At 41.1% G+C, this 144,179-nt stretch overlaps 2 protein-coding genes and 1 long non-coding RNA gene across 5 annotated transcripts; 1 reads left to right on the top strand and 2 right to left on the bottom strand.

Annotated features, from left to right (window-relative positions):
* Positions 1-6,552: 6,552 nt before the first annotated feature.
* LOC134319567 (uncharacterized) lies at positions 6,553-9,681 on the bottom strand. Its single transcript, XR_010013542.1, has 2 exons — positions 9,537-9,681; positions 6,553-6,816 (listed from the first exon to the last, which is right to left on the bottom strand). It is a non-coding gene; the product is annotated as an uncharacterized LOC134319567 (long non-coding RNA).
* Positions 7,208-93,556, top strand: nav2b (neuron navigator 2b). Of its 3 annotated transcripts, none has more exons than XM_063000817.1 (27): positions 7,208-8,208; positions 47,094-47,223; positions 51,094-51,370; positions 52,357-52,954; positions 55,313-55,588; positions 57,701-57,858; positions 59,460-59,627; positions 61,995-62,047; positions 63,173-63,196; positions 65,037-65,111; positions 69,084-69,167; positions 70,313-70,424; positions 70,567-70,703; positions 71,461-71,621; positions 71,809-71,889; positions 73,493-73,646; positions 79,542-79,686; positions 80,179-80,273; positions 82,825-82,920; positions 83,054-83,222; positions 83,368-83,603; positions 84,775-84,929; positions 85,336-85,413; positions 86,389-86,585; positions 86,813-86,931; positions 87,152-87,349; positions 89,143-93,556. In XM_063000817.1, exons 1-27 carry the CDS (start codon positions 8,108-8,110, stop codon positions 89,221-89,223), a joined length of 4,158 nt encoding a protein of 1,385 aa, XP_062856887.1. In that variant the 5' UTR covers positions 7,208-8,107; the 3' UTR covers positions 89,224-93,556. The 3 variants fall into 3 exon arrangements, with proteins under 3 accessions (XP_062856887.1, XP_062856889.1, XP_062856888.1); XM_063000818.1 differs by lacking the exon at positions 7,208-8,208 and adding an exon at positions 32,792-32,894; XM_063000819.1 differs by lacking the exon at positions 71,809-71,889.
* A 4,720-nt stretch (positions 93,557-98,276) lies between these two features.
* dbx1b (developing brain homeobox 1b) lies at positions 98,277-102,483 on the bottom strand. The gene is made up of 4 exons (XM_063000141.1): positions 102,132-102,483; positions 101,037-101,138; positions 98,651-98,853; positions 98,277-98,537 (listed from the first exon to the last, which is right to left on the bottom strand). Exons 1-4 carry the CDS (start codon positions 102,481-102,483, stop codon positions 98,277-98,279), a joined length of 918 nt encoding a protein of 305 aa, XP_062856211.1.
* Between the last annotated feature and the right edge of the window lie 41,696 nt (positions 102,484-144,179).

The following is a 144,179-nucleotide window of genomic DNA, read 5'->3' on the forward strand; positions in this document are numbered from 1 at the left end:
ACGTCCTTACACAGTGTTGATAACCACATCCCATAGTCCAGTCTTTCCGACCCAGCAGACTGGAAGCCAATTGAATGCCAATTTTTGTCTGCTGCAGGCATTAGCCAATTGTGCCTAGTAGGGGGCGCCCAGCCGACTGGCAGCAGAGCCGAGATTCAAACCCAGGAGCTCAGCGCCACCTGGGTGCCCAGTTGTACATTACCTTGACCACTGAGCTACCACTGCCCACGTTATAATAATAAAGTCACAATACTTTGTGTTTTTTGCTCAATCATTACGTACACCAGGCTTATTATTGGAGACACACTGTACACACACACACACACACACACACACACACCTGCAGTAGGTTTGCAAACTGGAATGAAACCCATTCCAGGTTGGTTGAAAAGGGCTTATGCCTAGTTCACACTACACGATTTTTGCCCTGATTTTTTACTCGTTTACAGGTCACCGCTAGATGTGGCAGCTCAGAAGCAACTCGGCGTTCAATTGGGGATCAAAAGCGGCTCTCAATCGCTATGTGTGAACTGTTCAACGACTCGATCCGAGCGGCTCGTCGATCGCTCACCGACTCAAGAAAAATATCTAGCATGCTAAATATCTGGACCTGTCAGCGAGTCAACATTCTGTAGTGTGAAAGTTGTTGCGATCAGGTTGTAATTGTTATGAACGCAAAATACAGAAGGGAAACCCTGGGGGAGGAGCGTAAATAGAGGGGCATAATATAGTTTATATTAGAATACATCGGCACACACTAGCTTTACAATATTTGTGACGTCCACTCCAAACCATAATACCAACTCTGCATTGCAAAAATATTTATTTGACCTCCAACTCTTTCTGCAGGACAGACGATCTGAACAACTTGAAAGTCGTGTAGTGTAGAACTTAAACATAACGGAAAGCCTTATGCAGACAGCAGAGATACTCTGCGATGGCAAATGAACAGAAACCCTGCTGACCTCCCTCCCTTCCCGTAGGCTTGGTCAGGTCGGAAGCTTCGATGGTTCTCGATGGTGATAAGCAAGCGGATTAGATTAGACTCTGTGTTTGACTCTGGAACTGAATGAATTTGTCACTTCTGCATTGTGGTCAACAAAATCGACTATCACGTTAAATTTAAAACTCTTTCGGCATTCAGGGGCCCTATAAACATCATTCATAGTGTGTATTCATGCATCCTCTTCAATTATTTTCTTTTCTTTATTTCATTTTTAGTTATTTCACTTTATTTTGGTCAGGGTCACGGCAGGTCCGGTTCCACCTGGAAACACTGGGCGCAAGCCAGACTTTAGCCATTCCATCCATCCTCAGACATGTCCTCCAATCATGTCTGTGTAGACACCTGGCCAGCTGATAGAACCTCAGAGATTCAAACCCGGCTCTCTGCTGTAGTGGGCTAGTGTGATAGACCGCTGCGCCACCTGAGCACTCTTCTTTGACAACCCGGGCGGCACGGTGGCTAAGTGGGTAGCACTGTCACCTCACAGCAGAAAGGTCCTGGGTTCGATCCCCAGGTGGAGTGGTCCGGGTCCTTTCTGTGTGGAGTTTGCATGTTCTCCCCGTGTCCGCGTGGGTTTACTCCGGGTACTGGAAGTGATGAACCTTGTGTAATGAGTAACTACTGTTCCTGTCATGAATGTAACCAAAGTCTAAAACATGACATTAAAATCCTAATAAACAAACAAACTTTGACAACCCCTCATCCAAAATTTCTTAATTAGACAGAAACACAATTCCTATCTTGCCATTAAATGACACATACGTGTTAAACATGGCATAAAACCCAAATAAATAAATATAATAAAGAAATAAATCATTTATTAATCATTAATTACCAGAGGGGGGAACTCCAAAATCTTGTGGAACGTCTTCTATGGGGAGTGGAGGTTGTTATGGCTGAAAATTGTTGGGGGACTTTATAATAATATCCATGGATTTGAATCGGATGCCCTGCAAGCTCACGGTCAGGTGTCCACATACTTTAGGCCAGCAGTTTCAGTGTCTTCTCCATGGTCCAATTATTTCCTGATTATTTTGGAACATTCCAGCCTGATTGCACGTTGTTTGTTTGCTGAGGACGACGAGTCCGGGGTGGGTGTGGATTATCTCTAATCACATTATTGCACAATTTGGTCATTAATCCATGATCCACTGCTCGATGATTCATGAAGGAATCTGGACGGAGGCTAGTAAATCATAACCAAACCATAAACGTGGCAAGTTTGAACTTTCTCGCTCGACTTTGTTGTGCAATAAAGCTCAGCTCGGTCACGTCTGCACCGCGTTTAAATCACTGGCGTATCGGTACTTGTAGCAGCCCGCAGGTAGTCCCGCATTAAGTACAGGAAACGAGCAGCTGTACCCCCGAGTCATGGACATCATCACTGAGGAGCGGTGTTATCAGCTTCCTGTTTGACTTTGATATCACTCGCTTCTCATTATCTCAGCTTCGCTTTGAACCGGCTCAGAGTTCGACTTAATATCATCCAGCCGCGTTTCAGGTGAGCTACAAACCCGAATCACATAAAAGCAGGAATGCGATATGATTTGTGTTGGGTCTGTTTCATTTACCCCCCACACACCCCCACTTCCCATCATGCCTTCCCTGTTTAACGATTTAAGTGCTCTTGCCCTGTGGGTGCATTTTGAGAACCTGTAACCTGTTTGGAACCGAATAGCACCAAGTCTTTCCACTCATCCATCAACTCCATTCATGCTTCGGCCTTAAGGCTTGTCCTGCTTTACCTGAGTCCATCCTCTAAATTTAAACTTGTGGTTTTTACAGAGACGTACACTACACGGTCAAAAGTGTTTGGACACCTGACTGGGAGCTTGTTGGACTCCTATTTTAAACATATGTTATTAAAATATTCAGTCATAGGAGCATTTGCATGGCTGGACAATGATGTTGGTCAAGAAAGCCTCAGTTGATGTTCCAGTTCATTCCAAAGCTGTTAAGGTCAGGGCTCTGTGCAGAACACTGGAGTTTCTTTAAACCAAGCTTGTCTTCATGTCTTTATAGAGCTTGCTTTGTGCACAGTGGCACAGTCATGCTGGAACAGGAAAGAGCCTTCCCTAAACTGTTACTGCAAAATTGGAAGCATATTATTTCCTTTATACAACTAATTCAATACACCTGTTAACAACTGCTTTGGCTAATACACATAATTCAAAAATAGAAGGGGTGTCCCAGTACTTTTTTTGTTTTCTGGCTTGAATTGACTTCATCTACAACCCCAAATCAGAAAAAGTTGGGACAGTATAGAAAATGTAGATAACTTCTCTGGGCTCTGAGGCATCTAGGATGGACCATCACACAGTGGAAACATGTATTGTGGTCAGAGGAATCAGCATTCCAGGTCTTTTTTTGGAAAAAATGGACGCTGTGTGCTCCGGACCAAAGACAGAAAGGACCATCCAGACTGTTATCAGCAACAAGTACAAAAGCCAGGGTCTGTCATGGTATGGTGCTGTGTCAGTGCCCTTGCCAAAGGTAATTTACACTTCTGTGATGCAGCAATAATGCAGAAAAGTACATTGAGATCTTAGAGCAACATGTGCTGCCTTCAAGAAGTCATCTTTTCCAGGGACGTCAATGCAATATCTCAGGTTCATCCTGTCTGCAATCAAATAAAAGTCAAAGTAAATGTAAGAAACTGTATGTTTTTATTTTATTTGCATTTTCCATACTGTCCCAACTTTTTCTTATTTGGGGTTGTACATGTACTTGGTGGAATTTAAATTAGGACCCTGGGAAGGCCATTTTAAAGCTGTATTTCAGTCACTTTAGACACTTTAAATGTGACTTTTTAAAGTGAGGCACCTCAAAAAGTAATAATTATTTGCTGTCCACTTTCTGCAATGCAGCAAAACAGTCTGGCGTGTAGTTCTCCCACCACCATGCTTATCAGCAGGTACAGTGTTGTTTGGTTGTCCACACATCTCAGACACACAAGCCTCAGCTCGCATCTCAGCATGTCTGGCACTATGGATGCCAGCTCATCACCTAAAACTCTGTCCCAACAAAACAAAGCCATTACTTATTCGTGGAGAGCAATCTCCAATCCAAGACCTAGTCATCTCTCTTGATGACTCCCAAATCAGACCATCTGATAATGTACGAAACCTTGGTGTTGTCCTTGGTAACCAGCTGACCTTCTCTTCACATGTAGCCAACATGACAAGATCTTGCCGGTTCCTCCTCTACAACATTCAGCTTTTTCTCTCTATGGAAGCCACTCAAATTCTTGTCCAGTCATTTGTTATCTCTCAGTTGGACTACTACAGCTCCCTCTTGGCAGGTGCTCCTACGTCCACTATTGAACCCTTACAACTCATCCAAAATGCAGCAGCTCGCCTGGTTTTTAACCAACCTAAACACTGCCACATCACCGCACTGCTGCGTTCTCTTCACTGGCTTCACTGGTTTAAAACACTGATGCTCACCTACAAAGCCAAAAATGGACCAGCCCCAAGCTGCCTTAGAGGTCTAATTAAACCTCACTTTGTACCACGCAACCTTTGAGCATCTAGTCTCACTCGACTTGATCCTCCACCCAGAATTCAAGGAAGATGAGCATCAGGGCTCTTCTCTGTACTAGCGCCCAACTGGTGAAACTTTCTCTGTCTGTCCGAACATCTGATTCTCTTGCTATCTTTAAAAGACGGTTAAAGACCTAACCTTGTATAGCGTCTTATTTGAAAATAAAAAAACCCTCTTTGTTCCGAGCACCCGGTCACACCGTTATGTTATACAGATCATTTCTAGCTGACCTGAATTTCTTGTACACACGTTCATTCACCCCACCTTCAGTAAGCAGCTGCCCCGGGTTCATTTCTGCTCTAATGGTTCGGGATTGAGTCAGATTAACCCATGATGGCTGACGGGTTCTATAAATAGAAACCAGACGAGGCTGGATTCAGCAGAGCCAATAGGAGAAGCGCGAGAAGATTGCACAGAAGACCGTTCGAATTCGGTCAATGTTTGAACGGAGCTCGTGCACACCGAGGTTAAACAGGAGTGTTTGTACAGCGGCCGTGGATCAATACGTTGCGACACCCTGTACACACACGGCTGGGTGGCATTCAGAAACAAAATGCTGAGTCAACAGCGCAATGTTAGCATGTTAACAGTCAGTGAAAGTTAAACTCTTGGGATTTCTGAGGAATTAAGCTTTGTGACATCAGCAGACGTTTAACTGGCTCTCCAGGATTTATCTTCAGCCCTGATGAGGGTTGAGCAGGGGAAGTTTCATTTTGACTTTACACCACTGTTATTGTTTTGATACGTTCAGTTTTTTATTGCTTTTTTATGATCATTTAGAATTTGCAGCTGTCAGTGATTTGTTTTTGGATTCCGGACACTAGTGGCTAAAATAATTTTACAATATGATCATGATAATAATCAGTTACATGTGCTACAACTGCATGCTTTGTTAGCCCCCTTTCATGCTGTTCTTCAATGGTCAGGACCCCTACAGGACCACCACAGAGCAGGTATTATTTGGGTGGTGGATCATTCTCAGCACTGCAGTGACACTGACATGGTGGTGGTATGTTAGTGTGTGTTGTGCTGGTATTAGTGAATCAGACACAGCAGCGCTGCTGGAGTTTTTAAACACCTCACTGTCACAGCTGGACTGAGAATCATCCACCAACCAAATATATCCAGCCAACAGGGCCCCATGGGCAGTGTCCTGTGACCCCTGATGAAGGTCTAGAAGATGACCAACTCAAACAGCAGCAATAGATGAGCGATTGTCTCTGACTTTACATCTACAAGGTGGACCTACTAGGTGTTGGTGTGTCTAAATGAGTGGACAGTGAGTGGACACGGTATTTAAAAACTCCTGCAGCACTGCTGTGTCTGAACCACTCATACCAGCACAACACACACTAACCAACCACAACCATGTCAGTGTCACTGCAGTGCTGAGAATGATCCACCACCTAGATAATACCTGCTCTGTGGTGGTCCTGACCATTGAAGAACAGCATGAAAGGGGGGTAACAAAGCATGCAGAGAAACAGATGGACTACAGTCAGTAATTGTAGAACTACAAAGTGCTTCTATATGGTAAGTGGAGCTGATAAAATGGACAGTGAGTGTAGAAACAAGGAGGTGGTTTTAATGTTATGGCTGATCGGTGTAGAGCTGTGTCTGGGAAGAGGAAGGGGTGGTTGAGACTATGAGATGGCTTGACATACCACCACGACCCTGACCAGGATAAATTGAACCATGAGTATGAAATAAAATGAATATACAGTATATATATATATATTATGAACAGTGTCAGTTTGTGATTCTTTCTAAAATGTTTATCAGCTTTTTAAAATCAGTTTTCGGACTGTGAGCCTTTCGACCTCACAAGCAGGAGCCCTAAACGGTTTGCACTTTAAAGGACTTCTGTTGAAGTGTTGCATAATTATAAAAGAAAGTGTGTGTGTGTGTGTGTGGTGTGTGTGTGTGTGTGTGTGTGTGTGTGCAATTACTATCACAGAAAAGTCAAAATTGTTATTTTTGCTCAGATAAAAAAGAACAGAAAATGAGAAGTACAAAAAAGCACCTTTATTTAGTGCAGATTAAAGCCGTTGAAGTAAATGAGAGCCGTTTAAAGTTCTGCTGCAGAGAAAAAGTGGATTTTCATTGCAGGGTGTCTGTCAGGTCGGTTCCAGCTCAGCATTATGACTGCGTTTTAATAGCAGCTGGACTGCTCCTCATACAGCTGTGTGTACTTCAGCACGGCTCTGTTTCTGTAGACAGGTTCATCATGTGTCGTGTTTTGTTTAAAAGTCTGTAAAACGTTTCATCTAAAATGAGGACAATATGAAATATTTAAAAGTATAAAAAAAAAAAACTCCCTTGATGCAATTTTTCTTTCATGTAAATTACACTTTGTTATGATAAGTATTGGGACATCCCTTCTAATTGTTGAATTCATGTGTTTTAGCCACAACAATTACTAACAGGTGTAACTGTTAATGGGTCAATGATGTAAAGAAAATAATATGCTTCCAACTTTGCAGCCCCACCACTACCAGGTTGTAACTGTTCGTACAGTAGTAGCCTAGTAGGTAGAGCTTTGGGCTATCAATCGAAAGATTGAGAGTTTCAATCCCAGCTGGGCGGCATGGTGGCTAAGTGGGTGGCACTGTCGCCTCACAGCAAGAAGGTCCCTGGTTCGATCCCCAGGTGGGGAGGTCCAGGTCCTTTCTGTGTGGAGTTTGAATGTTCTCCCTGTGTCTGTGTGGGTTTACTCCGGGTGCTCTGGTTACCTCCCACAGTCCAAAGACGTGCAAGTGAGGTGAACTGGAGACACTAAATTGTCCATGACTGTGTTTGATATATAACCTTGTGAACTGATGAATCTTGTGTGGCGAGTAACTACCGTTCCTGTCATGAATGTAACCAAAAGTGTGTAAAACATGATGTTAAAATCCTAATAAACACACAGACAAACCAATCCCAGCTCTGCAATGCTGCCACTGTTGGACTCTTGAGCAAGGCCCTTAACTCTCTTGGCTCAATGGGCGTCGTACAATGGCTGACCCTGCGCTCTAAACTCAGCTTCCAAACAAGCTGGGATATGCAAAGAAAGAATTAAGTTGTACTGGACACCTGTATATGTATATATCACAAAAAAGGCATCCTATTCTATTCTAGCCCTTAACCCTTAATATACTGTCACAGTACTGTAAGTCACTTTGGATAAACGCGTCTGCTAAATGCAGAAAATGTAAATGTGCAATACAGTAACACATCCCAGGACAGTAGACGCCCAACTGGCTGATATCACTGCTGGGTATTCAAACCCTGGATCCCAGAGGTAGCGTCCTTTAGCGTGACGTCTGTTTAAGCAGTTATTGGTGTAATGACATGTTTGGGGTGCGTTCGCTAATATTGTCTCTGAGGTGCATTTGACTCTGTGTGTGTGTGTGTGTGTGTGTGTGTGTGTATGTTTGTACTACTCTGTCATGTCTATGCATTCATATACCATCACTTTTTTTATGTGTGTGTGTAAGAATCTGTCGTGTCTCTGCATGCATTCACCATTACTCTTTTAACGTGTGTGTGTTTGTGGGTGTGTTCACATGTAGCTATATGACAGACGGAGGTGTGTGTACTCGACGACTGGCCCGACCGCCGAAGGGTGCCGATACCCAGCCCCCCCTACAAGGCAAAAACAATGCTGACTTCGACAGGTAGGAACTCTAACACACACACATTTTTACTCATCAAGCTTCACTTAGTCGCCCATAATAACGAAGAAAAAAGGTTTTTTGAAAATGAAAAGCTGACATATCATTACAAAAGTATTCAGATCCTTTATTCAGTATTTAGTGGACGCTTTTTGACAGCAACTTTAGCTGCAAGTCTTCTTGGGTACAAGCGTTGCACATCCTGATTTATGGGGTTTATCCCATTTTTCATGGCAGATTCTGTCAGCTCTGTCATTTTCAGGTCTTTCCACAGATGTTCCACGGGGTTTAAGTCTTGGTTTAAAGGTTTCATTTCAAAAATCGTTAAAGCCACTGTGGTACTGTGGTACTCTGAAACACTCGGAGCCCTATATATTGTTTAACATGTTTGACTCAACAGTTCAACAGTGTGTACTGGAGTCATATATCAAATTCATTCACATTGCTTGTCTGTTAAGCTGCCTTTTGTGGCTCTGGTATAATCTGGCAACCCATATCGTAGCAGCTTTAGGATTAAACAAAGGAATTTCAGGTGCATCATTCCATTAGCGCTGTTTATTTATCCTGATTTATTCTGAAGTAGCTTTTCTCAACTTCACGCCAGCTTTAGAAGTCAAAAGCCAAAGCGGAGTGCAATACGTAGCAGGTTCAGCTTCATTTTGTGTGATAAGCTACAGCTTTATGTAATTAAACGCTAATATGAGACACAATGCGAGCACAGATGCTGGTCAGAGATTGCTCAGGTTTTTATTACCTTCGTACGTCTGGTCTCCAGGTGTAACAGAGCCCAGGCAGATGTTCCTAATTCTACAGAGAGAATACACAGGCTGGAAATACAAGTGATGAGTGTATGTGCGTAGGTGTGTGTGAGTGTGGCTGTGTGTTTGAGTGTCTGAAACAGGTAACAGTGCCTCTATTGTTTTCTTAAAATTTTTAAATTACTCATGAATTAAAAAGCAGCATTACAACCAGACTGCTGAACGTCCTACAATCGCTACAGTAATCATTCCCTTAATTATTATAGCAATAAGTTCCTGAATTATCTGCTGAGCTAACTAGCTATCATTAAGTGGAGGAGGCTTATTATTTAGAATGAATGCTCTCATCAACGAGAGCAAAAAATATGGAAGATGAGACAGGGTAACGTTAGGCTATAATGTTAAGTTATATAACGTTATTCATATAAATGACTGATTAACTATTGCACTTAATGCGTTAGCTAGCAAACAAACCTGAAAAATAGCGATCTCTTAGATAGTTTTCCGACAAGTACTCTAGCATTAACAAACATTAACTACGTTGGTTAAAGCACAAAGCGTGTAAAAACTTACCGTAATAACGCTGCTCATCACGGCTGCAAGGCGTTTCACCGTAGTGCTGGCGTGAAACCATAACTCTGCTTTGTAGTGTCTGCGTCCAGCTCGTTTCTTTGGGTTATTTTGGCTGAAATACTTTAGAAAGTTTCGGTCTCTTTATCTTTGCCTCTCTGTCTTCATAAACTCCCTGCTGCGCCATGGAAGCGATGCTTCGCCCCCTGCAGTCCCTTTAGTGCATTGCAATAATAACAACGCGTCGACAATGATATTCCACGTCGACAATTTTTTATAGTCGACGTTATCGATTACGTCGACTAATCGTTGCAGCCCTAGCGTGTATGTGCGTGTTTTTGTGGTTATGAGCGTGTTTGTATGTGCATTTACATTTGCTCCACTGTATAGTAGTGTGTGTGTGTGTGTGTTTGCGCATGGATGGATTCGCCTGTCTTTATGTGCGTGTGTATTTATTCGCGTGTTTACTTGCATACTTGTGTGGGTGTTTGAGTATGCACGTGCATTAGTGTGCATTAGTGTGTGTGTGTGTGTGTGTGTGTGTGTACACGTATCTGCAATAGCATGTGAATTCCTATTGAAATACTGTCATAAAATTCACTATATGGTAAGCGTCCACATACACAAACGTATGTGGACGCTCCTCCTAATGATTGATTTTAGTAATTTCTGCCACATCCATTGCTAACAGGTGTATAATATGGAGTAATACGATATACTTTTAACACTGTGGAAACAGTTTGGGGAATTCCCCTTTTTCATTGAGCATGATTACGCCCTTAAGCATATAGCAAGCTCTATAAAGACATAGTTTGACTAGTTGGTCTCGACCCAACTCAACCTTTTTGGGATGAATTAAACTTGGATTGCAAGCCAGGCCTTCTCTTCTATTTACATGTTCGGCATTTAGCAGACGCTTTTATCCAAAGCGACTTACAGTACTGCGACAATATACTGTCTAAGCAATTGAGGGTTAAGGGTCTTGCTCAAGGGTCCAGCAGTGACAACCTGGCAGTGCTGGGGCTTGAACCCGCAACTTTTTAATTACTAGTCCAGTACCTTAACTTCTAGGCTTGAACTACCTCCAACATCACTGCCTCATCTCACTGACTCTATTGACTGAATAGGCACAAATTCTCATAGATACTCTCCAAGGTTTTGTAGAAATGCTTCCAGAAGGGTGGGCTATATTAAAGCTACAAAGGTAAGATGAGAGCAATTCAATATAAACATGCATGGTGCATGTTTAGGTGTCCCAATACTATTGTTCATATACTGTAGTGTATATATGGGATACATGCACCATCAGTTCTTACACACGTTACGGAGAGCGAACACACACCTAGATGGCCAGACAGCTGTTTTCTTCAGTTTCCCTAATAAGGACATTTTCTATCCACCATCCAGGTGAATTGTGGGAAGTCTGTGCCCGGTATGTGTCAGTATGAGCTCTTGGCCTGTCTGAATCAGGGATGATCTAAGTCCTGATGAAATGTAGCTTCAGGGCAGAGATCCAGTGAGAATTCCTGCACTGGTTGATATCATATATCACTTAAAGACACGTTTTTCAGAGAGCAGACAGATAGCGGGTGATGTAATAAATCGCCAGCTGTGTATCTCGCTTCTCTTCTGATCAAACACACTTTTGGACGTGTGCGCTATGGTCGTACATTTAGCCAAATGAGAATGCTTAGATGATGCTTTTGCAAGCCTTCTTGACCAAGGAGAAATGGATTCTGTTTCAGTTTACGAACCTAATTTTGAACCGCTTAACACATTTTCGCCAAAAAATTAACTGGTTCTGAACCAAAGAATACTAGGTTTATCAGCAGGAACTGTGACGACATTTGTTCGTAGAAGAAAGAGAATGTTTTCCTACCACTAGTAGTTGATCCTTGCTGCTTTTTGAATAAAAACAAATGTGTTGGTGTCATTAATTAATTTTTTTATTAGGATTTTTTTTATATATATTTATTTTTTTTGTTTATGCATTTTCTCCCCTTTTTCTCCCTTTTTAGTGTGTCCAATTGCTCGATTGCGTCATGCTTCCTCTCCACCAATGCCGATCCCTCGGCTCTGGTTGAGGAGAACGAAGCTAACCACGCCCCCTCCGACATGTGGGCAGCATGCCGTATGCATTTTATCACGTGCACTTTGACGAGTGCGGTGCAGCTCAGCGTTGTGTAGAGACACACCCTGAGAGCACTGTTTTCTCATCTCTGTGCAGGCGCCATCAATCAGCCAGCAGAGGTCGTAATTGCACCAGTCATGGGAGAGAGACCCCATCCGGCTTAGTCCCACCCAAATCTGAACAACAGGCCAATTGTTGTTCATGTGGCATTTTTATTAGGATTTTAATGTCATGTTTTACACACTATGGCTGCATTCATGGTTACACAAGATTCATCAGTTCACAAGTTTAATATCAAACAGCCATGGACAATTTAGTGTCTCCACTTCACCTCACTTGCATGTCTTTGTACTGTGGGAGGGAACTGGAGCTCCCGGAGGAAACCCACACAGACACGGGGAGAACATGCAAACTCCACACAGTAAGGACTCAGACCGCCCCACCTGGGGATCAAACCCAGGACCTTCTTGCTGTGAGGTGACAGTGCTACCCACCGTTGGTGTTAAAAAAAAAAAAAGTAGGACAGTTGTAGCCAAGCGGTTAAGGTACTGGACTAGTAACCAAAAGGTTGCTGGTTCAAACCTCACCACTGCCAGATTGCCACTGTTGGGCCCCTGAGCAAGCCCCTTAACTCTTAATTGCCTAGACTGTAAATCGCATTGGATAAAAGCGTCTGGTAAATGCCGAAAATGTAAATGTAATTACTAGGGATGTAACGATGCACCACAAGACAGTTCAACAAAATCGATTCACATGTGTAACGATTCAAATCGGTTTACATGTATAAAGAATCGATATTCACCTTAAACAGCAGAGAGCACTGACACTATTCACCTCGCCTGGTTGACATCATTACAGGGTTGCCAGGTTCTGAATTTTCAAGCCAATATTTATTGATGTGAGGATACTTTCTTTATTTGTATTAGTCATTTATTTATTTAATGTGGGATTTGTTTTAAAACACAAAAAGGGAAATGTGCAGCATTGTTTTGCATAGTTTGTACCTACCTCAGAAATAAAAGGGCATTCATTATTTAGATAAATAAAAGATAAGCACAAATACAGTATATTTAATTTTTAAAGAACAATTTCATTTTGTTTAAAAAAAAAACGTATATCGTATATCAGTATCGTGAATCGCATCGCATCGTGGGTAGAGTGTATCGTTGCATCCCAAGTAATTTATTCACCCTGACAGCTGCATTGTGCAGCACCAGAGTTAGTTTGGTGGAAGTTGTTGGATGGACGACCCCAATTTCCTCTTTTTCTTTCTCTTTTTTCCTCCAATTTGGATTGAATCTTATCTGCTGTAATGTTGCTTTTGCGACATAAGGGAACTTAAATGCAGTCGCTTGTTTTAATGATATGTAAATAAAGACGTGGTCATTTTGAACTCTGGGTGGGGTGGGGTGACCAGGACAATTGAGAGTGAGCTATTAATGCTATTAAGTGTTTGCTTTGTAGTGTGCTTCCTTTTGTAAGGCAGACTGAAGACGAGCCTGACGGCATAGTTTAGTGGAACACACTGGTGTAACTGGTAGTGTGAGGGGTGTAATTATTGGGTGGTTCAACACAGCTAGTGTCTCAATTTACCTTTTTTTAAATGTGGAAACTTAGACATTACCTGAGGGTAACACACACACACACTCTGCTCTGTCTGCTCTGTGTGTGTGTACGTATGTGTGTGTTTAGGTGTGAGGTGGGGGGAGTGGGTTTAGGTTTAGTCCCAGTTTTTCTCGTTCCCCAGACCCACCCAGTTTTAAGCTCACATTTCAAAAAACCATCATTGCTACACACACACACACACACACACACACAGACACACACACACAGTGGAGGGCTGAGACTGTCATGCGTCCCCTCTGGGGACTAACAGAGCACAGAATCGCGCACGGAGAGTCACGCCCTGCCATCTGTGATCAGCTGCCCCCCGTACAGACTCCTCGACCAGTCCGCAGAGGCCGTAATTCCCCCAGTGATAAAGAACCCTCTTTTTCAGCAACTGTCTCTCCCTTTACAGACACACAGCAAATTGTGTGTCTGTGTAGGCGCCCGGTCGGCTGATAGCAAAGCTGAGATTCGAACTTGAGAGCCCGAGATCTGAGCACTGCTGGGTTAGTGTCTGTACTTTTTTTTTAAATTGTCGTCCAATTGCCGATTGCATCATGCTTCCTCTCAGCCTGTGCCGATCCCTGCTCTGACCGAGGGGATCGAAGCTAGTAGGCAGCAAGCCGTATTGTGTTGTGCCAAGTGTGACGAGTGTTGTGCCACCTAGCGTTGTGTACGGAGAGACACACCCTAAGAGCACCCTTTCCTCATCTCTGTGTAGGCACCTCTAATCAGCCAGCAGAGGTCATAATTGCACCAGTCTGACAGAGAGAGAGACCCCTATTCGGCTTAGTCCCGCTCATATCTGAACAACAGGCCAATCGTTGTTCATGTGACCGCTCAGCCGGCAAGGCAGAGCTAAGACTCGATAGGATGTATTCGAGATCCAGCTCTGGTTCCAGCGTGTGTTTTTACCGCTGCGCCACCTGAGCGGCCGTGTCTGTTTTTTTAAATGTATTCTCCATTGCTGCTAAAGGGACGCAGAAGGGCCACAGTCGGGCGCAGCCACCACTGCACATACAGTAGTGGATTCCTACACAGACCTTTAATGCACTGAACATGCTGCTCTCCCTGCATTGCTTCACCATTTCTAGAAGTCTTTGTTGCCCGAGCAGGGAGATTATTCTCTTTTTGGCCCTCAGACAAGGGCTGGATGGTGGGTTTGTACTCCCAATTTAAGCTACAAAAGAAAGATGGAGCAATAGCTAGCATCTTATGATACTATGGTTCCAGTGAGAAAATCTGCAGCTGTTGCCACAGGAGCCGATATGTAACCCCATGCACCTATAACACCCCCCGTTAAACTGGCAGTTGAGACCCTCCTACTGTTCTCAAGAACAATGTAAGCTCTGGCTTTCTGAGGTTTGATGCCTAGTGTGTTGGATGCACTCTGTAAAGGACATTACGTCTTGGTCCCTCATCCTCACAGGCTGGTAGCTGTCGAGTGGTAGGGGAGGTTCTGGCAGGTGGGAATGTGTGTGTGTGTGTGTGTGTGTGTGTGTGTGTGGAGGAGGAGGGTTAAAAAGAGATAAAGTGCTCTTTTTGTAGCTCAAGAGTGGATCTTTTTTTCCCGATTTACACTTCAGTAGCACCAAAGGCTGCACACACACACACACACACACATTTAAATGGGGGATGTGTTGCATCTGAGGGTGCCGTGGATTAGTGATAAGAATTTGGTGTGTGTGTGTGTGTGTGTGTGAGTGAGAGAGAGAGAGAGAGAGAGAGAGAGAGAGAGAGAGAGAGATCAGATACACTCTCATTCTACCTGTTACCATGAACCCACTCGCTCACATTTAAGAGACACTCTGGAGTGTACAAAAAACAGCCGAGCTGCATGAACTGTCTGCGCTAAGGTAGGTCACCCTTAAAGTGTGTGTGTGTGTGTGTGTGTGTGTGTGACCTGGAATCAGTTTTCACTGATGCCACCGGCCTGATCGGGTGCACAGCAGGCAGTTTGCCGATGTTTTAGGAGGGAGGGGGACAGATGGGGAACCACCTGTGCATGGTTGAACAGTTTAGGTTGAGGGTACGGGAGTGCTTTTTAATCTCCACTGCGCCTTTACTTACACTATATGACCAAAAGTATGTGGACACCCCTAATGATTGAATTTAATTGCTTCTGATACATCTATTTCTAACAGATGTATATAGTAAATGATATGATTTTAACATTGTTGGCAACAGTTTGGGGATGTCCCTTTTCTTTTTCAGCATGATTATAGCATTACATTTACATTTGTGCCATTTAGCAGACACTTTCATCCAAACTGACTTACAATTATTACTGGATACAGTTTGAGCAATTGAGGGTTAAGGACCTTGCCTAGGGGCTCAACAGTGGCAATTTGGCAGCAGTTGGACCTCCAATTACTAGTCCAGTACCTTAACCACTGAGCTACCACTGCACACATATATACCACTAAATTGTGTGCAAAGGAGCTCCAGTTGCCTACACAGAGCCCTGGTCTCAACTTAACTCAACACTTTTGGGGTGAATTAAACTTGAATTGAGAGGCAGGCCTTCTTTTCCAACATCAGTACCTAACCTCATTGACTCTATCGATTAAATAGGTAGAAGTTCCCACTGTCACACACTAAATGAATGAATGATATTAAAGCTACTAAAAAAAGATGCAGTTCAATATAAATTACCATGATTTTGGAATGCGATGTCCAACAGATTCATGGTCAGGTCAGGTGTCCCAATACTTTTGCCCACATAGTGTATTTCCAGTCACATGGAGAAGGGCAGGCAGTCAGGTTAATGCTGTGCAGGACATCCACTATAATCTAATTCACTCAAATCAGATTCATCTAGATCCTAGATACAGACGATCATCGTCAGAAATGTCGGACAAACTGTGGTGTGTGTGTGTGTGTGTGTGTGTGTGCGTGTGCGTGTGCGTGTGCGTGTGTGTGTGTGTGTGTTTAGAGAGAGATATATAATTGATCTGCACTGTATTTGTTACTGTTTGTTCACTCACACACTGGAGTGTATGAACTTCTGCCAAACTGTAAATTGTCTGCACTGAGGTAGGTGACTGTGTGTGTGTGTGTGTGTGTGTGTGTGTGTGTGTGTGTGTGTGTGTGTGTGTGTGGTGACAGGAGATGGTAACACCTTTTTAGAATAATAAATGATGAGCTAGGTGGTGTAACAGTGGCAGAGTTGTGGGTGGTGGTGATTAAAGGCCTGGAGTTTCGTTCAGCATGTAACTCTAGAGCCACTGTGACCCTGACCAGGATAAATCATTTACTGGAGATAATATAATGGAAAATGCTGGCATTTTGCTGAGGTGTTTCTTTTTGACTATTAGCTCTTTCTGGCAACCACATCTACATTTAAAGGTGGGAGACTCACTGTAACGGGGAGGTTCAACATGGGTAAAATCGTACCATTTGTAAAACTCACTGGCCAATTTATTAGGAACACCTGTCCAACTGTTTATATACCTACAACATCTTAAATCTTAGGGTGGACGGGGTACAACGTCAGAAGACCATATCAGGTTCTGATCCTGTCAGCCAAGAAGAGAAGTCTAAGGATGCAGTGGACACATGCTTACTGAAATGAAACTCAAACTGATTCATAGATAGATGGATGGATGGATGGATGGATGGATGGATGGATGGATGGATAGATAGATAGATCACTAGACTATTAATAACAATAATAATAATAACAATGACAATAACAAAACGACAGCCAGTTTGGGGTCTAGAGAATAAAGTGACGTCAGTGTATAAGTGTATGTATTAGGGGACAGTGGCAGCCTAGTGGGTAGAGCTTTGGGCTATCAACCGGAAGATTGGCGGTTCAAATCCAGGCTCTTCTATGCAGCCACTGTTGGGTCCTTGAGCAAGGCTCTTAACCCTGTCTGCTCCAGGGGTGCCGTACGATGGCTGACCCTGCGCTCTGACCCCAGCTTCCAAACAAGCTGGGATATGCGAAGAAAGAATTGTATTGTACTGTACACGTGTATATGTATATATGACAAATAAAGGATCTTAAGTGATCATGAATGGGTCCATTGACTTAACGTTCTGGTGGTGGTACCATTGGTGTGATGCATGTTTTCTTGGCACACATTGCCACATTACCAGTCGATTATGGTTTAAATGCCACTGCCTTAGTTCCTTAATATCGTAATACCCACAGTTTACCACATTATATCAGCTACGTCCGGCTTGATAGCGCACATCATTTTAAACCGGTTGAATTAAGTGTACTTCAGTTGCCTCACTGGTCACCAGATGCGGTAGAACAGAAGATTAGCAACATGAAAATGCTGCAGTTGTGTAACTGTAATTTTCCTCGGATGTAATTAAATGGAAGTGAAGGAATGCCCTGAAATTAACTGGTGCCCTGTTAGGGAACTCCTGCCCTGCAGGCAGTGTTTTAGAGACAGACTTCAATCCCACTGTGACCTTGATCGAGATGGCTTGTTTCTAAAAATACAAGATGGAATGTGCTTTTAAACTTCCCCACATTATCTAATGGTCGTTTTGATGGTTAAATAAATATAGGTCAGGTCTTTAAATGATGGATGGTTCCTGAATAAGTACTGGCACTAGCACAGCTACTTTGATAGTAGAAAATGTACAAATATTTGCAGATATTTTTCTATTTTATTTATGCATTTTCTCTTATTTCTCTCCGATTTTCGTAGTCAGCAGTCGTAGTCCACTGCTGGGGGATCCCTGATTGCAGTCGAGATGGGTATATTGCTGCGGAACCCTCTTTCACCCATGCATTCTGCACCGACTCTGTGTCTGCTAATCAGGGTTCGGAATCTCAACACTGGTGTGCTAGGGGAATATCCCACTGCGCCACCTGGGCACCCTGAGAATGTATTTTTTGTAATCAGAAGAATAGAATGGTGGCAGATTTAATGTCGGCTCGTTAATAGGTCCTAGAAGAGATTCAATTTAATTCGGCAGTTGCAGTTTTAGTTCGAACAGTGGTTAAGGTACTGGACTAGTAATCGAAAGGTCGCTGGTTCAAGCCCCTCTGCTGCCAGGATGCCACTGTTGGGCCCTTGAGCAAGGCCCTTAAACCTCAGTTGCTTAGATAGTGTACTGTCACAGTATTCACAATACCTTTGTACTTAGCCGACCCCCATGTTTGACTGTAATGGTGTTCTACATCACCACTATGTACTAATACCTAATTCAAATTTAAACAAGTGATTATCCTGTATGCTCTACAGTGCCACCCAATGGTCAAGGGAACAGGGGCTATCCTTAAGGACCACCTTGGGTTTTTTTGTCTTTAGTTGCTGGAGTTTCATGAGGTGTGTGTGGGCTTTAAGGTTTTAGGTTGCGGATAATGTTGGCTGGAGCCTAAAAACCCTCCAGCTACTGTTCTTTCAGCAGATATACCATGTTTCAATTGTCTGCTGTTAATCCAGCCCCGTTCTTAGTATAGACGAACAACCGTAAACAGCTTTCCAAAGATGCTCAGATCTGCTGACAGAGCTGCTTTTCTTGCAGCACTCACAAAGCATCTTGAGCTGATTAAAGTTCAAACTGGAATAATGAGAATCGAGTGAGATGGCACACAATTCAGCCAGTTGTTTTTTGGTCTGGACGATCCGTTGGCCCGTGTGGACAGAACTAAGCCGAAGCTCCATTCACCCCGAGCACGTTTGCACGTCACGTTGGCCTCGTTGGTCATGGCATCAAAGATAAGAGCAACTAAAATAACAGAGAGATGGAAGCAGACTTCCTCCCCGTGGCCCGGCTCCGGACGAAAGGCACAGAGCAGCTCTGGAGGGGGGCTTAGCAAACACAGCATGGCGGATCCCCCTTTTTCAAACACCGGGGAGAAAGAAAGAGGCAGCCCGACCCCTCTTATCAGTCATCAGATGAAGGAAACGGCCTCTTCCTCTCCCCCTGCTGATGCATATTCCCAACAAGTGACAGCCAGGCGGATCCGCTTCAGAAATCAACTGTCATGAATACAAAGAAAAGAGAAGATGTCTTGGTGGTTCAGTGGTTAGGGTACAGGGCTAGTAATCAAAAGGTTGCTGGTTTAAGCCCCACATCTCCTAGGTTGCCTCTGTTGTGCCCTCAAGCAAGGCCCTTAATTGCTTGCAATGTATACAGTCACAATTGTAAGTTGCTTTGGATAAAAGTGTTTGCTAAATGTAAAAAATGTATGATGTCCAATGAATATTTAGAATTAGATTTTTTATCCAAGGCATCTACTGTAACAGTACACAGTGCCTTGTTAAGGGACTTGCTCAGGGGCTAAGCAGTGGCATTCTGGCTCCTGGGTAAAAAGTATTCAAATTCAACAGGATAAACAAAGACCTGGCAACCAGTAACATCGCTTTGGTTGATTTACATCTGGTTTTGGGAGGATTCTTTTCATGGCATTTAAAGACAAATAGACGTGTTGATCATGGTGTTTCATCAGCTTTCCTTTCTAATGGTTTTGACACTAAAGACACTAATTGTTGTAGTTTTTCCATTCCTACTTGATGCACAACTTCGATGGCAGCTTGTATTATTATTATGTATATATTACTATGTATATAGACCTAATACCATATATGTAAATGTCTATAGTTTACATTTACATTTTCAGCATTTAGCAGACGCTTTTATCCAAAGCGACTTACACAATGAGCTGAACATGATGAGCAATTGAGGGTTAAGGGCCTTGCTCAGGGACCCAACAGTGGCAACTTGGTGGTGGCGGGGCTAGAACCGGCAACCTTCTGTTTGCTAGTCCAGTACCTTAACCACTGAGCTATCACTAGTTATTATACTAACCATAGATATGTATGTTTACTGATGTTCTTTGATTCTATCTGTCTGTCTGTCTCTCTGTCTGTCTATCTGTCTATCCACCCATCCATCCATCCATCTCTGTATATCTATGTCTAAATTTCCAGTACACACCTTGACATACGTCTGTCTGTCTATCTGTCTGTCTGTTTGTCTGTCTATCTATCCACCCATCCATCCATCCATCTATCTGTGTATCTATCTGTCTAAACTTCCAGTACACACCTTGACATACGTCTACCTGTCTGTCTGTCTGTTTATTTATCTATCTCTGTCTATCTGGCTGTCTATCTGTTTGTCTGTCTATTTGTCTGTCTGTCTATCGAATCAATTCATCTGTCTGTCTGTCTATCTATGTAATCAATTCATTTGTCTGTCTGTCTGTCTGTTTATCTATCTGCCTGTCTGACTGTCTATCTGTCTGTCTCTGTCTATCTTTCTGTATATCTATCTGTCAGTCTGGCTATCTGGCTATCTGTCTATCTCTGTCTATCTGTCTGTATGTTTGTCTGTCTGTCTATCTGTCTATCTATCTATCTATCTATCTATCTATCTGTCTGTCTGTCTGTCTGTCTGTCTGTCTGTCTGTCTGTCTGTCTGTCTATCTAATAAATTCATTTGTCTGTCTGTCTCTGTCTGTCTGTCTGTCTGTCTGTCTGTCATCTATCTATCTATCTATCTATCTATCTATCTATCTATCTATCTATCTATCTATCTATCTATCTATCTATCTAAATTCATTTGTCTGTCTGTCTGTCTATCTATCTCTGTCTATTTGTCTGTCTGCCTGTCCGTCTGTCTATCTATCTATCTATCTATCTGTCTGTCTATCTATCTGTCTGTCCATCTATTTATCTCCCACTGTCTGTCTGTCTGTCTATCTGTCTATCTATTTAAATTTCCAGTATACACCTTGAGATATGTTGACTTTTACATTTTTTGCTGTGTGTGAAGGCTATGGTCTCTGTTACAGACCACCAGAAGATTCACTGCAGCTTCAGTTGCAGATCAGTTTAAGTCTGGTGATGAGCTGAATGTGTCAAAACACAGTGCATTAAACCCTCTGTGTGTGGGGCTGCGTAGTCACAGACCAATCAAAATACCCGTGTTAATTCCCATCCAGCATTGAAAACACGTACAACAGGCAGACAGGCATCAGAGTATTACATCAGAGCAAATGAAGGAGGTTGACTGCATCATTTATCTAGGGAAGAGATAGCACCAGGGTGCACTGTAGGATGATCAACCTTGTAACGTACAGAGGTTGAAGGACCTGCTTGTAATCTCCTGATACAAGATACCAGAGACTCGTGGGTCAGGGCTGTTTTGACAAAATATTAAGTCAACGGTCCTAATGTTTTGGCTCATCAGCATTCAGTTTACACGGGACTCAAGGTTGTTTTACATTCTCTCGTTGGTTGACTTGTCAAAGTCATTTAAGGGTTGAAAAACAAAAGAACAAGTGTGGTTTTCATCTGAAGGCTGGTTATTGAACGAACCAAGTGGCTACAAATCACTTCGATTCTTCTAAAGTCAGGGTTAATGGTTGAGCTTTGAGTTAATGTTCGGGTGTCGTGGGTTCAAATTCCAGGACAGCTAAAGACCCTCGGTGTGCCGCTTGAGCGATGCACTGAAGCCGAGTGCTCTATCACTTTCAAAATCAGTGCAGCGTGAACGATATGGGTCTGTTCGAAAACCTAGTGAGCTGCCTTGGTGTCTACTGCCTACCTGATCAGCTGCCTCAGTAAAGAGGATTCTAATAAAACATCGAACTCATAAGGAAGATTATTTAGATGCAGTACTTAGACAGAGATTACTAAGCTAACACAGTTAGCCTCAGGCCATTCAAACCAATGGGCTGAGCAGACACAACCCACTAGCACACCAGCTAACGTCTCACTCCGTGTACCGAAAACGGTTAAACTGTCACTGACAAGCCTAAATTTGCAAATAAACGACACAAATAAAATGAGAATTTATTTACATTTGAAAAGAATGTGTAGTCAATTTGTCTTCCGCTGCTGGGGGATCCCTGATTGCAGTCGAAGTGGGTATATTGCTGCTCACGCCTCCTCCGACCCATGCGCAGCCATTTGCGAAACCCTGTTTTACCCATGCACTCTGCACAGGCGCCTCTCTGTCTGCCAATCAGGGTCCTTACACAGTGTTGGAAGACCCCACCCACTTAGTCCGGTCATCCCGTCCTAGCAGAAATGTGTCTGCTGCAGGCACTGCCAATTATAAAATTATATATATATATACTGTATATAGGTAGCGCCCAGACGACCGGTGGCAACGCCAAGTTTCGAACCGAGGAGTCTCGGCGCTGGTGCGCTAGTGGAATATCCTGCTGCACCACCTGGCCGCCATATTTGTAATTTTTGGTGAGAAAAGCCGCACTGAATGCTGGGATTGCCTTCACCGCTAAGGAAGCGTCGGACACTCCCTCGTTATTCAGTCAGATTTTCACTTAAAATTAAGAAACCTCAGTAGGCAGCATTTTAGGGTATCTAAGAATTTAGACGTGCCTTCTTCTCGGGAGTATAGGATGACATAAAATGCGTCAACTCAGTTGCTCGAGTTTGGTTCCGAAGGGCTGTTCTTAAGTCAAAATGTTCGTTAGTTAAAGCTGTTTTTCCCATAAGAAATAATGTAAATAGAATTAATCTGTGCCAGACCTCCCAAAACCCCCCTTACCTAACCTTTCTAATGTCTTAAATGGTCTTAAACGCCGTTTAGCCCAGTCTTTCATCCAAGGCATCTACTGGGACAGAACACAGTGCCTTATTGAGGGCATCATGGCTCTTGGTTAAAATGTATTCCAATTTTACAGGATAAGACCTGGCAACCAGTAACATGCCTTTGGTTGATTTACACATGGTTGAGGAAGGATTCTTTTCATGTTGGCTCGCTCACTGATAAGTACAAATATGCTGACAGAAGGAAACCATCAAGGCCCCCTAGGCCCTCAGAGAGGGTCTAAGATATTCTAAAAATAATTTTAATAATAACTAAAGTTCGCAGTTCTAATTTAATTTCATCTACTCATTATTTGACTATGAACATTTAAACTTACAAACCTAAGTAAATAAATCCTTCATAACTGCCTATTCAAGTTGTGTTTAAATGTAAAGGGTTAAATTAGGGAAGCCGCCTCTGTTGTTGCTGGAAAGAATGTTGGTGATTGGTGGTCCTGTTATAAATTTACAGAGGGCCGAGCAACAGTAATTTAATGAGAGACCAATTTTAATTAATAGTTAAACTGACCAATCATATCTTCCCTTTAGAATGCTATTATTTGTCATATATACATACAACGACCAGGCATAACATTATGACCACCTTCGAAATATTGTGTTGGTCCCCCTTTTGCTGCCAAAACAGCTCTGACCCGTCGAGACATGGAGTCTGACACCTTTCTATCAGAACCAGCATTAACTTCTTCAGCAACTGGAGCTACAGTTTTGATGGATACTGACCACTGCAGACCACTGCAGACCTGAAACACCCCACAAGAGCTGCAGTTTTGGAGAAGCTCTGACCCAGTCGTCTAGTCATCACAATTTGGCCCTCGTCAAACTCACTCAGATCTTCACGCTCGCCCATTTTTCCTGATTCTAACATCAACTTTTAGGATGAAATGTTCACTTGCTGCCTAATATATCCCCCCCACTAACAGGTGCTGTGATGAAGAGATAATCAGTGTTATTCACTTCACCTGTCAGTGGTCATAATGTTATGCCTGGTCTGTGTATACAGATGTACAGTACAACAAAATTCTTTCTTCACATATCCCAGCTTGTTTGGAAGTTGAGTCAGAGCGCAGGGTCAGCCATGGTACGGCGCCCCTGGAGCTGAGAGGGTTAAGGGCCTTGCTCAAGGGCCCAGCAGTGGCTGCAAGGCAGAGCTGGATTCGCAGATTCAAACTCTCAACCTTCCAGTTGATAGCCCAAAGCTCTACCCACTAGGCTACCACTGTCCCACTATTTAAATGGGAGGGCTTTATTAAAGCAATAAGCCACGAGAGGCCGTGCATTACTGTGATTTTAGCACGGGGATGACGTTTTTGGCACGACGCGAAACGGAGTGCCTAAAACTTCTTTCCCCGTGCTAAAATCATAACAGTAATGCACGGCCTCGAGTGGCTTATTGCTTTTATAAAACGGCGGTCAACATAAAATATAATAAATACAACAATGTTTAATTCAGAAATGTATTTATTGTGTATAAACTTACAATAAAGCATTCTTCCGCGACGCAAAATAGTTCGATTAACAGTGTTGCTAGGCAACATGAGGGCGAAAATAACATTAACTTTTTCTATTCAGTGGCGTATTAATATGGAATGATGTGAGGTGGTCCTAGGTGTGCGTTTATCGGGGATTTTACAACGGCTTCGAACGCGGCTCAGCCAATCAGATTTTAGGACCGGAACTATCCGTTTTATAATTCTCATTTTATGACACGTTCCACCCGCTGTGCCAGCTGGTTTTATTACAGCTGCCTCTGACACTGTTTGTGTAATGTGAGGTTTATTGGCTAATCGCTGATGGCTGCTTGTCGTGATGTGAAGACTTATTATGAAATTTTGCTGGTTTTATGTTGTAGGATGGTGTGACTGTTATGTGTTTTGAACTTTGGCCTGTCGTCTTTGTATTCCTCTAAAGTGCTCACAGAGCTTGTGTGTTGATGTGATTATTTGTAAGAACGATTAGCATTTTGCTTAAGAAATGTGCTGTTTTGTTCAGGTGAGAACCCTTGTGTGTGTGTGGGTGGGGGGGGTCAGAGGTTTGAGGTTTAAGAGTCACGGTTCACTGCTGCATGCTGGAAAATATTGGACCCTTGATGACTGACTGGTGACTGGAGAAGTCGGATTGCTGAGCCGCTGACACTAGACGAGCGCCTGTGAGGAGCACACGTTGAGTTGAAGACGTCTTCAAAATTGTAATTGAGCGGAAAATCTGGCTTAAAATCACATATTATGCACTAGGCATTAATACCCCTAACTGCCCTGAATGAGGGTGGTATAGGGTGCTGCTTTGCTCTGTCTCTTCCCGATTAGCATCTGAATGGGCAGCGGGGTGTGTTGGCACTCCAGTGTTATTAAGTCCATTGTGTAAATCCTCTCATTAGCAGCGCTCGGAGTGTAAAACACCTCCACTGTTTCTCTCAGTCAAGTGAAGAGCTTTACACGAAAACACAAATTCAGGACGGACCGGACTTCCCCGTGATCGTCCAATCAGATCAGACGGTGTGCCGTTGTGGGAAAGCGCACGCAGGTCACTGCCGTCCACTTAATGCAAACAAAGAGTCTGAAAATGAATTCATTATTAAACTGCTTGCTTTGATATGGCTCTGTGAAGTGTGTTTTCCCAGAATACCACATTTTATGTCAGGACATAATACTAATATCAAATTGTCACAATTATTCTCATTAAATTATTTACATTTACATTTTCGGCATTTAGCAGACGCTTTTATACAAACCAAGCTTTATTCACTCCAAAAGTGTTACGTTGGGTTGAGACCAGGGCTCTGTGTAGGCAACCAGAGATCCTTTGCACACTGGTCAAACGATTTCTTTATACTAGGGGGCAAAATCATGCTGAAAGAGAAAAGGGACTTCCCCGAACTGCTGCCACAATGTTAAAAACATATTGTTTACTTTATATCATTATTTATACACCTAGCAATGGATGCATAACTTAATTCAATTATTAGAGGAGTGTCTACATACTTTATACAGTATAGTGTTTGATAAAAAAAAAAAAATAGGAACTAAAACCACTGTCTAATTCTTGGTACTTGACCCAAAACCTACAATACTAAAGGATCTCTGGTTGCCTACACAGAGTTGGGACCAGAACTGAAACTTTGGGTATACTGGAACAGTGGTCAATAAATAAAGAACAATTCCAGGGCCTTGGAACAAAGCCCCCACATGTTAGGGTTCCAATAGTACCACAAAACACAAAACAGTTCTAAAACTGGTAGCTCACCAGAGGCTAATGGAAAAGGTTTGTTTCCTGCTCCTAAAAATTCCAGTATCTAGCACAAGCCTCCACAGTGCTAAGTACCATGCAAGGTGCTAGGTTCCAGTGTGCTAGGTACTGGAATTTCTAGGAACATGAAACTTATTCCATCAGCCACTGGTCAGCTACCAGTTTCAGAACTCAAGATTTGGTACTAGTGGAACCTTAAAGCGTTTATGACTGGTGGCTATTCTGTTGTGGCTTTGTTTCAGGGTCCTGGAATTGTCCCTTTTTATTGACCACTGATCCAGTACTCCAGTTTCAGTTCTGATACCAAATGTTACAGGTTTAGTACTGTAGGTTTTGGTTTAACTACCAACAATTCAGCTAAAATACTGAAGGTACAAGTTCCTGTGCCATAACCTAATGCAAATGCGCGGCGCTCGGTGCTAATGCAGCATGGATCATTCCTCACGTTCACATCCTGCAGCGGAGTGGATGGGTTTAATAGACGACCTAATGTAGCATGGCCAGACACAAAACTGAAACCAAACGCTCGCTCGCACTGGCCGTTTTGATACATCGCCTCTTGAAACCATGCCACCATAAACAATTCACGTTCCAAACAGTTTCCATATTCAAAACACAACTGACAGGGCATGCAAAATATCTCCCGCTGTTCCCAGAAGCAAGAGAACAAAAGTCTTTAAATACGAACCGTGCTGTGGGACCTGCTGGAAAGAAACAGGAACTATTTTAGATTCCACAAAGTCATTTGGCTCTGTGGAGTCCATATCATTACATAAACTGAGTGCAGGAGGTTTGGACCTGAGTGCTAGGTTGAGTTAAAATGCCCGTATGTGTCCGTGCCCGGTGATTATCCATGAAGTTGTTGTGTTTTACGATGGCGTAAGTCTCACCACGTCGCTAAAAATACAGCCGGAGCGTTTCTCATCTTCTCATGTCTTTTATACAAAAAAAAACAGTCCACCGTCTTTACCCTGGATTATGATTCAAACACACCCGAAACTACCCGCTGCTGCTGTAAACACTGCTGCAAATAAAGCGCCCAGCGGTAATCCTACTCTTCCACCAACGCTCAGGGGAGTTTGACCTCTGACCTCATGCTGTGACCCAGAAAAGTCCTTTTATGGAAAAAAGCAAAGCTTCTCGGATCAAGCTAATTAGGTCGAGTTATTTATCAAGCCGCTGAGCATGAACTGAGTCTTACGTAGAGGTTTTGAAACTCCTGACCAGCTTCCCTGTTTCTTTAAGTGAAAACACACCATGTCCAAAAGTATGTGGACACCTGATAATGAGCTTTTTGGACTTCCTGTGCCAAAACCACAGACATTAAAATGTCTCCTATACTATAATAATGTAATGTTGTCTCACAGCAGGTCACAGCAGAAGGTCCTGGGTCTGTGTGGGTTTCCTCAGGGAGCTCCGGTTTCCTCCCACAGTCCAAAGACGTGCAAGTGAGGTGAATTGGAGACACTAAATTGTCCATGACTTTGTTTGACATTAAACTTGTGACCTGATTAATCTTGTGTAACCAGTAACTACCTGTCCTGTCATAAATGTAACTAACGTGTGAAATATGACGTTAAAATCCTAATAATTAAATACCTACACTCACAAGGCTCGTGACGTCGGGCAGCAATGTTGGACGAGAGGGCCTGTCTCACAATCCACGTTTTTAATCATCCCAAAGGTGTTCTGTTAAAACGAGGTGTGAAAGCCAATGTGACTAAGCGTTTACAACAACACGCGCTCACAGTAAACATGGACTCTGAAATCAGACTTGGAAATAGTTGATACATTCGCTGTTGCGCAACTCATCACAAGGGAGTTTGTCATCTTATAATGTTTTTTTTTTATCAGCTTTATCAGCTCCTTTATCAGAAAAAAGTATTCATCAGAATTAGTCACTATACATGTTATGATTTGCCATCAAGGAAGATGGGCATCAAGTATAAACACCGATCAGCCATAACATTAAAACCACCTCCTTGTTTCTACACTCACTGTCCATTTTATCAGCTCCACTTACCAAATAGAAGCAATATGTAGTTCTACAATTACTGACTGTAGTCCATCTGTTTCTCTGCATGCTTTATTAGCCCTCTTTCATGCTGTTCTTCAATGGTCAGGACCCCCACAGGACCACCACAGAGTAGGTATTATTTAGGTGGTGGATGATTCTCAGCACTGCAGTGACACTGACATGGTGGTGGTGTGTTAGTGTGTGCTGTGCTGGTATGAGTGGATCAGACACAGCAGCGCTGCTGGAGTTTTTAAACACCTCACTGCCCCTGCTGGACTGAGAATAGTCCACCAACCAAAAATATATCCAGCAAACAGCGCCCCATAGGCAGCGTCCTCTGACCACTGATGAAGGTCTCAAAGATGACCAACTCCAGCAGCAGCAATAGAGGAGCGATCGTCTCTGACTTTACATCTACAAGGTGGACCAACTAGGTAGGAGTGTCTAATAGAGTGGACAGTGAGTGGACACGGTTTTAAAAACTCCAGCAGCACTGCTGTGTCTGATCCACTCATACCAGCACAACACACACTAACACACCACCACCATGTCAGTGTCACTGCAGTGCTGAGAATAATCCACCACCTTAATAATACCTGCTCTGTGGTGGGTCCTGACCATTGAAGAACGGAGTAAAAAGCAGGTTAAAAAAGTATGTAGAGAAACAGATGGACTACAGTCAGTAATTGTAGAACTACAAAGTGCTTCTAAATGGTAAGTGGAGCTGATAAAATGAACAGTGAGTGTAGAAACAAGGAGGTGGTTTTAATGTTATGGCTGATCAGTGTATGTTTTATATATATATATGTGTGTGTGTGTGTGTATATATATACTGTATATATATATACAAAATTAAGTAAACACATCTGATGTATACATCTATATGATCTATATTGTGCCAAAAATGATTTGTGATAATGCATGAAAATAAGAACAATATCTTTCATTTTATTCACTTAAAGCTTCTTCCAAAAAGGTGGAAATCAGATGGAGCTAAATCCGGACTATAAGCTCTCTCAGTCTCTCACACAGGAACTATTTCTGCTATCCTCACGTGTCGTGTAGGAACCTGTCACTCTCTAACCTGTACGGCTACTTTAGATTAACGACAGCAGGTGTAAAACCAGACCGTCACTGCGGTGCTCTGGAGGATCTTCTCGGCTCCTCTGGCTTTCCAGATGTTGTGTTTTTATTGAGCTACAAGCTTAAACATGTAATTAATGTGTCATCTTTTTGTCAACATGCAAACTTCACCTCTTGTTCTTGTACAAATGCAAATTACAGACTATTACGCAAAAACAATGTCGAAACGTTGAACGTGCACCTCCATACACATTCCATTCAATTTACTGTGGAAGTGGTTGCCAGATCTGCGTTGTTCTTGTGAAATATTGGTACGTTTTTGACTGTGTTGGTAGATTCTTTTCCAGAATGAATTAATTTGATTTTTAAAAGATATATAGGGAAATTACATATTTTTTATGCAAATGTTTAATCATTTACAGTGAATTTGTTTTGTTTTTAAGTTAAAATAGGTTTACATCTACCAAAACCAAACCTAAATAAGGCATTTTTTCATTTTTAAGCACAATTTAATGCAAAATTTAATATATTAATAAGCATTTAATACTAAATGTTTATTTTTTAGTATTTAAAATTCAGCAAATAAATTAGTTTGGCAGTAAAATTTGCAGAATGTATTTTTTTGCCATATCAATTTTACTTATTGTACTTACAGTATATACTGTATATATATAAGGCCGTCAATGCATTTTTTCCTAATGTATTTTGTATTTTTTTTCATTATAAATAATATAATTACTTAAGACATTTGAGTGAAAAAGTTGAATTATTGAAAAATGTAAATGCATTTAAAATGTCTAATTTCTAAAATTAAAACAGTGACTGCAAGTGTTATCAGATTTAAATTTTAGTATTGAACACCCTAGTTCCAGTAATAAATGTTCCAGTTCCATTATCATCGAGTCCAGTTTCATTAGCAGTTTTCAGTACCAAAAGTTCACAGTTCAGGTCTGAAGGTCCAGAATTTGTCAGTGCTGTTGCTGTAACTGTTACCCTACATTCAGACCGGCAGCGATTTTGCTTCTTGTTGCCAGAATTGCTGATCGCTTATCACCATGTGTGCGTTCGAAAACCTAGTGAGCCTTGCTGTCTTACTGTCTATATAGGCAGCTGCCTAAGTTGAGAGGATTCTAATAAGTCATTGACTTAAAAGTCAGGTTATTCGAACGCACTACTAAGCACTAACAAATAGCCTCATGCCATTCAAACCAATGGGATGGGGTGGCACAATGCGCTAGCATGTCAACTAACATCTCCCTCCGTGTACCAAAAACGGTTAAATTCGCTGACAAGCCAGAATTTGCAAATAAAAACACATCATCATCACTTGTGGTTTCCATGGTTTAACTGATGCCAAGCAAAAAACTATATGATCACAATTCCTTCCTATACAGTTCAAATCAGACGTGTTCAATAAAAATCCTGGGAGGAAATTGCTCATCTGTAAATTTCATCACTGCGTAGTCAATCACTGTCTGTGCCCGAAAACAGTGTTTGTTCTTTGCGCTCGCTGCCGTCTGTTCCATTTCTCTTTCATATCTAGTCGGAACTGTTATCTAGGAATAAAAAATGCAGCGTAGCGTTCCACTCTGCTCAATGCTTGATTCATATTGGTAATCGTCACATTGTTTTGCTACTAATGTGCATGGAAGTAAACTTAGCTCAACTTTTTTGTGCTACTGACCCTGCCCACTTAGCAGTTCTAACTTTCGGTCCACCTCCTGTCGCCGGAAATAGTTGAAAATGAATGACAGTTGATGGCTTTGTTGTGTCACTTCTCTGTCAGTCTGAGTGTAGGGTTAATGGTTCAGGAACTAAAATGTTTGATAATAAAACCAGTACATCTGTACAGTTCCAGTGGTACCATGATACCAAATAGACCAAATTTTAAGCCTCTAAACCCAGAGATGGGGACTCGATTCTGCGACTCAAGTCCGAGTCGCACGCAAGTTGCACAAACAGCGACTTCAGACTCGACTTGGACTCGTTTTAAATGACTCGGACTCGACTCGTGACTCGCAACAATGACTTGTGTACAACAAAAGTCAGCAACATTAGTTACGTGTGTACAATTATATATATATATATACTGTATATATATGATCTGATCATCATTCTGATCGTGTCATTTTTTGCTCTCTAATAACACTCCGGCCGTTTTAAACCGCAACACACACCATGGGTAAATGTTCCAGCCAGCTTCCGGCGTAGTGATTAAGCATCACTCCCGACTTAAAATGGTGGAATACCCTACGTAGTGCACTTCACAGTAACAGATAATGTGAATGAAACATTCCTACAGAATTGGCGCTAATGATTTTAAGAACGCTTTCTGAACCAATCACCTTCTGATTGTAATTATTAGTAAGAAATGCTGTTATTTGCATGTATTTAGTTTGCAGCATCACACAGATGACTGTCGATAAAGCGCTTGATTGGCTTTCTAACGAGTTTGTGTTTTACTTCACAACCGGGAAAAGTTTGGAGGTTTTTAATTATAAGCACATTTACAAAATAACGGATTATATTCCTAATGGGACACACGGTTATAAATTTTATAGCATCTGGAAGAACATAAGCTAAGGTAAGCAGTATTGTGGATTTTTGTGCTGTGTTTGGGATTTTGGCCGCTGTGTCGTAATTTGCAATGAAAACAAAACGTCAGTTAAAGCTTTTAACTGGTACCTAGGAAAGTAAAGGCACGAAGTAAAACGACAAAATACAGTCGCTAATTTGTTGTTTTTATCTGAACTTACAGATTATTTGTTTATTTCTACACTACATTTCCAATATATGTTTTGTGTTTATTATATTGACTCGTGACTCGACTCGGACTCGTATTTTGTGATTTGTGAACATCTCTGCTCAAACCTCTCTCTCAATTAAAATCAAAGGTAGCTTTATTGGCATGACAACTAAGGACATTTGTGTTGCCAACGCTAAACCGTTACAGTTTTAGGAAAAAGAACATTAAAAATAGTACAATGGACAGTTGTAGCCTAGCAGTTAGAGTACTGGACTAGTAATCGAAAGGTTCAAGCCCCATCCCTGTCAGGTTGCCACTGTTGGGCCCTTGAGCAAGGCCCTTAACCCTTAACTGCTTAGACACTATACTGTCACAATACTGTAAGTCGCTTAGTCTGCTAAATGCCGAAAATGTAAATGTGCAGTATATAAAAAATAGTTAAAAATAGTAAAAATAAAATAAATAAATAATAATAAAAAGCAGTGCAAATAGTAACAGCAATAAAAATGGTAACAGTGACAGTAAACTGTAAGTTGATAGTAAAGAGAATAAAACTTTGTGTGTATCTCTCTCTCTCTCTCTCTCTCTCTCTCACACACACACACACACACCACACTAAAGCCACACCTCTCAACCTGGGGTTGGCTCACGCTGCCACTGTGTGTGTGAGTGTGTGTGTGTGTGGTGAGAGCTCTCTCACCCTTTTTCCCTCATTCTTCCTACCTAAGTGAGAGGCAGGCAGTAGAGAGAGTTGTAGCAGTAGAAGCAGTGTGAGAATCACAGAAAGAGTTGGAGAGAGGGAATGGCAGAGGGACACTAAGAGAGAGAGAGAGGGAGGGTAAGAGAGGTGTTGTGAGGAGAGAGAGAGAGAGAGAGAGAGAGAGAGAGTCTGGAGGGGAGAGAGTGAAGATGAAGCCATGAAGCTCTCCGGTATGCAGCTCAGCTTCAGCGGCCGCTCCACCACCGTCTCTCCACACTAGTGAGCAGCAACTTTTCTTTTGTTCTGTGATTTACGAGGATGCTTCTTTCTTCTGCCTGCCACGTGGGACTGTTGTACTGTGTGTGTGTGTGTGTGTGTGTGTGTGTGTGTTCTGAGTGCAGCTTCTCTGGTGTGTTACTCTTTTGTTGTGGATTTAAATGTTTAACAGTGAAGTATTTGGATTTGCATGGAGACTTGTGATTTGTGTTGTGATTCTGTTTATTCTGCATGACCAGTTGTTGTGTGTGGCTGACAGACAGGTAGACGGTGGTTAATGGACCAGTATATGGTCTTATGTCCAGTATATTTTGTTTCTGATAAGGTTTGAGATCATTGTATTGTTGTTATTACCTGTTTGATGAAAAATAATGTAAAGTAATCCAGATAATGACTCAAGTCTGTCTGTAGTTATCAGTATATTTGGTGTAATCACTTGACACCCACTTAAGTAGTTTTTTTTGGAGTGCTGTAAAATCTCTAAAAGTATTAATTGGCCTTCTTTTATCATCATGCTGTGAATGAAACTACTATCACCAATGATTTGGCATGACAGACATCATTAAGGAGAAAGACATCAAATTAAAATGTTTAATAATGGCACTTGGTTGCCATTATACTTTTTTATTCGTGGCTTTTAGTAACAGTGTTGTTCTACCTTGCTTAAGTGTCCTTTAAATTGGGTTAAAATTCAGTTCTTGCAGGTGTGGGGCTCAAACCTGGTGCCTCAATGGTGAGGTGTGGCCCACCACAGTAGAGCAGATAAATATTTTTTGGACACTCTGGATCAGGTAGATGGTCCAAGTGTATGGTCAATCACCTGCCAGATATGCCACTAATCTACATAATCTACATAAAACTGAGGAACTCTTAAGTGTTGCTGCTGTCGCTTGAATTGCAGTTCCATGTGGCGATTCTTAACAGGAGATAAATGGTTGTCTGAAATTCAACATTTGGCCTTCTTTTATTATCATGCCGTGAATGAACTACTACATCCATTGATTTGGCATGACAGACATCATTAAGGAGAAAGACGGCAAATTAAAATGTTTAATATTAGCAAAACTTGGCAACCCTGGTGGCATAATTGGTGTCGCGGGACAGACACTCTAAACACGGATACATTTATAGTTTAGTATATTTGAAAGGTGCTGGAGTCAGTATTTAATTATTCTCAATATTATCCTATAACCCCATATCAGGAAAAGTTGGGACAGTATGGAAAATGCAGTTTTGTCTCGTTAACTTTATTGAATTTGTTAATATACATCCATTTCTGCATTTCAGGCCTGCAACACGTTCCAGACAAAACATCACATATCTTGGATTTATACTTTCTGTAGTGTTTTTTATTTGCATTTTCCATACTGTCCCAACTTTTTTCTGATTTGGGGATGAACATTCACACTAGCAGGCAACAAGTTGCTGATCTTGCACATGATTCATCTCTGCTGGGCGTGTTGGGTGATGACAGTTTACTTAATAGCATTGACCTGCTTCTGTTTTCATACTTACTTTTCATAAAGATTTAAGACAACAGCGATAACAGGCTCAACCCCTGTAGAGATCGGTGGAGTGGAGCGGTTACAGAATCGTGCCCCTCTGCCTTGTCATGTATGGCTGGCGATGTGGGCATGGAGGCACAGATGATTGACGTGTCAGTTCCTCTTCACTGACGGTCACCGTGTGTTGAAGTGTTTCTGTTTGTCACGGTTTCGTCCTCGCAGTGCTCACGGCTCCTCTTTTGAAACCAGGATGCCAGGCTCAATCCAATCTTTTACTCCGTCAAGAAAGAATTGCCAAGTAAGCAGACCCACAGGTGGCATGACGCACCTTTTCCTGGGCACTAGCTGCAGTGCAGTTGGTGGGGTGGGGTGCCAGCTCACGTATTGCCATCCTGGCTTGTTCTAGGTTTCATTTTATTTTTCTTTCTTTTTCAGAGAAGTTGGTTATTGCAGGAGCTCTGAGCAGCTTGTTCTCTTTTCTGTTCACTTTCTCTGTTGCGGCTGCGGATGCTTTCGTGTGTTTTTCATTTCTTACTTGGTTGCCATTATATTTTTTTATTTGTGGCTTTTAGCCACAGTATTGTTCCACCTTGGTGATGTGTCCTGCAAATTGGGTTAAAATTCAGTTCTTGCAGGTGAGAGGCTCAAACCTGGTGCCTCAGTGGTGAGGTGTGACCCACCACAGTTCAGCAGATAAATGTTTTTTTGTTGTATTGTGAGTCTGTAAATATACTGGAATGATTTTGGACACTTCGACCATCTACCGGAGCCAATCACCTACCAGACATGCCACTGATTTAATATACATAAAGCTGAGAAACTCTTAAATGTTGCACCTCATTCTGTCTGTGTCGCTGCTGTCGCTTTAATTGCAGCCCCGTGTGGCGATTCTTCACAGAAGATGTCCATGAACATCTGGAACACACAAAAACAAGCTGGCTGGTTTACATTCCTTTCTTCAGGCTTTCCTGCTCACAAATGAAAACATGGCCCCTTTAATTCTTTGTACCTTATGATAGATATGAAAATAGTTGCTCATCTGTCACTGTGGTTCACACTGTAACTGAGTGATAAACACCACTGGGTCAAAAGTAAGGTTTTATACACTTTGAGAAAGAGACCTGAAATAATGTTGCCTTGGTTTATAAGAAACTGAGCACAATTTTAAACACCTGTGTTAAGAGAATGCTGTGATCGTGTGATATTAAAACGATGATAATGTTTGGTGATTTACATAACCATTCTGATATTTTCTCAGTGTAGCTGCTCCTTTCTTAAGCTCCAGGATTCAGATACTGGTGGTACATTAAAGTATATTGTAAAACACAAACGTTATCATTGTATAGTTTTCCATGTTAAGAAATCACATTAAAAATGTTGAATGGAAAAGTGATTAATACATGTTATAAAATGTAAAGCTACTACATTACATAATAACATGGCTATTGTTGTTATTGACCTGTTGACATATTATTATTACAATAGTTATTATCATTGTTATTAATATGGTTAAACATATGATCACTGTTATTATCATGATTATTAATGTGTTATTAATTGTTTATTAGCATGATTATTATGTTGGTTATTAGTGTGGTTATTGTTATGGTTATTAGCATGGTTATTATGGTGGTTATTATAGTGGTTATAAGTGTAGTTATCATAGTGGCTTTTATTGTAGTTAATGTAGTTATTTTTGTGCTTATTATCGTGGTTTTTAGTGTAGTTATTATTGTGGTTAATGTCAGGTTATTAGTGTAGTTATTATTGTGGTTAATGTCAGGTTATTAGTGTAGTTATTATTGTGGTTGTTATCATGGTTATTAGTGTAGTTATTATTGTGGTTATTAGTGTATTTATCATGATTTTTAATGTGTTATTAATTGGTTATTAGCATGATTATTATGTTGGTTATTAGTGTGGTTATTGTTATGGTTATTACCCTGGTATTGTGATTATTAGCATGGTTATTATGGTGGTTATTACAGTGGTTATTAGTGTAGTTAATAGTGTAGTTTTTATAGTGGTTATTAGTGCAGTTATCATAGTGGTTTTTAGTGTAGTTAATGTAGTTATTTTTGTGCTTATTATCGTGGTTATTAGTGTAGTTATTATTGTGGTTAATGTCAGGTTATTAGTGTAGTTATTATTGTGGTTGTTATCATGGTTATTAGTATACCTGTTATAGTGGTTATTAGTGTATTTGTCATGATTATTAATGTGTTATTAATTGGTTATTATTATGATTTTACCATGTTATTAGCATAGTTATTATCTTGGTTATTAGCATGGTTATTATCTTGGTTAATATTGTGGTTAATATTGTGGTTATTATTAAAGTTAATCAGTGTAGTTTCGTGGATATTAGTGTAGTTATTTAATATATGTTTTAAAGTGTACTGGTTGACAGCTCTTTTGTGCTCAGTCTGGGTTCATTGTTCCTCTTTATTCTACATTAAAGTGAAATTTTGCACCAGTTTCTCAGAATATAGACTTTCATAATATTGATTTACTGTGTTTTTTAAGTTAGTGTAATGTAGCGTAATTTAATTCCTATAATTAACATGCTATTGTTTTCTGTAACGTTTCAGTAGGGGATCTCATGGGACACTGAGGTTGCTCAGCAGTCTGATATATCGACCCATCAGGCCAGAATCCTGTGTTCAACTGGTCGTGTCTGAGAGAGGGAATGTTGTATAGGAATTTGCCACATTGACACAGGCCCAGGCTCTAATTGAATAAGTCTCTAGTGCAGTGGAAACTGGATATGTCTAAACTGTGAGACAAAAAGGAAAAATAGAACAAAAGGAAATCTGATAGATAAACAAAGGAATTGAATGTCTGATAAATGTTACTTTATGTTACTGAATAGAGACGGTCATTAGTCATGAATATAATCAAGTAGTGGCAATAACAGCAATACCTGATCACTGTAAATGTGTAACTACATGTTTACTTATTTATTATTTATTCATTATAATTATTACATTTCAAATGAAATAAAAAAAGTTACAGATTCCACAGATAAAAGACAATTCACTGATGATATAAAGTGCTGGATTACTGTATTCATATTCCAGTATTTGGATTGGCTATTTTAAATTGCCCTTATGGATGGTCATCCTGTACAGGGTGTATTTTTTACTTTGCACCCAGTGTTTTTTGGGTAGGGTCCAGATGCACCAGGATCCTGATAAGGATAAAGCAGTTAAATAAATGAATGCATGAATGAACGATTGTGAGACAGTCAGGATTTCTGATTTTCTGCTTAAGTCTCTCATTATTGATTCCCTCAGCAACTCGGACCAGTTTATTAAACTTAGCTGTGCATCTCTGATAAATTTCAGAAGTTTGTTTTAATATTTAAATTTTGCTGACTTTGGCTAATCAGTGATTTATTCTGAGCAAACAGGACGGGTCAGTGAGTTGTATTGCAGTGTTGCATCAACTCGCCGGACCTTTAGCCATTCTAGTGTTAATAACGGCCTTTAACAAAGCAACCCACCCCCCACCCTCCTGTTTCCTGCCCGGTGGACTCCCCGTCCATCATCCTTTCACTAAACAGGCTTTGGGGCGAGTTGTTAATCCTGTCTCTCCAGCATGGTGGTGCAGAAAGGCGTGTTTTATATGTGTGTGTGTGTGTGTGTTTGTGTGTGTGTTACATCTGCCCACCTGTCTACTCCGTCGTTACAATTTAATTAACCTTTAATTCAATATGATGTGTCTTATACAGCAAGTTCTGTCAGGTTTCATTACCAGGCAAGAAAAAAAACAATGAATTTAAAGAAAAATACTCATCTCAAAGAATTTGTGTTTGCAACACAAAGCAAATGTTAAATATCTCACTTAATTTCCTTAGCTTTCCTGTTTTGTATCATCAAGAGATTCTGAGCGCAGAGATTCTGAGCTCCTCGGTTCGAAACTTGCCGTTGCCACCGGTCGGCTGGGCGCCATCTAGCGGGCATAATTGGCAGTGCCTGCAGCAGACACGGTTCTGCTAGGGCGGGGTCTTCAAAAGCTGTGTAAGGACCCTGATTTGCAGATATAGAGGCGCCGGTGCAGAATGCATAGGTGAAAAAGGGTTCCGCTAAGGGCTGTGTGCGGGTCGGAGGAGGCGTGAGCAGCAATATACCCACCTCGACTGCAATCAGGGATCCCCGAGCAGCGGAAGACAAATTGACTATGCTAAATTGGGAAAAAATGGGAGAAAATGCATAAATAAAATAGAAAAAAAGGAAATGATTGTGCTTGGAGGAGCCTCTGACTTCCACTTAACATTAGTGAACAGATGCCGAAGATTAGCCAGTTTATCACTAACCAATCAGCTTCCAGCTCCTGAACATGGATGGCTTCCAGCATAGTCGGGACACAAGCTCATGACATCCAGATGACAGGGTGAATGCTTAGGAGCCACTTTCATGAACGTCTACAATTTTATTGCAGTGTTTTCTTAACCCAAAAAACTGATTTCAAAGAAAGTTGCTGCAAGATAAAAACTTAAAATGAATCTGATAAGATCCTGGTGTGACTGGTCAAGACTCTGATTGAGCTTTATTCTCAGTACGTTTAAAAGAAGTCACTAGTTCAGTGGAAACTGGATATGTCTAAACTGTGAGGGAGAAAATGGAAAAAAAAATTTTGTTGGATAAACATAAAGACAATCAAATGCCTAATAATGTGACTAAATAGAGACGTCATTAGTCGTGAACGTAATCAAGTAGTGTAAAAAATGAATTGTAAAGAAAGTTGCTGCAAGATGCTGGTGTGACTGCTTAGCTCCGTCATCTTCAGCGTATGCAGTTAACACAAACATTCATTTTGATGGTACATCTATGGTGTTTATCACAACACACAAGTACAGAAAAAGCAAACAACCTCCACCTTGATAAAAAATAAGTCATTTAAAAATAAAAGCAATTTCTGGGACTGTCGGGTGGCACAGAAGTCCAATCGACCATGCAGCTCACTTTCTGATTGGGTTCTCACTGGACACATTTTGTGGTGAGAACTTTGGATGAGAAATAATCTTGATGTTACATCAGCAATTTCTTGGTAAAGTGATTAAAAAAGCCATTTCTCTTAACAAAAATGTAGTTTCACCTCATTTGGCTTATTGCTACTTAACAGAATGTTTATATTATGTTGTAGTAATTCATTTAAACCTTTGATCTAATTGGTGGATAATCTAATGTACAGTATATAGTAACGGTTATAGTTGTGGCTTAGCTGTGAGTTGGTCAGCTGGGAAGTTTTAATACATTAATTCGTTCATTCATTCATTCATTGTTTGTTTTATCACCGCTTTATCCTATTTAGGATCGAGGTGGGTACAGTTCATTGGGCGAAAGGTATAAAACACCCTAGACAGGTTACCAGTCCAGCACAGAGCAGTTTTAATACATTCTTATTAAATATCACATTTACATTTTATCTATATTTCTATATCGTCATTATTTCATTAAATTTTTATGTTTTATCGCCACTTTATCCGGGTCAGAGTTGTGGCAGGTCTGAATCGTTGGACAAGACGCAAGTCCATCATAAAGACTCGGGCATCATCCTTCCCCACCCCAGACATACAGCTAGCCTATGGGATAAATACAAAGCTGCACTGTGTGGACAGTAGTAACCTAGTGGGTAGAGCTTTGGACTATTAATCGAAAGGTTTGGGACGGCACAGTGGCTCAGCGGGTGGCACTGTTGCCTCACAGCAAGAAGGTGCATGTTCTCCCCGGGGAGCTCCGGTTTCCTCCGGTGAATTCAGGTGAATTGGAGATACAAAATTGTCCCCGACTGTGTTTGACGCTAAAAACTTGAACTGATGAATCTTGTGTAACCAGTAACTATCTGTTCTGTCATGAATGTAAAACATGATGTTAAAATCCTAACAAAAAATAAATCGAAAGGGGTTTTAATCTTGCCTTTGGCATGTATGTTGGACCCTTGAGCAAAGTCCTTACCCTTCTCAGCTCCGGGGTGCTGTACAATGACTGACCCTGTGCTTTTACCCCAGCATATGAGCTGGGATGTGTTTGATATAAATGACAAATAAAAGTGTTCCATCTGCCCTAGATTATAGATTAAATTATAGTAAGTTGCTAATAATATACAGCTGAGAGTGATCCAAACGACTTTATAAATGTATATAGTTCATATATTCTGAGAAACTTTAAGCATGAGTTTACAGTTGTAATACAGAATTAGGTCATGTTTTGGGTTTACACTGTCCGCTAACCTCCATACGTGCTCAGTCAGAGGTCTGAGGAAATTCCCTCGTCTGAGGGTTGAAAGAACATCAAACAGGACTTAATATATACTCTCCGTCACTGTGTTTTCCGACACATACTTGAGGCTCGGCTCTTCTCGAACAGAGCAGAGCAGAGACAGGGTTTATTGGCTAAAAGAGAAAGGAAAGAGAAGGCAAGAGAAAAGTACATTCTTTTCATGGGTGGAATTGTACCACTATCTGACCCACCTTTGACATGTCCAGTGCCCACATGTTTCTTTCTCTTTGTAGTGGAAAGACGGGTTGTTTTGTCAGCATAGAGAACTCTCTCGTACTTCTGTTGTGGTTGGGAAACAGGAGACGAGGTGCTAACCAAAAGAAAACAGGCCAGTTACAGGCTTCTGTGTGAAAGCACTTTGTTCTGGATATCTTACATACACTGGAATGAACAGCCTTAGTCCACAACAGGGGTCATCAAAAAGGTGTCTGACTGTCCCAATAACTGCTCTTCTCAGAACAGAAAACATGTCAAGACTAGGGCTGGGCGGTATATCGCGAATATCGATATATTTGATATTACTTTTTATACGATGTTAAAAATGGCCATATTCGATATATCGAGTATGTCTAGGATACACAGGTTCCCATTTGAGAACATTTAAAACAGCACAAGCGCTGCGCATAACACTTTCTCTAGCGCATGAGCGAGTGGGCGCGTGCCCGCACACACATTCAAACTGAATCACTGAGTAAAGAGTCAGAAACGACTCTTTTCAAACGAATTACTCATTGAAATCAATTCAGGGAGCTGTGGTAAAGATTCATTCATTTTGCTCACACAAATGAATCAGTTCATTTGTGAAAGAGATTCATTTGTGGTTCATGGCTTGAAAAACAGCTGTATAAACCAATCAGAGCTTCCAAATTCAGATTTTGGGTGAAATTTCAATCTCTCTCTTGATTGGCTGTAAAGGCATAAGTGACAGTTTAGTGAACAAATTACCAGTTTCAGCTTTTTACCTTATAGGAGGATAAACACAGTTGGAAATGGATTAATATATTTTGGAAATATTCTGAAAACAAATAAGGTGGCCTTCAAGAAGAAAGACAAGGTGATTATATCCCTAATGGAACAACACACGGATATAAATTAGATTTGCAATTTGAAGAACAGAAGCTCAGGTAAACAGCGGTTATAATTTTATGCTGCTGTGTGGTTGATCTGAGTCGCGGTGCTGTTGTTTACCGTGCGCTTTGATTTTGCAATGATAGCAAAGCGTTATCAAATATTGTGGGGGGGGTTTCCACTTTTCCCCCCAATTTTTCTCCCCTAATCTAGTCATGTCCAATCACCCTGATTGCGTCCTCTATACTAGGGCTGGGCGATATATCGAGATTTTATAATATATCGATATATTTTCATACGCGATATAAGATAAGACAATATCGCTTATATCGATATACTGTAGATGTTGCGTTCCAATTAGATCCGACAGTTCGTCTTTCTCTTCTCCCAGTTAGTCTCTGCACATGTTCACCGGCCCCGCCTCTCTCCCTCACTGAACACAACTCGCCCCTCCCCACCGCTTCAGTCATTCCTGCAGGCAGCGATAGCATGGAGACGGATAAAGACATGACAGAAGCTATCGAGGAGGAGCTGCTTAGTAAAAAGAAAAATAATGGCTCAATTATTTTGAGATGGTTCGGATTCAAAGTGTCAGATGAGCAGCAGAATAATGTATTCTGTAGAGAAAGCCGAAAACAAGTCCAGACAAAATCTTCGAGCTCCGTGTACCATTCGTTTTTCACTTCAAATCCCAAAGTTGAAAAACAAGAAAACGAGTCGTTATTCGTTTCAAAAACCAATATAAACATACAAGCGCATGCACGGGCACGAGTTTATACTGGATGATATCCCGACGTCCGAGACTCATTTATTTATTTATCTTCTATTATAGTATTTCTTGTTCTCGGCCAATAAACATCCAAAAATTAATAAAATTGCATGAACTAACTCTGCAGTAAACAAGGAGCAAACAGCAATTAAACAACAAATAAAGCTGTTAAATAATAATAAAGTGCATGAAGCAGAACGCTGATTAAAATGCATTATATGTTGTAATAGTTACACAGTAACATGAATGATTAGTTCTGCCTGTATTACAGAACTGAGTTCTATATGGTAAAAGAAAATATTAATGTAAATGTTAATGTTGTGGCGACTGATGTAAAAATAATGTATAAAGTCCAAACATGTGAGGGGGGGTTTAACGAGAACGCTACTTTTAATGTCACACAAGCTCAGTGCAAAACACGCAAGCTCACAAAAGCGCAGCCGGAAACGGTCAATTTCTGTTATCTTCCCTACACACTTGCTCCCTGCGCCCTATAGTGCACTTAACATTCTTAAAGGGCCAGAAAATATATTTGTAATTCACATTACACAACAGGTGAGATGTTAGAAAACAAACTTTTTCTTACAATAGTTATTTTTTTTCTTAAGGAAAAATAGTTATTGTGTGAAGCTTCCCAGCATGAATATTAATAAAAGTGCCTGTAAAAAATTTGGAACATGTAGCTTTGTCTCAGAAGTGTCTTGTTGTTATTACCTTATGGGATGAAAAAATATCGAGATATATATCGTATATCGCCATTCAGCTAAAAAATATCGAGATATAATTTTTCCATATCGCCCAGCCCTACTCTATACTGATTCGACCCTTCACCGCTGACTGAGGACACCTCTCAACTGACATACGCCCCCTCCGGTACGCACAGTCAGTACAGACTGCATTTTTCACCTGCACGAGTCGAGTTCATATACTTGATGGGCACTGTGTATGGAGGGCCACACCCCATCAGCATTATTCCTCAGCCCTGTGCAGGCGCCATCAGTCAGCCAGCAGGGGCCACAGTCGCACCAGTTATGAGGACCTATGATCCGACTTTCTTACTCTCTAACCCAGAACAACAGCCAGTCGTTGTTCATGCAGCCGCCCAGCCTAGTCGGAAAGGCAGAGCTGAGATTTAATACGATGTATTCAAAACCCCAACTCTGGTGCGCTAGCGTACTTTACCGCTGCGCCACCTGAGTGGCCACATATTGTGGTTTTTTTATGCTTATTTATTTGAAGTAAAACAGCATAAATGTGATTGTGAGATTCTGCTGGTTTGTTTGATATAAATATTGTCAATATTAATACAAATACAGGCTTGTAATAATACAAAAGTAAAGTACGCTAGCGCACCAGAGTTGGGGTTTGGAATACATCGTATCGAATCTCAGCTCTGCCTTTCCGACTGGGCTGGGCGGCTGCATGAACAACGATTGGCTGTTGTTCAGGGTTAGGGCTAAAAAGTCGGATCATAGGTCCTCATAACTGGTGCGACTGCGGCCCCTGCTGGCTGACTGATGGCGCCTGCACAGGGCTGAGGAATAATGCTGATGGGGGTGTGGCCCTCCATACACAGTGCTCGTCAAGTGTATGAACTCGACTCTGTACGTGCCGGAGTACGTGCCGTGTCAGTTGAGAGGCGTCCTCATTCAGCGGTGAAGGGTCGAATCAGTACAGAGGACGCAATCAGGGTAATTGGAGACGACTAGATTAGGGGAGAAAATTATATAATTTATATATATATATAAAAAGTTTACATTATATCGTATCGTTTATCGCCACTTCTCAAATGCATATCAATGTATTCGTTTTTTTCTATCATCTTGTTATCAGATCTCAGACTTTTCTCCCAGCCGTTCCTGTCTTTGTTTATGCCAACAGTCTCTAACACCTGAAGGAACACAGCATGCGATGGCTGATGGACCCAAAACAAACCGTCACACACACAGGAAAATAAGTCACCCCTATGGGGACAGTGGTTAACCGAAAAATATAGAACAGATGCCCCGTGTTTACTTTGACTGACAGCAGCCAGGGGCGTTTTCTTCAAAACTTCAAGACCTCTTTGAAAAAGCACAATAAATACGTGATAAATTTTGGTGGAGGCAGGAGGGACATGTTGGCTTGTTCATTTGTGGATTTGCACTCCGGTGGCACGTCATTGAACTCACAAAACTGTTATGACTGAAAGCTAGGTTTGTTTGCTAATCCTTAGCACCAATCTCAAGGTTTCAACACATTGGGCCTGAATGGATCTGAGTTCATGGGGAGGATTAGCAGCTAGCACAGCTGTTGAATTAATCTATGTAGTGTTTGCGTATTTCTGATTAGCTGCTTCATTTGCTGGAAAACCTGTGTACACCGATCAGCCATAACATTAAAACCACCTTGTTTTTACACACATTGTCCATTTTATCAGCTTTACTTACCATATATAAGCACTTTGTAGTTCTACAATTACTGACTGTATTCCATTTGTTTCTCTGCATGCTTTGTTAGCCCCCTTTCATGCTGTTCTTTAATGGTCAGGACCCCCACAGGACCACCACAGAGCAGGTATTATTTAGGTGGTGGATCATTCTCAGCACTGCAGTGACAATGACATGGTGGTGGTGTGTTAGTGTGTGTTGTGCTGGTATGAGTGGATCAGACACAGCAGCGCTGCTGGAGTTTTTAAACACCTCACTGTCCCTGCTGGACTGAAAATAGTCCACCAACCAAAAATATCCAGCCAACAGCGACTCATGGGCAGCGTCCTGTGACCACTGATGAAGGTCTAGTAGATGACCAACTCAAACAGCAGCAATAGATGAGCGATCGTCTCTGACTATACATCTACAAGGTGGACCAACTAGGTAGGAGTGTCTAACAGAGTGGACAGTGAGTGGACACAGTATTTAAAAACTCCAGCAGCACTGCTGTGTCTGATCCACATATACCAGCACAACACACACTAACACACCACCACCATGTCAGTGTCACTGCAGTGCTGAGAATCATCCACCACCTAAATAATACCTGCTCTGTAGTTGTCCTGTGGCGGTCCTGACCATTAAAGAACATGGTGAAAGCAGACTATAAAGGTATGCAGAGAAACAGATGGACGACAATCAGTAATTGTAGAACTAGAAAGGGCTTCTACATGGTAAGTGGAGCTGATAAAATGGACAGTAAGTGTAGAAACAATTAGGTGGTTTTAATGTTATGGCTGATCAGTGTACGTGTAGCTACTAAGCTCTATAGCCTGAGCCTGAGGTTAGTGCTAGTGTTAACATACAACACATACTGATTTACGATCCTGGGCTTCATGTCTTCATGTATTTAATCTGGCCCCCAGCAAAAATGTTTGGACACCCCTGACTATAGCCTGATACACCTGCTTTGAAGATATACTTTATTTGTCATATATACATATACACGTGTACAGTACAATTAAATTCTTTCTTCGCATATCCCAGCTTGTTTGGAAGCTGGGGTCAGAGCGCAGGGTCAGTCATCGTACGGCGCCCCTGGAGCAGACAGGGTTAAGGGCCTTGCTCAAGGACCCAACAGTGGCTGCATAGCAGAGCCTGGATTTGATTTCGGTTGATAACCCAAAGCTCTACCCATTAGGCTACCACTGTCCCAGTGTACCACTGCTTTTGCTGCCCCCTGTTGTTGACACATAGTTTTGTACCCCTGTATATCTGCATCATTTTGGTCATGGTTTTTGTAAATTAGGATAAATTAGGGTTGTGTCAGAAGTGTTAAATAATTGAGGTGCGGGAGATGGAGCCTTGTGTGTAGAGCTTTTCACTAGCCCTGCAAATTACATATCAGAGGCAGCAGGAAGAGACCTCCGTACAGCCTTCCCTCCCTCTCAAACACTAACACGGCCAGTCGTGTGGATGCCTGGCCAGGTCGGTGTTTTTGCAGATGTCTAATTATTGAAACACTCAATGATTCCTAATGCATCTCCACACTCCCCTCCAGTGATCGTGATCAGAAATGTACCCACCCACATAAACACAATTGGCCGTGATTAAGGGAGGGAAGGGTGTCTCATTCCGCTGCTAGTGCAATATGCAATCTCCTGGAGTGGTGCCGGTCCCTGTGCAAGTGGAGAAAGAGGGGATGGGGGTGGGTTCACATGGAGCTTAGCGTGGCTTTCTGTATGCTATGTGGCAAGTGATAACAAGCGGCTGCAGATTCGGCATGTGTCAGAGGGGTTGGTGTGGTGATCGGACTCTCCTTTAATCAGATCAGGGTTGTGCAAGTGGCAGCAGATTCACAATTGAATATTGGGAATTGGAAATGACTAGATTAGCAGGTGGGGGGGGGGGTGTAAATAAGGCTTGTTGGACAACTCATTTTGGCAATACAAATAGTATTAAAAATACATGTGTGTTTTTTAGCTTTGTTAACAGTCACTTTTCTGAGACAGCTTCTCACAAGACTCTGAAGTATGTCTGTGGGAATTTGTGCCCATTCAGTCAAAAAAGCTTTTGGCTAGGCGCTGATGTTGTGCAAGGAAGACTCAGTAAAGGAAGGGAAAGAGTGTCAGACCTTTATTGTTTTCTCTTTTTTTGTCTGTAAGCTGGGAGGACAGCAGTTCAGTCAGCAGTGGGATCAGTGACACTGTGGATACAGATGAACTCAACACCAGTTCTTCTCTCAGCTCGTACGTCACCACCCCCTCGGCCCCGCACAGGAACATAGAGGAACAGGTGAGTGATGCACAGCTGCAGCCACTCCACATCTGCTCAGTCCCTAAAACTGAGTAATGCTTATTACACACTTCGCCAAGAAGATGTGCCAACCTGCTTTTATATCACTCACAATATGCTAACCATACACTAAATGTGCTGTTACCAGATGTGATGCATAAGCAACACATCTCCTGCCATCCAGTGCCATGAAAATGTATTTTTCTCCTCCTGATTTTAGCTTGTCAGACTAAATGGTTTGAGTGTCATCCTTATGCGAAGTAAGTCAAGGAGAACATGACAACACCCTTTTCTTTTTCTTTTTTGGGTTGCAGCAGGATGCCAGTCCCCAGACATACTCAATCATGTGTGTAGACGCCCAGCCGGCGAGCGCAGCTGAGATTTAAACCTGGATGCAAATTTACTACGTTTACATGACTGTGCCACTGAATGCCAAGCATAAAAGCAGTACACAACATTTTTTCTAATGCAGTTTATTCACAGTTTCTACAGTATTTCAGTTTTCTATAAAATTCATTTTCGTTTAAGACAAAAACGTCTACAGTGTCGTCATCTGGAGACGTGAAAAGATAAACCAATGGGAAACGAGTTCGTTGGATACAGTAGTTCAGGTTTTTGTGTCTGTGCGTCATATAAACAGTTTGTCTAATTGGCGGCTCTTTGTCAAGGTCAGTTTGTTTGTTTGTTTATTAGGATTTTAACGTCATGTTTTACACTTTGGTTACATTCATGACAGGAACGGTAGTTACTCATTACACAAGATTCATCAGTTCACATGTTTATATCGAACACAGTCATGGACAATTTAGTGTCTCCAGTTCACCTCACTTGCATGTCTTTGGACTGTGGGAGAACATGCAAACTCCACACAGAAAGGACCCAGACTGCCCCACCTGGGGATTGAACTCAGGACCTTCTTGCTGTGAGGTGACAGTGCTACCCACTGAGCCACCGTGCCGCCCCTGACAGGGTCAGCGGCAAACTGGGTAAAAGTTCGGTCGGATTCATGAGAAAATCCTGAGCATTTAATCCGTAAATGTGGCACTCGGTTGGTGCAGCGGTGAACACACTAGCCCACCAGTGCTGAGATCTTGAGCTCTCGAGTTTAAATGTCAGCTCTGCTATTAGCCAGCCGGGGAGCCTACACAGACACACGATTGCTGTGCCTGTAGGAGGAGGGACAGTGGCTGAAACAGGGTTCCTAGTCACTGGGGCAGGTGTGGCCTCTGCTGACTGTCGAGGTGTCTGGGGCAGGTGTAGCCTCTGCTGACTGGTGATCAGGTGACTTTGGTCGGCTGATCACGAATGGTAGCGTGTGGCTCTCTGTGGGTGATCCTGTACTTTGTGAGACCACACCCCTGGCAGATGAAAAGAAGCGATCGACGACTGTGTGTGCTAGAGGAGTCATGTGACAGCCTCGGCCCTGCCTGATTGGGGGTGGGGTTGATGGTGGCAGTAGCGAGAAAGATAAGCTACAATTGGCCATGACTGGATTGGGTGAAAATGGGGGGGTTGGGTGGACCAGTAAACGTCTGTGGCGCATGGAAAGCAGCACAGCCATAAAAACAATGATCCAAAAAATTCATGTCCCAAAATGCTTGTGACTGCAAATCTTTCGGAAACAGAATTCCTCAGTTCGCTTCTGAGTTTTATCGATGGGCCGCTTGTTCATGTTTTAGATGGAACACAGCCACCACATATTGTCTAGAATTCTGACCAGCTCCTGCGTATGTACAGTTTAACAATACGAGGTCAGTCAGCATAAAGTCAGTCAAAATGCTTCTTGTAGTCCGGCTTATGCCAAGTTCACACTACCCGACTTTCCAAGTCGTCAGTTTGCTGTACAGTTCACACTACACAACTGGATCTCTTGTAATCGGGAGTCTTTCAAGTCGGTGTGGCTTTTACTCTACACGACTGATCGGCGATAGAGGGTTTTACACTACACCATCTATCACCAACTGGAATCACAGGCGAGCTGCTCTGGTCTCTCAAACTATGTTTTTTCACGTGAGAAGTGACGAGGGGTTTAATGATACCATGTACAAAAATTCATGTCAACAATGTGTGCTGATGTGCAGCATAAAATCAAGGAGAAAAAAATAAATGAATCTGAGTGGATTTGGCTACATGAACAGCATGGATTGTTCTGTAGTGAGTTGGAGGTTAATAAATATTTATTGCAATGCAACGTTGGTGTTTTGTAGACAACGATACGGTCAGACATACTGTAAAACTAGTGTGCGCGCCGAATTCTGATATAAACTATATTATGCCCCTGTCCCACGTTTTACACTCCTCCCCTGCGTTTCCCCTTACACCGTATATTGCGTTCTCATTGGTTGTTCGACATAGCGCTCATTGCCAGTTGGGCAACTCAGAACCAGATATTTGACATGCTAGGTCCCAGTCGGTGAGCGAAAATCAGGGCAAAAATTGTGTAGTGTGAACTAGGCATTACACAGTGGTCCAGGAAACACAGGCCAAAAATGTGTCACCTCCCAGCTCAGTGTTTTGCTCATCGTCCCGTTTTGAGCATCCTCCCTTCCTCCTCCACTCTCCCTCAGCTCGCCTGCATTCCCTCGTTCCTTTCCACCGTGAGCCTGAGTCTGAGTTCATTATCCGAGTGTTGAGATTACAGTGTTTCGAATTTGGCCCGACAACAACTGGAGGCCATTAAAATTCTTTCTGGGGCGGTGATGCTTTATGAGTATTTTCAGTAGCTGTTGAACAATAATCTGCTCTGAGGGAGGATGAAGTCATCTTGGCCAGTTCTGCACAAGTGCTGAGTTCTGTTTATTTGAGGAACCTTGTTAGAGAAACATGAGATCTGGATTTACTTCACATCAGCTGAGTCTACAGCACACTGACGGCTGATTAGGTTCACTGTAAGGACAAAAGTATTGGGACACCCCTTCTAAATAGTGAAATTATGTGTTTAAGCCAGAACAGTTGCTAACAGGTGTAATGAATCAGTTATATAAAGATATGCCTCCAACTTTACAGCAACAGTTTAGGGTAGGCCCTGTCCTGTTCCAGCATGACTGTGCCCCATTCACATAGCAAGCTCTATAAAGACATGAAGAAAAGCCCTGACCTCAACCCTACTGAACAGCTTTGAAATGAACTGGAACGTTAACTAAGGCTTTATTGACCAACATCAGCGCCCAGCCATGCGAATGCTCTTTGGATTGAATGGGCACAAATTCCCACAGACATACTTCAAGGCTTCAGGTCTTGTGAGAAGCCTTCTCAGAAAAGTGGCTGTTGTTATAGCTGGAAACGTCTCACTTTGAAATGAGATGTCCAACAAGCTTATGGCCAGGTGTCCAAATACGTTTTGGCCTTATAGTGTGTCAGAATGATGAGTTATGAGAACTAAGAAACCCATTTTACCGATCCGCCTGACCCCCTGCTGATGTCAGTTATTTTTGTGTTTTACCACTGCTTTATCCTGCTCATGGTCGCGGTGGGTCCTGCTTCCCCGGAATCACTGGGCACAGTGCACCAGCACAACATGGACTGTGGCTCACATTGCAGATCATTTTAATCCTGGTGATAAGGTACGGACCGAAGGGATCCCCCATAACTGCTGCAATTACGACCTCTGCTGGCTGATTAATGACACCTCCACAGTGAGACGGGGGATCATGCGGATCGGTGCGTGACTCTCTGTGTGCAATACGGATCTTCATATAAACCGTTGGCAAGGGGGTGTGTTTTATTTACAGACACCAGTCTAGTGATTTCTGGTGGAACAGAACCCTCTGTGACCCAGACCAGGATAAAATGACTTATGATAATGACATGAAATGTAAAATCGCAGCAGCAGCACAGCTTATCACACGCATTTGTTTTTTTACCACTCAGCTCCAGACAGATGCAGAGAAGCGCTCAGCCATCGAACGCAGCTGGACCAGCGAGGATCTGCATCGCCCAGACGTCGGAATGGAAACCGGTTTAAAGTGGTGCAGTCCAGCGGAATTCTCAGATGAAACTGAGCGCAGCATGACAGGACGGAAAATGCATGCAGTATCCCAGACGGGCTCTCTGAGGCGGGGCATGAGTGCCCAGGTGGCCATCGCCTCTCCCAGGACAAAAACCACGACGTCAACCAACTGCAAATCACTAAAGGTCCACAGTAATGGTACGTGATGAAACAACAACCTTCACATCAACACCCCTGTCATGGGTTTTTGAGAAGTAGTGCAGAAGTGCTTTTTGATTGTTGCTGTGTTTAGAGCTGGGAGGTATGTCAAATATTTAAGATACATATGTGGCCAAAAGTATGTGGACACCCCTCCTAATTATTTAGTTTAGCTTTTTTGGCTATAAACATTGCAGACATGTGTATAAGATAATTGGGTGTGTACAACTTTGTGGGAAGACCCTTACCTGTTCCAGATGACTAAGTGAGGTCTATGAGGCAAGCCGTAGCCTAGAGGTTAAGGTACTGGACTAGTAATCAGAAGGTCACTGGTTCAAGCCCCACCACTGCCAGGTTGCTGCTGTTGGGCCCTTGAGCAAGGCCCATAACCCTCAGTTGCTCAGACTGTATACTGTACTGTAACTGTAATGTAAGTCACTTTGGATAAAGGCGTCTGCTAAATGACGAAAAGGCCTGAACCCCATTAAACACCATTGGGATGAAGTAGAATGTTGATTGTGAGCAGGTTAATGCCTATGGGTTTGGAATGGGATACATCCAACAAGATAACAGTCAGCTGTCCACATACTTTTGGACATATAGTGTACATTGCTTATCACTGCATAGACTTGTATGTATAGCCCTAACTGGATGCTGTAATTCTTAGGGCAGTTGTAGCGTAGCAGTTAAGGTACTGGACTAGTAAGTGGAAGGTCGCTGGTTCAAACCCTACCAGTGCCAGGTTGCCACTGTTGGGCCCTTGAGCAAGGCCCTTAACCCTCAGTTGCTTAGACTGTAAGTCGCTTTGGATCAAAGCATCTGCTAAATGCCATAAATGTAATCCTTACCACTTCTAATTAGTGTTTGTGTGAGCATGAATGAGGTTGGCATCATTGTTGGCATCTGTAAGGTCAGAACTGACCAGACTGATGGTGTTGCTGTGATGCTTGATCATCGCTCATGCTTTGACGTTTATCTGCTTGCAGGCAAAACCGATGACATCAAAGTGTCAGAGAAAAGTCGCTTCTCCCCACACTCACAGATACCCGCCAGCGAGGGCAAGAAGTTACCCACCAGCTCGAACACCCATACTCCAACCAACACCTTCGGCTTTAAGAAAACCTCCAGCACTGCAATAATAACTGCCAGTGGTGCCATCCTGACCAGCGGCTCCGCCACTCTGGGGAGGATCCCAAAATCCAAAGGCTTTACCTCATCTCGTATGGTGACCCAGCAAACATGTGTTGACGATGGGTACCTTTCACCCAGCGCACGTACCAGCCTGCAGTACCGAAGTCTCCCTCGTCCTAGTCGCGGTAACGGTGGCGTGGGCACGGCCCGTGGTGCCGCTCGCACCTTTGATGCTAGCTCGATTAGCAAGGGTACAGCGACATTGCCCAACCCAAAGAGCCGCAGCTTGGTCAGATCCAGCGCCAACCAGACAGACCGGGAGAAGGGAGTGCTCTCAGATACGGAGAACCTGGCTTTGGGATCGCTGCAGAAGTCCGGTAGTGGAGGGCAGTCCCAGCCAGTTAGACAGACTGGTGGAAAGGGTTTGGAAACATTGTCGCCCACCACACACAGGTGAGTTTTAAACTGTTTTTACCTAATGAGGTAAGCAGGTAGTGCACCATGGTTTAAATACTGCCTTCTCACTCACTTTCTTAACCGCTTATCCAATTGAAGGGGGGAAGGGTGGAGCCTATCCCAGCTTTTCAATGGGTGCAAGGCACACAGTATAACCCTGGATGGGGCGCCAGTCCATTGCAGGGAAGACACACATACACACACCCATTCACCTACAGGGCAATTCAGTGTCTCCAATTAACCTGACTGCATGTTTTTGGACTGTGGGAGGAAACCAGAGCTCCCGGAGGAAACCCACACAGACACGGGGAGAACATGGAAACTCTGCACAGAAAGCGAATCGAACCGAGGACCTTCTTGCTTCTTGCCCATACTGCCCTCTTGACTAATCTAAAAAACGGCAGGATCAAAAATATACATACAGCAGCTTAGATGGTTTATATAAATTAGAAAAATAGAAGGGCTGTCCCAATACTTTTGGCCATACAGTGTAGCACTTTGGATCATCACTGGCTGTATCAGTTACATTTCTTTACTGTCAGATTGGCCTGTTTCCAGTTTCTTGGCAGATTGTTACTACTGATTTTGATGCATTTGTTGACATCATTATGAACTTTTTATATATTTAGAATATATATTTAGGTCCAAAACCTTACCACTTTATTAGGAACAGCATACTAATACCTTGTTGGTCACTTGTTTGCTCTCAGAACAGTACTTTATTTCTTTGTGGCTTTCTTTTAACTACGTGATAGTTAAACTTTTATCAGGTGCACAGTCTAATGCTAATCTGCAAATCTCCTGTTTTACCACATTTCAAGAGTGTCCTGCTGAATACTGATCTGGTGACTGATAAGAAAAAAAGCAATCTGAGGTGACTTTTTGTCACATGGCATATTATCATGTTGGGAGGAAGATGATGACCACTGAGTACGTTTACGAGATTGCCAGAACAGAAAAGGAGCCACTGAACTACACGAAATACTGCAAGTTACGTTACTTTGGGTGTGTAATGAGGCCCCCAGATGACAACACTGAAGGTGGTGTTATGACAGGACATGGATGACAAGGAAGACCAAGAATAAGCTAGATTGACCACAACATGACGTGGATTGCGTTATCAGTGGCTAATCTGCTACAAGTGACAGGAGACAGAGGGCATTGGATAACGCTGACCCATCTGTCCAGCCAACCATCACAAAGCCATGACTGTAGTGACATGACATTAGTATCTATTATATGGTAGTGAATAGAGGGATGCCCTTTTTTCTTTCAGCTACTCCCATATTAGGGGTTGGCACACCAGATGCTCTTCCTGATGCAACCTTTTTTTTTTATCCGGGCCTGTGACCAGCACTGACAAGTGCACTTACCAATGACTAGGCCGTTTGGCCAAACCCCCTCCAGACACAGCCAATCATGTCTGTGTAGACACGGACCGGCCGATAGCACCGTTCAGATTCCAACCTCGGCTCTGAGCGGAAGTGGACTAGCAAAATTTAATAATCAAGCACCTTTGAAAGTACCTTTTTTTCCTTTATTTTGATGTTTGATGTGAACCTTAACTGAAGGTGCACACGTGTTCCTAATAAAGTGGCCAGTGAGTGTGTATATTTAGGTCATATTTTAATGATTGAAATGGGCAGTTCACTCTGTGAATGTATAATACCAGACGGAGCTTTGGCCTATCAGTCGTAAGGTTGGGTTCGAATCCCAGCTCTGCTGCATTTATCAGATGCTTTTATCCAAATTGTAGGAATTCTAGTAATTGAAGGTTAAGGGCCTTGCTCAGGGGCCCAGCAGTGGCAGTGGTGGGAATTGAATGAGCAATCTTCTGACTACTAATACAGAACTAACTGCTAAGCTACAACTGCCATGCAGCTACTCCTGGGCCCTTAAGCAAGGCTCTTAACCCTCTTGGCTCCCTCTTGAACCAGCAACTAGTCCAGTACCTTAACCACTAGGCTACAACTGTCCCAGCTGGGCAGTGGGGCAACTGGGCAGTGGTAGCTCAGCAGTTAAGATACTGGATTAGTGATTAAAAGATTACCGATTTAAACCCCATCACTGCCAAGCTGCCGTTGTTGGCCCCCTGTTGTATTTAGTCACAATTGTAAATTGCTTGGGATAAAAACAGCTGCTAAGTGTAACATCTCAGTGTATAGAACTTCGATGTACTGAACACGTGTACACGTATATATGACAAATAAAGGCATCCATGTGTGTGATTCTGATGTGATGTCTGCATAAAAGACATCAGCGGTAAAAGTAGCCTGGTATTTACACAGGTGTGAAGTGTAAAAGAGGCTTCCGTGACCCCCTTTTTATTTTAATGTACTCCTCTATTACATTAAGGCTATATGGAAGTAAGCCAGGGACCAAGCAGGCCCCCATCACTACCTGTGATAACATGAAGAGCTCCACCATCATTTCCAACCGGCATGCTGCAGTTCAACAGGGCGGCTCTGTCGAAGCTTCAGCAGTCAGTAACGGAGGCTGCAATGGTCTCGCATTCGGAGAAAATCTGACTTCAGCAAGCAGGGAATTAATAAAGAGCGCTGCGGGCAAAGAGGAGGCGCTTTCCACCTGCCCCAACCGACCCAGCACCATTCGTACCGGCTTTTCAGACAGGTGAGTCACATACAGTTAGCACGTTACCTACAGTTTATCAATTAGCTTTTTAAATGCAGTTTGGCTTTCCTAAAGCCTTAATGTGATATTAGCCATTGATGTTGCTGTGAAGGAATTGTAGATGTCTCTTTAGTTTACTAGGCCCTGAGTTCTGTATCATTCCAGCCATTAAGATCTGAACCTGCTTTTGTATTCTGAACAATCCTGTTGGATCGTTGTTATCTAAAAAACTAAACCAAAAACTAAAATGATTTGTCTGTTTATTGAACACTGATCCAAATAATTTGGAGATAAAATCCAGAGCACTCGGCGACCCCGCTCTGTAACTTTACATGATCTGCCACTTCATGGCTCATTTGCTGTGTTGTCTAAACGCTTCCACTTTTCAACAATACCGCACACAGTTTATCGTGGAATATCTAAGAGGTAAGAACTGACTTGCTGCAATGGGGGCATCCTGTTACAGAACCACACTGGAGTTTGGTGGCTTAGTGGGTAGCACTGTCTCCTCACAGCAAGCAGGTCCTGGGTTTGATCCCCAGGCAGGGCGGTCCGGGTCCTGTATGTGCTGAGTTTGCATGTTCTCCCCGTGTCTGCGTGGGTTTCCTCCGGGAGCTCCGGTGTCCTCCCACAGTACAAAAACATGCAGTCAGGTTAATTGGAGACACTGAATTGCCCTATAGGTGAATGAGTGTGTGTGTGTGTGTGTCTGCCCTGCGATGGACTGGCGCCCCGCCCAGGGTGTTACTGTGTGCCTTGCGCCCATTGAAAAGATGGGATAGGCTCCAATACCAACGAACCCCCCACCACCACCACCACGACCCTAATTGGATAAGCAGTTAAGAAAATGAATGAATGAATGTTAGACACTATATTTATGTGCGTGGTTTTGAAATAGGATGTCCAACAAGCTCATGGTTGTGTGTTTGTGTCCCAATACTTTTGTCCATATTGTAAAGGTTAGGATAACACTAGAGGAGCAAGAGGGCTCTATTCAGTATTAGTTTGGCCCTATACAGGGCCCCTATAATCCATTCTGTGTTTCGTTCTGTCTGAACTTCTTTAATCTTTTGCTTGTTCTGCTTCTACATGTGATGTTTGAGGACGTGACTCTGCATGTGATTCTTTCAGGTGTAAAAATAAAAGTACTCTTTATATCAGCACTTGTGATCTCTTCCTCTTTCGGCCCTTTTTCATCTCGGACTCTTTTTTTCTGCTTCATCTCAGATTACCTTATCTCCCGTTTCTTCCTTGTTTTGTCTACCCCTATCGGAACCCCTAATTTTGCCTAAACATTTGCCCCTGTTGGCTTTTTTTCCCCTTCCCAGTTAATAGCTCTACATTCAGCCGTAACATTGTGCGAAGGAAGCGGGACACACACGCTATATGGACAAAAGTATTGGGACACCGCTTCTAATTTTTGAATTCATGCTTTTTAGCCACAACAGTTGTTAACAGGTGTAATGAATCAATTACTTAAAGGAAATTACATGCTTCCAACCTTGACCAAACAGTTTAGGGAAGGCCTTTTAAGGTCTATAAAGACATGTTTGGAGAAGCCATCTCAGAAGAGTGGCTGTTGTTCTATCACATAGAGGTCACAAGCTCCTGGTCAGGTGTCCAAATATGTGTGTGGTCACGTTGATTTGGTGCTAAAAAGCTTTGCTTGTGTTTAGCTGCATTGATTTAGTGTAAGCTAAAATATGGACCAAAAGTATGTGGACACCTGACCAGCTTGTTAGCTGTCTTATACCCAAATCTATTACATAGAGGTCACTTTTTTTTTTTTTTTATGTTGTCCAAATACTTTTGGCCATACCGTGTACATTTAAATATGCATGTGGTCACACTGATTTGGTGCTAAAAGCTTTGCTTGTGTTTAGCTGCATTGATTTGATTTGATTTGATTTTATTGAACCATTTCATATTTTATAAATAGATACAATACCTGAAACAGAAAATTGATTTAGTGTAAGTTAAAATAGGGGCCAAAAGTATGTGGACACCTATAATATTGGGACGTACTTGTCAACCTCCCTACGCGGCTATAACATCCTGCACTCAGGATTTTGGAGTGTGTACTCATTTAATCAAGGTGTTGTCCTTCCACAGGTACATGCCGCAGGGGCGGAGCCACGAGGACACACATGACTGGCTAAGTTCTCATCCCACCTGTGGAGTTCCAGACTTTCCTCTTACCTCCCCCTTTTCATCTGCCTCCACCCTCAGCTCCCCCTCGTCTGCTAGCCGCTTCAGCTTTAACACCCTTGGTAAACACACACACAAACAACACACACGCAGTACTTAATACACTTACACATAGACACACCATATTAACACCATATATACACAAAGTGTGTACACACTAACACACCCACAATATAAACACAGTGCTTTGGGCCACACACACCATACCTGTGTACACTTACGCACAATACACACACGCCTAATGCTAGTGTGCACACACAATACGCGTGTACACGTACACATTGACACACTGTACACACACACACACAATACTTGTGCACACTACACACAAACACCATATTCATACAGTGCTTTTGACCAAATACACACACCATACAGTACACACACACAATGCTAGTGTGCACACACAATGCATGTGTACACTTACACACTGACACACTCTATTGCTAGTGTGCACACACACATACACATAGACACACTGTATATACACATATAGTTTGTGCTCTCACACACATAGACAATGCTTGTACACACCACACACACACACATCATATTCATTTTATATTCTTTTTACCAAATACACTAACACCATACCAGTGTGCACTTACGCACACATACACGCAATACACACACACAATGGTAGTGTGCACACACAATACGTGTGTACACTTACACATTTGCACACTCCACTGCTAGTGTGCACACACACACAATACGTGTGTACACTTACACACTGACATACTCCATTGCTAGTGTGCAGATACACATACACAATACGTGTGTACACTGACACACTGTATATACTTATATAAAGCTTGTGCGCTCACACATATACACACACACCATATCCATACAGTGCTTTTGACCAAACACACACACAATACCTGTGTACACTTGCGCACACATACACACACACAATGCTAGTGTGCACGCACAATATGTGTACACTTACACACTGACACACTCCATTGCTAGTGCACACACATACAATACATGTGTACACTTACACCCTGACACACTGTATATACACATATAAATCTTGTGCGCTCACACACATACACAATGCTTGTATACACTACACACACACACCATATCCAAACAGTTATTTTGACCAAATACACACACCATATCTATGAACACTTGCACAGACATACACACAGTACACATACACACACAATGCTACTGTGAACACACAATGTGTGTACACTTGGACAATGACACACTCCATTGCTAGTGTGCACACACACATACACAACGTGTGTACACTTAGACATTGACACACTGTATATACACATGTAAAGCTTGTGCGCTCACACACATACACACACACACACACAACAGACACACATTTATTTAATGCAGAGCAACAGTGGGGGAGAGAAAAACAACAAAACCACAATATTAAAGAAGATTATTATTTTTATAATTATTGATTTGATATAGATTCTAACAGAATTTATTTAGAAAATATACTTTGACTAAATGGTTCATTGTGACGTCTGCTGAAATCAGAACAGTTTTTGCTTGGACTTTTGAACTTTTCTCTCTCCAGAGGTTCCCAGTCCAGCTGTTTTGTTTTGAAAGCAAAGCAAAAAAAAATTAATGTGATGTACGTGACTTGAAGTGAACCCTGACCTGGATGATACCTTTTCCTCTCTCCCAGGCAGTCCCACCACAGCTGCAGCCCAGCGCCCCTCCTGTAACCCGACCAATCAGGACGGGGTGTTCGATCCACACGCTGACCATCGTCTGCGCAACTCGTCGCTCAGTCTGGTGGAGAAAACTCGCACCATGAGCACCTCTGGTTCCTTCCGAGAGACCCTGGAGGAAGGTCAGACTCTGTTCTTTAATTCACCATACTGTATATACACTGATCAGACATAACATTAAAACCATCTCCTTGTTTCTACACTCACTGTCCATTTTATCAGCTCCACTTACCATATAGAAGCTATTTCACCCTCTTCTTCAATGGTCAGGACCCCCACAGGACCACCACAGAGCAGGTATTATTTAGGTGGTGGATCATTCTCAGCACTGCAGTGACACTGACATGGTGGTGGTGTGTTAGTGTGTGTTGTGCTGGTATGAGTGGATAAGACACAGCAATGCTGATGGAGTTTTTAAAAACCTCTTTGTCACTGCTGGACTGAGAATAGTCCACCAACCAAAAACATCCAGCCAACAGCGCCCCATGGGCAGCGACCTGTGACCACTGATGAAGGTCTAGAAGAAGACCAACTCAAACAGCAGCAATAGATGAGCGATCGTCTCTGACTTTACATCTACAACGTGGACCAACTAGGTAGGAGTGTCTAACAGAGTGGACAGTGAGTGGACATGGCATTTTAAAACCCCATCAGCGCTGCTGTGTCTGATCCACTCAAACCAGCACAACACACACTAACACACCACCACCATGTCATTGTCACTGCAGTGCTGAGAATCATCCACCACCTAAATAATACCTGCTCTGTGGTGGTCCTGACCATTGAAGAACAGGATGAAAGGGGTCTAACAAAGCATGCAGAGAAATAGATGGACTACAGTCAGTAAGATTGACAAGTTTATGAGAAAGCACACAGCTGAACGTACAGCAGCGGATGAGAGACGAAAGATGATGAGGCATGTATCGGCTTCGGCTTCACTAGTACAACGGTGTGTTGTGTGTCTGAAAATATTAGCTTCTAGTTTAATGGTTGATCAGGTATCTGGTTAAGTTTTATAGCCATTTTATTCAGAGAGGCATTTTTGAGCCAAAACATTAGGACCACCCGCTTATTATGAAGTCAAAACAGTCCTGTAGTATCTGGTACCAGGACATTACCAGCAGGTCCTTCATCTTCTGTACTTACTGAGCTGGATTGCTCCACTGTCCAGTTCTGATGCCTGCATGCCCATTGTATGTGCTTTTGAGAGTGTACAGAAGTTTCATTTATGTAGCAGCTTTCACACACCCGAGGACGCTCAGGTGGCGCAGCAGTAAAACACGCTAGCACACCAGAGCTGACGTTTCAGCAGTTTGGCTGTTGTTCATACAGGGTGGAAGCCGGACAGGACCTCATAACTGATGTAGTTACGACCTCTGCTGGCTGATAGATGGCGCCTGCACAGAGACAAAGCACAAAGCTGATCCACATATGAACTCACCTCGTGCAGGTGAAAAGATGCAGTCGACTACTGCACACGTGTCAGAGGGGGTGTGTGTCAGTCACACTCTTCTCAATCAGGAGTGGAGATCAGCATCAGCAGAGAGGAAGCGTAATGCAATCGGGTAATTGGATACGGCTAGATTGGGAGGAAAACTGGGAAAAAAAGAAGCAGAGCAACAGAGGGGGAGAGAAAAACAACAAAATCAAGACTATAAGGTAGAAGATTATTATTGCAACAAGTGCTGTTACGTTTACCGTAAAGGTAATTTGTTTTGTTCAATAAGAACAGTTTTGTATGGATTACAGGGTTTGAATCCAGTGGAATTTGGAAGCAAAAGACGTGTACGTGTGTGTCGGAGTGGAGGGGGTGGAAATATTCTTATCTTCAAAACATGGGCACTGCAGAACAAATTTGGGAACCACTGGATTAGTTTAGGTTGTTTAGCTGTGTACCATTAGTGTATTGTTAGTTTTTGGCAAACTAAGATGTTAGTTTGCCATTTTTTAAAGGTCACATTAAGCTCTTGTTTATTCTTAAAGCAGGGAGCTGAACCTGGGGGGTTAAAGCTGTATTTTGGTGCTGGAGCAGCTCCATGCTCGTCTGAATGAACTCTTTTGTTCTCCGGCTTTTATTAAACCCAAAGTGTACTTACTTATCGGTTTGTTAATCTGTGTGCCAGTCTCTGAGGGGGTGGCCAGGGTTTTTTTAAGCACGGCTGATCCAGTCAGACGGTGCTGATGTCATTAGCACTGATTGAAGGGTCTGTGTTTATTGTGAAGCTTTCCTTCAGGGCTGCATGACACAGAGTTTTATGTTGATGTTAAACCCACATACATACACAAAATCCTCCGAACATTAGTAATGTGGAATTTATAAATCTATTGCTTGCCTGAGGGCTGCTGAGTAAGCAGTTTTCAGCATGTGGTAGCTTCTCCCTAATCGTACTGAATCAGGACAGAGTCACTGTGCTGATAGATGCTATCAGATGTTTGGTCAGGACCGGGTCACTTAACCTGCTCTCTCTGTTCATTTCTCAACCTTTCAGTTCACGGCTCCTCGCTGTCCCTGGTGTCCAACGCGTCCTCTGTTTATTCCACGGTGAGTAAAGATCCAGACTGTAAAATCTGTCACAACAGGTACACTATATGGTCAAAAGTATTGGGACAACTTACCATGAGTTTGTTGAACATCCTAATTTAAATACAAGACCTTTATGTGACCTTTTCAGCTAGAATAGCAGCCACTCTTCTGAGAAGACTTCTCACAAGACTTTGGATGGCTGTGGGAATTTGTGCCCTAGACACTGATGTTTGTCATAAAAGCTCATGCTTTTTAATGGGGCTGAGGTCAGGGCTCTGTGCAGGACAATGAAGTTTTTTTTAAATAGAGCTATCTTTTTAGAGCTTGTTACTTGTATCTATCTAATTTATCCATCTATTCTATCTATCTGTATAAGGCGCCCAGGTGGCGCAGCGGGATATTCCGTTAGCACACCAGCATCGAGATTCTGAACTCCTCGGTTTGAAACTCCGCGTTGCCACCGGTCGACTGGGCGCCATCTGGCGGGCATAATTAGTAATGCCTGCAGCAGATACTAGTTGGCCACAGTATCTGCTGGGGGGTTTGGGGCGGACTATGTGTGGGTAAGTGGGTCTCCATACGCTGTGTAAGGACCCTGATTGGTGGGAGGGACTGTGCAGAATGCAGGGACGAGAAGAGGAGGGCTGTGCACGTGTCGGAAGAGGCATGTACAGCGACATGCTCTCCTCTGATGCAATCGGGTATCCCTCAGCAGCGGAAGGCAAATCGACAGCTCTAAATTGGGAGGAAAATGGGGAGAAAATGCATTCAAAAATGCTACATAAAAGCATTTTTACTGGTGATCCCCCAGTATTTATTATATGAGATTTCATGGACAGTTTTAGGTTTAGTTTGTATAAACTGTTGTGAGTTTAAAATAATTGCTCACATTTTCATTTCACATCCCGGTCAGGGTCGGTCCGGCTGAAACCGGATCTCAGTGGTACTATGGTGGTTACTGTTGTACCATCATGTAATATTTAAAATCATGGTTTGTGTCCATGTTTTTGGGTCTAGACTTTGTACGTGTAGTTCTTTACAGTGACTGTTTAATATAATGCCATGATATAATGTTCTTCTATTTCATCTAGTAAAACCATTGACAAATGAATAATCTAATGAATAATTTTCTCTCTCCTGTAGCCGGAAGAGAAGTCTCAGTCTGAGGTGAGTTTCTCTTCATGTATTTCTCATGCTAACGTATTAAACGTGTTTATGTTAGAACAGGTAACCTAGTCCAACACTGCCTTTGCTTGTTTGGGAGTTAATGTTGTATTTGCTTTGATATAAAATGCCCCTTCACTAGTAACAGTATCAACACGGGCTGACAGAAATGATGTGAGTTCTAGATGTTAAAGTTGCTTACTTCACATTAAACTGGCGCCAGGCTTCAACACTGAGTCTGTGCTTTAATCTTAAATCCCTACGTTAATCCTAGATCTTAAAGCTAATCCACACTCTCTTTCTTACCTTAAGCCATACCTGAAAACAGATGAGAACTGGCCTCAGATAACTCCAGTGTATATATTCCACAGCTGGTTCTGTGCATGTCAGGAAATGAAATGTCACGTCTTTTGAAGTTTTTGGGTAAAAGCAGGTAAAGATGAAGGTGTGATTTGAATTCTCGGAGGTTTATTACTCCTAATCTGAGCTGTTTCATCAGTTTTAGCTAATAAAGCTCAATGAAATTCTCACTCACTCTCACTCATTGTCTTAACCGCTTATCCAATTAGGGTTGTGAGGGGGTGCTGGAGCCCATCCCAGCTTCAACAGGCGCAAGGCACACAGTAACAGCCTGGACAAGGCGCCAGTCCAATACAGGGCAGACATACACACACACACACCCATTCACCTATAGGGCAATTCACCTCCAATTAATGTCTCCAATTAACCTGACTGCATGTTTTTGGACTGTGGGAGGAAACCGGAGCTCCCAGAGGAAACCCACGCAGACACGGGGAGAACATGCAAACTCTGCACAGAAAGGACCCGGACCGCCCCGCCTGGGGATCGAACCCAGGACCTTCTTGCGGTGAGGTGACAGTGCTACCCACTGAGCCACTGTGCCGCCCCCAATGAAATTTTGTCAAGTATAAAGAAACGTTCTTATATCTAATAGCTGCAGTTTTTTCACTACATCTGTGTCACTTCTCTGACCACCGGTTGCCAAGTCACAGTAAGAATCCTCAAAGCTTAATTTTGCCTAAATGTTTTCAGTCACTCAAAAGTTATGTGGACACTTGGACGCTTGAGCTTGCTGGCAAAATATGTCAATTAATAAATGTAACCAATACTTAGGAACAGCGTCCACATACTTTTGACCATATAGTGTACGATGACTTTATAGGGTAAATGCTCATGATTTATTATCAATATAAGTGATTCTACACTATGGACAAAAGTTTTGGGACACCCCTTCTAATTGTTAAATGAATGTGTTTCAGCCACAACAATTGCTAACAGGTATAATAAATAGATTATATAAAGTAAAATAATACACTTCCAGCAGTTTGCAGCAACAGTTTAGGGAAGGCCCTTTCCCATTCCAGCATGACTGTGCCCCTGTACACAATACAAGATCTATAAAGACATGTAGAAAAGCTCAGTTTAAAGAAACTCCAAGTGTCCTGCATAGAGCCCTGACCTCAGCCCCACTGAACAGCTCTGGAATGAACTAGAACATCAACATCAGTACCCAGCCATACAAATGCTCTTTAGACTGAATTGGCACAAATTCCCACAGGCATCTTCTTGTGAGAAGCCTAAAATATTTACTCTATTTTACAACCATTAGTTTTTTTATATAGAATGTCCAACAAGCTAATAGTCAGGTGTCCAAATACTTTTGTCTGTATAGTGTAATTTCTCAATACAGTTTACAATAACAGGTATGATGTTGGAATTTAAAAGCAGTATTTAGGATCTGTTTTTTGTCCAGGAATGTTGTTTTTACACAGACCTGCTGTAGTGTGCAGTTATCATGATTTGTTCCATGTTATGTGTTTAGATTCGAAAGCTCAGGAGAGAGCTGGAGGCGTCTCAGGACAAAGTGTCGACCCTCACCACCCAGCTGAGTGCCAACGTGAGTATGCAAGCATGCAGTTAACAAGCAAGAGCCTAACGATTACTCCCAGCTATCAAAAATAGCACAGACATGTGCCCAGGTGACACAGCGGGATATTCTGCTAACACACCAGCGCTGAGATTCTGAACACCCCGACTCAAATCTCATCTCTGCTGGCTATCAAGTCTGCTGTGTGGGAAAGAACAGACTAAAAAAGGGACTGGGTCTTCAAACGGCGTGCAAGGACCCTGGTAAACAGCCCGAAGCACCTTTACAGATGTGGAGAAGCCTCATGTGCAAATCCACCGAGACACGGGTGAAAAAGAGGGGGTGAGGGACTGTGTACGCATCAGGCAGTTGGCAAAACAAGTATTTTATGTAATGAAGGCTGCATCAATTCTGATTGTGTAGTTTCACTGAGCAGATATAACATTTGTTTATATTAAAACAAGGACTTGTGTACCAGTTGGCTGGGTGCCATCTAGCGGGCACAATTGGCAGTGCCTGCAGCAGACACTAATTGACCCCCGTGTCTGCTAGGTTGGGATGTTGACTTTTATTGCATTGTTTTGTCTGGTTAGTTTTCATTTATACAGTATGTTAATATACACCCATACACAGCATTTCAGGCCTGCGCCATATTCCAACAGTATGGGGGCAATTTAAAGCTAATGAGTTAAAAAAACTAAATAATGATCTGATTTCAAACATGGTGGCTGTTTAATAAACAGTAGCCAAATGTACAGTAATATTATTGCATGTCAGTTCAAACTCTTGGTCCTGTTATTATGGGATGGCAAGACTCTCACCTCCCAAAAACATGCGAATGGTGGATTGGCTGATTTAAATTGCCTTTAGATGTGAGTGAGTGAGTAAGTAAGTAGATGGGTGAGTGTGTGTGGCTGTGCGATGGACTGGCATCCTGTCCAGGTATTCTGGCCTTGAGCCCAGTGTTTCTAGGTGGTATCCGATGGTAACCACCACCATGATCAGAAGCGATTAGTAAAAATGAATGTGTTCATAAATAGAATGTGATTTAGAGCTGTATCTCTATATCTTTCATCAGGATTAATTGTTTTTTGCGTGTATGTGCTTGTGGTGGGTATTAAAATGGGCACAACATCCAGATTTTTTTTTCACTCAGCAGATTCTGCAGTAAAACAAATGTCAGCCTGGCTGCGTAAATGGCCCGGCATCATGCCCTTATCCTCCCTCTAGGCTTAGTTTCACAACACAGACTGAAGTTTCTATCGTTCAGATGCAGAGAAAGGAAACATGGTGTACCTAGTATAGCGGTTGGCATTTAGTGCTGGCAGCAGAGTTTGCTTTAGGTTACCTGAAGCGTGGCCTACGCAAGCATGTCAGAACAGAACACATCTCTCATAATGTCTGAAGTTCTTCATGGTGGTAGTTTGTTGCAGAGTTACAGCTGCAGTTCTGTAAAAAGTAATTGAACACGTTCTGATTGCCCCTATTAGTTACGCTGAATTACACTATATGGACAAAAGTATTGGGACGCCCCATCTAATTATATAATTCATGTGTTTCAGCCACAATTGCTAACAGGTGTCATAAATCAAGCATATAGAGATAATTATATTCTTTTAAGGTCCTTTCCTGTTCCAGCATGACTGTACCCCTGTGCACAAAGCAAGCTCTATAAAGACATGAAGTAACTCCAGTGTCCTGCACAGAGCCCCAATAAACAGCTCTGGAATGAACTGGAACTTCAACTGAGGCTTTTTTGACCAACATCAGCCATATGAATGCTCTTTTTTTTATGCATTTTCTCCCCATTTTCCTCCCGATTTAGCACACTCAATTCGTCTTCCGTTGCTGAGGGATCCCCGATTGCATCCGAGGAGAGCACATCGCTGTACATGCCTCTTCCCACACGTGCACAGCCTTTCTCTTCTCGCCTCTGCATTCTGCACAGGCGTCTCTTCCACCAATCAGTGTCCCTACACAGCGTATGAAGACCCACCCACCCACACATAGACAGTGGCCAATTAGTATCTGCTGCAGGCACTGCCAATTATGCCCGCCAGATGGCGCCCAGCCGACCGGTGGCAACACCGAGTTTCGAACCGAGGAGTTCAGAATCTTGCCAATATAAATGCTGTTTTGACTGAATGGCCACAAATTCCCACAGATACACTTTAAAGTCTTGTAAGAAGCCTTCTCAGAGAAGTGGCTGCTTTTCTACCTGGATAGATCACACAGAGGTCACTCTATTTTAATACCACTTACTTATAAAATGTGATCAATAAGCTCTCGGTTTGGTGTCCAAATACTTTTGAGCATATAGTGTATGTGTATGTGTTTCAATTTAGTCAAAAGGAAAAAGAAGAGTCAAAGAAAAGGAGAAAAAACTCTAGAGGTTTGTGTGAGTGGAGACAGGGAGTCGCGACAGTAAACCACACTGAAGTGGACGTGAATACTGTAATTTCAGCAACAGCTGAAGGTTCATCTTCACAGAGGAAATGTTTGTACCTGTTTGGTTTAAAGGGGTGTAAGTAGCACTGCTAAGACTGTCAGGACTGCTGGTACTTGTTACGGCAGGTCGGTACACCGATACAGTTCATTTTCCTGTCTTTCAGCTAATTGTTGTTGTTGATCGGTGGTATTGTTGTCATGTGACTGATGACTTGGAATTAGGAGGTATGTCTCGGCAGAGGCTTTAACTACTATATGTGTGTGTGTGTGTGTGTGTGTGTGTGTGTGTGCGCGCACAGCAGCACAGTATCCAAAATACAAAAGCAACCCAACCAAGTCCTCACATAAAACCAGTAGAGATGCTCTGACACCTGAGATGAGCAAGTCATACCCAATAATCTATGTACAACACTTTAGGGAAGGCCCATTCCTGTTTCAGAATAAAGGGTCCATAAAGACATTGAAAATGTTAAGCCTTGCTTTGTTGTCCCACAGACACACTCCAAAATCTTATACCAAACCTTGTCAATGGAGAAACAAACTTAATAATACTGTCTATGGTTTTGCGATGGAGTATTAAACAAGCTCATAATTAGGTGTCCACATACTTTTGGCCATGCTATGACAAAGGTGAGGGCTGTGTTAATACGTTTTTGTGTGTATTGCTTATTTATTAGAAGCTGGTGGTTTACTGGTTGGTGTGAGGCTTTTTGCTTGCTGGTTGGATTTTTGTGGTTAATTCAGAAAGAGTTTGTGGGGTGTCTGAAGGTCAGCAGACTGACCGCGCTGTGACGTTTTCTCTCGTCTTTTGTTTTTACAGTTTTGCACAGTTGAGAAAGTCGAAACAGGATTGAATTTGCAAATTGTTGACTTGCATTACATTTGTAGATGTCGCAGATCTGTTTTGAGAATCAGAAGGTGTGTTCATTGCAAATGTTAAATAAGATTGTGTTAAATTGATTACAGATGTTAAATTGATTACAGATGTTAAATTGATTACAGATGTTGAATTGATTACATATGATAATTACTTATGTTACATTCATTATGTATGTTAAATTTATTATGTATGTTAAATTAATTACACGTGGTAAAATAATCACATATGTTAATGAGGCAGTTGTAGCCTAGCGGTTAAGGTACTGGACCTGTAATGAAAAAGGTTGCTGGTTCAAGCCCCACCACTGCCAGGTTGTCACTGTTGGGCCCTTGGGCAAGGCTCTTACCCTTCAATTGCTTGGACTGCATACTGTCACAGTACCATAAGTCGCTTTGGATTAAAGTGTCTGCTAAATGCCAAAAATGTAAATTATGTATGTTGAATTAATTGCATATGTTGAATTAATTACACATGGTAAATTATTCTTGTATGTTTATTATGTATGTTGAATTTATTGCATATGTTTAATTACATATGTTAAATTTATTATGTATGTTGAATTAATTACACGTTAAATTAGTTACGTATATTAAATTGATCACAGATTTAATTACGTATGATGAATAGATTACATATGTTTACGTGTGTGTGTTTGTTTACGCATCTCTATGTAGGCTCACCTGGTGGCAGCGTTCGAGCAGAGCTTGAGCAACATGACGATCCGCCTGCAGAGTCTCAGCACCACTGCAGAACAGAAGGTGATCATGTTTTCTTCTGTAATGATCTGCTTTATATCAGACACGCTGATGCTTTTAAAACACAAACGTTTTATTATTGTTGCCACATTTTTAGTGGAATTTACTTTACTTAATTGACTTTGTGCTTAGTAATTTTCTTTTTCTTTTTTTAGCTATTTAGATAACCCTATTACACCTTGTATTCAGCTCATAGCATTATGACCACCTTCCTAATATTATGTTGGTCCCCCTTTTGCAACCATCATATGCAACAACCTGTGCTGCACTGTGTATTCTGACACCTTTCTATCAGAACCAGCATTAACTTCTTCAGCAATTTGAGCTACAGTAGCTCGTCTTTTGGACTGGACCACACGGCCAGCCTTCGCTCCCCATGTGCATTAATGAACCTCGGCCGCCTATGACCCTGTCGCCGGTTTACCACTGTTCTTTTCTTGGACCACTTTTGATAGATACTGAACACTGCAGACCGGGAACACCCCACAAGAGCTGCAGTTTTGGAGATGCTCTGACCCAGTCGTCTAGCCATCACAATTTGGCCCTCGTCAAACTCACTCAAATCCTCACGCTTGATAATTTTTCCTGCTTCTAACATCAACTTTGAGGATAAAATGTTCACTTGCTGCCTAATATATCCCACCTACTAACCGGTGCCGTGATGAAGAGATAATCAGTGTTATTCACCTCTCCTGTCAGTGGTCATAATGTTATGCCTAGTCGGTGTATATTTACAAAATACAATGAATCTGAATGGTGAAAACATTGGAAATCAGTAAAATAAAGATTCAGAGAATTAACAAATCACAGATTTTTCTTTTTATTGTGTTTCTGGTATGGTGAAGTCCAAAACCCTAAGCAATGTTCGTTGAGATTCTTTTCTGCTGCTTTACATTTTCTTTAATTATGACATTATGGCATAATGTAATGAAACGTTTAGGTAGATAGGCCATAAATCTATATTTTGCGTTCAGTTCTGTGCTTGTTTAGTCTAGCAGTGCAGAATTAAGAGTGCTCTGCAGAATCTGAAAAATTGCTCCTAAAGTCTGTAATTACATTTCTCTGCAGAATTCCTTGTGCTCTGTCTAATGTGCCCATGTGATATATATGAAATAACTATAATTAACTGTGTATGTGTGTGTGTGTAGGACACAGAGCTGAACGAGTTGAGAAAGACCATTGATCTGTTAAGGACACAAAACACGGCATCTCAAGCTGCCGTCAGCGTAGTGACGAACGCCCCAGAGTCGCCCGGCAAAGGTCTGATCATGTACTGTTCTGATGATTTCAGTATTTTAATAAACACTGTGCCGGATTAGCTTTTACAAAATGCTAACATAAATATTCTTTTTCTCTCTCTTTATTTTTCTCTCTCTTTCTTTTTTTGTGTCTGTCTGTCTAGACTCCTTGACTGGCTCTCCTCTGCCAGCAGCGGATCTGCAGATGCAGCGCCAGCCGTCCACCGACAGCGTGTCCAGTATCACCAGTCACTCCAGCCTGGATCTTGACTCCAACAGCAAGAAAAAGAGGAAAAACTGGGTGAGTCTTCCTCAGTATAATCAGTGTCCTGTCACTAATCTGCACTAATCTTAAACACTGAGCCATTTGTAACTCAGTTTTAACTCCATTGTGACGTTACTACACAAAAAGTCAGAACACTTTGAATCAGGACCTTTGATCCAGTTGTGGTCCCTGATTTTTTAATCACTGGTGATGAATTAAAGTGATGATTCTGTTTGCTTGGCCACACTGTCGTCACACGTGCGTCTGTAATTTAGGACTGAACGTCTGTAGCCAGACCGTAAAAGCCATAATGTGATTTGACTTCATCTCTGGATCTGTTCTGTCAGCACTGATGTAATTGTTGGCTTTCTCTCTTCGTTCAGAATTCAGTCTGGATTATTTAGAAAGCATCCTGGGTCCATTTTTCCTTTAGAACATCAGCTTTGATGAGTGATAGAATAATTATGGCTTTAAGTAAACCTTTTGTATATATAGATCAGGCTTTTCTGATTTTCTCTGTGCAGGAGCTTAAAGCCTGTACAGGAGAAGATGTAAACTACACTCATCTTCCTCATGTATATGCAAATGGGTGAGAATTTAAGAAAAGAGTGAAGATAGTAAGTGTAGCTCATGACATGACAGGTTTGGTCATGTAGCAGCGTCTGGGTGTGCACATTTTTTATTTTATTCTTCATTTTCACATGTATTGATATTAATATGAACAGGGTTGTAGTCACTCATGGTCACCAGTAGCAGTTTGGTCTTTAAATTGAATCATATTTTCTACCTGCAGCTGAGGAGCTCCTTCAAACAGGCTTTTGGCAAGAAGAAATCACCCAAGTTATCCTCGTGTCATTCAGACGTTGATGAGAAAGACGAATTGTCTGTGCCGTCTTCACCGAGACTTCCCTACTCGGGCACAACACTGCTGCGACATTCTCACTCCAGCTCGCTGTAAGACATGATACTCACTCCTTTATTTTTTGTATCTGTTGGTCCTGGATTTTGTAAAGTTGCTTTGAGACAATGTCTATTGTAAAAAGCGCTATATAAATAAAGTTGACTTGACTCCTAACACACGTGTAAATATTGTCATGGCTTCACTGAGCTGATGTGTACGTGATTGTATGTTTGTGTATAGCCCGATCCTGTCCTCACTCAACATTTTTGGAAAAGGATGGGCCTATAACAGTGCCCCCATCAGGACCGCCTCTCTGGCACGGTAACAGAGACCAAAACCAGAATAAAATCCCACTAAATCTATAAAAACAATTCTAATATCTCTCGTTCCTAATTTATTGCTGAAGAATAATTATGAATAATTAAATAATAAAAAGCATGAGCTCACATTTCTAAACCAGATGTGATTTTAAGCTAATGTTACAAATAATTATTACCAGTCTAATACAGTAGATGTGTTCTCATCCCATGATGTCTTTTTGAGACATGCTCACTACTTAGCACTAAACACATTCTACAGTAGGGTCCAAAAATGCCAGTTTATTACCCAAAAGACCCAAGTGATTATGATGTGCTCCTTTGTGCCCATATAAAAGCCACAAGCATCAAAATTGAGCATCACAAATTGACTTTCAAGCCAAAAATGTGACTTCAATCCATTTCTAAGCAGTTTGGGTCTTATCATCATCTGTACAAACAACTATCTGTCAGTACAAAGTACATGGATGTAACAACTGCAAGCCCCATGAACCCACCGCACACCACATCACCTGACTATATATGCATAGCATTACACTTCTAACATGTGTTCTTGCTCCTTATGTGCTCCTAGTGTTTTTTTTAGTCTTTTTTGTGTTCTTGTTTTAGTGATTTCAGTTCCAGTTCCAGTCTCCTGTAATAGTAACCTTAGATATTATTTGTATTATTTTATTGTATTCGGTGTGTTTGGTATACACCTATACACTGAAAATATATTTTTATCAACTGCTTTGTGGCAGGTCAGAAATACCCTGGACAGTTCACTAATCCATCGTAGGGATTCGGCCAGACAAAGCCAATCATGTCTGTATGAAAGCTCGGTGGGCTGATAGCACTGCTGGAATTCTAACCTGGATTTTGGTACTGGTGGGCTAGCATGATAGACCGCTGCACCACCCAAGCACCCTAATTTTAATTCTAATTTTTTTTATAGTACCTTATTATACTAACTAATAAAGCTCAGCTAAATTAATTATTACAATTAAATTATTGGTTGTTACTTTTAAGCTCCACTTAAGCTTTAAAAACTTCTGACCCACTACGAATGTAAATAATTCCCATAATAGTATGCTGTAATTAACTGCCTCTAATTGATTACTAACATATTGTGTCTGCATCTGTTTATGTACATTATATGGCCAAAACTGTGTGGACACCTGACCATGAGCTCAGCGTGCATCCAATTCAAAAGCCACAGGCATTAATATTGGATTGTAACACCCCACCACCATCTCCACCACCAGCAGCAGCTATAATAGCCTGCACATTTCTGGAAAGGATGTTGAAGTGTGTCTGTGGGAATCTGTGAGCATGTGTGAGGTTGGATGAGTAGGATGCTCCAATTCATCCCAAATGTGTTTGAAAGATTTGAGCTCAGGGTTTTGTGCATGGCCCCTGAAGTTTCTTTGCACCTAACTGGAATGCTGTTAGGGGCTGAAACAGGAAACAACCTTCCCTAGACTGTTGCTGCAAAGATTAAACCGTATCATTTATGTAATATAACTGTGTCCTCATAATTGTGCCATATGGTGTATGTTGCGTGTCTTTTTTTATGTAGAGATGTATATTCTTGTGTCTGCGTGTATAACCGTGTGTGTACGTTACAGGATCTCAGAGTGTACGGACTGTGAGACAGAAACGGTGATGCAGTTACGCAGTGACCTTCGTGATAAAGAGATGAAACTGACCGATATCAGACTGGAGGCGCTAAGCTCCGCCCACCAGCTCGATCAGCTCCGAGAATCGATGAACCGCATGCAGGTCAGTGGAGGGTCGACAGCTCTGCTTCATCCTCACACTTTACTGACTTAAAAATGCTGTTTTGCACTTTCTTGTAACAAGATGTCAGTGTGTTGAAGCAACCGCCAGACACAACCACTGGATGCATATCAAGCTTATTTTTGTTAAAAATCCCAATTTTAATGCTCACGCTAAATCACTTATCCACAACTGGGGTTATTCATGCGGCACTGGGTAATTCCTCCTCTACATAAACAATTTTTAAAAAGTCAGAAAACCCAAGACACACTCAACCAACCAAATATTAACCTTTATCCATCCAGTAAAAATTTCACGCCACACACACATACATCTGCTAAATCAGTATTTTCAAACTTTTTTTCGAACGACCCACATTTTGTTCATGATTTTTACAATGGCCCAGGTCACACAAACGATACAGCAATACAAAACACAAAGTAAAATATGCATAATTAATAAATAAATGGTGACAATCTGGTCTTACTGTTGTTTATAAGATGTAACGTAAAGCCTCCTATTTTTGTTTCTATGTACAGTACACTACCCTTTAAAATTAGTTTATTTCTTCTTATTTTTATATATATATATACAGTGTATCACAAAAGTGAGTACACCCCTCACATTTCTGCAGATATTTAAGTATATCTTTTCATGGGACAACACTGACAAAATGACACTTTGACACAATGAAAAGTAGTCTTTGTGCAGCTTATATAACAGTGTAAATTTATTCTTCCCTCAAAATAACTCAATATACAGCCATTAATGTCTAAACCACTGGCAACAAAAGTGAGTACACCCCTTAGTGAAAGTTCCTGAAGTGTCAATATTTTGTGTGGCTACCATTATTTCCCAGAACTGCCTTAACTCTCCTGGGCATGGAGTTTACCAGAGCTTCACAGGTTGCCACTGGAATGCTTTTTCACTCCTCCATGACGACATCACGGAGCTGGCGGATATTCGAGACTTTGCTCTCCTCCACCTTCCGCTTGAGGATGCCCCAAAGATGTTCTATTGGGTTTAGGTCTGGAGACATGCTTGGCCAGTCCATCACCTTTACCCTCAGCCTCTTCAATAAAGCAGTGGTCGTCTTAGAGGTGTGTTTGGGGTCATTATCATGCTGGAACACTGCCCTGCGACCCAGTTTCCGGAGGGAGGGGATCATGCTCTGCTTCAGTATTTCACAGTACATATTGGAGTTGGTGTCCCTCAATGAAATGTAACTCCCCAACACCTGCTGCACTCATGCAGTCCCAGACCATGGCATTCCCACCACCATGCTTGACTGTAGGCATGACACACTTATCTTTGTACTCCTCACCTGATTGCCGCCACACATGCTTGAGACCATCTGAACCAAACAAATTAATCTTGGTCTCATCAGACCATAGGACATGGTTCCAGTAATCCATGTCCTTTGTTGACATGTCTTCAGCAAACTGTTTGCGGGCTTTCTTGTGTAGAGACTTCAGAAGAGGCTTCCTTCTGGGGTGACAGCCATGCAGACCGATTTGATGTAGTGTGCGGCGTATGGTCTGAGCACTGACAGGCTGACCCCCCACCTTTTCAATCTCTGCAGCAATGCTGACAGCACTCCTGCGCCTAGCTTTCAAAGACAGCAGTTGGATGTGACGCTGAGCACGTGCACTCAGCTTCTTTGGACGACCAACGCAAGGTCTGTTCTGAGTGGAACCTGCTCTTTTAAAACGCTGGATGATCTTGGCCACTGTGCTGCAGCTCAGTTTCAGGGTGTTGGCAATCTTCTTGTAGCCTTGGCCATCTTCATGTAGCGCAACAATTCGTCTTTTAAGATCCTCAGAGAGTTCTTTGCCATGAGGTGCCATGTTGGAACTTTCAGTGACCAGTATGAGAGAGTGTGAGAGCTGTACTACTAAATTGAACACAACTGCTCCCTATGCACACCTGAGACCTAGTAACACTAACAAATCACATGACATTTTGGAGGGAAAATGACAAGCAGTGCTCAATTTGGACATTTAGGGGTGCAGTCTCTTAGGGGTGTACTCACTTTTGTTGCCGGTGGTTTAGACATTAATGGCTGTATATTGAGTTATTTTGAGGGAAGAATAAATTTACACTGTTATATAAGCTGCACACAGACTACTTTTCATTGTGTCAAAGTGTCATTTTGTCAGTGTTGTCCCATGAAAAGATATACTTAAATATCTGCAGAAATGTGAGGGGTGTACTCACTTTTGTGATACACTGTATATATAATGTTTAGGGGCACTGTGGCCCATAAGCTCCTAGTTACGCCACTGGTAATCAGGTTTTGTCAGTGACTGCAATAAATGTATTAATATTTGCAATAAATGTATTAATAAGTGTCAGCTTAAAATGCAATAATTACATCTCTATAACAAATTGCAGAAAATAACAACTACCAAGATGAAGCAGTTGGTAAAAATCAAATTAAAAAGTACTTCAATATATAAATAAAATGTTGTTTAGAAATATATAGTATAAATATTGCTACCCACATAAATCCCAAACAAATTTTAATAGACAGTCTATGAATAGCTATAGGGACACACCATTTGTGTTATTCAACTGTATGGGACAGCAGCAATGACCTGTGAATACATTTTTTGGTCCAGGCTAGCGGGACTGACCGTTAGATAGGAAAAAGTTAATGCACATGGGTTTGAAGTTGGAACTTCTGTTCAGGTGTCCACATCAACTTGAGAACTTTCGAAGATGCCAGCTCAGTGGGTAGCACTGTTGCCTCACAGCAAGAAGGTCCTGGGTTCGATCCCCAGGTGGGGTGGTCCAGGTCCTTTCTGTGTGGAGTTTGCATGTTCTCCCTGTGTCTGCTTGGGTTTCCTCCGGGAGCTCCGGTTTCCTCCCACAGTCCAAAGACGTGCAAGGCGAATTGGAGATACAAGATTGTCCATGACTGTGTTTGATGTTAAAACTTGTAAACTGATGAATCTTGTGTAACGAGTAACTACCATTCCTGTCATGAATGTAGCCAAAGTGTAGAACATGAAATTAAAATCTTAATAATTAATCCTAATAAATAAATAATATTGACAATAAATGTATTAATAAATGTCAGCTTAAAAAGGCAATAATTACATTTATGTAACAAAGGACAAAAATGGCAATGGTCGAGATAAAGCAGTTTGGAAAAAAATGAAAAAAGTTATTAAATATAAAACTAAAATATATATGAATATTGCTACCCACATACAGTGTATCACAAAAGTGAGTACACCCCTCACATTTCTGCAAATATTTCATTATATCTTTTCATGGGACAACACTATAGACATGAAACTTGGATGTAACTTAGAGTAGTCAGTGTACAACTTGTATAGCAGTGTAGATTTACTGTCTTCTGAAAATAACTCAACACACAGCCATTAATGTCCAAATAGCTGGCAACATAAGTGAGTACACCCCACAGTGAACATGTCCAAATTGTGCCCAAATGTGTCGTTGTCCCTTTCTGGTGTCATGTGTCAAGGTCCCAGATGTAAATGGGGAGCAGGGCTGTTAAATTTGGTGTTTTGGGTACAATTCTCTCATACTGGCCACTGGATATTCAACATGGCACCTCATGGCAAAGAACTCTCTGAGGATGTGAGAAATAGAATTGTTGCTCTCCACAAAGATGGCCTGGGCTATAAGAAGATTGCTAACACCCTGAAACTGAGCTACAGCATGGTGGCCAAGGTCATACAGCGGTTTTCCAGGACAGGTTCCACTCGGAACAGGCTTCGCCAGGGTCGACCAAAGAAGTCGAGTCCACGTGTTCGGCGTCATATCCAGAGGTTGGCTTTAAAAAATAGACACATGAGTGCTGCCAGCATTGCTGCAGAGGTTGAAGACGTGGGAGGTCAGCCTGTCAGTGCTCAGACCATACGCCGCACACTGCATCAACTCGGTCTGCATGGTCGTCATCCCAGAAGGAAGCTGACGCACAAGAAAGCCCGCAAACAGTTTGCTGAAGACAAGCAGTCCAAGAACATGGATTACTGGAATGCCCTGTGGTCTGACGAGACCAAGATAAACTTGTTTGGCTCAGATGGTGTCCAGCATGTGTGGTGGCGCCCTGGTGAGAAGTACCAAGACAACTGTATCTTGCCTACAGTCAAGCATGGTGGTGGTAGCATCATGGTCTTGGGCTGCATGAGTGTTGCTGGCACTGGGGAGCTGCAGTTCATTGAGGGAAACATGAATTCCAACATGTACTGTGACATTCTGAAACAGAGCATGATCCCCTCCCTTCGAAAACTGGGCCTCATGGCAGTTTTCCAACAGGATAACGACCCCAAACACAACCTCCAAGATGACAACTGCCTTGCTGAGGAAGCTGAAGGTAAAGGTGATGGACTAAACCCAATTGAGCACCTGTGGCGCATCCTCAAGTGGAAGGTGAAGGAGTTCAAGGTGTCTAACATCCACCAGCTCCGTGATGTCATCATGGAGGAGTGGAAGAGGATTCCAGTAGCAACCTGTGCAGCTCTGGTGAATTCCATGCCCAGGAGGGTTCAGGCAGTGCTGGATAATAATGGTGGTCACACAAAATATTGACACTTTGGGCACAATTTGGACATGTTCACTGTGGGGTGTACTCACTTATGTTGCCAGCCATTTAGACATTAATGGCTGTGTGTTGAGTTATTTTCAGAAGACAGTAAATCTACACTGCTATACAAGCTGTACACTGACTACTCTAAGTTATATCCAAGTTTTATTTCTATAGTGTTGTCCCATGAAAAGATATAATGAAATATTTGCAGAAATGTGAGGGGTGTACTCACTTTTGTGATACACTGTAAATGCCAACAAATCACTGAAATGCAGTCTATAAATTGTTACAGGGAGATGTAATTTGTGTTACTGATCGGTATGGTCTATGGATAAATTTTCCGGTCCAGGCTAATGAAGCTGACCTCAGATAGGAAAAGGTTAATGCCCATGGGTTTGAAGTGGGAACTTATGTTCAGGTGTCCACATCAACTTGAGAACTTTGATGCCAGCACCCGTGTCCATTTGTTTATAATTTGTTTAAACAGGTGCAAAATTCTAAATTGTGCCAGAAGTTTGAATTTGATGGCAGCACGTAAGGTTCATTTGGGTTTCCACCTGTCAGTAACTCGTTTCACTTTGCCACGCAAAGCCAGTCCACGTACGCCAACTTTTTTAAGGTAGTAAACTGTCCACTATATAAAAAATGTGTCAATATAAATATGAGTGAGAGGGGTGTAAATATTCTCAATAGTGTAATAGCAGTAAACAGAGAGATCAACTGATGGAAAACAATGAAAATGCACCTAAAATCAATAACAAAAATACAACAAATCTTTAAAAAGCATTTAAAAAAGTACATGTTTTTAATAGGAGTTGAGGGTCAGGGGGTGAAGGGTCATCAGCTGACGAAAGAGAACGACTGCCTGTTTTGTAAGCATAGCATAATTAGCGAAAATACAACTTGCACAATATGCATTTTATGTATTTGCCATTTTTTTTAGGAAAGATTACAGATTTTTTGTTAATTATAAATAATATTTAATGTACAAAGACCAGCTTGTCTTGATAAAAAAAATAGAAACAAAACTTTATTAGCGTACAGTGCTAATATGCTGTAGGCTGACTGCAGTCTTGGATGCCTAGGCTAACTTTAATAGGGTTCAAACCCCACCACTGGCAGGTTGCCACTGTTGGGCCCTTGAGCAAGGCCCTTAACCCTCAATTGCTCAGACTGTATACTGTAAGTCGCTTTGGATAAAAGCGTCTGCTAAATGCCGAAAATGTAAATGTAATTGTAATGGACGTGCGAACAAAGTGAACTTGCAACCGAGCGCTCCGAACTGAGCTCGGTTTTATGTCCAGGACTAACTGTAGACTTTACGTGTGTGTATGCAGGTAGAGATGCAAAAACTAAAAGCAGAGAATGAGCAACTGAGAACGACCAGCAGGGGGAGCTGCAGCCCCACACCACAGACGCATGTCTGTCCATCATCCCCTAACCTGACTACAAAGACCTGTCTGACTGAGTCCACCAGCCTGGGTACACACACACACACACACACACACACACACACACCTGTTAAACGATCTCATTTCTCATTTAAAATAATATGTGACTGGCATTAATTACAAATATAATGAGGTTCTGTCAGTGACTTAAATTAATTTATAAATAGTGACTTTCAATGTATTAATAAATGTCGGCTTAAAATACAGTAATTAAATTTCTGCATCAAATAATACTGAATTATTTCCAGTTAAATTTAAGTGCAAGTACTTTACAGGCAGTGTACAGACAATACAGATAAATGACACACTGCAGCACCAGAGGCTCTAATAGTAGATAAATGTATTTATATTTTAAACAAAAATACTAACTGGGAGACTATAAATAAACACTAAATATTGTATGTTGGTTTATTGCACTTGTTATGTTAACAGTTGTCTTAACAACACATCAGTTGGCCAGTGTGGAGATTTTTTTTGTTATTTTTATCATTTTAATCATGTATGTGTGTCTGCATGCTATTAGATATGCTGCTGGAGGACAGCGGAGATGGCTTCCGTAAAGAGGGACGTCGTGTTAAAGTGGTGTTGAATCTGGACAGAAACCCAGACTCAAAAGAGGTAAGATATTATTACCAAAAAGTGGCAGAATTTGGTCATGGTTACCACTAAGTACTCCAGGGCTGTACCAGTATACACAGTATGGCTTAAGAAGAGTATACACAATATGGCCTGAGACCAATATACACGATATGGCCTGAGACCAGTATACACTATATGGCCTGAGACCGGTATACACTATATGGCAAGAGACCTGTATACACTACATGGACAGAGACCAGTATATAGCTTGTTTAGCGTTAGAGATCAGAATATAGCTAGTATATGGCTAGAAACCAGAATATAACTAGTATATGGTTAGAGACCCGTATATAGCTAGTATATGGCTATAAACCAGTATATAACTAGTATATGGCTATAAACCAGTATATAGCTAGTATATGGTTAGAGACCAGTATATAGCTAGTATATGGCTAGAAACCAGTATATATAACTAGTATATGGCTAGAAAACAGTATACCTCATATGGTTGGAGACCAGTATACAGCTAGTATATTGCTAGAGACCAGTATACATTATATGGTTAGAGACCAGTATACAGCTGGTATATGACTAGAGACCAGTATATATCTAGTATATGGCTAGAGACCAGTATATAACTAGTATATGGTTAGAGACCAGAATATAGCTAGTATATGGCTAGACACCAGTATATACAGTGTATCACAAAAGTAAGTACACCCCTCACATTTCTGCAGATATTTAAGTATATCTTTTCATGGGACAACACTGACAAAATGACACTTTGACACAATGAAAAGTAGTCTGTGTGCAGCTTATATAACAGTGTAAATTTATTCTTCCCTCAAAATAACTCAATATACAGCCATTAATGTCTAAACCACCGGCAACAAAAGTGAGTACACCCCTTAGTGAAAGTTCCTGAAGTGTCAATATTTTGTGTGGCCACCATTATTTCCCAGAACTGCCTTAACTCTCCTGGGCATGGAGTTTACCAGAGCTTCACAGGTTGCCACTGGAATGCTTTTCCACTCCTCCATGACGACATCACGGAGCTGGCGGATATTCGAGACTTTGCGCTCCTCCACCTTCCGCTTGAGGATGCCCCAAAGATGTTCTATTGGGTTTAGGTCTGGAGACATGCTTGGCCAGTACATCACCTTTACCCTCAGCCTCTTCAATAAAGCAGTGGTCGTCTTAGAGGTGTGTTTGGGGTCATTATCATGCTGGAACACTGCCCTGCAACCCAGTTTCCGGAGGGAGGGGATCATGCTCTGCTTCAGTATTTCACAGTACATATAGGAGTTCATGTGTCCCTCAATGAAATGTAACTCCCCAACACCTGCTGCACTCATGCAGCCCCAGACCATGGCATTCCCACCACCATGCTTGACTGTAGGCATGACACACTTATCTTTGTACTCCTCACCTGATTGCCGCCACACATGCTTGAGACCATCTGAACCAAACAAATTAATCTTGGTCTCATCAGACCATAGGACATGGTTCCAGTAATCCATGTCCTTTGTTGACATGTCTTCAGCAAACTGTTTGCGGGCTTTCTTGTGTAGAGGCTTCAGAAGAGGCTTCCTTCTGGGGTGACAGCCATGCAGACCAATTTGATGTAGTGTGCGGCGTATGGTCTGAGCACTGACAGGCTGACCCCCCACCTTTTCAATCTCTGCAGCAATGCTGACAGCACTCCTGCGCCTATCTTTCAAAGACAGCAGTTGGATGTGACGCTGAGCACGTGCACTCAGCTTCTTTGGACGACCAACGCGAGGTCTGTTCTGAGTGGACCCTGCTCTTTTAAAACGCTGGATGATCTTGGCCACTGTGCTGCAGCTCAGTTTCAGGGTGTTGGCAATCTTCTTGTAGCCTTGGCCATCTTCATGTAGTGCAACAATTCGTCTTTTAAGATCCTCAGAGAGTTCTTTGCCATGAGGTGCCATGTTGGAACTTTCAGTGACCAGTATGAGAGAGTGTGAGAGCTGTACTACTAAATTGAACACACCTGCTCCCTATGCACACCTGAGACCTAGTAACACTAACAAATCACATGACATTTTGGAGGGAAAATGACAAGCAGTGCTCAATTTGGACATTTAGGGGTGTAGTCTCTTAGGGGTGTACTCATTTTTGTTGCCAGTGGTTTAGACATTAATGGCTGTATATTGAGTTATTTTGAGGGAAGAATAAATTTACACTGTTATTTAAGCTGCACACAGACTACTTTTCATTGTGTCAAAGTGTCATTTTGTCAGTGTTGTCCCATGAAAAGATATACTTAAATATCTGCAGAAATGTGAGGGGTGTACTCACTTTTGTGATACACTGTATAGCTAGAGAACAGTATACCCTATATGGTTAGAGACCAGTATACAGCTAGTATATTGCTAGAGACCAGTATACATTATATGGTTAGAGACCAGTATACAGCTGGTATATGACTAGAGACCAGTATATATCTAGTATATGGCTAGTTGGATATTCATATAGATTAATACATCAGCCCCTACTGTTTTTGGAAGGCTTTTGTGGGGTGTGTCTGTGGGATGATGTTAGACTCTGTGTTTTTGTCTCTTAACAGGAGTGCCGGCCACAAGACTTCCTGATTGGCTGCATTGGTGTAAGTGGAAACACCAAATGGGAAGTTCTGGATGGTGTGGTCAGGCGTCTCTTCAAGGTACAGTAAAGTGTGATTTATTTATTATCAAAGGATGGACATTGTGATGAATTTAGGATGGACACATCATTTGAGGCGGATTCTAGCTCTGATTGGTCTGTAATGTTTGGTTTGTGTGATGTCTCTCCTGCAGGAGTACATAATCCACGTGGATCCGGGTTCACAGCTCGGACTCAACACGGACAGCGTGGTCAGTTACAGTATTGGAGATATTCAGCGCAGGAATGAAGCGGACACCCCTGAGCTCCTGCCCTGTGGCTATCTGGTGGGAGACAGTGACACCATATCTGTCAAACTGAGAGGTACATACAATCAGTTATAGAAAAAATAATCAAGGCCGCCATGAAATCTGAACATCTGTGTATGAGAGGTGGAGCAAACCTTCACAAGCAGGTGGTAAAAATCATGCGTTCAGGGTGATGACTGTAATCACTGTGTCTCCTGCAGGTGTGAAGGAGAAGAGTGAAGATGCGCTAGTGTTCGAGACGCTCATCCCGAAGCCCATCCTTCAGCGATACGTCTCTCAGCTACAGGAGCACCGGCGCCTCGTCCTCTCCGGACCCTCCGGCACCGGCAAGAGCTTCCTGGCGTCCAGATTGGCTGAACATGTGATTCTTCTGGAGGGACTCGCACTGGATCAACGGCTCATCACCGCCATCAACGTGAATCGTAAATCCAGCAAGGTAATGAGGTGTTTAATTCTGTGTAAGCCTGTAATTACACCACATAGCCATAAGTATGTGGACATGTGCACAGGAACTTGTTGGATATTCTGTTGCAAAACCATGGCCATTTGTTGGCTTCATCTTTGAGGCTGAGTCTGCTTTCTTTTGGGTGGGATTTTCACAAAATTTGGAGGGTGTCCTGTGAGAATTTGGGCCCATGAAGTCAGAGGACCATTTGTTTCATGTTTCATGAGACAGTCACAGGGATATATGCGAGTTTTACGCCAAACTTAAATCATTATGGACCTTGATTTGTGCACAGTGGGACACTCATGCAGGGACAGGACAGGGCTTTGATCAAATTGTTGCCACAAAGTTAAAAGCACATGATTTATTTTTATGTCACTGATTTTATGTACTCCACAAGACCTCTGAAGGTGTCCTAAGGTATTTGGTACAAGATCGTTAACAGCAGGTAAATCAGCTATATAATGTGAGGTTGATTGTTCTACAGTGTATCCTGGAGCCACTTGTTTTCCAGGTAAATGACACACATGCCTGGCCTCCCACATAAAAAAAAACTGCAAAAACTACATTCATCAGACCAGCTGGCTGTTTACTTTTGACAGTAAACAAAGATTAGCATGGAGTACTAACCTGCAACCATGCTGTTCCATACACAGACAGAAGGGTTAGATACAGTGTGTCCATCACTGTATTAAAATGATGTCCAACAACCTGTCAGGGGTTTTTGACCTGTGACTCCTCAGATTAGTTGGTGGGTGCTCACAGTGGCTGCCCACAGGCACTGCTTGTGATTTCGGAGATGCTTCGACCCAGTCATGTGACAATGACGATTTGGGCACACTGAGGTCTTTATGCTGATCAGATCTGCTGCATTTATTAACACGCGACCTTCCAGGATCTCCAATCAGCCCGACATTTAACAGATCCCTGACCAGCACATGCATGTGTGTTGCCATTCCCATATTTTGGGGGTCTTTTTAAAGTTTTTGTTAATCACTGTCAAAATGAGTAAAGTAGTTATTATTTTAATGGTCATCATTTCGCATATTGGTTAGCAGTTAACCATAATCTAGTAAAGATCAGTTATCTTTTAAAAGAATTTGGCAGCTACAGAGACCTGTGATATTGCTACAGTACTAACAGTGAGATCATGTGCTTGCAGGATCTGAAGCAGTACCTGTGTAATCTGACTGAACAGTGCAGCAGCAGCAGTCGGCCGGTGGAAGCTCCTCGAGTGGTGATCCTGGAAAACCTGCACCATATCGGCTCTCTAAATGAGATCTTCAGTGACCTGATGAACTGCAAACACCAGTGCTGGTCCGTATAACTACCACGACACAATGTACACTACTAAGCTTCAAAATAATAAATGTGTTGCCTCTGAAGGTGTGTAGAATGTAAGAAAGAAGACTGGTAGGTAATAACAGTAGAATGGCCAAACACTATACTATGACTATACTATGACACTATATGGCCAAAACTATGTGGACACCAGACCATTAGCTCGTTGGGCGTCCCATTCCAAAACTATGGGTGTTAATATGGAGTTTTCTCCTTATTAGCTTCTCTGGGAATGCTTTTCACAAGAATTTTGAGTGTGCCTTTGGGAGGTCAGGCATGTGTTGACTTTGTCTGTGTTAAAGTATAATGGGTGCATTTCATTTTTCTCAAACTGTTAAAGCCATCATCATTCCGTATGTCTGACCTGTGTGTCATTTTACAGTCCGTATATTATCTGTACCATGAGCCAAACCTCCTCTTCCACATCTGCCTCAAATCTGCAACTTCATCATAATTTCAGGTGAGATTTCTGTGAGGTTCTGTGTTCCTGCACAACACGCCACACTTCACATTTTCATTTCAGTGTCTCACAGTGCTTTTTTAGGGGTCTGGGACTATGTACTACCACATAGTGCACTACCTCAGGGACAGTGGTTGCACAGTGGGTAGAGTTGTTATTCACCAACTAGAAGATTGTGGGTTTGAATCCTGGCTATTGGACCCTTGAGCAAGGCCATTAACCCTCTACTGAAGGTGTTCCATCTGCTCTAAATTTAGTGTCATGCCTAAAGTGAAATTTTGGGTGGCGTCATTTCTTGATTAAAAGGTTTGAATAATTTAATCTTAATTGTATTTTAATATCAATGAAACGTCAGTACGTATAACGTATCAGAAACAAAGAAATAGGAACCATTTTTATTAATTATAGTGAATATGCCCCCAAAGTTCTCAGATTTCTTACCGAAACAGGACTGAAAACACACATTTAACAATCTATACCATATATGCATTGACTAACTTTAAAATCCGCTGGGGGCGGCACAGGGGCTCGGTGGGTAGCACTGTCACCTCACAGCAAGAAGGTCCTGAGTTCGATTTCTAGGTGGAGCCTGTTTTCTAGTCTGGGTCCTTTCTGTGTGGAGGTTGCATGTTCTCCCCGTGTCTGTGTGGGTTTCCCCAGGGTTCTCTGGTTTCCTCCCACAGTACAAAGACATGCAAGTGAGGTAAACTGAAGATACTAAATTGTCCATGACTGTGTTTGACATTAAACTTGCATTGATGAATCTTGTGTAACCAGTAATCACCTGTCCTGTCATGAATGTAACCAAAGTATGTAAAACATGACGCTAAAATCCTAGTAAATAAATAAGAAATCCGATGAGCTACCTTCCTGCCGTGAACATTAGCAATGTGTAGCAATGAGTTCAGAGCCAGAATAAAGTCACACAGAAAAAAACACACACATGCATTTTTATTATGTTTCTTATTTGTTTAGGTGGCTGCTCTGTTCCAATCACACTGAACCAGTGAAGGGCTTTCTGGGTCGATTCCTACGGCGGAAGCTTCTAGCAACTGAGATCAGCAGTCGTGTTCGTAATCCAGACTTGGTAAAGATCATCGAGTGGATTCCGTGTGTCTGGCAGCATCTAAACAGCTTTCTGGAGATCCACAACTCCTCCGACGTCACTATCGGTAAGTTGCTATTGTATCTGACGTTAGAGCTGAAGTTTAGCAATAAGACCTGCATGGAAACACAAAGTAAAATCATTTTGATTTATAACAAAATGGTAGAAATGCAGCAGTTGTGTGTTTACTACCCATTCATGTCTATTCAATATGACTCAGGTTTGATTATATAACCATAATATGGGCGAATCACAAAAGGGTGAAATGTGAGAAATTTTTTTATTCCTATGCAGGGCCACGTCTCTTCCTGTCCTGTCCCATGGATGTGGAGGGATCTCAGGTGTGGTTTACAGATCTTTGGAACTACTCCATCGTTCCCTACATGTTGGAAGCCATTCGAGAGGGTCTGCAGGTACGATCTACAACCATGGAGATATTATAAAGCTCCTACATTTCTGCCTAAAACAAACAAAAAATTATTCATTCTAATCAGACTTGAGTTAAAATGGAATTTATTTATCAGTGGAATGTAGAATTCGCCAGTTTATTGCTCAGTACCTGACTATGCATATAGGCACAAACAAAAATAACCTTTTTTCTGTGTGTGTTGTGTGTGTGTGTGTGTGTTGTAGCTGTATGGTAGGAAGGCAGCATGGGAGGACCCGTCTCTCTGGGTAAAACAAAGTTACCCGTGGCCCACGGGTCTCCAGCAGCTCCAGTGTCCTGCTCTTCTGCAGCTGAGACGCGAGGACGTGGGATTTGACGGTTTTCCCAGAGACACTTGCAAACACGGTGCAGAGGAAGCACCGGGCAGAGAACATGACCCACTGGTGAGAGCACAACCTTGTACTGAAAATGGTGGCAAATAATTAGGGATGTAACGATTCACCACAATACAGTTAATAACCGATTCAAAAATTCCATGATTCAAATTGATTTGACATGTAAAATGAATCAATATTCACTTTAAACAGCAAAGGGCACTGGCGCTATACACCTCGCCTTGTAGACGTCACTGGCGCTATACGCCTGGTTGCCAAATTCGGGGTTTTTCAGCCAAATTGGGCTTAAATCAAAATTGTTTTGCATAGTTTGTACCTACATCAGAAATAAAAGGGCATTCATTATTTAGATAAATAAAAGATAAGCACAAATACTTTAAATAATAAATAATAAAGGGAAACTTTGTCATAATTTGTCTTCAATTTCAGTTTTAAAAAATCGGGAAAAAATCATATAGTGAACCCAGTATCGTGAATCACATCGCATTGTGGGTAGAGTGTATCGTTACATCCCTACAAATAATATATTTTATATTTGGGAACAAGAACTTATGGATGATTATTATCACTAGTTAAGCTGTTATGATACCAATATATTAGTAGTTTTTACCCATACCAGTGGCATCTGATGATTCTTTGGATAGATTTGATACAAAACTGAAAATTCCTGCTATACAAAGCAAAATAAGTGGTTAAGTAGTCACCTAACAATGAGCTTGTCTAACATCTTAATACAAAAACATGGTTAACAATATGGAATTAGACCCACTCCTCTAAGAAGGCTTTCCACACGATTTTGTAGTATGTATGTGGGAGTTTTTGCCCATTCAGTCTAAACAGCATTTGTGAGATCGGGCATTGATTTTGGAAAACTCATCCCAAAGGTGTCTAGTGGAGTAAGTTCAGGGCTCTGGACTTACAAACTGAACTATACTGGAGTTCCTCCATACGAAACCCATCGCAAACACACGCTGAAACTGTTACCTAATCTGTAACGAGTTAGGTATTGGGTCAGGTTGTGCCTCCTCACTCTACTGAAGCACTGTGACAAAAAACACTAACAAAAAGGATTCATCATTAGCAAATATTGTGGCCAAAATAACAGAAACAAAGTAAAAAATGAAAAACACAAACATTCACAGCCGGCAGTGGAGAAAATGGACAAAACAGGGACAGTGCAGAACTGAGAACTGCTTGTCACAATCTGACGGGCTGCTCCGGCTATCTGCAACAAGATAGCGAACCATCAGAACCAGCCAGGACCTGCAGCATCCCAACCCTGCCAAATGGCGCAGACCATACGTAACATAGATTTACAGATGTGGTCCGCTTGGGTAGTTTGCTTTCCCAGGGTGGTTTCTTCGACCAGGCTCCCATGAAAACATAAAAAATGCAGGCATGTTACAGCAGCAGAAAACCGGAGACTGGGCCTGGCATTACATTTCCAGAGAAAAGCAGATTTGCCAACAAAAGAGCTGGCAAGTTTTGAAATAGAGAAACTGTGATATATACAAATGCTCCCATCTGGAGTGAATTAATGCTCATCAAAGCACGGGTGACTGTCACTTAAGAGGAACTGACATGTAAATCATCCGCGCCTTCATGCCTCATTTGCTGGCCAAAATTGGGATGGCAGACAGAGATGGAGTCTCTTCATCTCGATTGCGGGTGGACTTTGTTACTATACCACAATTCTGGAAGCATATAATTTATACCTGGTAGAACTGGGTGTGTCTGAAACACCTGAACTCAATTATTTAAATTTAAAGGTGGTGTGTGTCTTATCTGTTTCCATCTATTATTGATAACCTTTTATTGTTTTGACTTCTTCATCTTTATAGATGGATATGCTGATGAGGCTAAAGGAGGCGGCCCATTGTACCGACCCACCCAGCGACAGCAGTGACTCCCAACAGCAATAACAATAAATCTAAGGACATATCTCACTGAATCCCTATGCTAAGTCTTCCATGGGAACAGAGACACAACATGCAAATCACAATCAAGTGCTTGAGCTTGATATAAACATTATTTACGAAGAATAAAGCTCTTCAAAACTCTAATAGGAGACCAACAACACTGTGGACGAAACATTTTAATACACAGAGAACAGAAATGTCAAGCCACTGTTAGTTAGTAAACCTGCTCTGCATTCCAGTACTGCTCCTGACACACTAAATTTTCCTCATGACATCTGGAGTGTAAATGCAACCTTAATGGCTATGTGTATCAGGAGAAGAGGAGAAACTAATCATCCAAGAACATTTCTGCAGTGAAGACACAGGGCTTCCACCAGAAGATAAATTACACTTTCTAAACAGTTCACATGATGATCCAGAGATCAAAAAAACAAGATTGTTTTGCTCTGCTTTTCACAACCGTTGGCTGTAGGAGGAGCTTGACATTATCAGGATCTTCACCACCATCCCCATCTCAACCAACAAATCATATACAGTCATCCCCATTGGTGCGGTTATGATGTCAAAACCCTGGCTATACCTGCATCCTACAGAACGGTTGTTCTATAGTCGTTCTATACCTGCATCCTATAGAAAAGTCTTTCTAAAAAAACATCCTAAAAACACTGTCAAAGTACATCTGTTTATAGCTCTGTTTATGTCTGGTTGGTCCAGAAGTCCTACATTCACTCCCAAAAAAATCAAACAACACAGCTAATAACGAGGGCTTACCAGTTTACCCCATTGGTGCGGTTATGACTTCAAAACCCTGACTATACCTGCGTCCTACAGAACGGTCGTTCTATAGTCGTTCTATACCTGCATCCTATAGAAAAGTCGTTCTAAAGTCGTGTTAAATTTACTCCCAAAAATACAAACAACACAGCTAATAATGAGGGCTATAGGAGGAGCTTGATATTATCAGGACTTTATATCTGTTGATCTTCACCACCATCACCATCTCAACATGCATCCTATAGAAAACATCTGTTTATGGTTATGTTTCAAATTCGGTTAATGTCTTACAGAAGTCCTATATTTACTCCCACAAAATTCAAACAACACAGCTAATAACGAGGGTCGTGGTGGCTTACCAGTTAAGGTGCTGAAAAAGTTAGGTCCCTGACTCAAGCCCCCAACAGACTAGTTTCCACTGGTGGACCCGTGAGCAAGACTGTATCCCAACATTGCTTGGATTGGATTTTAATTGAAATTCGCTTTGGATAAAAGCTTTTGCCAAATACCTCAGTGTAAATGTTATTTATTGTTTAATATTATGCTGATTAAGAATCTTAAGTTAATTAAGTATTGGAATCCCTATTTTGATAGTAATGAGTACTGAATTTGGGGGCGCTGCAATATGCAGAATGGCCCCTAGATGTCGCCAAAACTGTGTTTGTCTCTGCGGTGTCACGACAGTACAGTACATAGTAAACTCGAGGGTTTTTAATCCCAGCAGTGTGCTCAACATTCAGTGCCGCTAAATTTTCCCTATCTGACGTGAATAATGCATGTTTAAAGACAATCATTTCCTCTACACGACTTTTACATGCAAGTCGGATTCATGTTGACTCTTGCTGGTGCTATTGTTGTCTAACAGTACCTACCTTACTCCTTTTGCACCTACAGTAGTGATCTCAATGCTGGAACTGTTTACATAAACACACATACACACACTATGCTACTGCCTGTGTAGAATTTCGTTTTCCAAGATTTTAAACACTTGAACCAGGCGGCCAGTACCTGGTCGATTTGCTCTTAGTGTGGTGCTTTTACAGCTTCTTTCAAAACTGAGTGTTGTGGGTGCAGCTCCAGGATACTATCGGTTGTGTTGTGTTGTGTTTGGATGAAGCGATGTTTCATTACTCTTAAAAAACTGCATTGATTTGGATTCTCAGAGCCAGTATATCTGTTATAGCATTTGTAGCTCCAGAGCTGTTTGAGATCATTATTCAAACATTCACAAACAGAGGAGCTATCAAAAATAGCCAAATTATCAGGCTTATGTTTACACAGGAGGCAAATTAAAAGTTGTGTCTAATAATAGATTAAAACCCATTGAAGAAATTGGTTGGAGAGAAAACAAAATGACAAGTTTTTCATATATATTTGCTTTAAATTTAATTGTTATCCAAATTTTCTCCACAGATCATTAGTTACACCAAATGAACAAAGTATTGGGATACCTAATTTTGAATTCATGTGTTTCAGCCACAGCAACTGCTAACAAGTTTAATAAATTAATTATTTAAAGTAAATTATATTACTGACCCCTTTCTTTCTGTTTTTTTAATGGTCAGAACCCCCACAGGACCACCACAGAGCAGGTATTATTTAGATGGTGGGTCATTCTCAGCACTGCAGTGACACTGACATGGTGGTGGTGTGTTAGTGTGTGTTGTGCTGGTATGAGTGGATCAGACACAGCAGTGCTGCTGGAGCTTTTAAATACCGTGTCCACTCTATTAGACACTCCTACCTAGTCGGTCCACCTTGTAGATGTAAAGTCAGAGACGATCACTCATCTATTGCTGATGTTTGAGTCGGTCATCTTCTAGATCTTCATCAGTGGTCACAGGACGCTGCCCACGGGGCGCTGTTGGCTGGATGTTTTTGTTTGGTGGACTATTTTCAGTCCAGCAGTGACAGTGAGGTGTTTAAAATCTCCATCAGCGCTGCTGTGTCTCATCCATTCATACCAGCACAACACATCCTAACACACCACCACCATGTCAGTGTCACTGCAGTGCTGAGAATGATCCACCACCTAAATAATATCTGCTCTGTGGTGGTCCTGACGATTGAAGAACAGCATGAAAGGGAGGTAACAAAGCATGCAGAAAAACAGATGGACTACAGTCAGTGATTGTAGAACTACAAAGTTCTTCTACATGGAAAGTGGAGCTGATAAAATGGACAGTGAGTGTAGAAACAAGGAGGAGGTTTTAATGTTATGGTGGATTGGTGTATGCTTCCAACTTTGCAGCAACAGTTTAGGGAAGGTACCTTCCCTGTTCTATCATAAATGCTCCCCTCTGCACAAAGCAAGCTCTTTAAAGACATGAAGGAAATCTCAGTTTAAAGAAACTCCAGAGTCCTGACTTCAGCCTCACTAACCTGCTCTGGAATGAACTGGAACACCATTTCAGGCTTTCTTGACCAACATCAGTGCCCAGTCATACACATGCATATGTGACTAATTGGGCACACATTCCCACAGACATACTTCTCAAAAGAGCTGTTGTTCTAGCTAAAAGGATTACATAGAGGTCACTCTATTAACATTTTAGCATTTGTTTTCAAAATGGGACATCCAACATCCAGCTCATGGTCCAAATATCTTTGGCCATGTAATGTACTTTTGGCCTGCCTGGCTTGCTCTATGATGGTGAAGCTATAACAATACAAAATAAAAATCCTGCCATGTTTCAAAAGCATTTTAGCACACTGTTGGCAGTTATATGGACACTAAAATGCTAAATGTTTGTGGTAGTGTTTTTCACAGCTAAGAATCTTGCAGTGGTGGAATGCACTTTTCAAAATCAAATGGTTTAGCAAATTTACTGTTTTGAGGAACACTGTGCTACATGCATCTGTTCCTACCAATAAATCTTCATGTTGTACAGTATATGCAGTGCTCTAGATAATAATTCTAGATCCACATCAAGCCGTTTTGGTGGTTTGTGTTGGCCCAACACCTTACTTAACACTTAATGTTTGTTACTTGAATTTGCCGGTGGTCTGTATGAGCAGGAAACGTTGTTTTGTTTAATTTTTTTTCCTCCAGCGAATCGTGATGCTTTATGTGGAATCTCAGACCAGATATCTGCTGGTTTGGTGAGAGTCCTTGTTTGATAGGAGTGAGGCAGTGTGGAGCAGATCTTGCTTCAGGTTTCTGTAGACGGAAGCATCTCGAGATCCTCCACGCTCGGTTCATTCAAACAGTCCTTTAATATCGAGTGAGAGCCAGAGTCAGGAGCCAGGATTGTTCGTCCATTGGACGACTCGTGATGCTGAAATGAGACTATGCAATGTTTCTTCTCTATATTAGAAATGTGTTTTTGTACTGAGCAATTGTTGAGAAACGTTTTGGGGGCAATAATACGCATCTGTGTTTTGTACTAAAACTTGGATTTTGAAAAGGTTTACCAAGTTGAGATGACAGGAATTCCAAAACAGGTTGTGTCTTATTTCAAAAGTGTAATATTCCAAAAGTTGTACTGCTCATTCCACATTTTGTGTGTGTATAGTTGTATAATATTTTGTAAATAATAAATCTCAAACTAAAATGTGAAAATTTGATCCGTGCTTTGTTTTCTACCTTCTTCAGATTGTTCTGCTTTATTTTTCCAACGATGATTTGTAAATCCCAGAAGAATAAAGGTGATGATGTTATTGAACTGATTTGTTACTTGTTCAGTGATGTTTTAGCTCACTGGAAAAAGGGTGGAAATCTAAAATCAATTATTTAAACAATATTATACAGTTTCGTTGTTGTTGTATAACGACTTGCAGTGTATCACGATTACACACACTGGCAGAAGTTTCACAATCATACATTTTACAACAATAAATGAGCACAAGTCCAGGCAGGACTGTTCTAAATGTATAGGTTATGTATCGGGGTTCAAATCTCAGCTGTGCTATCAGCTGGTCAGGTGTCTGCATGGACATAAGCGGCTAAAATCTGAGTGGGATTGTGTGTGGGAAGAATGCACTTGTCGGTGCGCTCTTAGTGCCGGTCCCAAGCCCAGATTACAATAGGAGGGTTGTGTCAGAAAGGGCATCAAGAAATATCGTGTGAGCCGCTCAGGTGGCTCTGCCATTCGGCTGGCCTGGGCGGCTACATGAACAACGGTTGGCTGTTGTTCATACAGGGTGGGAAAAGCCAGATAGGGGTTCCTAACTGGTGCAATTATGACCTCTGCTGGCTGATTGATGGCATCTGATGGAGTTGAGGGATAATGCGATCAGGGTGTGGCTCTCCTTGCACAAATCTGATCCGCATATGAACTCGCCTCGTGCAGGTCGGCTATCGCACGCGTGTCGGAGGGGGCGTGTGTCAGTTAGCTCTCCACGTTTGGGGGCGGGGGTCAGCACCAGTGGAGAGGAAGCGTAATGCAATTGGGTAAAAATTGGTCTAGCTAAAAATCAGGAGAAAATGCATAAAAAAATATTGTGTGTAATTATAATAAATTGTATATAAATACTAGTATCTGAGATGTGACTAAGATGTACAGTCGGTAAATAGAGGTTCACATGAATGGAAACCTGCTTAGGTAGCTAGTTGTTTTGGTGTTTTAAACAACAATAATGCTAACATTTGTTACCATTATTACAGGCACAAAGCTCATTCTGAGGGACCCTTAAACTGGTGAGTTTTAACTTTCATTTTGCTGTTCCAGACACTCGATAAGATAAACAGTATACAAGGTTTACTCATAGTCATGTGAAAAAGTATTTGCCCCCTTCTCAATTTCTTCCAATTTTGCATATTAATTGCTATCACAAACTGGATTGGATTACAAAGCCATTGATAAATCTCTGGGACTCCGGAGAAAACAGTGACGAACAGAGCTAAACTTCCCCAGGAGTGGTGAACCTTCCTGATGTCAGTGGAGAGTCGTATTTGCCCTCTGTCGGTCTGTAGCACTGATGTGAAAAAGTATTTGCCCCTTTTCAGTTTCTTCCATTTTTGCATATTTGTCACACATACATGTTTCAGATCATCAACCTACTTTAATATCAGACAAAGACTCAAGTAAAATGTGTTTTTAATGATTATTTCATTTACTGAAGGGAAAATGCTGTTCAGCTTTACCTGGCCTTATGTGAAAAAGTAATTCCCCCCTCAGCTACTAAATCAACCACTTAACCAAATTTAATTACATTTGGGTTTAATTTCACTAGCCACACCCAGGCGTGATCACTGCCAGACCTGTTAAACCTGAACATCACTTAAATAGAACCTGTCCAGCAATGCGAATGGGGCTAGAAGTTGATAAAAACAGCACATGATGCCATGTTCTAGAGATTCAAATACAGATGCAAAACAAAGTCATTAAAAACTACCAGTCTGGATGGGATTACAAAGCTGTTGATAAATCTCTGGGATTCCAGCAAAGTGAGAGCTACTATCCATTAATGGAGAAAACAGTGATGAACAGTGCTAAACTTCCCCAGGGTCACTGGAGAGTCGCTTTCACCCCCCCTTTGTCGGTCTGTAGCTTTGTTGTCCACATTGTCTGCTGCCGGACCTCGAGTTTATGTTGTTTTATAAAATTACATCAACCAAGTCAAGGCTAAAAACATTCCTGTTGTTACAAGCTAGATTATTTAGCTTTTATTTAATCTATTCATGATTTCTTTTTCCTGATGCTGTTCAGTTCTCAGTGTAACTGCTGTCTTCTATTTGTGGCATTTGTTTTTTTCTTTTTTTAGTTCAGTGATTTGATAAAAAGATGTTAATTTGGATCTAATAGTGCTGCTATGTATGCATGTCAAGTGTTTACGGCACTGGACTAGTAGTCAGAAGGTCGCCAGTTCAAGCCCCACCACTGTCAAGTTGCAACTGTTGGGGTCTGAGCAAGGCCCTTAACCCTCGATTGCTCGAAATTTGAGTCAGGTTGTTGATTAAAGTTGTTGTTAAACTTTAAACCTGATCTGCTTAATAAATTAATATTGACTCACTGGCCAATCAGATATCAGGATTATCTGTGGTCACTGTTTATTGCATAATATCGTAATACCTCACTAACAACTGCAGAAAAACTGTATTAAAAAATTATGGAATGTAATAAGCTTTATCATTAAGTAATAGGGTACACTGATCAGCCATAACATTAAAACCACCTCCTTGTTTCTACACTCACTGTCCATTTTATCAGCTCCACGTACCATATAGAAGCACTTTGTAGTTCTACAATTACTGACTGTAGTCCATCTGTTTCTCTGCATGCTTTGTCCCTGTTCTTCAATGGTCAGGACTCTCCCAGGACCACTACAGTGCAGGTATTATTTAGGTGGTGGATCATTCTCAGCACTGCAGTGACACTGACATGGTGGTGGTGTGTTAGTGTGTGTTGTGCTGGTATGAGTGGATCAGACACAGCAGCACTGATGGAGTTTTAAAACACCTCACACCCCCTGCTGGACTGAGAATAGTCCACCAACCAAAAATATATCCCGCCAACAGTGCCCCGTGGGCACTGTGACCACTGATGAAGGTCTAGAAGATGACCAACTCAAACAGCAGCAACAGATGAGCGATCATCTCTGACTTTACATCTACTAGGTGAACCAACTAGATAGGAGTGTCTAATAGAGTGGACAGTGAGTGGACACGGTGTTTAAAAACTCCAGCAGCGATGCTGTGTCTGATCCACTCATACCAGCACAACACACACTAACACACCACCACCATGTCAGTGTCACTGCAGTGCTGAGAATGATCCACCACCTAAATAATACCTGCTCTGTGGTGGTCCTGTGGGATTCCTGACCATGGAAGAACAGCATGAAAGGGGGCTAACGAAGTATGTAGAGAAACAGATGGACTACAGTCAGTAATTGTAGAACTACAAAGTGCTTCTATATGGTACGTGGAGCTGATAAAATGGACAGTGAGTGTAGAAACAAGGAGGTGGTTTTAATGTTATGGTTGATCAGTGTGTATTAAAATGTATTATTATGATTGCATGTTATAACTTATTATTACATACAAGTGTGTAATAAAACATAAACCTTGATAAGATTCTGAGTTAAAAAAAAACCCACAAAATAGTTGTTGCTTTTTAACACTTTAGCTTTTAATATGCAAAAATATTTTTTCCAAGTATGTACAAACATCAACGTAGAAAATAATATAAAACTCTTAATTTATACATTTCTCATCTACACAGTTTAGATTAAACATTGAAAATCTAAACAATACATCAAAAAATCAGCAGGAAAAGGCGTCATTATTAATCTTGTTTGGCTAGAAACATTCCATACAAAATATCTTCAAATATTTATACAAAGTGTACAAAAAAGCTGCAAAAAACGCAGCGAACAACAACACAGTGTCGGCCTTTCGTTTAAACCTTTCGACTGAACAATTACTGTAGAACGGCTACTGTGGTGTGTGTGTTTTTCTTTCTTTTTATTAGCACAACAGTAGCAAGTAGAAGGTGTGTCTAAAATCTCAGGTTCTTCATGCAGTGGACTAAGTAGAGACAGACTGCTCTGACTAGACTAGCATGCTTCATACCAACCAGTGAACTAAATCATTGTTTAGAGGTGCATTGTTAGCACTGACATTTTAAATACATTTATTGAAATATTAATAAATATTGCAGCTAAAGGATTATATGTGTAATGTATTATTAGGTTTTAATTCTGGGTGTCTGGTTAGTTTATGTTTGGTGATAAACGTTTTCTGAAAATGTGACTATTAAGGTCGAGATGGTGGCGGCACGGTGGCTAAGTGGGTAGCACTGTCGCCTCACAGCAAGAAGGTCCTGGGTTCGATCCCCAGGTGGGGCAGTCCGGGTCCTTTCTGTGTGGAATTTGCATGTTCTCCCCATGTCCACGTGGTTTCCTCCCACAGTCCAAAGACGTGCAAGTGAGGTGAATTGGAGACACTAAATTGTCCGTGACTGTGTTTGATATAACCTTGAGAAGTGATGAATCTTGTGTAATGAGTAACTACTGTTTCTGTCATGAATTTAACCAAAGTGTAAAACATGACGTTAAAATCCTAATAAACAAACAATTAAGGTCGAGATGAGACACTTTATGCTGGGCTTCCGTTTAAACGTTTAACAATGTACCTTGATCAAGAAAAACCTTCATTACTCAAAGTGCATGGCTGTTGTTTTGTTTGTAAAGATTTACTTTTATGGATTATATGTAATATTTTAACTGCTTTTACTGACCGATCAACTTTTCCGACATGTTTTTTAATACGTTTCTGAGTTTTCCATTTTGAATTATGAAACGCTGAATGAAAAACCACTTTCAGTCTATTTTTATGGTCACGACACGGTGATCTCTTCCTCATCTGACGAGTCTGAGTGTGATGAGATCGATCCATTTTCTATGTGAGGATGGTAGAAGGAATCGCAGGGGCTCTGTTTCCCGAAATCAGTCTCACACTTTTTCGCAACGTCACTGAGGTCCGGGTTGGGGTTTGTCTTCGTTGGAAGTGTTTGTTCTCGACATCCTCCGGACGACAAAAGCTCTCGTTCTTTACAATTCCTCCATTTCATTCTTCGGTTTTGGAACCATATTTTGACCTGAAAAGGTGAACGGAGTTTAATAGAGCACAAGTTTTGCATCGGCTAAATTAAATATGCAAACTAGCTTGAGAAACACCTGCTAGGCTGTTTTGCATTTAAGAGGTATTTACCTGAGAGTCTTTCAGGCCGAGTTTTGCAGCCAGCTTCTTCCTGTCAGGCTTGCTGATGTATTTCTGCTTCTGAAACATTTTCTCCAGGGCTTTGCGCTGGACATCAGAGAACACGGCCCTCCTCAGCATACCTCTCCTCGGCTTTCCTCTCGCCGGAAGCGGCCATGAGAAGGTTCCCGGGATAGGCACCACTGAATTTGACGCTGTTAAAGAGAAGAGCAATGATTGAGTCCATCAGATGGAGACAGGCAGATGTATACAAAGTCAATTTTTTCTGCGCAAACCTCATTCAAGGGGCTCCATTTGAGTGGAACGAGGCAACTAATTAGCACATTTGCTTGGCTCCCCCAAAAGCATTGGTATGGTAAAAAAGGGAGAGTAGCTATTCAGCCTCCTCCGGTGGAGGATACAAAGCACTAATGAAGCGTGCACGGTAATTGTGTAGTAATGAACTAACTGAAAAAAGGCTTAAGACAGGCCACTAAAGCCATATATTATGGCGACAAAAAGGGGATTTACACTTCGAAACGAAACACAATTGCATGCCAAGATCATTTGGAGAATACTGATGGCAGGGATTTATTTTAGCCTTCTACCAGCCTATTGCTAGCTACTTTCAAAGGCCTGTTTGAATGGAGCTGATATAGACTGACTGACATTCTAGACCCTATAGAAAGCCAATTCTGTGTTATTTCTTTACCTTTATCAGTTCCACACTGTTTACACAGCCTTTATTAAATTAATCTGATAATTATGGGCATATTTAACAGACTAAAAGCATTATTACAAACCCCTTCTTTCTAAGCGTATTTTATATAGTCTGCAAATATTATTTTAATATTTCTTTTAATTATTCTTTGTTTATTTGAATTGTTTATCTGTTATGTATTAGAATGGACAAATCTTATTTTATTAATTATTTAAATATAAAATATAATAATAATGACCTAGCAAATCTATCATAAATCTAAAGTGAACTTATACTTTAACCCTGCATCATTAAAATGCATCTCTGTACTCTATATGATCTATTTTTGAGCTAGATCTGGGCTGGCTTTAGATATGCTTTGTTTAGGTAATGAACGTTTACCAATCCTATCCTCGAATGACTAGTTGGCTATCTTTGATTCAGGAGTCACATTTGTAGCTGATGGCTTGTACATATTAGCAGGTTTCTAGACTTTTATTGATGCTAATGTTCATGTTAATATGTTTCAAAAGATGTATTTAATTCAGTTCACTTCCAGCTGATGATTCTAGCACTTTCTCACACGTCAGTATCAATAAACATTGAAATAATAAAACAATCAGTCGTGTTAATATTTAAACTACTTTTCATGTTACTTACAGGCTAAATTCTCACTCTTGCTAGCTAGAGCGGTTGCTTAGGCATCCCAGAAAGGCAGTACCGGTATGCTCTTGTGAGAAGATTGTAACCCTGAATGGCGGCTAATAGGGAATTAGTCCATGACTGGTAAATGCCCATCAGCAGCATTGCCTAAGGAAATGGGGTGTGTGTAAAGGGGGGCTGCTTGACCCAATTGGTCATGGTGGTGAAGGCATTGTGGGTGTTTGGGAGCTTGACTTCCATGGTGATGCTAAAACATTATATTGTGTGGTAATGCAGAATATTTTAGTCATTCTGTTACTTAACATTTTGAGTAAATGTTGCGAATGGTGTTTGGTGGCACTTAGCATGAAGTTTAGTACTGGAGCTTCACGATTACCAGGCCACACTCACAGGTTAATCCTGCCTATAATCTAATCAACATGTCTAAAAGATCGATTACATGTTTTTATATGAAATGAATTTAAAGGTTAATCAAGCTAACAAAAGCTACGGTTGGTTATAAGCTCAGAACTGTAATTGCTGATAGAGTTTGGGATTCATCTTGTTAATTTTTGACACCTATTTGTTACACTGTGTGTGTGTGTGTGTGTGGTTGCCCAGAGGGAGCTGCCCTAATTGGTCATGCCGCTAAAAGCTTTGTGGGTGATCCCTGTTTGGCTCGGTGGGAAAATGGCGCCGATGAAGAGAAGCGTCCCGCCTCGAATTTGAAGCGTGAAAATCTGGACTAATTTGTGGATCAGGAGGACAAAATGTCAACAGTCACTGCACTTTGCTAAACAGGGGGCTCCGAAATTGGCGAAACCCGATTTCACGATCACGTCCCTTACAAATCTCTAATTCCGTTCTGTGTTGTTTTAACCGTGTTGGTAGCAACTGGTTTTAAATAATGAAGTTATAAACCTTACAATAAATAATCAAGGATATAGACGATTAGATTTATCATATATATATATATATATATATATATATATTTGTGTTTTGTGTTTTATGTACTTAATGTATGTATTTATGTCTTAACACAGTAATGATACTCACCAGGGAAGTAGGCCGCTCTGATGAAAGGATGAAATGACCCATCGAAGTAAGGGAAGGGAAAGTGTTTGGGGTTTGTGCTGGGCATCGTGGGAGGAGAAGATGCTGTAATGCACAATCAACACACATAATAAAGTCACTGTAAGTTTAGTAAAGTACTGCTGTTTACTGCCTATTGCATGACTTTTTATATACAATAGCTCTAGAATTTCAGAAATCACATCCTCACTAAGATCTAATGTTTCTTGGTTCAGAATAAATAAAAATGGCAAATAATGATAATGTAATAGTAATTTGTGAATTAATTACTCATTTATGTATTTAGCTATAGTGAATTACACTGTTTACACAGTAATAGAAATATGCACTTCTCTATAAATGTTAGTATTTATTAATATTTGCTTATTTGTCTATGTAATAGCATTTAACTCAAGTAAAAAAATATAAAGTTGAACTTTGAAGTTTGTCCATTTATTTAATTATTTATGTTTTTTTATTTATTTTTTACTGTGGAAAACCTAAAATTTGCTTAATACATATGACAAAAAATAACCACTTTTCTATGTATTTATTTGTTAATTTACCTATGTTACACACACACACACACACACATATGTGTGTGTGTAAATAAGGCATATACATATTACATTATTGTATTGTATTGTATAAGATAAGATAGCCTTTTATTATCCCACTGGGGGAAATTTGCAGTGTTACAGCAGCTTTCAAGAATATAAAAATAAAAATACAAAGTGTTTACACATATGTACATATATATTAAAAAGTAGAAAGTAAGAATATGTAAAATATAAACAGTATTTTTAAAGAAAGTTAACCAAATATTGCACAGTTATTTAATTATAACTAATAATTAATTAATATATAATAATAATGAATAATTATAATACTAAGTATAAATATAAATGTTGTATTAATCATATAACAAAAAAATAAGCAGGTGCGTATTTATTTCATTTATGTATTCATTTATTTTAATATTTTAAGCTAAAATTGCTCGTTTTTCTATTTTTTCATGCCCAAACAGAGGTCCAGTTCACTTGAATTCAACCCTGATTATAAGAGTTTGTACCCACTGACCGTTTCTGGTGTCCGGTGCGAGGATGGCGTTGACTCCGAACTTGAGGTAACCGGGCTCGGTACTGGTGTGGCTGCTGGAGTTACTGTGGCTGTTGATGGTCGGGTTGGTGGTGGTGGTGATGGAGCTGGTGATAGAGGTCATCTGTGGCGGGGAGCTGCTCCTGTCGCAGCCGCTGGACGCGCGCACCGTGACAGGTGATTGCGGTAGAGGAGGCGGGAAAGTGTCGCGGCTGATCCGGAGCAGGTCCTCCACCAGGAAACTGGAGGGCGCCGAAAAGGCCGAGTGCAGAGTCCGGGGAAAAGAGAACAGGTTTGGGTACATTGCGGGAGGAGCAAGAACGCCGGGTAACATCTCCGCTTCCAGCTCAGGTAACACCGCAAGAACAGAAACACAGAGAAAAATAAAGAAAAAGAAACTCAGAGCTGCTTCCGTGTCCGAGCTTCCTGTGTGTGTGTGTGTGTGTCTCGGTGTGTTTGTATCTGTCCGGTCTCAGAAGTGTGAGGAGGTTTTATAGCTGCTGACCGGCTGCTGCGCTCCTTTCAGAGAGAAACAATGAAGCTGAAGTTTCTCCTCCCTGAAGTCTTTCACTCTCACATCTCAACTCTGATTGGAGCAGAAATAAAAATTCATCTGTGCTGACCAAACTTTATAAACTTATAGTGCAAAAAAAGAGAAAGAGAGACAGATTTATAAAGCACCATGTACACAGAGCAAAGAACAACTTTATATGATATAAATCAACCTAAATTATTAACACGTTAAAAGTTTTGTGCACGTTAAACTGGATTAAACTGGATCTCTAGATGTCAAGTACTAAATAAAATTATCATACATTTACAATTAAAATTTTGGTGGACTAAAACACTGTAAAATACTGAATCCGCACAAACTAATTCGTAAAATAATTAATGAGTTACAACATTTTACAATATGATATATAATATACTTTACAATATGATATATAATATACTTTACAATATGATATATACTTTGCGATATGACATTTAATATACTTCAAGTTCACAATACGATATGTAATGTACTTTACAATATGAAATATACTTCACGATATGATATATAATATACTTTACAATATGATATATAATATACTTTACAATACGACATGTAATATACTTCACAATAAGATATATGATATACTTTACAATATGATATATAATATATTTTACAATACATGTAATATACTTCACAATATGATATATAATATACTTTACATTATGATATATAATATACTTTACAATATGATATATATAATATACTTTACAATATGATATATACTTTGCGATATGACATATAATATACTTCAAGTTCCCAATACGATATGTAATGTACTTTACAATATGAAATATACTTTACGATATGATATATAATATACTTTACAATATGATATATAATATACTTTACAATACGACATGTAATATACTTTACAATATGATATATAATATACTTTACAATACGACATGTAATATACTTTACAATATGATATATAATATACTTTACAATATGATATATAATATACTTTACAATATGATATATAATATACAGTACTTTACAATATATGTAATATACTTTAGGATATGATATATAATATAACTTTTGTAGTTTAAACACACAGAGTTAAAATCTAGAACAAGTATAATAATAATAATAATAATAATAATAATAATAAGCGCGACAATACTGTTTAATTATGTAATAATTTTATGTATTTATTTAAATGTAAGTTTTTAAAGTTAAACTTTATTTTACAGTGCCAAAAAGCAACAACATAATAGACATAGGCATTTGTTGAAATACTGATTTTCTGAAGAAAGCTTTGTAATAAAAAATTAAAGAAGTGTATGTATTTTATATGGTTTGGTTAAATTATTGTAAATTAAAGGTTTCCTATTCTACATGTCCAAAAGTAAATATTCATTTATATTTTTGCATACGCGTCGGCCGATGAGAATTATTATTAGGTCTAATTTTACAAGCAGTGTCTGATTAATTAATGCAAAACTCAACAAAAAAACCCGAAAACGTATATTCTATTAAAAATAATAACAATAAAAAGTCGACATTAAATTAGAAATGCGCTTATTAGTTTGTATTGTGGTGATAGTTTAATATGTTTGCTTCTTAATAATGTATCGACTGGTCATAAACGTTTCGTAAAATTAATAATATTTGCATTAATGTGGTTTCTGATATGAATAAAATATTTTCTAGTTTTATTTTAGTTTTACATTTTTGTATTTATTCAGATGGTAATAATAATAACAATAACAATAATAATAATAATAATAATAATAATAATAATAATAATAAATGCATGGCTGGTGTAATGCATGTAGATGAGCTGTTCTCTCTGAGGTGCGCTGGTTGGTTATAAGAACTGTGACTAATGGTACTTTGTACCCCAAACCGCTCATTTACCAACTTCTTACACTCCCTCCCTCACTCATCACACTCACCCCTTCATCCTCACATTACATTTCGTGTGTGTGTTTGTGAGTGTGTGTGTGTGAGAGAGAGAGAGAGAGAGAGAGAGAGAGAGAGAGAGAGAGAGAGAGAGTTTGTGAGAGTGTGTGTGTGTGTGTGTGTGTGTGTGTGTGTGAGTGTGTGTGAGTGAGAGAGAGAGTTTGTGAGAGTGTGTGTGTGTGTGAGAGAGAGAGAGAGAGAGAGAGAGTGACGAACTGGTCTATAAATATTTATAATATGTTTTTATAGGGAGCAAATAAATGAGAGAGATTATTTTATCAATTACACTTTTGCATCGCCCTGCTGAATTCAATTGTTCATTTTTCACTCAAAGCTTCATCCTGGCCGTGGTTGTGATGGGACCAAACGGATACACACTGCAAACCTGGACATGGAGTGACTTGATTAAGTTTTTATATCCAGGTCCCCAGGTATTTTGTTAATAAAATGGCAAATGTTGATCAACGTTCACAATTCTTCCATTGTTTTCAAATTGATTATTGTATTATTATATTTCCCACCACACCTTTAGTGTGCATCTACAATACCTTGTAAAAAAATTTATCACAATGTTTTTTCACAAACAATGAAACAAATTTTCTAATTTGTTCTAAATATCCATGACGACTTTAACTGTGAACAATGAAATGTCAATTTATGACTAAATTCAACATCGCCTGCCATTCAAAGTTGCGAACAATGTTCGTATGAAAGAATTTTGAAAATTGATCAACAGTTGCCAAAGTTATGGGCAAATGACTGATCTATCTATCTATCTATCTATCTATCTATCTATCTATCTATCTATCTATCTATCTATCTATCTATCTATCTATCTATCTATCTATCTATCTATCTAAGTTTGTATGTTGCAGTTGGGTTATAAACATTTTTCTTTGTAAGCAGAGTCTATAATGGAAATGCAAATTATGAGAGTTGAATTGTAGGCTTAGTCCTAATCTGAAAGGCACAATGCAGGAAGTCTATAATGCATTTAAGACCCTTGTGAAAGCTACAAAATAATAGACTCATGATGCAGTCTACTAACATAGACTGGTTGTATAAGCATCTCTGAACACTGTTAGTATTTCATTTCATTCCTGGTCAGGGTTACAGCTGCTCCTGTTCCACTGGGAAACACAGGGCGCAAGGCAGGAATACCCTGAACAGGGCGGTGCATAATAGGGCTTTAGCCATGTGTCCAAAATAAAACACTTTAATTTGGTTATCTGGACTTCATGTGAGAAGTTTGGCTTGATTTGTTCAAGAATAAACACTATGCATCTGATCAAATACCATGACTGGAGTTCATTACATCATAGAGGGTGGAGTTTGCATGTTCTCCCCGTGTCTGCGTGGGTTTACTCCGGATGCTCCGGTTTCCTCCCACAGTCCAAAAACATGCAAGGGAGGTGAATTGGAGATACAAAATTGTCCATGACTGTGTTCGATATAACCTGGTGAACTGATGAGTCTTGTGTAACGAGGAACTACCGTTTCTTTCATGAATGTGACCAAAGTGTAAAACATGACGTTAAAATCCTAATAAACAAACAAACAAACAAATCATAGAGGTCACACAACAAAGTTCTGAAGACCATTTTCATATATATAAGACCCTTTTTACATGCCCTGTTAGAGTGGCATGTGTGAATCATGGAGCGTGATTCATCCGCGTCTCCAGTAGTTTTCTGCACCAGAATTTCTTAACCACTGGGCTCAGAAGGAGGTGAAACTGGCCAAGGGTGCTCGGATTATGCAAATCCGACAGGTATTTTTTATTTAAATATTTCTGCTGTATAGATCTCATCCAAGTGGCCACCACCTGGCAGGTTCTGCTAGAAGAAAAGAATGAAAACCATGTAAATGTCCCTGATTAAATGGTGTCGTGGGGAATGGTGTCGTGGCTGAAGCGTCACCACGCAGCCTGAGAAAGGAAGCGGTGGTTTTGCTTGTCAACATCACTTTAAATTAAAAGCTTGTTCTTGTGAGCAATGTCATGCTAACGTGGGCTTTTCTTTTTAAGACATCTTTAATAGGGTGGAATTTGGCAAAAGCCCTGCCATGATTGCCACCACATACAAAAGTGTGTCCTCTTTAAAGGAAAGCTTTCCTAAACCTGTTTGGGTCCATCAGCACAATCTTAGGCTTTGTTTTAGACCTGAGCAGGGGGAAAAGCACCTTGTTGAAAGGCTGCCATTGATGAGTGATGGGCTGAGCGTGGGTTCGAGCCGAGGCCCAGGGCATTGGCGTTGGCGAGGAGGAGCCGGTCTTGTTCTCCATGCGCATGAATGGGGGACGCCAGCGGCCGGTGGCTTGGCCGGCATTGATGCATTTTAGCCGAGTAATCGGATTGTGAGCGGGCCGCAGCATTTGTGTCAGTTCGCATTTCGTCAGGGCCATAATAAGCGTGGTCGCGGCACACCGATCAGCCATTGAGAGCTTTTCATTGTCGCAGAAAGCCAAAGCCTCATTTAATTCAAATAAAATTCTCACTCAGGCATTTACAGATCGCTGCTCTATTAGCATAACAGCGACAAACTTTTGCCTTTTCAGGCCTGAGCTTGGGAGTGAGCAGGGCCAAGTGTGTGTGGGTCCGTACGCTTGCCCGGACGGGGAAAATGTTAGCAAAAGTCTGGAGTAAATGGGTTTTCTCACAGGGATAAGCAAACAGGGGGAAGAAAGAAGGAACACAATAACATTTAGCTCTTTTGCTCTTGAAGGAGCAGCACTAAATGTGCAATGGCAGTGTAATTGGCCTTTAATGATGTGAACTGTCACGCAATGCCATTTCACAGACAGCCCACATTGTTAGGCTTTGTTCACTGTTTCCAAAGTCTCTAAAAGACTAAGATTCATTCATGACTCTATTCTGATTCCAGGAAATACTCCATATTTTATTGCAGCACATGTATACATATTGTAATTCTGTATTTAAGTGCTGTTCTTTTTAAAAGTGAAAATAAAACGAAAAACATCCTTCTAAGCTTCTTTCTTTACTTTTTGAATATTTTGTATTCTAACCACAGCCTTAAATCATAAAAAAAAAAAAAAACGCAGTGTCTCTTACATTTATTTCGACTTTTATATCATTGCAGACAGTATGGGCCCCAAGATATTTCGATATATTTGTCTGGTTGTTTTTTTTATTTGCATTTTCCATACTGTCCCAACTTTTTTTTTATTTAGAGTTGTACATTACAGTGCAAGTACAGGTTTATATACATTGCTAAAACAATGCTGAAGGGTTTATCAGTGCAGTAAAAACTATGGCCCTTTCCCCTTGATATTTGAATATTTAAATTGCCTCGATGTGCAATCCTTCCACCCCAATAAAAAGACATTTGTTTGTGTTTTTAAGTAACAAGCAGACTGAAATTGCCAATCATGTCTGAGTAGATGCCCGGCCGGCTGAAAGATTCATGCTCCAATCTCAGCGGCAGTGTGCTATCATAATAGACTGATGTGGGTGCTTATACATTGTCAAAATTATGAAACTGTATGTCCATATGTATTTTAAAACTGGAAATAATAGTTTCATCTGCTATCAAGGCACAACACTGTAATGTCAAAAGGGGGTTACAGTGTCAAACTATAATTAAAAAACAGTTATTTATTATAAGTTATCACTATAGATTGTACTGTAAATGAGTAGATGTATATATAACTAAGGTGTTCCATCCACACTGGATTAGATTAGATGAATCCAAAGTGATTATAGATCAATTAGAAAATCAGATAGCTTGTATTCGGTGCATGAGCAGATAAGGGTAACTTCTTATTGACATCTGTTGATTAAAATTGTGTATTAATTTGGAGTAAATGTTGAATTGATTAATTTATTTTGCTTTTCACAGATTATACTTGAAGCTTTTTGTTCTGCTGGCAACTGCTTGCAGTTTCTGTAGGTCATACTGTATTTTGTCATTATATGGATTTAACATCGCTTTCTCCAGGAAACACCCTGGACAGGTCGCCAGCTCATTACAGGGCAATTTTCTATCTCCAGTTAACCTCAGTGTATGTCTTTGGACTGTGGGAGGAAACCAGAGCATCTGAAGGAAACCCACATGGACACAGGGGGAACATGCAAACTCCACACAGAAAGCCTATCCACGACTCCACCTGGTAATTGAACTCAGGACCTTCTTGCTGTAAGGTGACAGTGCTACTCACTGAGCCACCGTGCCACCCAGGTAAAAATAATGCTTTTTAAAATAAAAAAAAGCATGTGTGAAAAAGACGCTTGATTTAGAGGTGTACAGCATAAAGACTGGAAAAAAATGTTTGGACTTTTTAATATAAGTAACTGTCATATTGTACAAAAAATTGCACCTAGGCCACATATTTGTGGATTAACTCTACTCCATGAAATAAAATTGGCTTTAAGCTAATTAGTTTAAGTTTGCACCTCTGGGAACACTTTTCAAAAGTTCCAAATAAACCCACTTTTGATTGCCATGTTGGGGGGAAACCCTCCGAGGATAGAAAACCATTAAAAAAAGTTATTTAGATAGAAATAATTCGCCTTTGAACCATTACCAATAAAAGGAACTGTTGGGAAACCTTTTTCAGAGACCTTAGCCGTTCAGATCCGGTTCTTTTACACCATCATCACAGTAATGTGAATGGTTCCTGTTTGTGACTTGTTAGGATTAAATATATACACTGATCAGCCATAACATTAAAACCACCTCCTTGTTTCTACACTCACTGTCTATTTTATCAGCTCCACTTACCATATAGAAGCACTTTGAAGTGCTACAATTACTGACTACAATCATTGCTTTCACCCTGTTCTTCAATGGTCAGGACCCCCACAGGACCACTACAGAGCAGGAATTATTTGGGTGGTGGATGATTCTCAGCACTGCAGTGACACTGACATGGTGGTGGTGTGTTAGTGTGTGTTGTGCTGGTATGAGTGGATCAGACACAGCAGCGCTGTTGGAGTTTTTAAATACCGTATCCACACCCGGTCCACTCTATTAGACACTCCTACCTAGTTGGTCCACTTTGTAGATGTAAAGTCAGAGACGATCGCTCATCTATTGCTGCTGTTTGAGTTGGTCATCTTCTAGACCTCCTTTTGGTGGACTATTCTCAGTCCAGCAGTGACAGTGAGGTGTTTAAAAACTCCATAAGCATTGATGTGTCTTATCCACTCATACCAGCACAACACACACTAACACACCACCACCATGTCAGTGTCACCGCAGTGCTGAGAATGATCCACCGTCTAAATAATACGTACTCTGTGGTGGTCCTGTGAGAGTCCTGACCATTGAAGAACAGCATGAAAGAAGCCTAACAAAGCATACAGAGAAACAGTTACAGTCAGCAATTGTAGAACTACAAAGTGCTTCTGTATGGTAAGTGGAGCTGATAAAATGGACAATGTGTATAGAAGCAAGGAGATGGTTTTAATGTTATGGCTGATCGGTGTGTATATATATATACAGTGTATCACAAAAGTGAGTACACCCCTCACATTTCTGCAAATATTTTATTATATCTTTTCATGGGACAACACTATAGACATGAAACTTGGATATAACTTAGAGTAGTCAGTGTACAACTTGTATAGCAGTGTAGATTTACTGTCTTCTGAAAATAACTCAACACACAGCCATTAATGTCTAAATAGCTGGCAACATAAGTGAGTACACCCCACAGTGAACATGTCCAAATTGTGCCCAAATGTGTCGTTGTCCCTCCCTGGTGTCATGTGTCAAGGTCCCAGGTGTAAATGGGGAGCAGGGCTGTTAAATTTGGTGTTTTGGGTACAATTCTCTCATACTGGCCACTGGATATTCAACATGGCACCTCATGGCAAAGAACTCTCTGAGGATGTGAGAAATAGAATTGTTGCTCTCCACAAAGATGGCCTGGGCTATATGAAGATTGCTAACACCCTGAAACTGAGCTACAGCATGGTGGCCAAGGTCATACAGCAGTTTTCCAGGACAGGTTCCACTCGGAACAGGCTTCGCCAGGGTCGACCAAAGAAGTTGAGTCCACGTGTTCGGCATCATATCCAGAGGTTGGCTTTAAAAAAATAGACACATGAGTGCTGCCAGCATTGCTGCAGAGGTTGAAGACGTGGGAGGTCAGCCTGTCAGTGCTCAGACCATACGCCGCACACTGCATCAACTCGGTCTGCATGGTCGTCATCCCAGAAGGAAGCTGACGCACAAGAAAGCCCGCAAACAGTTCGCTGAAGACAAGCAGTCCAAGAACATGGATTACTGGAATGCCCTGTGGTCTGACGAGACCAAGATAAACTTGTTTGGCTCAGATGGTGTCCAGCATGTGTGGCGGCGCCCTGGTGAGAAGTACCAAGACAACTGTATCTTGCCTACAGTCAAGCATGGTGGTGGTAGCATCATGGTCTTGGGCTGCATGAGTGTTGCTGGCACTGGGGAGCTGCAGTTCATTGAGGGAAACATGAATTCCAACATGTACTGTGACATTCTGAAACAGAGCCTCCCTTCGAAAACTGGGCCTCATGGCAGTTTTCCAACAGGATAACGACCCCAATCACAACCTCCAAGATGACAACTGCCTTGCTGAGGAAGCTGAAGGTAAAGGTGATGGACTAAACCCAATTGAGCACCTGTGGCGCATCCTCAAGTGGAAGGTGGAGGAGTTCAAGGTGTCTAACATCCACCAGCTCCGTGATGTCATCATGGAGGAGTGGAAGAGGATTCCAGTAGCAACCTGTGCAGCTCTGGTGAATTCCATGCCCAGGAGGGTTAAGGCAGTGCTGGATAGTAATGGTGGTCACACAAAATATTGACACTTTGGGCACAATTTGGACATGTTCACTGTGGGGTGTACTCACTTATGTTGCCAGCCATTTAGACATTAATGGCTGTGTGTTGAGTTATTTTCAGAAGACAGTAAATCTACACTGCTATACAAGTTGTACACTGACTACTCTAAGTTATATCCAAGTTTCATGTCTATAGTGTTGTCCCATGAAAAGATATAATAAAATATTTGCAGAAATGTGAGGGGTGTACTCACTTTTGTGATACACTGTATATACATGTATATATTAGGTAAAATTACTACATGACTACAAGACATCATAATTACCCAAACAGATGGGGATGTGAACAGCACAAAGAGCTTTCCCTTTCTCCTCCACCGGTCAAATATCAAGTGTTTGAACCAGGCTTGTTTTTTTTTTTTAGATCTAATCCATGGCTAGTAGACCTTCATTTACTCACCATCCTCATCATATCTGACTGCAGTTATAAAATAGAAAGTGGTGTTAGTATCAGCATGTCGGAACTTGGCTTAATCCTAATCTCCCTCTGTGTGTTGGGCGGTGTGGGGTTGAAAGCCATGGGCCGTTACCGGCAGGGAAGCACCGCTTCTCAGATCTCCTGCTCTTGGATCTCGGAGAGGATAAAGGCAGAATCCAGCAGGAATACCCACCATGATTCGTATTCACACACTTCCTGTGGAAGACTACCATATTGGCCCCCCACCACTTCAGGTCTGGAGTGTGCTAACAAGTCGGTGTTCTCCTGAAAGCCTTGTTTCTTCTATACATCAAACGGTGCAGCGACTTCCTCCAGTCTGTGTGAGCAGCAAAGATTAATGTTAATCATCGCGAGCGACGTTTCCTCCCGAGGAGACAAAAAGAGCAACAGGTGCACGGATGACTTTTTTATTAGCATGTATTAGTCCATGTTCTTAAGGACATTCAGAGTTCCCATTTCTGTGTGATTATCATGAACTGCAGGTTTCAAATATTATTTCCTGTACTAAGAGCTGAGAACCGACATATTTATGTACCCATATTTATTTATATATTTACTGATTCATTTTTATTTATCCTTTAATTGTGATCAGGGTAGCTTGAGTTTAGTCTGCCACTGTCTGCATGTTTTTGGGAAGTACAACCCCAAATCAGAAAAAGTTGGGACAGTATGGAAAATGCAAATAAAATAAAAATGCAGTGCTCCTTACATTTACTATGACTTTTATTTGAATGCAGACAGGATGAATATTTCATGTTTTATCTGCTCAACTTCATTTCATTTATTAATAAACATCCATTTCTGCATTTCAGGCCTGCAACACATTCCAAAAAAATTTGGGACGGGGGCAATTTAGGGCTAGTAATGAGGTGAAAAAAATAAATAATGATGTGATTCCAAACAGGTGACCTGTCCCCAATAGAGACTTTTGAAACGAAATTGCGACAACGACGACCCCGTACTGATGCACATCTTAAGACGTGTTTGCAGGAAGAACAGGACAAAATAAAAGCTGAAACACTAAATCACTTGGTCTCCTCTGTGCCCAAACGTCTTTTAAGTGTGGTGAAAAGGAATGGCAACATTACAAAGTGGTAAATGCTTTACCGTCCCAACTTTTTTTGGAATGTGTTGCAGACCTGAAATGCAGGAATGGATGTTTATTAATAAATGAAATGAAGTTGAGCAGATAAAACATCAAATATCTCAGGTTCATCCTGTCTGCAATCAAATAAAAGTCAAAATAAATGTAAGAAACTCTGTATTTTTATTTATTATTTGCATTTTCCATGCTGTCCCAACTTTTTCTGATTTGGGGTTGTAGAAGAAAATCAAAAGTAACAACTGTGGGAGAGCATGTAAAAACTTTACGACCAGAGGAAGGAACTAAAAGTTGAACACAGATCCCAGGACCCGTGTTGACGACACATTTTCTGAGTCACAAAAGATCCTGGAAAAACATAAAGCAGTAAACATCTCTAGCCTTAATTAAGGTAAATATATTTTCATGGGTGGGTAAAGAAAATGAAATTATATAATCATTAAATAACCATAACATGCAAATAACCATCAGAAACAAGTGCTCTGTCCATGAGCTAAATCTAAGGTCAAGTTGGATTATGAACTAAAATCAGGACTACGGTCTAAAATACACGATATGGCCAAAAGTATTTGGACACCTGACAATGAACTTGTTGGACATACTAATACTAACAGAGTGACCTCTGTGTGATCACAAGAATTTGTAGTATGTCTGTGGGAATTTATGCCCATTTGGTCAAACAAGCATTCGCATGGCTGGGCACTGATGTTTGTCAAGGAATCATCATTTGACGTTCCAGTTTATTCCAAAGCTGTTCAGTGGGGCTGAGGTCAGGGGCTCTGTGCAGGACACTGGGGTTTCCTTAAATCGAGCTTTTCTTCATGTCTTTACAGGAAGGGGTCTTCCCTAAACTGTTGCTGCAAAGTTGGAAGCATATAATTTCCTTCATATAATTGATTTGCTACAACTGTTGTGGCTGAAACACATGAATTCAGATATTAGAAGCAGTGTCCCAATACTTCTGTTCATATAGTGGACCGTCCCAAAATTAAAGTTTTAGGATGTGGGTTAGTCAAAGTCCTGCCTTAAATTTAATAAAGATGGTGCAGATGAATGATAACTGAAATGTAACTGTAGTCCTTTTCCAAAAACCTTATTACATTACTGATATACACTAATCGTATCATTAAAACCACCTCCTTGTTTCTACACTCACTGTCCATTTTATCAGCTCCACTTACCATATAGAAGCACTTTGTAGTTCTACAATTACTGACTGTAGTTCATCTGTTTCTCTTCATGCTTTTTAACCTGCTTTCACCCTGTTCTTCAATGGTCAGGACCACCACAGGACCCCCACAGAGCAGGTATTATTTAGGTGGTGGATCATTCTCAGCACTGCAGTGACACTGACATGGTGGTGGTGTGTTAGTGTGTGTTGTGCTGGTATGAGTGGATCAGACACAGCAGCGCTGCTGGAGTTTTTAAATACTGTGTCCACTCACTGTCCACTCTATTAGACACTCCTACCTAGTTGGTCCACCTTGTAGATGTAAAGTCAGAGACGATCGCTCATCTATTGCTGCTGTTTGAGTTGGTCATCTTCTAGACCTTCATCAGTGGTCACAGGACGCTGCCCACGGAGCGCTGGTGGCTGGATATTAAACTCCAGCAGCGCTGCTGTGTCTGATCCACTCATACCAGCACAACACACACTTACACACCACCACCATGTCAGTGTCAGTGCAGTGCTGAGAATGATCCACCACCTAAATAATACCTGCTCTGTGGTGGTCCTGTGGGGGTCCTGACCATTGAAGAACAGCATGAAAGGAGGCTAACAAAGCATGCAGAAAAACAGATGGACTACAGTCAGTAATTGTAGCACTACAAATTGCTTCTATATGGTAAGTGGAGCTGATAAAATGGACAGTGAGTGTAGAAACAAGGAGGTGGTTTTAATGTTATGGCTGATCAGTGTAAATTTAAGAACATATTAATTCTATGAAATAACTTCTGTTTTTGTGTATTATGTTTTTTGTTATAAATTACAATTATTTAGCAAAATATACACAAATATTTAGGGTTTGGTATTTTTGTCCACTTTGTGCTGATTTGTGTGTATGTGAGTTAGCAGTGATTTATTTTTTACAATATATCTGTCCTCCAAACAGGTTTGACTGGCATTGCTTTGTTAAAACTTCACATTACAAACAGCTGAACACAAAATCTTTTGCAGCACATATTTGCATTTCCCACCCCGCCTTTAAAACAGTAAAGTTTTGCATTGCGTTTAGCATTTGTCGCCTTTCTTATTACTTAATTTGCATGAAATTGAACAAGCTGCAACCACAAGGTCCCTGTTTGTTTTAATTCATACATATTTTTCATGAGCTTAAGTTGGCATTTCCAAAGCTTTATTTCACCATGATGGTGGAACTGGCTTTTAAATGAAAGGATGAATAAAAAACCCCGCAGATAAAAGAGTAGTCATTGGTCACATAGTCGAGTGAAGCACAATGCTTTAAAAGTGAAGGCAAGTCAACAGAAAGAAAAGAAAAGGGCCCAAAAGGAACTTCAGTTCTTTTTAGGGACTTCATGAAGTGAACAACCACTCTGGACTTAGCTTGATGTTCTCCTGTCCACTGATGGTCAAGAATGAGGGCAGCAAGGTCTCACAGATTCCAACAGGACCTATTGAACTCTTGGAGACGTTCTTCTGAGCCCTTTTCAAAGCCTACTACTATTTATTCAGCGAGCTGTCAGGTTTCCTGCCGAAAACCGAGGTGAAGCCGAGCCAAAGAAATGTCCGACAACTTTACTGTGGCTTAACTATATTCAGGGGTGCAGAGAATGCCACAGGCACCAATGCGCTTGCTATGCGATGAATTTATAGGCTGTCTTAAGTGAGAGAATAGCGGCCTTTGCATCAAGCTTTGCACAAAACTCATCCATGAGTAAAGAGGCCGTGGTGAAGACTCGGCCTGCCCAGCTGCCTTGAAGTGAATGGCTTTTTTTTTTCTTTTTGAGGCCATTCACTGCTTTCTGTCCCTCTGCATACAATGTAGGTGTTACAGCTCAAAAAGAGAAAGAGTCACAGAAACGGAGCCTCGGCTTCTCGAGTGACCATCTCAAGGACCGTTTTTCATTCTCAGTCACTCATGAAATCATTCCTCCTTCAGATGAGGAGGGGTCCAGCTCACAAAAGGCTAAAGGGGGCTCACAATGACCCTTCCAACATTTTTATGGGACCTTTTATATCCTAGATACTAAATTTGAAATAAGATTGAAATAAAACATGCCTATCCAGGTCAGACATAAGTTGGAGTGTGCAGATTGATCAAGTAAGAACTAATAAGACTCCAACATTTAGCTTCGGATTCAGTTCATCTTTGGTGCTCTTATCATTCCTGAAACTGGTGACAAAAGGGGAGTCTATAACCCTTACTGTGAGAGAGGTGAATCTAAAGACTATTAGCGTCAGGAGAACACAAAGGGCATGATGGGGGAAGCTTTTAAAAAAGGAAAACCTTTTTCTACCCATAGTTGTACATGATGTAGAGATTTAAAAACAAAAAAAACTTTCGAGAGTTGCTGGACTCATGGAGGTCAAAGGTTTAGCAGGGGCTTGACTGAAACCTGTGTTCCTCATTCTCATTCAGTTTTTTTAGCAGGTAGATGTGCACTGTAAAAATTCCTGGAAGGAGATCTGTGGGTTTATCAGGCCATAGTCATCACCTCGGGACCCAAAATGTAAAAATTTATCATTTTAATAGCAAGCAAAAAATCTATACTTATTAAAAGCATAAAGATAATGTTACTGTTGAGGTAAGTTGCTTGTGCCACTAATTTGTTTGCTCTTTAGTGATGTTACTTAGCAGGCCAGTTATTTAGTTACATCCTCGGGTAAGCAAATACAATAGTAACTAAAAGACTAGTCAACAGAGCTAGCCTGCTTTCCCCTGTTCTTCAATAGTCAGGAACCCCACAGGACCCCCACAGAGTAGGTATTATTTGGGTGGTGGATCATTTTCAGCACTGCAGTGACACTGACATGGTGGTGGTGTGTTAGTGTGTGTTGTGCTGGTATATACAGCAATGCTGATGAAGTTTTGTTGTTGTTACATGTTTCCAGTGTCAATGGCTGCCACACAACCCAAAGCAAAAAGATCCACCTTCATGATGAACAGCTGGTGAGGTGTTCTTTTAATCAAATGATGTTTATTTCTAAAGATACCTCTGATAACTGTTAACTCCGCCAGCATTTGTATTAAATTTATTTGTATCATTTTTTTTACAATAGACATTGTCTCAAAGCAACTTTACAGAATCCAGGACTGATAGACCAAAAACCCCTGTTGAGCAAGCTGAGGGCGACAGTGGCGAGGATAAACTCCCTTAAATTACAGGAAGAAACCTTGAGAGGAACCAGACTCAGGAGGGACCTCCATCCTCCTTGGGTGGCCTGGAGAATAGGTTGAATGAATTAGACTTACACAAATCATACATGCACAAAATTAATTTAAACTAAAACAAACAAAGTTCTTCATTATTCAGTCCAGTCTGTAAAAGACCTCTGACTAGTCCAGATGTTATTTTCGTACTTCTCACATGTCAGGTAAGGATTTTTCTGATGACTTGTTCTATATAAACAGGTTACACAACACACAAGCACCCCTGGGTACTATATAAATATTTTTTTTTCTGTTGTATGGTTCTTTAATGTGTCCTGGATCTGCCTTGTTGTCTCCACTCTGACCAGGGAAAATGTGTTTGAGGGATATGAACCAATTCAACGAACTTCTCTTGATTCAAAGCAGCAGCAGCAGCAGCTCTACTCTGAGATTCTACTGAACGACCAAGCACCTCATCTGATCACATAGAGTGAGTACAGTCACATCATCATGATAGATAGATAGATAGATAGATAGATAGATAGATAGATAGATAGATAGATAGATAGATAGTAGATAGATAGATAGATAGATAGATAGATAGATAGATAGATAGATAGATAGATAGATAGATAGATAGATAGATAGATAGATAGATAGATAGATAGATAGATAGATACTTTATTGATCCCAAAGGAAATTAAAGCTCATATCACAAATACTAAAGATACTGAGTTTTTTCTTTACTATGAGAAACTCCACCAAGAACTTTTGCATTGTTTATACATTCATTCATTTTGTCTGTTTTACCACTGCTTTATGTTGGTCTGGGTCACAGTGGGTCTGATTTATTGGGTGGAAGGCAGGAAACACCCAGGACGGGTTGCCAGACCATCACCGGGCAAACACACCCACACCCACATCCACACACACTGCATATATTTGGACTTGTGGGAGGAAAACTGAGAACCCAGATGAAACCCATGTGATTTGAACCTAGGCCTTTATTGCTGTGAGGCAACAGCTCTACCCACTACACCACTGTACCGCCCATCTTTGCATTGTCTAATGCCTAGTTCACATTACACGACTTTTGCGCAGATTTTTGCTCGTCGACTGGTCGGCGCTAGATTTGCCGGCTCAGGAGCAACTCGGCGTTCGCTCGGCGATCGAAACTCAGCTCTCAATCACTATGTGTGAACTATTCAACAACTCGATCCGAGTGGCTCGCCGAGCGCTCGGCGACCGAAGAGAGATTTCAAGCTTGTCTAATATCTGGATCCGAGTCCCCGATGGCAATGAGTGCTATGTCGAACAGCCAACGAGAACGCAAGATACGGTGTGAGGGGAAACGCAGGGGAGGGATAGGGGGCATAATATAGTTTATATCAGAATACATCGGCCCACACACAAGTTTTACAGTATCTCTGACCTTATCGTTCTCCTCAAAACATAACATTGCAAAAACCTCCAACTCACCATAGAACAATCCATGCTGGTTGGGTAGCCAAATTCACTCAGATTCATTTATTTTTTCTACTTGATTTTACACATCAGCGCACAAACTTTGATCGCTCGCTACTTGTTGCCGTGCATTTTTGAATGTGGTATCATTAAACCCCTCGTCACTTCTTGCGTTTGTTTTGGTGACAAAACGTAGTTTGGGAGACCAGAGAAGCTCGCCTGTGATTCCTGTTGGTGATAGATCGTGTAGTGTGAAAGCCACACCGACTTGAAAGACTCCCGATTACAAGAGATCCAGTTGTGTTGTGTGACCTGACGACTTGGAAAGTCGTGTAGTGTGAACTTGGCATAAACAAAAAAGGCAACATTCAAAAAGAGCTGTTACGTTGTGTTGATGCTCTTAAAAATAGATGTGGCAAAAAGTAAAAAAACAAAAAAAACAAAGGAAACCCATGTACGGTTCTCTAAAGAATCTTGGAATCGATGGCGCTTTTGGAGGTTTTAAATGGTGCCTTAGGAAATGGATTAGTAATTTACCACTGTAAATAATTTAATTATTAATCCTAGCATCAAAGAAAGATATAAGACTGTAAGGCCATGAACTGGTTAACTGTCACAATAGTACTTCAGAGTATGCAATATCTTTAGTTTGAGAACCATAGCGTGTTCAGTGTGACTTTACCCAGATTTTTGTCGTATGCTTAACCTGCCCACCATTCCCCCTCACCCAGCCTCAAATCAACTTTGTTTAAAAAAAAAATCACCAGGACCATGGTCACACACACCCACTCATGCAAAACTGCAAAAAAGAAAAAAGGGGGGGACCAACAGATATTTCCTGATGTGCTGCACACTTTTTTCGAGTGTTAAGTCCATTTAAAAACAAAGATCTGGTCAAAAGAAAGCATCCGGTTGGTCCAGCTCCTGTCATTGGCTGGTCCTCGCTTTGATAAAACATGGCGTATCTGAAACACTCGATGAAGTCCAAAGGTTAGCAGGGGTTGAAAGGCAGCGCTCGTTTCAGCTGGTGTCTCCACGCTGATGGTGCGTGCCCTGTCTTTATGGCCTCCCAGCAGGAGGCCTCTTGTCTGGCCACATTCACGTGCCACCGGCATACACTGGAGCACTTCACCTGTTAGTCAGCTAGCAATCGGACCCTCGCTGCCTTTTGTCCGGCACCCACTCGGGCCCTTTCACCCGAACAGACTGTAATTTCATCCATTTTTCATGGCTTAAGTTGGCGTGAATACTTAAATTTCCATGTCCAAACGTCAACAAAAAGGGAATTTCATGGGCCAAATGCAGGCAGGATGCGGCAAAAGAGGAACGAACAGACCTCGAAAATGAATGGAAAACAGAAAAGGCTTGCTTGTTCTCAATGAAAACACAGTATTTGATTAATTTGGTGTCAAAATGTAAATTGGAGGCTGAAACATTACTCAAGCAAAAGCAAATAAAGTCATTAACAAAACGGTTAGAGAAAAACATTTTCAAAAATTCACTCAGAGTGCTTTTTATAATATCAACAATAATAATGCAATAAATTTAAATGATAAAAACTGTTTCAAAGACAAATAATTACAATTACATAGAATAATTTTTTTATAGTTATTTACGCCTCTTGTGAAGCACTGTCACCTCACAGCACGAAGGTCCTGGGTTCGATCCCCAGGTGGGGCGGTCCGGGTCCTTTCTGTGCGGAGTTTGCATGTTCTCCCCGTGTCTGCATGGGTTTCCTCCGGGTGCTCTGGTTTCCTCCCACAGTCTAAAAACATGCAGCCAGGCTAATTGGAGACACTGAATTGTCCTATAGGTACCTGGCCGCTAGGATGCATGAACCAGTGCATTGTAGTGCCGGTCCCAAGCCCAGATAAATAGGGAGGGTCGTGTCAGGAAGGGCATCCGGCGTAAAAACTGTCGTAAAAGCAGCCGAGGAAATAGATTTATGCCTCTTGTCAGTGAGATTGCTTGCTAGCTAAAATGGTTCAAGTTTGCAGTTAACATTTCAGCATTGTAATAGACTACGCTGCCAGATTTCTTTACACACACATTCAATTTGTTTGTACACATTTTCAGATATAAATGTTTCATTTTCATCAACCACTTTATCTTGGCCACAATTTTGTCAAGAAACACTGGGCACAAGGTAGGAACACCCTAAACAGGACGCTCTGGATTCCTTTTCGGAGTCTCAGCCATCCCTTCTTTTGAACACCTGGCTTTCAAGTTGTCAGGGCCTACTCCTCTGGTCACTGCTGTAGTTTATCGTCCGCCAAAGCCAAACGCTTCCTTTCTCTCTGATTTTTCAGATTTTTTAACCCAGCTTAGTGCCCTCTCATCCTCTGTACTGCTTATGGGTGATTTTAACATCCATATTGATGACAACAACTGTAAATTTGCCAGGGAATTTTTGGAATTGTTACAGTGTTTTAATTTCACACAACATATACATTTTCCAACTCATAAAAAAGGTCATACTCTTGACCTTGTCTGCTCTACTGGTGTCCTAGTTCATCAGCCGTCCAGCCATGACCTTACTGTCTCTGATCATTTGACAATCATCATGGACATTGAGGTCACTAGGCCCATCACTAGAGCTAAACGTAAAATATCCTTCAGGAATCTTCAATATATCTCTCCCTCTGCTTTCTCAGATTCTCTTGTTAAAAAGATGTCTGTCTGTCCTGTACTGTCTAGTAATTCATCTGACCTTGTCGATTACTATAATGACATACTCGCCTCATGTCTTGATGAGCTGGCTCCTTTGAGAACCAAATTTGTTTCATTTAGTCATTCTGCACCATGGTACACAATTGAGCTTCACCAAATGAAATCCCGTAAACGCCAGCTTGAAAGACTTTATAAGAAAACCGGTCTAACAGTACATTATCAGATTTATTCTGATTATCTTCAACATTACAAAGACGCTCTTACGGCAGCCCGATCCACTTACTATTCCGAACTCATACATGCTGGATCAACAAATCCTAAGACTCTCTTTTCCACAATAAATAAACTTCTCAAACCAGTTGACAATACTACCAATTCCTTTACAGTTGACAAGTGTAACTCTTACCTCTCATTTTTTCAAACAAAAGTTGAGAATATCCACAATTTTCTGACAGTTTCCCCTGTCATCTCTGTTTCTCCGCCTATCTCATCTCAATTTATTACCCAGCCTCTGTCTCAGTTCTCACCTGTGTCTCATTTGGACCTATCTGAGATCTTAACAGGGATGCGAAGCTCCACTTGTGTTTTGGATCCTGCTCCATCAAAACTTGTTAAGGGTTGTTTTCCAGTTATCTCATCACTTATCACAGAGATAATCAATTCCTCTCTTAGTTCTGGCTCAGTCCCTCAATCACTCAAATTGGCTGCTGTTACTCCCATACTTAAAAAACCTGGACTTGACTCTAACATTATGAGTAACTTTCGGCCCATTTCCAATCTTCCATTTCTGTCGAAAATACTGGAACGTGTTGTTGCCTCACAGCTCAAAGATCACCTAAATTCCAATAATCTATTTGAATCATTTCAGTCTGGTTTCCGCCCCCAGCACAGCACTGAGTCAGCCCTCCTCAAAGTCACAAATGACCTTCTTCTTTCCTCAGACTCTGGACAAATTAATATTCTCGTCCTCCTTGATCTTACTGCAGCTTTTGACACCATTAATCACTCCATTCTTCTGTCCCGCCTTGAATCCTCTGTCAACATCACTGGTACTGCCCTTTTGTGGTTAAGGTCATATCTCGTAAACAGACAACAGTTTGTTAATATCAACAATTGTAGTTCTGCCATTGCTCCACTGTCCCAAGGCGTTCCCCAAGGCTCAGTGTTAGGTCCCCTTTTGTTTATTCTTTATATGCTCCCCCTTGGTGACATCATACGTCGGCATGGTTTACATTTCCACTGCTATGCTGATGATATTCAGCTTTACATCTCCTCCAAATCCATTAATACTGAACTTCACTCCACTCTGACAAATTGCATCACTGAAATGAAATTGTGGATGAAAGCTAATTTCCTCAAATTAAACTGTGAAAAATCAGATATGATCATCGTAGGTCCTACAACCCTGGCAAAAACCACAAAAAATTTTCAAATTACCATTGATAATGACACTTTGTCTCCGTCTTCTAACATCCGAAATCTTGGTGTAATTTTTGATAGCAACCTCTCTTTTGACCGCCATGTAAATCACATCACCAAAACTGCTTTCTTTCATCTAAAAAACATAGCACGTCTACGTCCATCACTCTCCTTTTCTGCCGCCGAAACCTTGATTCATGCTTTTATTACATCCAGAATTGATTATTGCAATAGCATCCTTTATGGTACATCTAACAAAATCCTAAAAAAACTTCAGTATATCCAGAATTCAGCTGCTCGCCTCCTTACTCATACTCGCTCCCGTGATCATATTACACCTGTTCTACAAAAACTTCATTGGCTTCCCGTTGCTCAACGCATTCAATTCAAAATTCTTCTATTCACTCACAAAGCTCTCCATAATCAGGCCCCATCCTACCTCACCGACCTGCTCCATCAGCACATTCCCTCCCGTAGCCTTCGCTCTTCTGAGGCTAACCTACTGTCCATACCCTCTAGGACCAAGCACCGGACCTGGGGTGACAGGGCCTTTTCCATAGCTGCTCCATCTTTATGGAATGCTCTCCCCAAACACCTACGAGATTGTCCTGACCTGTCCAAATTCAAGTCACTTCTCAAAACTCATCTATTCAATATGGCATTTAACTTGTAACAACACGAAATAAATGCTTTTATTTTTGCTATTCTTTTTAATAGTTTTTATACTTAGATCACGACAGAAATGTGAAGTCCTAGATCCTAAAACTTGTAAAGTTTTCAGTTTCCTGATTGCATGTAAATCTGTCCTGTTTCTGTCTAATTTTAAGAAATTGTTCTATATTTGTTGTTCTCTCTCATAATTTAGCTAATTTTTAATGAACTGTCTTATGCTGCTCTCTTTGTTTTTATCTTAATTATTCTTGATGTTGATGTACTATTTTGATTTTGTACTATGATTTGTATGGTGTATGTACGTATTTGTTTTGATTATTTGTCTTATGTAAAGCGTCTTTGAGTATCTTGAAAAGCGCTATATAAATAAAATGTATTATTATTATTATTATCCCCCCTCCAGACACAGATTTGAACCCTGGATTCCAGCGGTATTGAGTTACTGTAATTTACCTCTCTGCCTTACAAATAATGTTAAGTAAAAGTAACCATTAAAACCATTTAAATAAGAGTAAAAAAATGGGCTCAGTGTTTGAAATATAGGGACAAAATTATTGTGATGCCCCTTTAACAATTACTAACAGGTGTAATAAATCAATTATATAAAGGAATGTATAAGCAGTTTAGGGAAGGCCCTTTCTAGTTCCAGCATGACTGTGCTTCGGTGCACAAAGCAAGCTCTATAAAGACATAAAGAATAGTTCAGTTTAAAGAAACTCCAGTGTCCTGCACAGAGCCCAGACTGAACAGCTTTTGAATAAACTAGAACATCAACTGAGGCTTTCTTACCCAGCCATACAAATTCTCTTTTGACTGAATGGGCACAAATTTCCACAGACATACTTCAAAGTCTGGTAAAAGCCTTCTCAGAAGAGTGGCTGTTGTTCTAGTTGAAAAGATCACACATAGGTCACTCTATTTTAATACCATTTGTTTTTTTGAAATGGGACGTCCAACAAGATATTTAAACCCCTCACTGTCAGCGTTTGTTTGTTTGTTTGTTTTATTAGGATTTTAACGTCATGTTTTACACTTTGGTTACATTCATGACAGAAACGTTAGTTACTCATTACACAAGACTCATCAGTTCACACGGTTATATCGAACACAGTCATGGACAATTTAGTGTCTCCAATTTACCTCACTTGCATGTCTTTGGACTGTGGGAGGAAATCGAAGACCCAAAGGAAACCCACGCGGACACGGGAAGAACATGCAAACTCCACACAGAAAGGACCCGGATCGCCCCACCTGGGGATCGAACCCAGGACCTTCTTGCTGTGAGGTGACAGTGCTACCCACTGAGCCACCAAAAATATGCAGCCAGTAACATCCTGTCATTGGAAATAAAGGACTCAAAAGTTGCTAAAAATTCACTGATAAATTGAAGGGAGTTAAGAGAAACCACATTGCATGGCAGATGATTAGTATTTTATTATTAATTTATGTAATGTATGTTAAAAAAAAAACACATTTTGGGAGCAAAAAATCAAACCGTTTCCATGTTTACAAAATAACAAGGATCAAAACAAGGATCTGGCAACCTCTCCCTGCTTTACAGCTATGGCAGATTTTTACATGGCTCCTGCTGTCATTAGTCAATTGAATGAAATATAAAATTAGCTGCACCTACAATATTTTTACTTTTTCGTTGTTTCACATTTTCATATGTATAAGAAAGAAATTTACAAAATACCATGTACAACAGTTTCGTACCTGCAGGTTTCCATGCAGAAAGTAACTCAAGTCCACATAAAAACATGCAGGAATTGTTTCTAACATCTATTCTCGAGTCTAACATGTTTACTTTCATTTTACACTTTTCACTTCACTTTTGTACTCATTGTGCATCACTTTCATATTCAACTAGTATCTTAACTGAAATTGCTCCATGTCATGCATGCAACTCTCAGGATTATGGGTTTCTTGTAGAGGGTGTAAAATCTGCTACCTGTTAGAGCTGGCCAAAGTTTTAGACAAAAAGAAGTACTTCCATTAGCTTAGAGATAATTACTTTTACACCAAAGAGCCTGAGTGTCTTTGTTAACTGCTTTATGTGTGAGAATTGATCTGGGTATTAAGTGCCTGGTGTCTGCTGGATGAAACGCTCTTCCTGAAGGGTATTGGAGCAGCGTAGACAGACGGAGCTCCCCCTCCTAACGCTGGACTTTTGCATTTGAATGCGTCAAAGAGCCCGGCCCCTGGCAGAGGGCAGCGCCAACATCTTTAATCCTTAAAATATTATCAGGGAGCGTGAATGCTGCCGATTCGGCCATATGTGTAATTATTCTGTAATGCACACACAAATGTGATTCCTCGCACTCTACCCCACAACCGCACCCTATTGTCACCTTTAATCATTACTTTTCCTGGGTGAAGGCTAGCAGAGATGGCTCAGAAAGAAAGTTAGAAAATGGGGCTGAACGGTTCTCCAGTCTGAGTTTGTGTGCATTTGTGTAAAGGATGTTTTTCCTCTACACAGTATGATGCTGCCACCACCATGTTTCACAGTAAGGATGGTATTAACCAGGTTTTGTGCAGTGCTTATGTTTGCTGTTTAATCCAAAGAGTAAAATTTTGGTCTCAGAAGCCCAGAGAGCCTTTTTTGTCCTGCCATTTAGCTTTAACTTAATGAGGGTCGTCAACGCTGTCTAATAATAAAAGTCTGATTTATGGACTGCTGCAGAGTTGGTTGTCCATTTAGCAGGTTGTACCATCTCTGCACAGGACTTCTTTCTTACTTCTTTTTTACTTTCCTGGATTCCCAATGAGGCTGCCGACAACTTTAGGAAAATTTAAGGTTGTGCCAAGCTTATTCTATTTCAAAATTATTGAAGGTCGTGGTCCCAGGAAAACCTCAATGATGTTTTATATTCTTGCACTGATTTATGTCTTGCCCCATTTAATGGTGACGGTCCACAGACAGTTCCTGGACTTTATAGCTTTATTTATGTCCTATTGCAGTGTCTATTTTAGACTCAGGTGTGTACTTTATCAAATTATGACCAAACCATTTAGATTTCAACAGGTGAAATATAATAAAGACCCCTCTTAAGAATATAAGAATTATAAACTAATTGTAATAATTGGTGTGCAGTTAAGGAATTTCTGGTGCTGTTTTACCTTTTATGCTGTATTTCCAGTTGGTAAGTGCATTCATCCAAGCATGGTGCATTGTTCTGACCACTGACTCATGAAATATATGTCATATATGTCACTTTTTTTAACTTATTTTGGATAGATTGTAAATTTGTAAGTGTAAACGAGCCACAGATCAGTCAGAGTGTGTACACTAAAGCATCTACAATGGACATGTGAGCGGACATGTGAGCATCAGGATTGGACCGTGGAGCAATGGTAGAAGGTGGCCTGGTCTGATGAATCCTGTTTCCTTTTACATATGTAGATGGAAGAAAGACCTTGGTTTCAACAGAAACCAAGACTTAAATGTACCTATGTATCATTTTCTTATTTGGTTTAGACCAAGGGAACCCAAATAATAGTATAAACACAACCTAAGACTAAAGATCATTTTCCAGTTGCTTCGTTTCCAAGAACTTTCTACATGAAGAAAAAGGTTCTCTGCTCTTATTTATTCTCATTTAGCAAGAAGTGCAAGAAAATAAAGAACATTTAAATGCAGTGGACTTTACAGATTAGGGTTTTGATCATGTAAAATATTTTTTGAGAAGAAGTGTGAATTTGTAGAAAGGCTCATTGTGCGTTTCTTATTAATTCTGCACCAGTTGTCTCATCGACATCTGTCCGTATCTGGGGAATCTTGTACGGCCGAATGAAACACTGTTTAAATCACAGCTATTGGAACGTGAACAAAGAGGGCGACTCGTTGAAGCTCCCTTACCCAAAATCCTCTCCACAAATCCACATCCAACACTGGCTCTCTATAAAAAAGCCTCTCTGTTAATTACCAACAAGTGTTGTTTGAAGGAGGACTTTGAAGATGAGGCATTCATCACACATTCACGTTATTACATTGGCAATAATGGGGGCGGAGGACATGGAGAGAACTCTCCGTTTTTAATTTAAAACCCGCTGAGTCGTCACTCCTAACAAGACCTTACACTATCAGCCCTGAACGAGTGCTGGTCTCAAAGGGTGATGAACAATTCCCTCTTGCCTCTTTCGAGTGAGTGTAAGAAAGAAAGCCCAAATAAGTCGAGTCTGCTTGCAATTGGCGACTTTAATTAAGATACTTAAGGTCCACTGGGACGCTTTTCTTTTCCATACAGAAGCTCAGAAGTGGGTGCAAAAACAAGTGTGAATGGAGAAAGAAGCAGAAACGAGTTGTTTAGAGAGAAAAACAGAGAGATTAATTAATTGGCAACTTCTTTTGAGTTAGAAAACACTGTGTGTGTGTGTGTGTGTGTGTGTGTGTGTGTGTGTGTCGCAGTGGGGTAGGTCTTAGTATTGCCATGATTTCTGCACTTGTTTCTGCTCCTCTTTCGTCTTTGTCCACTGGATCAGCAACAGACTTTAATCGAGCTTTGAGCTGCTGTAAAAGCAACATAACGCTTGTCTGGCTGTGTTCAGTGACGTCTGTGTTTAGCAGCTTCTAAATCATGGCATACCTGCCTGATGTTGGTTATTTGATTACTTCTAATGAACTGCACAAATTTCCTTTCTGCATTGAGTCACAGTTTGGGTTTTGTTCCAGACCTTGCTGGGAGACCACTGTTCCATGTTTTCACTGTTGGACTCCTGAGCAAGGCTGGTTATCCTCAGTTGGGTGTATTGTGTTAGGTCGCTTGGGCAAAATATCAACTAGATGTATCGTATAGGAGGATTGGTGGGTAGCACTGTTGCCTCGCAGCACGAAGGTCATGGGTTTGATTCCCAGGTAGAGCAGTCCAGGTCCTTTCTGTGTAAAGTTTGCATGTTCTCCCCGTGTCTGTGTGGGTTTTCTCTACATCAAACATTTACGGCACTGAGCAGACACTGAGCAGACACTTCCATCCAAACTGACTTACAACTGTGACCAAATACTATGCAAGCAAGTGAACAGTCACAACCTGGTGGTGGTGGGGCTTGAACCAGCAACCATCTGATCACTTTTATTAGGCTGCTCATGTTTTATGGCTGCTCATGTTTTTATGGACCTTGCTGTGCGCATAGGGAAGGGAGAGTAGAGGACCTTTTTAAAACTGTAAGAAGAACAAACTGTATTTTGTATAATTGATTTCTATACATCCATTAGCCAAGGGCGTGGCCAAAACACCTGAACTTGAACCTGAATAATTAGGAGGGGTGTGTACATACTTTTTGCCGTGTAGTGTAGTGTAATGCATAATATAAAGATGTAACAACTTTGTTTCTGGTGATTGACGCTGAGATAGGGTTTATATGGTTTGACCAGAGACATCAAATCCCATCCCATTTGATTCCAGCTTGTTTTTAAATCTTAAACCAGTTAAAATTTCATGAACCCCTGGCTAACTCTGGCATCTTGTTCTATGTTTAAATCCCATCCCGGAGCACCCGGTGGTTTTTTGAATGAGACCACTTCTCTCCCGTCTCTTGTTCATCACCCCTCGCTCCCCTTTCTAGTGCTCTGCCTTGATCTAGGCTTATTCACTTTCTTCTGAGGTTAAGAGACACATGGGGTCAAGGCTGATAATAACGGCCATGAGAAGCTTCTACCTCGCTGTCTCTCATATTTCTTTTGGACTCGTCCTAATCCCTGATGCCACCCCTGAGTGACTCGCTGGCAGGTCAGATTATACATCAGTGGCTTTAAAGCACAGACGCTCTCTGATCTGTGGGAGGCCTGACCGCACCTTAGGGTATTTATATTTACATTTATTTTATTTTTTTTACTGTTTATTTCATTGTGATTTGAGTTGTGACGTAAACCTTTTATAACTCTTGTAACACTACTGTATGAGTGATGAATATTAGCGTCCCCACTTACCAAATTTTTTTAATCGTAAGACAAATGGGGTCAAACTGGGGCTAAAGCCAAGATTTATTCAGAATTGTTAAATAATTGTAATTATTTTCATAATGGTTTGTAACAGGGATGCATTTAATGCATTACAAACAGTCATGACAGACCAAAGACAGATGACAGTGTCAAACTTTTTGGAACAAAATTTCATAGCGTCACCTGGAGCCTCGTCTAAATCCACCAATAATAGGACGTCTGACCTGTCAGCTAGCACAGCTGCTAATATTTCATTTTCGGCATTTAGCAGACACTTTTATCCAAAGTGACTTACAATTATGACTGAACACAATTGTGAGCAATTGAGGGTTAAGGGCCTTGCTCAGGAGCCCAACAGTGGCAACTTGGCGGTGGTAGGGCTTGAACCGGCAACCTTCTGATTACTTAACCACTAAGCCACCACTGCTTATCCATATTGGCATATGGAAAAATACCCCAAGTTTCTTTTGAAGAATGGGCATCTCATGCTGTCCTATTTTTCCCAGCCATGAACGACTTCATACTTCCCTTCTTTACATTTTTAATCATATTTGATAAGACGAGTCATGCCACCATTATGCTGGGTGAGGGGCGGCACGGTGGCTCGGTGGGTAGCACTGTCGCCTCTTAGCGAGAAGGTCCTGGGTTTGATCCCCAGGTAGAGCGGTCCGGTTCCTTTCTGTGTGGAGTTTGCATGTTCTCCCCGTGTCTGCGTGGGTTTCCTTCCACAGTCCAAAAACGTGCAAGTGAGGTGAACTGGAGATACAAAATTGTCCAATGTTTGACATTAAACTTGTGAACTGATCAATGTTATGTAATGAGTAATTACAGTTTCTGTCATTAATGTAACCAAAGTGTGTAAAACATGATGGTAAAATCCTAATAAATAAATAAATAAATAATGCTGGGGGAGTGCACAATATCCTGCACAGTTTGGTTTATAATACCAGACAACATCCGGTAAAATATTTCAACCTGGATAAATCTGTTTTTTTAAAGAGGGATTGGAGAGGTGGAAGACTAGCAGAATTTTGGCATCAGTTATATGTGTACAGTGCCAGAGCTTTACAATACTGAAAGCTATAATTCAGGCTCATTATGGGCTCAAGAAGTGCACGGCTGCATTAGGGAGCAGACTGTGTTTAAATAATGGCTAGATTAGCTGGAGCAGATGGAGGAGTCACAGTCCAGTAGCTATACACAGAGGCAGTGAATAAAGCCACTGGTTAAGTAAAGTTTAGTTTCCTCCTCTGATGGTGTCAACATGGCATGGGTCACAACGTTATTTTGGGAGCAGGGCGAGACTTTGAGAATCAGGGTAAAACTGCTATTCAGTCTGTTCGGTCAAATATTGAAACATTAGTTATTTAGTCTCGCAGCCTACAGATTTTGTCATTAGAGTTGGTAGCAAAGGTCGCTATTAAGTTTATTGTGCTTATTTGGAGGGAGGTGGTGACTAAACCTCAGTTCAGCTTTATTTTTTCATCTGATTATTACCCAGCAAACACATTTGAACTGGACCTGTACAGACCTACTGTGGACTGAACCTAGATCTACATTAGATTTTACTCTTTGGTAAATGGTTGGCTCTTATGTGTTGGCCCCTTACAGGTAGCTCTGATCTAACCCCTCCTGACTCTATGCTGTATGATTTTATTGTTACTTTACAATCTATACCGAAATTACATCTTCATATACAGTGTATCACGAAAGTGAGTACACCCCTCACATTTCTGCAAATATTTCATTATATCTTTTCATGGGACAACACTATAGACATGAAACTTGGATATAACTTAGAGTAGTCAGTGTACAGCTTGTATAGCAGTGTAGATTTACTGTCTTCTGAAAATAACTCAACACACAGCCATTAATGTCTAAATAGCTGGCAACATAAGTGAGTACACCCCACAGTGAACATGTCCAAATTGTGCCCAAATGTGTCGTTGTCCCTCCCTGGTGTCATGTGTCAAGGTCCCAGGTGTAAATGGGGAGCAGGGCTGTTAAATTTGGTGTTTTGGGTACAATTCTCTCATACTGGCCACTGGATATTCAACATGGCACCTCATGGCAAAGAACTCTCTGAGGATGTGAGAAATAGAATTGTTGCTCTCCACAAAGATGGCCTGGGCTATAAGAAGATTGCTAACACCCTGAAACTGAGCTACAGCATGGTGGCCAAGGTCATACAGCGGTTTTCCAGGACAGGTTCCACTCGGAACAGGCTTCGCCAGGGTCGACCAAAGAAGTTGAGTCCACGTGTTCGGCGTCATATCCAGAGGTTGGCTTTAAAAAATAGACACATGAGTGCTGCCAGCATTGCTGCAGAGGTTGAAGACGTGGGAGGTCAGCCTGTCAGTGCTCAGACCATACGCCGCACACTGCATCAACTCGGTCTGCATGGTCGTCATCCCAGAAGGAAGCTGACGCACAAGAAAGCCAGCAAACAGTTTGCTGAAGACAAGCAGTCCAAGAACATGGATTACTGGAATGCCCTGTGGTCTGACGAGACCAAGATAAACTTGTTTGGCTCAGATGGTGTCCAGCATGTGTGGCGGCGCCCTGGTGAGAAGTACCAAGACAACTGTATCTTGCCTACAGTCAAGCATGGTGGTGGTAGCATCATGGTCTTGGGCTGCATGAGTGTTGCTGGCACTGGGGAGCTGCAGTTCATTGAGGGAAACATGAATTCCAACATGTACTGTGACATTCTGAAACAGAGCATGATCCCCTCCCTTCGAAAACTGGGCCTCATGGCAGTTTTCCAACAGGATAACGACCCCAAACACAACCTCCAAGATGACAACTGCCTTGCTGAGGAAGCTGAAGGTAAAGGTGATGGACTAAACCCAATTGAGCACCTGTGGCGCATCCTCAAGTGGAAGGTGGAGGAGTTTAAGGTGTCTAACATCCACCAGCTCCGTGATGTCATCACGGAGGAGTGGAAGAGGATTCCAGTAGCAACCTGTGCAGCTCTGGTGAATTCCATGCCCAGGAGGGTTAAGGCAGTGATAATAATGGTGGTCACACAAAATATTGACACTTTAGGCACAATTTGGACATGTTCACTGTGGGGTGTACTCACTTATGTTGCCAGCTATTTAGACATTAATGGCTGTGTGTTGAGTTATTTTCAGAAGACAGTAAATCTACACTGCTATACAAGTTGTACACTGACTACTCTAAGTTATATCCAAGTTTCATGTCTATAGTGTTGTCCCATGAAAAGATATAATGAAATATTTGCAGAAATGTGAGGGGTGTACTCACTTTCGTGATACACTGTATACCCACAGGCCCTGTTGTTGTGATTATGCAGATAGTTGTTTGTAATTACTTTTAATCCATGTAACTTGCTACTGAGGCCAGGATTAATAAAGTATCTATCCATCCATCCATCTGCTCGACCATCCATCCATCTATCCATCTATCCATCTATATCATCTATCCATTCATCCATCCGACCATCCATCCATCCATCCATATCCATCTATCTATCCATCCATCCATCCGACCATCCATCCATCCATCTATCCATCTACCTATCCATCTATCCATCTATATCCATATCCATATGTACTCTTACTTTTAATCTATGTAACTTGCTACTGAGGCTGGGATTAATAAAGTATCCATCCATCCATTCATCCGACCATCCATCTATCCATCCATCCATCCATCTATATCTATCCATCTAAATCTATACATCCATCCATCCATCCATCCATCCATCTCTATCTATCTATCTATCTATCTATCTATCTATCTATCTATCTATCTATCTATCTATCTATCTATCTATCTATCTATCTATCTATCTATCTATCTATCTATCTATCTATCTATCCATCCATCCATCTATATCTATCCATCTATATCTATCCATCTATATCTATCCAACCATCTATATCTATCCATCTAGATCTATCTATCAGTCCATATCTAGCCATCCATCCATATCTATGCATCCATCTATATATATATATATATCCATCCATCCATCTCTACCTATCTATCTATAGGACGTCCACCGTTGTGGACTGTCCTCACAGGATTTTGGTTTGGCTTCACCTGCGCTGCCCATTATGAATATTTTTGTGGGTCCAATGTGGGATATTCTTCAAAGATTTGGCCTTTGTATAGAATTTCCTAGGTCAGTGCTTCCTAAAGTTCCATACAGTATAAGACAAATCGTGACATGTTTGGAGGGTATGGCCACTATCCATTTTATCTCTATTAAAAGAACCTGTGTTTTTTCTTGTTTTGCTGTGTTAGCTAAAGTTACTACTAAGTTACATTTTAGTTTTGGCCTAGTTTGTTTTAGTTACACCACACTCCTGTCCAATATAGCATTTTTAAATTTTTGCAGTGGTATTTGGTATTTAAAGGCTACATGTCTTTTATTTCAATGCAGCACTTCGTTGTACAAGTTGAGCTACAGAAACTACAGAAACTTTAAACAGTTTAAAAACATCCATTAAAAACAGTTTTTTTTGGCTCAATAGTGGCCACGCCCATGATTTCCTTATTTCCTCATTAAGTCTATTAAAGTATGTTAGGTCAGCGTTAGCTTTGGAAGGCTACCTAAACCCCCTTTGACTTCGGTGCTAATGGCTAACTTTTGTCTAAAGCATGCTAATTATGTTTCTGTATAGGAAAGCTAATTCGGCTGTCTCACTGTGTCCTTATTAACAAAAGAACAAGAACATCAGGAAGCAAACAAACAGGCTTGTTTCCTATCAACTTTGTAGCCTTGACAGGAAACTTTGCTTTTAAAAGGCTAACAAGACCAGTAATCAATGACAACTAGTAGGGGGCCATTAGCATTATGTAAATCTAACTGCTACCCACTAGCCATAGCTCACTGTCAGATTTTACAGTATTAGCTTTCCTGGATGATGTATTTGGATAATTTTATGGCCAAAAGTATTTGGACAGCTGACCATGAGCTTGTTTTTATAGAACACCTTTATTTGTCATATATACATAAACACAATAACACAAGTACAACAAAATTCTTTCTTTGCATATCCTAATTTTCTCAAGCCTAAAGTTAGTCTATACGAGGCTAATAGTGACATGGTTGCAGGTTATGGTCACTATCCAGAGTGCAGGGTCAGCCATTGTACAGCGCCCCTGGAGCAGAGAGTGTTAAGGGCCTTGCTCAAGGGCCCAGCAGTGGTTGAATGGCAGAGCTGGGATTCGAACTCTTAACCTTCTGGTTGATAGCCCAAAGCCCTACCCACTAGGCTACCACTGTCCCATTGCTGTACCCAATAATACCCATTGGTGTATCTCAATAAACCTCCTACAGAAGCCAAAGAGGCATCGCCATATTAATGCTAATGGTTTTAAAATAAGATGTTAAAGAACAACATATGTTGGGGTGTCCACATACTTGACAAGATGTGTGCGTTAGTGCTTATAACTTATACAAGGCATTGAACACTTTTAATAAATAAAGCAGCAACATTAAAAGCGCTACTTTTGTAGCACAAATGTGAAGATAGTGACGTTTTTAGAAGAAGTATCAGATCTTAACTACCCTCGACTTTTGTGTATGTGCAGAAAGGAACAGACTTTTGGGGTGGTGTTTAGGAGGAGGCATTTTGCCCTCCTAACTGCCTCTTTTTTTAAATGGTGTCACCTAGCTCAGCCTGGGAGCAACTCTGTACTGCTCACATCCTTGGAAAAATTCGAAGAGAAGAGAAGAAGTTTATGGAAGCGAGTAGGAGTTCAGCAGGCCCCACCGCCGGCCCTTTTCACTGCCCTGAGAGGGTGACTCTGTAAGGGAGCAATCAAGCATGCTCTGGGAATGAGCTCGCTCGCCTTCCTACCTGTGACGGCCCCCCCTCAAGTGCGACTAAGAGAGCCACTGAGCCGAGAGGGGGGGAGGAAGGAGGACAATGGATGGAGGGAACAAACAATCTGAAGAAGTCTATCATTCTGTGCGCTGTTATCTTAGGCACTGAATGCAAGAGGAGTCCCCCTTTTCTCTGCCTGATGGTCAGCAGTGTTTTCAGAAGCCAGTGACACTCCTCTCGCTCCATTCAGTGCAGCTCGACAGGTTCACGAGGGCAAGAAGTGCAGTATATTAAAAAAGAGGAGAATAACTTTACTTGTCTGGAGTCGAGGATGCTCAAGTGAACGGGCAGCTTTAAAAAAGCTTTTGTTCTTCTGTTTCAGTTTTTTACATCATGGTTTGCAGATGTGAGCGATACAGTTAAAAAGAATCTTTATTTTTTAATAATAAAATTAACAATAATAACAACAATAATAATAAAAACAACAACAATAATAATAATAACAATAATAACAACAATAATAATATTAACAATATGAACAAAAATAATAATAATAACAATAATAATAACAACAACAATAATAATAATAATAATAATAACTCTTTTTCATCTTTTAGCCAAATGAAATTAAAACAACCCTGTGTACTCCGGGTACAGAAAATATAAATGTTTAGTATATATATTTAACACAGTTGTTTGATAAATATCATGTTGATTATGTTAATAATAATAATAATAATAATAATAATAATAATAATAATATGTATTATTATTATTATTATTATTATTATTATTGTTATTATTGTTATTATTATTATTGTTATTATCATTATTATTATTATTATCATTATTATTATTATCATATCATTATTTTTATTATTATTATTATTATTATTGTTATTATTATTATTATCATTATTGTTATTATTATTATGTTCATCTTCCGTTTTATTTCTTTTTATGTCACTCCTTTTACAATCTATCAAAACTAAATCTAATATCTAATCGAAAATCTAATTGAAACTAAAATAATGTTCTGACAGAAAGAGAATAAATTTTTTACACAAAACTGGAGAGTATGCAGTCTCTATTTTATCTGTTTATCTGGGATTATACTAGAAGCATTTTGTACTCTGTAATAAGTAAAAGTAAATAAAAAGTTTAATTGAAACAATCTGGTTTTATTAAGCATAATAAGCATAATTGAATTAGTTTATCACCCACACATTACGCAGAGAGCTAACATCTAATGGTTTGTATGCTAAAATATAAAGAAGTTACTTTTTTTTTTTTAGAATTACATTTTATATCTCTTTATTTTTTATGTTTAAAAAAGTACAATTCATTTTCTTCTTTTTTCAGTGTGTTTTTGATCTCATACTTTATTTTAATGAAAGTAGAAGGCTGTACACTCTGGACTATTTGGGTAAAACAAAAAAAAAGCTAATAATAATTTGTTCACTTTTATTTTTTATTTCATGTTCAAATTTTATAAAAGTTTCTTGCAGAATTTTTAAATCTTTTTTTTATCCTCTACCTAAACTAGATAAAACTACTAAATAAACTAGAAAAAATATATAAGTAACTTCAAATCACAAATTCTACATTTTACAATTATTAATTAATAAATTAATTAAATTTTTAATGTTTTTGTATTTATTTTATATTTACTATCCAAATGAGATCCACTGCAGTACTTTTCTTCTGTCAAGAATAAATTGTAGAGCAAACCAAATTTTATTAAAGGTATTTTACTTACATCTAAATCTATGAAATGCTGCACTCAATAATACACAGTGAATTAGGGCAAGCAACTCACTTTTTATTACACTTTTACTTTAATTTCAAAATCAGAAAAAAAAACAGCTTAAGTTTTCATCCCTTTTAATATACATACCATAAGAGATTAACTTTATCCTTTTTATTTTTCCTCTATTTGAAACCCTGCTAAAAAACACTAAGCCCTCTGTCCAGAGAGAGCAAACCCACAGTGAGACGGGTGGTAAAGCGAAGCTTCCTGGCCACCAGCGATCTACCCTACCGATGCACTGATCCCCCTGTCTGTGGGAAAGGGGAAACCATGACTTATCCGAACATATGGTTTCCCAATTCAAGTCAAAATGTCTGAGCCCTGTTGCATCTGGTGCCATTTTAGTTGGGTAAAAATGCCACACAGGACTGTGACGAAAGGCGAAGAAGTGGAGAAAAATACAGTCGTTACACACCCATGGGTTTCGTTTTCTCACCTCATTAGCCACTGGCCTCCGTGACCAATTAGGCTTTGTCACTGTTGCTGGGGTCATTATGCCCTTATTTTGCCGGCCACTTATTCAGCTGTCACCGAGGCGAAAACAAAGCCCGCTGTGAAAAACGCTCGACGCCGAGAGGAAAGAAAAGCAATCGTCCTTTTATAAATATATTGAAAAATTGGACAGAAAGAGACCTCAAAAGTAATTAGCACATATTGTGGGCCATGTCACTGTTGTTTGAGGGGGGTAGGGGGGTTACATCTCCATAACCTTTTATTTCTTTCAACTTCAGGACATAGGGCACTCTCATATAACAATCTAGCATATACGTATAGGGTGAAAAGTGCTCAGTGCCAAATGTTGTGTTCCCAAAACTGCTTTCTTATGTCCTGTAAACTGTTCTGACTTGAATTTATGCGTCTAAACATCTGACCTTACGTCATAATCCTTAGTAAATCATGAACATCAGGGTTTAAGACCTGAGTCAGAAGTCATCTGCAGGAATTAATGCAGCTGAAATGTGTTGGTTGGCTTATGCAGGTCAGCAAATGGCCACCGGGCCTAAACAGAGACCGGAGAGAGAGGGTAGAGCCAGTGTCAATCACCAAGTCAGACGGGACAAAAGGCAGTAATTGGCGTGAGTCCACCTCAGACCCCCTTCGTACACCTCACAGCACCCCTGCTGCGAATGACCACAGACTCAAGTGAGTGAGCAGCACCCACACACACACTCACAAACAGTTACGCTGCAGGGACCGTGGCAGAGACACCGTGTAACAACACATTTACAACAGCCATGGCGAGGAAATGCACTGCGGGTCAGCCTGATGAGTAATGCTAGATCGCACAGGAACACGGCCACTCAGCCAAAACAGCTTTCAGCTTCGTATCTACATATAAAAACAAAAACAGTATAGATTTATAAACCAAATATGCTAGCATATCAGGTGCAGACTATATACTGTATATATATATACAGTGTATCACAAAAGTGAGTACACCCCTCACATTTCTGCAGATATTTAAGTATATCTTTTCATGGGACAACACTGACAAAATGACACTTTGACACAATGAAAAGTAGTCTGTGTGCAGCTTATATAACAGTGTAAATTTATTCTTCCCTCAAAATAACTCAATATACAGCCATTAATGTCTAAACCACCGGCAACAAAAGTGAGTACACCCCTTAGTGAAAGTTCCTGAAGTGTCAATATTTTGTGTGGCCACCATTATTTCCCAGAACTGCCTTAACTCTCCTGGGCATGGAGTTTACCAGAGCTTCACAGGTTGCCACTGGAATGCTTTTCCACTCCTCCATGACGACATCACGGAGCTGGCGGATATTCGAGACTTTGCGCTCCTCCACCTTCCGCTTGAGGATGCCCCAAAGATGTTCTCTTGGGTTTAGGTCTGGAGACATGCTTGGCCAGTCCATCACCTTTACCCTCAGCCTCTTCAATAAAGCAGTGGTCGTCTTAGAGGTGTGTTTGGGGTCATTATCATGCTGGAACACTGCCCTGCGACCCAGTTTCCGGAGGGAGGGGATCATGCTCTGCTTCAGTATTTCACAGTACATATTGGAGTTCATGTGTCCCTCAATGAAATGTAACTCCCCAACACCTGCTGCACTCATGCAGCCCCAGACCATGGCATTCCCACCACCATGCTTGACTGTAGGCATGACACACTTATCTTTGTACTCCTCACCTGATTGCCGCCACACATGCTTGAGACCATCTGAACCAAACAAATTAATCTTGGTCTCATCAGACCATAGGACATGGTTCCAGTAATCCATGTCCTTTGTTGACATGTCTTCAGCAAACTGTTTGCGGGCTTTCTTGTGTAGAGACTTCAGAAGAGGCTTCCTTCTGGGGTGACAGCCATGCAGACCAATTTGATGTAGTGTGCGGCGTATGGTCTGAGCACTGACAGGCTGACCCCCCACCTTTTCAATCTCTGCAGCAATGCTGACAGCACTCCTGCGCCTAGCTTTCAAAGACAGCATTTGGATGTGACGCTGAGCACGTGCACTCAGCTTCTTTGGACGACCAACGCGAGGTCTGTTCTGAGTGGACCCTGCTCTTTTAAAACGCTGGATGATCTTGGCCACTGTGCTGCAGCTCAGTTTCAGGGTGTTGGCAATCTTCTTGTAGCCTTGGCCATCTTCATGTAGCGCAACAATTCGTCTTTTAAGATCCTCAGAGAGTTCTTTGCCATGAGGTGCCATGTTGGAACTTTCAGTGACCAGTATAAGAGAGTGTGAGAGCTGTACTACTAAATTGAACACACCTGCTCCCTATGCACACCCGAGACCTAGTAACACTAACAAATCACATGACATTTTGGAGGGAAAATGACAAGCAGTGCTCAATTTGGACATTTAGGGGTGTAGTCTCTTAGGGGTGTACTCACTTTTGTTGCCGGTGGTTTAGACATTAATGGCTGTATATTGAGTTATTTTGAGGGAAGAATAAATTTACACTGTTATATAAGCTGCACACAGACTACTTTTCATTGTGTCAAAGTGTCATTTTGTCAGTGTTGTCCCATGAAAAGATATACTTAAATATCTGCAGAAATGTGAGGGGTGTACTCACTTTTGTGATACACTGTATATATATATATATATATATATATATACACTTTTTTTAATGCAGTTTCTCCCCTTTTTCTCCCTCTTAGAGCGTCCAATTGCCCGATTGTGTCATGTTTCCTCTCCACCAATGCCGATCCCCGCTCTGATTGAGGAGAACGAAGCTAACCCACGCCCCCCTCCGACACGTGGGCAGCATGCCGTATGCATTTTGTCACCTACACTTTGACGAGTGCAGTGCGGCTCAGCACTGTGTACGGAGAGACACACCCTGAGAGCACTTTTATCCCGTCTCTGTGCAGGTGCCATCAGTCAGCCAGCAGAGGTCGTAATTGCATTAGTTATGAGAGAGAGACCCCATCCGGCTTAATCCCACCTCTATCTGAACAACAGGCCAATCGTTGTTCATGTGGCCACTCAGCCCAGCCGGCAGACAGAGCTGAGATTCGATACGATGTATTCGAGATCCCAGCTCTGGTTCCATCGTGTGTTTTTACCGCTACGCCACCTGAGCGGCTAGGTACAGACTATATTTAATCATTACAGTTATTATTATTATGGCATTTAGCAGTCACCTTTATCCAAAGCTACTTACAAATGTGACCGAACACAGTGCAAGCTATTTAGGGTTAAGGGCCTTTCTCAGGGGAGCAGCATGGTGGCTTGGTGGGTAGCACTGTTGCCTCTTTTTTGTATGGAGTTTGCATGTTCTGCCCGTGTCTGCGTGGGTTTTCCCCAGGAGCTTCAGTTTCCTCCCACAGTCCAAAGACAGAACTGATGAATCTTGTGTAACCAGTAATTACCTGTTCTGTCATGAATGTAACCAAAGCATGTAAAACATGACGTTAAAATCCTAATAAAGAAATAAATACGTATATAAACCTTGCTCTGGGGCCCAACAGTGGTATCTAAGTGATGAAGCAGATACTTTGTGATCACTATTACGATATATTAGTCCAGCTGCAAGTTAAAACTAGTTTTTGTGCGAATTACACTTGATTGTGACACCTGACAGTGAAATAAAGCAGCAGGAACAACAGTTATAGAGTGAACTAAAATCTCTTGGTGGGAGCATCATGCCTTTCTCTTACAGTTACTTGGCCATTCCACATAATTTAAGGAAACATAAATTGAACAATGTACCAACAAGAGAATGTAATCTAATCAGCCAAGAAATTATTTTAAATTATTATAAGAAAAAAAGTAAGTAACAGGTCAAAGTTGAACCGTAAAGCTTCAATTGAATTTATTCTGAATACTGATGTCTTAAAAATGTAATGCAGGCAATGGCTATGCTACAAAGTACTTTTGCTATTAACTAGCTAATAAGTTTTATATGCTATTATAGTTTTTTTCCTATAAATACAACCCCAAATCAGATAAAGTTGGGACGGAAAATGGAAATAATAAAAACACAGAGTTTCTTACATTTACTTCATGTTTTATCTGCTCAACTTCATTTCATTTATTAATAAACATCCATTCCTGCATTTCAGGCCTGCAACACATTCCAAAAAAAGTTGGGACGGTAAAGCATTTACGACTTTGTAATGTTGCAATTCCTTTTCACCACACTTGAAAGACGTTTTGGCACAGAGGAGACCAAGTGATTTAGTGTTTCAGCTTTTATTTTGTCTCGTTCTTCCTGCAAACATGTACAACAGTACGGGGTAGTCATTGTCACATTTTTCCTTTCAAAATTCTCTATTGGGGACAGGTCAGGACTGCAGGCAGGCCAGTCCAGTACCCGTACCCTCTTCTTCCGCAGCCATGACTTTGTAATGTGTGCAGCATGTGGTTTTGCATCGTCTTGTTGAAAAATGCATGAACGTCCCTGGAAAAGACGACGTCTTGAAGGCAGCACATGTTGCTCTAAGATCTCAATGTACTTTTCTGCATTAATGCTGCCATCACAGAAGTGTTAATGACCTTTACCATGGGCACTGACTCAGTCTTTCCTGGATGCTGCTTTTGTACCAAACCATGATTACAATCACCTGTTGACATCACCTGTTTGGAATCACATCATTATTTAGTTTTTTCACCTCATTACTAGCCTTACTTGCCCCTGTCCCAAGTTTTTTGGGAATGTGTTGCAGGCCTAAATGCAGGAATGGATGTTTATTAATAAATGAAGTTGAGCAGATAAAACATGAAATATCTCAGGTTCATCCTGTCTGACATCAAATAAAAGTCAAAGTAAATGTAAGGAACTCTGCATGTTTATTTTATTTGCATTTTCCATACTGTCCCAACTTTTTCTGATTTGGGGTTGTACATGCTATCATAAGTGTTGGATAAACAAACATATAGCAAGTTTATGACAATTTCTTTTGCTTCTGTGATTGTCCTACTTTAGTCTATTAAATCTTTGAACTCTTTTACTTTAGTATGGCTCAGTAGGTTCACTTTCTCTCTCTCTCTCTCTCTCTCTCTCTCTCTCTCTCAATTCAAATTCAATTCAAAGAGCTTTATTAGCATGACTGTTGAAGAGGTTACAGTATTGCTAAAGCATTGGAAAGATGTTTATATAATTATACAAAACTAAATAACTTTAGGAAAATATTAAATTTTAGATAATAATAAAACAGACGCATAAAAAGGAAATTAGAATAAAGGCAGATGTAGAAGAATAAAGATTAAACATTGTCTCTGTGTGGGTCCATCAGGGTTGTTCCTGTGTTTGGTTGTATCAGTCCGTGTCTCTCAGATTGTGGCAGGCAGATACATACTGAGCTGCTACTGCGCTGCTCTTCTTCTCCTCTCCCAACATGATGAAGAGTTTCTGGGTGTTGGTGAGGGAGCAGAATTCAGGGTGAAGTTTTTGGAATTTTTGGTAGTACACCTCCCGTATGTGAGTGTATTTTGGACACTCAGTTAGGAAGTGCAGCTCAGTCTCTGTGGTGTTGGTGTTGCACTGTGTACACACTCTTTGTTCTGTGGGGAGCCAGGAGTTCTTGTAGCGTCCGGTCTCGATGGCCAGCTTGTGAGCGCTGAGTCTGTACTTTGTCAGTGTGGTTCTGAGTTTGGTGTCAGTCACTGTACTCAGGTAATCAGCTACAGTGTACTGTCGATTTAGGGTCGAATAGCACCGCATTTTACTCTGTGCTTGTGTTTGGCTCCAATAACTCAGGTACTTTTCTTTTTGAAATGCTACAATTTTACTAATGTTGATTGATTTCAGGGGAGGCTGGTCCTGATGCGGTGCGGTGACTGTGTGTGTTTGTTTAGAGTCTGTGTGTGTCTGTGTGATGTGTGTTTTTGTAGAGTCTGTGTGTGTCTGTGTAGAGTTTGTGTATGTTTTTGTAGAGTCTGTGTGTGTCTGTGTGATGTCTCTCTCTCTCTCTCTCTCTCTCTCTCCCTCTCTCTCTCTCTATCACTGTCTGAATGAATGAATGAATGAACGGATGAATGGGAAACCAGTCTTTAGCAGCAGGCTGAACATTAGGCTAATTCCCTGTGTTTAATACAAAAGGAGCAATTATATGCTAATCAGCTCAGCTCAGCGCTGGCTCGGCTCCATCCGTCTGTCTCTGAGGTGGCTGAAGTAGCGACCTGCTTCCCCTTAATGTGATACCCCTTTCCACCCTTCACACCCACCCTGCAAAATCTGCTTAGATCTGTGTCGAATAAGCATTTAGCAGTGAATGTCAATGTGAAATTGACGCTAATATGGACTATTGTGGATTTAAAGAGCTCATTAGGTTTATTAGGGATCACACAACACAATAAGGAAGTAATTAGGGCTGGGCAATGTTATTTCATTTTCATGTAATGACCAGCTTTATCCTGGTCAGGGTCATGGCGGGTCTGGTTCCAACAGGAAACGCTGAGCGCAGGGCAGGATTCAGCATCAGCATTATGACATGAACATTATGGCCAAAACACCTTATGACCATTGGTGGACGTCCTTGTTGGACTTGTTGCATCTATAACCCAGGTCTTAGCAGTGATGGCCTTGTATTATAGACCATTGCACCACCAAGAGCTTGATACTCATTGTAACAACCTAAATTTTTTTCGTTACATAACTACACT

The sequence above is a fragment of the Trichomycterus rosablanca genome, chromosome 8 (assembly GCF_030014385.1).
Source record: "Trichomycterus rosablanca isolate fTriRos1 chromosome 8, fTriRos1.hap1, whole genome shotgun sequence".
NCBI lineage: Eukaryota > Metazoa > Chordata > Actinopteri > Siluriformes > Trichomycteridae > Trichomycterus > Trichomycterus rosablanca.

Bases quoted from the DNA above. Each gene is read 5' to 3' on its own strand.
- nav2b (XM_063000817.1), top strand. From the start codon at position 8,108: ATGACAGACGGAGGTGTGTGTACTCGACGACTGGCCCGACCGCCGAAG. The intron at 70,425-70,566 runs GTCTGATCATGT...CTGTCTGTCTAG, and splicing joins CCCAGAGTCGCCCGGCAAAG to ACTCCTTGACTGGCTCTCCT. The intron at 85,414-86,388 runs GTGAGATTTCTG...TTATTTGTTTAG, and splicing joins CAACTTCATCATAATTTCAG to GTGGCTGCTCTGTTCCAATC.
- dbx1b (XM_063000141.1), bottom strand. From the start codon at position 102,483: ATGTTACCCGGCGTTCTTGCTCCTCCCGCAATGTACCCAAACCTGTTC. The intron at 101,139-102,131 runs GTCAGTGGGTAC...TGTGCATTACAG, and splicing joins CGCACCGGACACCAGAAACG to CATCTTCTCCTCCCACGATG. The intron at 98,538-98,650 runs GTAAATACCTCT...TCACCTTTTCAG, and splicing joins TCGGCCTGAAAGACTCTCAG to GTCAAAATATGGTTCCAAAA.